General features: G+C 36.8%; 7 protein-coding genes and 1 long non-coding RNA gene across 11 annotated transcripts; 3 read left to right on the top strand and 5 right to left on the bottom strand.

Moving 5' to 3' along the window:
• Positions 1-25,028: 25,028 nt before the first annotated feature.
• On the bottom strand, positions 25,029-27,371 carry LOC130014304 (tripartite motif-containing protein 55-like). The gene has a single exon (XM_056103343.1). The coding sequence runs from the start codon at positions 27,093-27,095 to the stop codon at positions 25,860-25,862; it is 1,236 nt and encodes a 411-aa protein (XP_055959318.1). The 5' UTR covers positions 27,096-27,371; the 3' UTR covers positions 25,029-25,859.
• Positions 27,372-34,714: 7,343 nt separating this feature from the next.
• LOC130010495 (E3 ubiquitin-protein ligase TRIM63-like) lies at positions 34,715-36,950 on the bottom strand. Its single transcript, XM_056103106.1, has one exon. The coding sequence runs from the start codon at positions 36,779-36,781 to the stop codon at positions 35,543-35,545; it is 1,239 nt and encodes a 412-aa protein (XP_055959081.1). The 5' UTR covers positions 36,782-36,950; the 3' UTR covers positions 34,715-35,542.
• A 5,267-nt stretch (positions 36,951-42,217) lies between these two features.
• LOC126832322 (uncharacterized) lies at positions 42,218-45,471 on the top strand. Of its 2 annotated transcripts, none has more exons than XR_007684660.2 (4): positions 42,218-42,438; positions 43,724-43,848; positions 44,110-44,197; positions 45,352-45,471. It is a non-coding gene; the product is annotated as an uncharacterized LOC126832322 (long non-coding RNA). The 2 variants fall into 2 exon arrangements; XR_007684661.2 differs by lacking the exon at positions 42,218-42,438 and adding an exon at positions 42,640-42,848.
• Positions 45,472-65,122: 19,651 nt separating this feature from the next.
• Positions 65,123-74,077, top strand: LOC126832299 (G2/M phase-specific E3 ubiquitin-protein ligase-like). Of its 2 annotated transcripts, XM_050563024.2 has the most exons (10): positions 65,444-65,696; positions 67,225-67,336; positions 68,403-69,182; positions 69,599-69,621; positions 70,200-70,483; positions 71,142-71,204; positions 72,241-72,353; positions 72,561-72,733; positions 73,011-73,222; positions 73,687-74,077. In XM_050563024.2, the coding sequence occupies exons 3-10, from the start codon at positions 68,619-68,621 to the stop codon at positions 73,923-73,925; spliced, it is 1,671 nt and encodes a 556-aa protein (XP_050418981.1). In that variant the 5' UTR covers positions 65,444-65,696; positions 67,225-67,336; positions 68,403-68,618; the 3' UTR covers positions 73,926-74,077. The 2 variants fall into 2 exon arrangements, with proteins under 2 accessions (XP_050418982.1, XP_050418981.1); XM_050563025.2 differs by lacking the exon at positions 73,011-73,222 and having other exon boundaries at positions 65,123-65,696; positions 73,687-73,827.
• Positions 74,078-77,301: 3,224 nt separating this feature from the next.
• LOC126832494 (uncharacterized) lies at positions 77,302-84,543 on the bottom strand (the record flags this gene model as incomplete). Its single annotated transcript, XM_050563291.2, has 9 exons — positions 77,302-77,832; positions 77,993-78,144; positions 78,975-79,087; positions 79,994-80,133; positions 80,540-80,637; positions 81,436-81,609; positions 82,262-82,347; positions 84,228-84,315; positions 84,482-84,543. Coding segments are annotated over 9 exons (1,116 nt in total), but the record flags the coding sequence as incomplete, so codon positions are not given.
• Positions 84,544-89,047: 4,504 nt separating this feature from the next.
• Positions 89,048-96,702, bottom strand: LOC126832372 (innexin unc-9). Its single transcript, XM_050563124.2, has 5 exons — positions 96,539-96,702; positions 93,473-93,543; positions 91,724-92,118; positions 90,953-91,047; positions 89,048-90,519 (listed from the first exon to the last, which is right to left on the bottom strand). The coding sequence occupies exons 2-5, from the start codon at positions 93,475-93,477 to the stop codon at positions 89,593-89,595; spliced, it is 1,422 nt and encodes a 473-aa protein (XP_050419081.1). The 5' UTR covers positions 93,478-93,543; positions 96,539-96,702; the 3' UTR covers positions 89,048-89,592.
• Positions 96,703-100,684: 3,982 nt separating this feature from the next.
• LOC126832333 (innexin unc-9) lies at positions 100,685-107,335 on the bottom strand. Its single transcript, XM_050563088.2, has 5 exons — positions 107,056-107,335; positions 105,010-105,121; positions 104,321-104,709; positions 103,741-103,838; positions 100,685-103,342 (listed from the first exon to the last, which is right to left on the bottom strand). Exons 2-5 carry the CDS (start codon positions 105,012-105,014, stop codon positions 102,455-102,457), a joined length of 1,380 nt encoding a protein of 459 aa, XP_050419045.1. The 5' UTR covers positions 105,015-105,121; positions 107,056-107,335; the 3' UTR covers positions 100,685-102,454.
• A 6,336-nt stretch (positions 107,336-113,671) lies between these two features.
• Positions 113,672-137,395, top strand: LOC126831586 (innexin unc-9). 2 transcript variants are annotated; one of them, XM_050562171.1, is made up of 3 exons: positions 113,672-113,876; positions 124,818-124,845; positions 133,264-137,395. In XM_050562171.1, coding segments are annotated over exons 2-3 (1,185 nt in total). In that variant the 5' UTR covers positions 113,672-113,876; positions 124,818-124,843; the 3' UTR covers positions 134,447-137,395. The 2 variants fall into 2 exon arrangements, with proteins under 2 accessions (XP_050418128.1, XP_050418129.1); XM_050562172.2 differs by lacking the exon at positions 113,672-113,876 and adding an exon at positions 121,811-122,093.
• Positions 137,396-144,179: the final 6,784 nt, after the last annotated feature.

Below are 144,179 nucleotides of genomic sequence, written 5' to 3' on the forward strand. Positions count from 1 at the left end.
GCGCTCGAAACATCGGAACAACAATTGGATGCAAGACATCATCACGGTAGGCTACAGCATTAACGCGACCCCTGCAAATGTGTAGGGTGGTCCGTGCGATGAAATGTGAAGCCTCCCAAAACATTACACTTCCCCCACCCCATCGATTGGTTTTGAAGACGCAGCAGTCTCCACACACGTTGACGGCCATCAGCGTGATAAAAGATGAAAGCGACTCTCATCACTGAAGAGCACACTTTGCAGTCTACTCTTCTCCATGTCTGGTGTCTTTGAACCCATATCAAACGCCGCTGTGTTGGCACTTACTGGTACTTGTCTTCCGACAACTGCTGCACCTGTTCGAGTCGCTGGGTGGAATCTGTCACGCAGATGAGTGACCCGGATGTAGCGGTCTTGAGCCTGGGTTGTAACGTGTTGTGGACCAGGATGTTGACGGTCAAGTGTTGATCCAGAAACTCGAACACGTTCCACCAACCTTACAATAGTGGACTGATGACAATTGAAGTGTCTGGCAATAGCATGTGTAGACATGCCAGCCCTGGACATTCCCATGGCTTCATTCCGTTGATTTTCAGTAAGTCTCGGCATCTCTAGTGCATTTGGGAGCATTGTGTGAAACAATAGTTCATAGTATTGCATAATATTATACATACAGAACCACCTAGTAATAAAACATAGATAATGTAGTGATAGGTCTGTTATAAATCCAATTGAATCCAAGCTGTGATATTATCTAGCTTCGGTATTTTCATTACTTAATATTAAAGGAGCTAAATTGCTAATATTTGGGACCTAGAAATTGACACAAATGAGATGCAACGCATATAATAATGTAATTTGAATGTATATAAATCTTTTTACATTCAATCGTTTCCGTTTTCAGTATAATTTCTAATCAGTTATGTTCGGCAAAATACGACAGAAGTCTCAATCGAATAGCAATCTCTAGTGTCTGGTTATTCCAGACTAGGCCTACACCGTAGTATTTATTGCACATGCTCTCCAGATAAGAATATGGCGTAACCGTTTGACATGACTTGTCGAAAATGTCTAGCCTTGTTCTTCGAATCCCTTGTTACAAAATGTCACTGAAATGCATTATGGTACACGATGTGTTTTCCAATGGTAAAATGTTTATTTCGTCTTAAATATTGGATATCAGAAGCCCATCTTTTCCCGGTAAGATCACATCATCGATGTTGATTTAAATTGACAAATAATTTGTGTTTTCAATGTCGAATACTTTGGATGATATTGAGTTTAAGACTTAGCTACTTTAATGTTAAATAATCATATTATGTTAAGTACATATTGGTGTGGGACTAAGCTGTAAGAAATTTGATATTTGAATCACATATATATGTTAAGTACATATTGGTAAGGGGTTATTTAAGAAATTTGATACTTTAGTGAGAAATACCAAGTTATCAATCTAGTTATTAGGTAATGTGTCTTTATAAAAAAAACATAGAAAATACTCAATTTGCATCCCCACCGACGATTTAAATTTTTGATGGTCTATTGTTTTAGTTGATTGTATTTTTTATTTTCTCTCTCAATAAAATAAATTGATATATTTTTTTTTTGATGTAGAGATGAAAAGAAGAAAATGGCTATAATTGTGGCTCCATCTGTAGCCGGTGTACTGATTGTAGCTGTTTTGATCGCTTGTATAGCTTGGTGCTGTCAAAAACGAGCTAAAGCCAAGGAAAAAACGGCAAAACTTACGGCCAAGATGACTGGCTGGGATGAGGAAGTGGTGAGTATTTATTTGATGATGTACACCAATTGGCACGCACCTAAAAGAACCCTTGACAGTCGGAGTTCGAAATAAGAGTAGACCGTTATCCAGGAGGACTTTCCCTCATAGCACACTGCACACATGTCCATCTTCATTAGCCCAGGGCAGAAGATAAGGACATTAAACTCTGTATCATTTCATTTATTTGATCATACTTAAAACATATGAGTAACTGGATTATGCTAATGTTTTTTATACAGCCGCATTGTGGTCGTATATTGCCGTCGCCTCCATCTGTATGAGCGTTGCTTGGCAACCTATGTTTTATATATGAATTAAATTAAAAAAAGAAAAACAGTGATCATACATCCTTGTGTTATATAACTCTTTGTAGATTTGATCAAATGTGACCATTAGAATTAACACATAGCTGAAGGGGAATAACTCCATTTAATCAAATTATCTGTTCTCTAAACATTTGTCACTGTGTTGATTTTGAGAAATGAAATGGGGTTTAACATCCTACTTTTCTGAACCAACTGGGCTGATGAAAACGGTAGATAAACAATTTACTGTAGTAGTTATTGATTTTAAAAGAATTCAATTTTTGTAATAAATTCAAGTTTGTTTAGGGCCACTTCATATTTTTCTAATGTTTTTTATTCAGCCTCTTACACCTACGACAGCTAAACCTGACCTTGCTCAGTTAAAATTGATAAAGGAATACGATTTACGACGTGGAGGTATTATTGGCTCTGGAGCATTTGGTACTGTCTATAAAGTAAGTAATTATTCCTTTAACTGTCATCATAAAGTCTGTCATTGAGTCAACTGGCGTGGTTTCGAATCCCCGGTTGTACATGACAAGGAGTAGGGTCGCCTGTCCAACCTCGTGGGTTTTCTCCGGGTCCTCCGGTTTCCTCCCACTGCTAAAGACCCCTACGCGCAAGCGAATTAATGAAATAAAATTAACCATATGTTAGTCCCGAAATGACCTAGTTTGTGTTGAGTGGACGTTAAACCCCATTTCTCTCTCCCTTTAACTGTCAGATTTTCCAGGAGGCCATTTTGCAGGTCAGGACCTATAAGTAAAAATGACAAAAAATGTTAGATATTTTATACCACTGAATAAAGGAATTCAAGATCTTTCCAAAAAATATATACATTAACTGCGAGAGTTGGAATTTGAAAAGGTGTAGATAAAAATTCCACTGTTTGGGCAAAATTCTACCCCTTCTATTGCATACATGACCATAAGAATTACAATTACTATATGTTAGTCTCAAAATAACCAAAAGTATTGTGTTGATGATACATTAACCATATGTTAGTCTCAAAATAACCAAAGGTAGTGTGTTGACGAGACATTAACCATATGTTAGTCTCAAAATAACCAGAGGTATATAGTGTTGATGATACATTAACCATATGTTAGTCTCAAAATAACCAAAGTATTGTGTTGATGAGACATTAACCATATGTTAGTCTCAAAATAACCAGAGGTATATAGTGTTGATGATACATTAACCATATGTTAGTCTCAAAATAACCAAAGTATTGTGATGACACGATGTCAAATTCCATTCTAGTCATGTAACAATTGCAAACATTCAACTAGAGAAAATATATTTTATAATTATTTGTTTTTCGCTGCCTTTTTTTTTCTAGGGATTTTGGATTCCAGAAGGTGAAAATGTTAAAATTCCTGTGGCTATAAAAGTTTTACAGGAAGGAACCTCACCCAATCAGAATAAAGAATTGTTGGAAGAGGCTCGTGTCATGTCGTCAGTAGAACATCAGTATTGTGTCAGGATATTGGCAGTCTGTATGACGGCACAAATGATGTTAATAACGCAGCTCATGCCTCTCGGATGTCTTCTGGATTACGTGCGAAAAAACAAAGATCACATTGGATCGAAAGTTTTGTTGAATTGGTGTACACAAATAGCTAAGGTGAGTAGAATCGCAGTTTTATCCACAAAAACACTCTTTTAGTTCCTGAAAAACCCCAACAATCCTTAAGATGCAACACTGACAAGGGGGAGTTAACAAACTAGCACCATACACACTGAGCCACAGATATGATTTTTTAAACATGCATTATGCAAGAGCTAAATCTGCCTATTGTAGGTCTTTTTTTAGGTCTGAAATGTTTTCTAAAGTATTAATTAGACATTAATTAACTGATCCAGGCCTTAATCAACTCTCGATGGCATCAGATTTCTCTGATATTAAATAGATTAGAATGGTTCAGCAATACTTTGATTTTATGAAATATGGAGGACCGAGACTTAGCTTCGATCAACCAGTACGGTAGTTGAAATTATTGCACATGTCTGTCAAACCTTCAAAGGCTAATATCTTCGCTTGCAATAGAGTAATTTGAATGAAATTTTCGAATTATTCATTTTACATCATCTACTTTCGAACTATTACAGCAAGAATGGCTAGTTCTTTATCTAAATCTTACATAATGTATCTTTAAGTCGGAAAATTTGTTTATTTTTTTTAGGGTATGGTTTATTTAGAAGAGAGAGGTATTGTTCACAGAGATTTGGCAGCTAGAAATGTTCTGTGTAAGTTTTAATATAGATTATTTTATTTTGTATATTTTGTTTATGGAGCAACCGTTAGCATACTCTTGCTTCAAAGCATGTACTACTGTTCGAGATGCCAAGACATCTTCCCTTGCTGGATCTTCCAAAGTGCACACAAACTGGAACCAGACTGAATAAACCTGAAACAGTTTGGACAAAGAAATTAAATCTGTTAAACTACTGGAACATAAAAAGATATAGAGAGAAAAGACATTAATAGATAGTGTTGAATATTTTATGAATATTTTGATTTTATTTATTTCAGTACATACACCAACCCAGGTAAAGATTACAGATTTTGGATTAGCGAAATTATTGGATTATGATGAAGAAGTCTATCAGGCTGCAGGTGGCAAGGTGAGTCGACAGATTACTTATATCTTGATTAAATAGTTTCATACCTGTAAATTTTATATGAAGAAATGTCAGTGGATTTATTTTAGTATTAAAGGGCCTTGTTTATTATGAAATGAAAGAGGATTTAATGAAGACGGACATTCGCCATACAGTGTGCTATGAAGGACATTTTGCCAGGGAAGTGGCACTGTTGCCTACTCTTATATCAAATCCAATATAAGAGTAGGCCATAGTGCTGCTGCCCATGAAAATTTCCCTCATAGCACACTGTATGGCGTATGCCAGTCTTCATTAGCTCAGTCGGAGCAGAACAGTAGGACGTTAAACCCCTTTAATTTTATTTCTATTTGATTATTTCAGATGCCTATAAAATGGCTGGCGTTAGAATGTATACAACACAGAATATTTACACATAAAAGTGACGTCTGGAGTTACGGTGTTACCGTCTGGGAATTAATGACATATGGACAGAAACCATACGACAGTATTCGTGCCCGGGATGTTCCCGATCTGTTAGAGAAAGGGGAACGACTCCCACAACCACATTGTTGTACTATTGACGTCTATATGATCATGATAAAATGTAAGTACCGGGGTATTGAACTCTTCTGGGAGGGGATGGTCTAATGGGTTGACGTGTGCACATTACAAGGTCTGTCATTGAGTCAAGTGTTATGGTGTTGATTCCAGGGTTGTACGTGACAAGGGATAGAGTCACCTGTCCAACCTCAGGGGTTTTCTCCAGGTCTTCCAGTTTCCTCCCACTGCTAAAGACCCCTACGTGCAAGCAAATTATTGAAGTAAAATTGAGCCATATGTTAGTCCTGAAATGACCTAGTTTGTCAGTTCACCTTGTCATTGTTGCTTAAGCAAGAAAACTTTTGTAGAAAAAAAGGAGCTATGTACTATATCCAGTTATTCACTTGCCCTGGAAAAAATACATACAAAATTAAATGTCATATATAATATCTTGCTATAGGTTGGATGTTGGATGCAGAAAGTCGGCCATCTTTCTTGGAGTTGCAGGAAGAATTTTCAAAGATGGCACGAGATCCTGGTCGATATCTCGTCATTCAGGTAAGATGCCATTTATATTTAATGTTTTTTTATAAACTTATTCATCTATATTTCCTCTGAGTTAGTCTCTACATATCTTTTATTATTTTATTTATTTGTTTTAAATTTATATGTAATTTGTAAATAAGATCGATTTCTGTGTCTATAAACATTATTTTAATGAAAAAAATAAAATAGAATAAAATTTGCTGTGAAATTTCTCATGGACAGTTTTATTACCGTACCGTATAAATTCTTTTTTTGAGATATTTTTTTTTGTTGATTATATTTGAGTTTTTATTATCTATCATTTATCATTTAAATGTCAAAAAAAAAAATACAAAATGTTAATTTTTTTTTAATTATGCTTAAAATTTTGAGTTATTGTGATTTATGATTTTTTATTTAAATGTTAAAAAAAAAAATGTTAATTTTTGAATTATGCTTAAAATTTCCTGACTGGTCATTGTTTTTAGTTATTTTATGATTTATCAGTTAAATATAAAAAAGAATTTAGAAACGTTAAAGTTTGAATTATGCTTAATATGTCCTGAATTCAATCGTACACATTTTAAATATAGGATTATATAAATTAACTTTAAAGGGTGACGTTCTAAAACGCCTATCAGGAGTGTCCAATGGGGCGGAAGCGGAAAATAATGCGCAAAATTCTGCTGATACTTCTCTTCAGGTAGACTTGATCATCTGGTTTGTTGGCATGTTGTATCGTGAATGTTGTAGTTACCTCCCCTTTCATCATATCCCATCATGCACTTCATCATTTTCATTATTTTTTTAGTAGAGGAGTTTTGTCTGTCATTTGATTGGGGACTAATTTTCTTGAAAATAGTAATAATGGCGGTTATTTAATTTTTTAGAATCTTGTTATTTCATTGGTTGAGGTCGAGAGATAAAATATGTATTAGCATATCAATTCGCAACCAATCAAAATGCTATATCCTTAAAATTTACTTATTTAAATTTTAAATTGCTATTTTACACCAGTAGAGCGAATGAAAGAGAGGATATGGGGTTTAACATCCAATTAACACAAAATCGATCATTTTGGGACTAACACATAGTACAATTTTAATTGAATAATTCACTTGTACGTGGGGGGTCTGGAGAAACCCCAGTAGATTAGGCAAATAACCCCGTACTCTATTTCTGATTGAAACCACACCGCATGACTTAGTGTATCAGATATGTTTCATTATAACGTTTTTGATGAAATGATATTTAACTAAATAACTTCCCAACATGGAGAAGAGGTGTAAATAGGCCTATAACGTGTTTGATAAAATAGGCCTAATAACTTTCAAACATTTATCAGACATGTGTAAATAGGGCTATAACGTTTTTGATAAAATGAATTGATATAAGTTTCAGCTTGTTTTCAAATCCATTGTATCGATATTTTATATACTCATGTCATACTCGAAATGAACTATTTCTTTAAACCAAAATGAAAGTAGAATAATACACACAGTAGGCTTATATTTGAAAGGATATTCTGAACACAGGGATATCCATTCATCTATAGACACAGAGACTGATGTGCCTGGCGGATTGTTTCTAGCAATGGAATGGTTGTAATTTGTATTTCAATAAATCCTGCATGAACTGTAGAAATTTACAAGTTATCTAATATAAACAATTTAACATCAAAATTAAAAGATACACTTATACCAAATTGCTAATTTCATCTGCACTAAATAAATATGAAGTTCCCAAAATTCTCCCAAATTAAATATTTGTCATATAAAATACCTGAAAATACTGGACATTTTCTAGCAAAGATCATAAAAAAACAAGAATTATGTTGGGAGAGAATACACCCTAAACCCATTTTTGATGCAAAAATCTAGATGTTGAATTTGGTAGAGTTCACTCTAAACTCCTTTTTGATAAGAAAAAAGAACCCCAAAAAACCTCTAGATACTTATTTTGGGAGAGTTCACTCTAAACCCCTTTTTGTTAAGAAAAACCCCTCTAGATATTTATTTTCGGAGAGTTCACTCTAAACTCCATTTTGATAAAATAAAACCCTGCTAGATATTTATTTTGGGAGGGTACACTCTAAATCCTTCTTTGATAAAAAACAATTAACCTAAAATAAAGAAGAAAAGTGAATGTTTTGCATGTTTTAATATTTAGGATTAAGACAATATAAAAAGCATGTTAACTAACTGAATCTGAATAACATGATGAATTATTCTGTTGTTAATACAAGTTGTATAAACTAGTTCACATTTAATTGTCTTTATTTCAATTTCTTGTACGTAAAATTGTTAAAGAGCATGTGCATCGTGACTAGATGTAGCTTGTTACAGAAAGACAGACAGGTAGATACAGGTGTTCAAATGAAATGGGGGTTAACAATGGGTGCTGTTTCACCTGTATATGTCAGACATGTCGTACGCATTCAGACATCTGGATATGGTGAATCATATTCCAAATTCAAAATAATATTTACTCTACTGAGTGTATAACTATTGCGCATCTCGTCTGTTGTTGATAATAAATGAGATTGATTAAGTAATTATTTGCCAAGGCGGCGGTGCTAAGGTCTATTCGTACTTTGATAGATAAATAATTGTCAGCCCAGTCAACTAATGCTATCGCCCTTCACATAAGAGTACCAAAAAAAAACCTAATGACCTTTTGAGAATGATATATTGGTACCCAGACTCACCGTCAGTCAAATGAAGTGTTTTGTTTATGACTTTGATGAAAGTTATCAAAAGATAAAAATTATAAATTGATACTAAAAATAATTGTTAGGGTGTCTGATTCGTGAGGCCCTTGTTCTTATTCTTCGTAAAAGTGCGCAATTGAGACATTTTCATATGCAATCAGGACATGCGTGGAATGAGAGAATACAATTCCAGAATGTTCAGTTGAGTATCCCCCATAATACTGAAATGAAATGGAGTTTAACGTCCTACTGTTCTCCCATCTTCATTAGCCCAGTAGGAGCAGAACATAAGGACGCTAATGAAGATGGACATATGCCATACAGTGTGCTGTGAGGGAAATTTTGCCCGGGCAGCGGCACTATGGCCTACTCTTATATATCGAATTTCAACTGCCGAGGGATCTTTTACGTGCATGCCAAGACCTCGGTTTTTCAACCCATCCGAAATACTAGACAGCTGTCCTTGTCAGGTCCTCCATCCTGCACCGTCCTGACAAGGGAAAAACCATGCCGGAAAATCCTGATGAACTTTCTCGGCTAATGCAGGGATCGAACTCGCGACCTCCAGGCTAGCGAGCCAGTGTCTTACTTACTGAGCCACCGTGGCTCTCCCCATACTACTATCATTAACATATTGGTTCTCTTCATGATTCAGTTGCTTCTTTTATTTTGCTTCGGCACTAAGAAGGTTTTTTTTGTTTGGGATTAGGAGGGTTTTTTGTTTCCTAATTAATTAAGCTATTTTTTCTGTTTTTGTCCTATTTGTTGATTTTATTTGTTCCTGCTTTCTGTTTGTTTTTGATACGTTTTGTTTTTAGATTTCCTACGGTGGTGGCAGTTTCCTGTGTAAAATATTCATTTTTGTAGCAAAATGAAGAAAAGCTTAAAAATAGTTGAATTGTTCCTTTAAAGTGACACTGTTACACTGTTTGAGAAAAAGGAAAAAACAGATATCCCCTCTCCACAATCTTATAATTTTAGCGTAAAGTTTTTTGGACAATATCTTATTTCCTCGGCTTAATCCGCGTTAAAATATTTGATTAATCAATCGGCATATAGTGGTAGATAATGCTAGGTTCCCCACTATCACGATTGGTGTCATGATTGAAATCGTGGTTTTAATCGTGGAGTTATCGTGGTGATCCTATCAGGTCTTATCATATATTGTGGCCAGTCGTGTTGGTCGTATTGAAATGTATCTGCACGTACCAGATCATGGACTTAATAGGGACAATCCTATCGTAACACATCACATGACAGACGGAATCTAGCATAATCAACGAGGCCCATCAAAAGATTTTAGCAAAGATTTACAAATCCAAGAGTGTATCAGATTTCTATATGTATGTACTATGTGTATATATATATATATATATATCTGTTTATCAGATTTCTATATGTATGTACTATGTGTATATATATATATATATATATATATATATCTGTTTATCAGATTTCTATATGTATGTACTATGTGTGTATATATATATATATCTGTTTATCAGATTTCTATATGTACGTACTATGTGTGTATATATCTGTTATGTTGAAAGATGTTGGTTTAGCTGTGAAATATTAGATATTGTCCAAAGAATGCAAGATTAGAAAAAATTTGACAAAGAGTTTAAACTACTCTGATTGACATGATGTGTAGATTTACAAATCCAACGTTTGTCAGATTTCTATATATATATATGTATCTGTGATGTTTTATTAAAGGGAGACAAACTGATGCGTCTGCCCAGCGAATCATACGACAAACATGATCTGATGAGGAGCATGAGCGTGGCCATCGACGGACCGGAAGAGGTCGTTGAAGCAGATGATTATTTACAACCGCATTTGAACTCGGACGAGTCTCACGATAATAATAACGCACAAGTCAAGGTAGATAACTCTAGCAGAACGCTGAACAAAAACAAAAAACAACAAGAATCAAGATCTTTGCGATTCAATAATGAATAAGTTTGTGTTATAATGTATCAACGTCTTCCATTTTCAATTTTTTGTAAATTACCTTAAATGAAGACAGCATGGACGTGTTCAGGGGGATTTGAACAGAGGAGGGTGGGGCCGGGTGTCCTGAGGTACCCAAGAATTTGATAAAATCAGAAGCACTGAGACTAGATTTCTACTCATTTATGTGTAGTATTCGAGTGGTGTGATGCCAGAATAGCGACACTGCTTTGCACGGTAGTTTGTTCCGTGATTTATCGCAGGAAAAAATATGCTCTGTGTGATCAAGGGTGGGTCCGGACACCTCTGAAAGAAAATAATATTTAATACCTGTTTCTCAAATCGGTAAATTGACAGGTAATTTAATTAGCTCGTTAGTGAGGTAATTAACGTTTGAATGACTACACCTGAATGTTCACTCATCTGAATGTTGGTGTTTAGTCGGCACAGAAATTGATGTCGTAACCTCTTTGTACTTGTTGTTTTTTGTTGTTACTAGACCTGATTGTTGTGAAAATGATGAGAGTTTTTTTTCAGATTAAGATATGAATTATAATATTGTTAAATATCCATTATAAGTTGCATGAAATAGGGTTTATTGTTCTAGTTTTCTGCACTGACTGATCTATGAGTGATATGGGGAACAATTTACACTGACAGTGGTACTATGGTCTACTCTTATTTCTAATTCCTACTGTTAAGGGATCTTTTACATGCACTCAATGTGTTCATGGGACCTAAGTTTTACATCCCATCGGAAAAACTAGACAGTGCTCCTTGTAAATCCTTCCCTCCTGCACCACTGACAAGGAGGAAACCACCTGAAAAACCAGAGGAACCACTGGAGATACCGAGGATGTCCTCTATGTTGCATGAAGAGATTCCTGATAATGGGAAGATACTATCTTCCACCCGTATTTACTGTTCTCCCAATCAATTAATTCATCAATTTATGGTTCCAGATTTTTAAGGGAAATGACATAAAAATACAACTATCTCACCTGACAACTGTCTTCCTTTATTAAAATACCAACGTTTGGCTTGACGTCACGAAAACTCCTATGTCTTAACTAATTTTGTACAAAGATGACCGTACTGACATGTAACATGAAACCACATCAGTAGAGTTACCTCGCTATGTAGAATTCAGTACCTGTTACCATGAAACATTCAATACATCATTAGGGTTACCTTCCTTATACAGAATTCAGTACCTGTTACCATGAAACAGTTAATACAAGAGATGTTCATAAATTTACTACTTAAAAGCTACCATTGAAAACGTTGTTCGTCAGCATGTATTTGTTGACTGGCAACTCTGTATTTTCAAGTCACCTTTAACATAATATGATATTTGATAGGTACCTTTATTACCTGGCATGGAAGGGGCATCACAAATTGATGGAAAGTTTCCAGGAACCAGCAAGCCTCGACGAGAAAAACGGTATGCTCATCTTGATAATGCTGTTCAAGCACGTCAACAGCGACAGACATCCCCAACCAGAGGGCGTGGTGATAGCATCAATTCACGGTATAGCTCAGATCCTGTCAAATTCTTAAAAGATAAAGGTAAATTGACATATTGTTATATTTTTGGGGTGTTTTCCTTAAGGGTTTAGAGAAATGTTGACTGTATATATCCTGTATATACATTATATACTAACGTGTAACTGTGATGGAGGTATGTGGCATATTGGACCATTTCATGTGGCATATTGGACCATTCCATGTGGCATAGGGTACCATTTTTTTCTATGGTGCATATTGCACCTCATGGTAATGATGATTTGATATAAAAATGTACTGTAGTATTTTGGTAGACCAAAGATTTGACTACTGAGATTAAGACCATACAGGATTATATTTGACACAAGAACGTAAAATGTTGACCTTCCCTACATTAAAAGGGGGAGTAAAAGTAGCATTGGTATATATGAAATTTTTGATGAGATTTGTCCACCTGTGAATGCGATACGAGACAGGTGTCGTAAATACATGAGCCTCTGGGAAAATACAGATTAGTTGACACATCTGCTATGATCTGTTTTCAGATGACATAGAATTAGGTTTACCGATGTTGTTGTTAAACGGTGGCGATGAGAGGAATGGAGGATTGCCTTACAAACGAGATGTGCCTTTACACCTACCAGTTGATGAAGATGATTACCTGCAACCCAAATCACAAATACCACCTGCTTATATGGACCTTAACGATAAAGGTAAGAGAAATTAAACGAAACCGGGGTTAGCCTTTTACTTTCCTGCATAAACCTGACTAATGAAACAGGGATACACCATGCTACGAGGGACATTTCCCCCTCAGTTTTTTGTTCCATCTTATTTACTAATTGCTGTTCATTGCCCTTCTTCCTGCACAACTGACAAAGAGAGAATACAAAATTATGTTGAAGAATGCTGGGGAACTTTCTTGTGACCTCCTGGTTAGTGGAAATATTTACAGGTTATTGTCAGTGTATGTGTTATATTTACAGGATATTATCAGAATGTGTGTTATATTTACAGGTTATTATCGGAGTGTGTTATATTAACAGGGTATTATCAGAGTATGTGTTATATTTACAGGTTATTATCAGAGTATGTGTTATATTTACAGGTTATTATCAGAGTATGTGTTATATTTACAGGTTATTATCAGAGTATGTGTTATATTTACAAGTTATTACCAGAGTATGTTATATTTATAGATAGAGTATGTGTTATATTTATAGGTTATTATCAGAGTATGTTATATTTACAGGTTATTATCAGAGTATGTGTTATATTTACAGGTTATTATCAGAGTATGTGTTATATTTACAGGTTATTATCAGATTGTGTTATATTTACAGGTTATTATCAGAGTATGTTATATTTACAGGTTATTATCAGAGTATTTTATATTTACAGGTTATTATCAGAGTATGTGTTATATTTACAGGTTATTATCAGAGTATGTGTGTTATATTTACAGGTTATTATCGGAGTGTGTTATATTTACAGGTTATTATCAGAGTATGTGTTATATTTACAGGGTATTATCAGATTGTGTTATATTTACAGGGTATTATCAGAGTATGTTATATTTACAGGTTATTATCAGAGTATTTTATATTTACAGGTTATTATCAGAGTATGTGTTATAATTACAGGGTATTATCAGAATGTGTGTTATATTTACAGGGTATTATCAGAATGTGTGTTATATTTACAGGTTATTATCGGAGTGTGTTATATTTACAGGTTATTATCAGCGTGTGTGTTATATTTACAGGTTATTACCAGAGTATGTGTTATATTACAGGTTATTATCAGAGTATGTGTTATATTTTTAGGTTATTATCAGAGTATGTGTTATATTTACAGGTTATTATCAAAGTATGTGTTATATTTATAGGTTATTATCAGAGTATGTGTTATATTTACAGGTTATTATCAGAGTATGTGTTATATTTACAGGTTAACTTATTATCAGAGTATGTGTTATATTTACAGGTTATTATTAGAGTATGTTTTTATATTACATGTTATTATCAGAGTGTGTGTTATATTTACAGGTTATTATCAGAGTGTGTGTTATATTTACAGGTTATTATCAGAGTGTGTTATATTTACAGGTTATTATCAGAGTGTGTTATATTTACAGGTTATTATCAGAATGAAAGAGATGTTTTTGACGAAGAAGAGGAATATGAAGCTACAGAAGAGGAGGCTGTTAATAAACCATTGACACAGGCCATAGATAATCCTGAATATTTCGATACACCCAAGCAAAATGGCGTTAATAAATCGGGGATACCCGCTCCGTTACCTAAACCCAGAAATCTAAACTATTATAATGACATTAATCAGTTGTCTCCCTTGGAGAAAAAACAATTAATATTAAGAGTGAATAGTAATGAGGGTGGTATTGAAACAAGTATTTAGCCCAGAGTTATCTACCCTCCCCCCGTTAACGTTTTATTTTTAGTGATGTCTGCTGATGTATGTTCGTATACTTCCTGCCAGGGGAAATTGTGTCGAGAAATAAAACTGCTCATTTACAGAATAGACTCTTCGGGCAGTTCAGTGAATCTGGTCACATGATTTAATATAGATTGAACTGTGTGATACATCATGTGACTAGGTCATGTGATTAGTGAAAGTTGATGTGTGAACTATTTTATGTTATGAGCTAGGCCTAAATGTAAAACAACATGATGATGTGACTAAGGAAGAATCATGTGATATGACATGTGAATTAGGAAGAATCATGTGACACACCATGTGACCAGTCACATGATTTTACTGTTGCTGTGTTATAAGCTTATTCATGTTGTGTTTTCGGTTATCGTGAGATAAAATGGATGTTGGAGTGTAATAAAACAGCTAATTGTATGGAAGTAGTATAGGCCTACGTTATCTAACTAGTATAGGCCTACGGTATCCAACTAGTATCGACCTACGGTATCCAACTAGTATAGGCCTACGGTATCCAACTAGTATCGACCTTCGGTATCCAACTTAACAAATCAATTCAATTGGAGTGTGAACTGGTCCTACAAATAGTGTCGGAACGAAGAACAATAATCAGATTCTCCCGTCGTTGTTGGTTGAAGAGATAACATATGTGCTGATATATATTGTGACTCGTACATTCTCTGGACAAAACGGAGTCATAGTTTAACACTCGTTTTAAATAAGTGCTGACGAATTTGTAGTAAAAATATGGGGGGAGGGTGAAATAAAGTCCAGTGTCGAGATGTTAGGATATTTAGTACAGGTGTAAATACCTGCTGTAATTCATACACTAAGTGTAGAGTTGACAATGGCTTGTTGTATTCAACGCTTATGTTACAACCAGGGGCAAAAACATGATATTAAACACTGCCATAACACAAAGCTTGAATCAAACTGAACACTGAATTGAAGGACAGTCTAGAGTCTTGACCACGATGATTCAAGTACTGTCTGGTGTCTTGACCAGGATGATTAAAATAGAGACGAGTCTCGACTACGATGATTCAAATACCGTCTTGTAGAGAAAAACTAATATTGAGATATAAAACTGAATGATGGAAGCTATGAAATGTACGTTGATTTGTCAACATAAGGAGCATACACCTAAGATTGTTATTTGTTGCAAAAAATAGGGCAAATCGTTATAAAATAAAATAAAAACAACTATATCCAATATATCATACACCAGTATTTATAGCGTGAAGACGGATGGAGAGAACAAGGCTCAATGCAAAAAATCATATTTCAGTTACCCAATAATGCCAGTACATAATCATGTAATATGCAGCATTTATCCAGTGGGATAAAACTATGGTAACATCATCATTATCCAATGACATGCTGATAAACTGATCATATGACAGTCATGTGACATCATGATTATCCAATAAAATTCTGATGAACTGATCATGTGACATATGAACTGATCATGTGACATATGTGACACTATAATTAACCAATAGTTGAGTTAGAAATTGTGAAATGAGTCCGTTTGAAAATGGTGTCCAATGATGGTTAGCCAATCTATCTACTGCATCAGTTAACTTCAACAATTAAAGCTTTGTTTATATATATATATATGATGTAATTTAAAAATGTCTGTTACAATCACTGTAACAAATTCTTCCATGTATCTGATTGGTTAGTGATTTATATATAGACCAATCGCATTTTGATTTTGCTTAGTTAATGATTAGCTTTTTTTTTTAAAAAAAAAAATATGTATGCATGCGATTTAATTTCTGTATTAATTGTAAGTAGTGGTTGTGATTTTATTGTTTGACTGACTTGATAATAGAGAATCATAATATGAAAGGTTAGATCAACCAGCCTCTTTTTATATGAAAAAACAAGAAAAACTACTGCTTTTCTTTCTTTGTGCCAAATCAAAATCTCCATGTTTGAAAAAAAAAATCCATAAATGTTTTTGTTTTTAATTTATGAATGTGTTTTGTTGAAGGGAGATAATTATTAAATGTGTTTTTAAGAGGAAGTAAAGAAATTCACGCTTATCCAGTCACGCGGAATTAAGGAAAACAGCTTAGTCTATTTCTGTGTATTTTGGGAAGATTAGGCTTGCGGGGTTGAGATCAGACCATTTGGCAAGGAGATCAGGTTTGAGAGAGGTAGGAATTTCTATACGGAAAACTTGCCTGTCGTTCTGGAGGTGATCCGTTTCATGTTGAAAACTCATTGATTGCTAATCCTTTTGGGAAGATTAAGCTCAAGTAGGTTAGACTAGTTGTGCTATGGAATTCTTCACATCACCATCTGGTTTTAAAAATGTCTCTCCTTTAGGTGACAAAGAACGGTTTTGTGTAAGAAGGTTTACAATAGTAGAATTAATAACGGGGGATATGGATAACGATATAAGCGCTTGAGTGGATGTTAACCTCATTTCCCTCTCTCTCTCCTAGATAACCTGCGTAAGACAACAATAACTCAGTCTATACCCTATATCTCCTAGATGACCTGATCAATCCATACCAGGGGTAGACAATCTATAGTAGCGAAAGGCTTGGATGGTATGAGCCCACTTGCTAAAAAACCTTAAGTCAATATCTGAAAGTGTTACACATTGTTGATTAATTTAATTTTTAAAGATAATTTAAAATATTGTAGAAAATTACAAGTTTAGTGAATTATATAATAATATATGGATTTTTATGCTAGATTTTAATGATAGAAATTTAAATGTCCCACATTTCATATTTTTATTGTTTGTTGTGTTGTAAATATCAATTGTATATAATGTATAGTAGCATATATGGTAGCGTACTGATAGTGTGCGTAGTTATATTTAAACATTTGTATTTAGAAATTTGTTAAATTATTTTCAAAATGGGATAATTCAGTCCTGGTAATAATTAACTGTTTTAGAGTTACCTGGCGTAATATCAGATTTGGAATTGAGGGTTTTAGTCGTACCTGACGTAATATCAGATTTGGAAATAACGGTTTTATTGGTACCTGACCTAATGTCATTATTGGAAGTAATGATTTGTAGTGGACATAAAAATCAGTCACTACTCAACTAGTACTTTGTGCTGGACTTGTATTGAAAATGTCCTTAAAATATGGAATAAAGATAAATCCATGATAGACACCAGAGGGAGTATGGCTGACAAAGTCTGACTTTCTCTCTGATAATGTCTGTGATAGGTGCCTTATTTCCAGGCTTGTTCCAATGAGCCTTGAATGAAACATGAAAAATCAGTCAGGAAGATTGTTGAATTGTATATATATAATTTGAGATAATTATATAATAAACTGGAAATTGTAATCATGCACTATCTGCCTAGTGCATGATGCCTGTCTGCAGAAAGTCATATACACCAGGATCTAGCTGCCTTGTGCATGATGCCTGTCTGTAGAAAGTCATATACACCAGGATCTAGCTGCCTAGTGCATGATGCCTGTCTGTAGAAAGTTATATACACCAGGATCTAGCTGCCTTGTGCATGATGTCTGTCTGTAGAAAGTTATATACACCAGGATCTAGCTGCCTAGTGCATGATACCTGTCTGTAGAAAGTGATGTACTTCAGCCTCCAGATATCTAAAGATAATTATTTAAACATCCTGATCTACAGAGAATTAAAGATGATCTGGAAATTGTAATCATGCTCTTACTGCCTGGTGCATGACAACTGTTAATACCTATACTCCTGATATCCCATTTTAAAAATAAACTTTAATGATTTTTGTGGAAAGGTGTACAAAGTGATATACTCCAGGGACCGTGTTCACTAAAATATGTTAAGAATGCAGCTTTTTCATTGGTTAATAGCTTAAATTTGTACTAGGATTTAAAGCCTCAGCCAATGAAAACCTTTCATCCTTAAGATATTTTAGTTCACAATTTCATGAATAAGGTCCGAGATATCCCATTTTAAAAATTAACTTTTTGTTTTTGTAGAAAGAAATTGTTTTCTCATTTTTAACCTCACATAATATAAAATGCGATCAGGTTTGGTGGAATTGTTAATAAGATAAAATTCTGTATAATTGTAAATACTTGTAATAAAGAGCATATTAATTCAATATATCATAGATCTAATATCAGTTATAATCCAAATACGACACATAGCAAATATTTTAATTTATTAAAAAACGAATTCCATATCATTTTTTTTTCTTTTTCATTTTTTTTTGTTTAGTAGCTTAGAGTTTCTAATCAAATCGTGGAAACATGTTGTTTTAAAATCAATTGGTTCAAATAGATCATTAAAAGGTAAACAAAAGTAAACAAAAATCATAATTTCTTTTCTTAAACTATGTTAAGCCAATATTCTCTATATAATGAAATGAAATGGTGTTTAAAAGTTCTTATTTCCTGCAAAGACTGGGCTGATGAAGACAATCATACATCGTACAGTGCGCTATGAGGGGAATTTTACCTGGACAGTGGCACTACGACCTACGCTTTATTTCAATTTCTGACTGTTAATGGTTCTTTTAGCTTACTTGCTGCCCATCGTGTAAACGGGACCTAGGTCTTTCATTTGATCCTGAACGACTAGACATCGTTCGGTCTATATAAAGACAGTTGTAAATCCTGTTTTAGTTTACGTGCTGCCCATCGTGTAAACGGTACCTGGATCTTTCATCCCATCCCGAACGACTAGACACTGTTCTGTTGATATAAATACAATACAATTTTAAATCCTATTTTATTTGTATATTTACCAAAAGTTTTATAAATTTTATCAATCATATTGAAATTTTATAAACTGAAATTCCAAAACTTAGGGTTTTTTTTAAAAAAATTATTTTGAATTAATGTTTTATTTTCATGCAGTGATTTTAAAGTAGCCATTTTAAAGGGACACAATTGTCAGCCATGTTGTAGATAGTCTTGGATACCCAGAACAATCTGAATGATAGAGACTATGTATTACATTCATTTGCCTAAAATAAATGTTATTAATAAATTATGTTTTTAGGGGCCAGAATACAAATGTAAATTCGATAATTTTCAATTTTGTTAAAATTTTGGACCTTATTCACAAAAACTTAAATTATTTGAGGGATGCAACAATTTCATTGGTTGAGATTTGAAATCATAGTACAAATTTGATCTTTTCGCCAATAAAAAAGCCACTATTCTTGAAATATTTTAGTTTAAATTTTTGTGAATAAGACCTTTGATGTTAATTACGTAATATGTTGAATAAAATCTCTTTTTCAACCTACATAAAAGCCAATCTAAAATTTAAAAATTTATAAAAATAAGTAATTCAGCTGGACACCATGATCATATGATAACTGAGGTATCCAGGCTGGATAATCGTGACTTAGTCTTGATTGTCAAGTACTGCTGCTACGGTATTAAATTCTCAATGCTTCAACTTCAAGTAGTCATAACTTTGCTCAGAATAAAGTAATTTGAATGATATTTTCAATATTATCTATTTATCAACTGGTATATCAAGAAAGTCCAGGTTTTTTTTTATCTAAATCTTACATAATACATCTTTAAGAAGAAATCAACAACATAACCATTTTTATCCAAATTTTAAATATATTTTTAGCTTTATATATATATTTATCCACAGAGTCTGTAAGATATTTATCATTTGAACCTTGAATTAGGACAAAATGGGTCTAAAAGCACACATCAAAGTAATATGAATGTATATATACAATGATTTCAAAATTAGTCTTATTTAAAATGTTCATTATGTATTAAATATTGGATATTATAATTAAGATCCCATATTTCTTATGGCAAGATAACAATATCAATAGTGATTGAAATGGACCAATATTGAATTCTACTTCATGTTTTTAATTTCGAATATTATAAAAAAAATAGTTAGAGGTTAAGCTCCTTTAATATATTTGAATGAAAAGTAAAATATATATATATAGATATACCCGGAAGCTATATCACGTGATTTAGACAGATTAATTATCATACTAAACTTACGCTGTCTGTCTATAAATAGCTCGGTTTGATAACAGACAGGAAGTAGAGTAGATAGTTCTCTGGGTGCTGAATGAATAATTATAACCTGTTACTTCCTGTGATGTATTTGATTTCAGTAAGTTGTTAGTTCTTGTATAACCTGTTATATACACAGCTGTTGTTATATTATATAACCAACTACCTGATATATCGTGTGAGTTAATATGATGATCATGTCAGATGTATAATATACAAATTAATAATAAAAATATTTCTTTCAAACACTAGAAACTCACAGTTCTTATTTTGTTGTATCCAGCTGTTATGTTTTTTATACCCTCTTATCATGGAGTATGTAACAGAATACATTGAAAAGAAAACGGGGCCTAACAGTACACTGATCCATGTGGTACTCCAGCTTTTGTATTTGTAATTTTCATTATTAATATAAAAAGAACCAGTTTTACTTGATTTTTGGACCAGGGACTGGTCATCTTTTTCTTGTTGTGGAGGTGGGGGGGGGGGTAAGTATTATAGGGGTCAGGTTATTATAATAACAATAGGGTTTTCTGTATGTGTGTCTGTGAGTCGCCGACAGGCCGCAATTCTTAAGTGTTGTCTTGAAACTTTACATACTTATTCCTTATACCAAGAGGATGATCCCTATTGTTTTGGTACATGCCCGACCCCCAGGGGCAGAGCCACACCCATTTCTTGTATTTGTTTGTCGTCTACAGGCCGCATTTCATAACGTATCTTCTTGAAAATTTGCATAAGGTACACCCCTACTGTTTGTGGTGTATGTCCACCCCCCAGGGGTAGAGCCTCGCCCATTTTCTTTTTGTGTGTCGCCTACATGCCACAATTCTTAATCAATCGTCTTGAAAAATGTTCATATTTATTCCTTATACCCTAAGGATGATCCATATTGTTTTTGGTGCATGCCCAACCCCCAGGGACAGAGCCACGCCCATTTCTTGTATTTGTTTGTTTGTCGTCTACATCCCTATTGTTTGTGATGAATGCCCAACCAACAGGGGCAGAGTCACGCCCATTTTCTTTTTGTGTGTGTGTCACTTAAAGGCCGCAATTCTTAATCGATCGTCTTGAAAACTTTTCATACGTTTTCCTTATACGCTAAGGCTGACCTATTTTTTGGTGCATGCCCGCCATATTTATGGAGATATGTAAGGATAGCAACTATTTATTTTGGTGCATGTCCCGACCCCCAGGGATGTGGTATCGCACCCACATTTTTGTTACTTTTTATCTGTCAACACAGGTTGAAATAATTAACATATTTTGTTTCAATTCAGCATATCAATCATTTCAATAACAGGGTGGTACCTATTTTTATTGTTCCATATCCAACCCCCAGGGGCAGAGCCACGCCCAATTTTTTGTATTTATCGTCTACAGGCTGCAATTCTGAATGGATCATCTTGGAACTTTGCATATTTATTCCTTATACCGTAAAGACAGAAACTGCTTATTTTGGTGCATGCCCCGACCCCCTGGGGCGGTGTCACACCCACTTTTTTGTTAATATTTTTTTCTGTAAAATTTGGCTAAACAAAAACAACGTCTAGCCTCTTTTTGCATTCTTGTCATATTACAGCCATTTCATATTTCATTCTCTACATTTTAAAAAGTACCATATCAATCAAAGCAAGAATTTGGACGTATATTGCAGCGTTAGCGATGCACTTGTTGATGTTGTAAACGACAGGTTTTTATCACATATAAACACATCTAAAATTGAAATGAAATGAAATGGAGTTAAATGTCCTATTGTTCTGCACCGATTGGGCTAATGAAGGCGGGCATACGTCATGTGCTATAAGGGATATTTTGCCCGGACAGCGGCACTACGGCCTACTCGTATTTCAAATTCCATCTGTCAAGGTTTGTTTTACGTGCAAGTCAATATGTACACGAGACCTCAGTTTCCTACAAGCTCTAAGAAAATCATCAACGTGAACTCACTTCCCGCCAATTGTACCCCCCCCCCATCCATACACGCACACCTGCTACCCCCACCCCACCTCCCCACAAATCAAAATAGTTGTCCAGGGGCACCATAAACACTTTTATTTATAGCTGGGCAGTCCTAGAAATTTATGTTTTATTAATATATTATGTCAACATAATGACCTCCCCCCCCCCACACACACACACACCTGCTATCCCCACCCCACCTCCCCACAATTCAAAACATTTGTCCAGGGGCATCATAAACACTTATTTATAGATGGGCAGTCTTAGAAATTTATGTTTTATTAATATATTACGTCAACATAATGACATTTCCCCCCCCTCCCATTGTAGACATTCGACCCCCTATATCTCGAAAACGCCCCCTCAAACGCCTGATCACCACCCAGATTCGGAATCTACGCAAAAAACTGGTCTAGAAAAACTTGGTCTCATAAATTCACAGCTCGGGTGGCGATTCCCTCCCCCCTCCCCGCCTTTAGCCTCCGGACTAAGACTCTAGTTTAAGATATGTTTATACATGTATTTGATAAATACTTTAAGGTCTACGTGTGTTGATGAATGTGTAAAAGTGAAACTTGTTGATCTCTTGAATTGTAGTGTAAAAAATAAATGAACAACGTAATAAATTGTAACTAATGAATAAATTCAACACATATCTTATTATATGTTTTATTGAATTGGTATATGAACAGGTTAACACCCCGTGTAGGATATTTCTTACAAATATTGTGAAAGGGTTGGCAATTAATTTGAAATTATCTTTGTATTATTAAACATTGAGTATTCGTATTCTATAGTCGTCTCAACATGTTGTTGTCACGTGTTATGTCTGCTAAACAACTCAATAGAAACAAGAAATGTATTATAGAGTAATTCATAATATATCTCACGTGAAAAGGTTCATGGTAGTCCTACTTATCTGGTGATTGTAAGAATCTATGACACTTGCTCGCTAGCACTTAGATCCGTGTTTGATCCCAGTGTTAGCCGTGAAAGGTCCTCTGAATTTTGTGGTTTAGTTTCCCCCTGTGTCAGTTCTGCAGGACGAGTGGGGGTGGGGTAGTGTCTAGTCGCTCGTATCGTACCAAAAAAGGTATCATATACACATTGGCGTAGTTGCCATTTGAAATCCTAAATAGGAGCAGGCCTTAGGCCGCTGTCCGGGCAAAATTTTCTTCATAGCACACTGTATGACGTATCAGCCATGTCCTCAATTTGAAGGCATGTTCTTATTTAGGTCCTCTTTTAGAAGGTTAATTAATAATGCTGATGTGTGTCCTAGATAATGATCATCCACAAACGCACACCCACACACACCCACACACACCCATACACACACAAACTGGGTTATTTTGGGACTAACATATGGTTTAATTTTATGGTTAGCGCGTGCGCACTGTATCACAAGGTATGCCATTGTGTATGTCAACTGGCGTGGTTTTGATTTTCGGTTGTACGTGACAAGGAGTTGGGTCGACAGTTCAAATTCGTGGGGTTTCTCCGGGTCCTCCGGATTCCTCCCACTGCTAAAGACCCATAGGGTCTACGTGCAAGCGAATTATTGAAATAAAATAGAACCATATGTTAGTCCCTAAATGACCTGGTTTGTGTCGAGTGGACGTTAAACCCATCCCTCTCTTGCGTGGGGTGTTTTTTAGAATAAGGGTTAGGTGGGTGGGGTGGGATTGATGATATGAATTCCGGTATAAGACTGATTGGTCACTCATGGTAAAGTATTAGATATACTTGGACAGTTTCTGGAATCCCTTAAAGGACAATATTGTTGTCAGTCATTATCACATAGTATGTGATAGAACTGGTTAAACACGTTCCAAATATAATTTTAACACAGAGATCATTGCTACGATAGATGCGTTATGAAGCTTTGTAGAAAGGGAAGTGACGAACTCAAAAGGAAAACACGAGTTATCCTTCTATACAGGGCCGGCGGAAGCTATTCTTGATTGGGGGGGGGGGGGGCTTCCATCCTAGGTCCTTATAGGCGTGGGTCCAGGGGTCACAATAACCTGGATAAAAGAGTACTTGCGGCCAAATTATTGGGGGGGGGGGGCTTTACCCCCACCCGACTCCGCCGGGCCTGCTATATAACTAACTGAAATGACAAGTGATAACAGATACACGGGCCAATTTCTGCTCACTAATAATTCCTTCGAAAACCAAAAGTTTTTATATGAGATTGTGGGAGGATATCTGACAATTCAAAAAAAAATATTGACTGTTACTAGATACGAGAAAAATAGAAAAAGTCCGTGCATTACCATATTTTTATTGAGTATAGAATGAATAAAAACAAGGAAATGTACGGACTATTTCTAATTTTCTCGTTTTCCCTTATCTAGTGACATTCAATTAATTTTGAATTATCAGTATATCCTCTCACAGCCTCACATTATTCTATTTAATTGGACCAATCGGTGCACGAAATGACTGGACGATAGTACCCTACTTTCAGCAATTGATGGTGGCAGAAAATGTCCGTGCCTTAGTTTAAGATTCTTGAATCTTGCAAAATACCTACGTAGCCTATTTGTCGTTGTCACCCATTTGTTTAACCACTTCAATATATTAAACAGAGCACGTTTCATAGAACTAAAATAACCCCTATAGTATTACAAGTTGCCATACTGAGCGAGGCCAATTGACCCTTACATTTGAGTGATGAAGGGTTGGGTGGGGTAGAACAATATATAACAAAATTAAAATATTTTATTAATATATGATACAAACAATTAATATGAACAATTAATTCTACCATAACGGAGTAGATTTAGATAATATATACCAATGTAATCCGGGTGAAGGTGCTTTATTTAAGATTTATATAAACATATGACTGTCCTTGCACAAAATAAAGAGTTACGAGTGTTTGAAGTTTTTAATAGATAGTCTCGATTGTCAAGCACAATTGCTACCATAATAAACAAAGTCTAGATTATCCATTTAAACTAAAACGATGAAATGTCAGATGCCGGGATTGTTCTAATTCATCCAATATCATGGCCATCGGATGATTATATTCTTGCCATGTGAATAGATGCTTAATAATAATTTAAAGCTAGATAAAGATATTCAATAGTCAGATGTAGAACTTACTAAGTTTACTCCACGAGAAGTGATATCAAATGTTCTAGACAGACTAAGTATATCCTGCCTTGTACACGACACTTATAGTTATGTACATTGTTCCCACCTGGCCATCGACACACGCGTGTTGAACCAAGCGTAAAACATTTAGGACATACAGAACAAATAATTCAAGATCTCAGATATCGCGAATCACAACAAAAACAAAAGAGTTCCGCATGTTTGTACATATATTGTCCACGTATTGTTGCCACAAAATGAAATTTGCACACCACATGATGTGTGCGCTCACTAATTACTAAAATTTAGAGGGAACATTTCGATAATATATACCTTACAAAAATTATGTTTGTTGACATTCTGTAGTTTATCCTATTATTGTTTATGAATGTAGGCTAATGTTTATTATATAACTATAACTGTTATTGTTTATTATATGTCTTCACTATCGTTCTACATCAGTTATATTAACAGTAACCTCTACAGTAAATATCTTGTCATCATCAATAAAACCATTGTTTATATCTTGTAGTTTATCCCAGTCTATATATAATACACAAAATATATTATCACCAGGTTTACATGTACATGTACCTTGTTCAACTAGTGATTCACTCTCATCATTGATATTTAACAGTTTTAGTGTATAACTACCTGTAACAGATTTAATAGTTTCATCTTCTACTTTCTTCAATACCAGCTCAATATATAATGATGATCTTTCATGTTCAACACATACACACCATGATAATCCTTGTCTTATTACAACATCACTTTTGTAGTCCCCATCTGGCTTCAACTGATTCAAACTAAAACTACTGGTATATGATGGTGGTGTTTGTACTTCACCCAGTAGTCGTTTTAAACAGTCTACATCAACCTCCTCCATAGAATAATATAGGTGTCTGACTACAGGTTTATGTAAATTTGTTGATATCTTGTAATTTGTTTTGGTTTGAACATCTGTTAATCCATGTTTATCTACGGCTGTAATTATAGATTTATGTTGTAATATACGATCAGCATATTCACACCATTCTTTCATTTTAGATGTCATCTTGTCATCATCTTCTACTAGTTTGGTTAGTTTACTGTTTTCATCTTCACCAATTTTATTGATGTCATCTTTAATTGTTCCTCCCATCTTCCTGGCTTTTTCACAAATATTGTCTATTTGTTTATCAACTTTATCACAAGCTGTCTTACATGATTTGTTCATGTCAGATATTTTGGTCTTCAGAAAGTAAGAATGTTCTTGTAACTGTTTTATCTTCTTTTCTGATTCAGTTTTCAGTTTCATGACAATTTCTCTCATCTCCTGGTCTACTTCATCTAAATCTGCCAATTCGTGGTCTTTATGATCGACCATAACACAAACAGAACAACATGGTTTACGACAATCTCGACAATAAACTTCTATTTCTTTCTTCTTGTGTTTTGTACAATACTGTTTATCATCATCATCGTCTTCTAGATAAAAGTTGGTGACGAACTGATTGGCACCACCTGATGGTACTACTGTTTCTTGTCTACAAATAGGACAGTTAAACTTGTTCAAATGAGCATGAGCCTTGATGTAGTCACCTATACAATGTTCACAGAAAGTGTGGTGACAACATGGCAGTAGCTTGGGTTTGGTAAAGTTATTTAAACAAATAGAACAGGTATATTTAGAAGCCATCTTAAAATCCCAGGAAATCAGAATGATAAATAATTGCCGTTATAAATCCATTTTAGAAAACATCCGTTGATTAAACACGTTACCAAAGATCTAGATATATTTTACAAGATGTCTGAACAACATATAATGTTTGGGTAAATAGGTGTCACGTGATACTATTTGTATAACCCGATTAGATCATATGTCAGTTGACGTTTACTTATTAGCATAGGCGTACGGGCTCGATCAGTGTTAGGGGGGGGGGACCTGAAATGCCCAAAAGTTTTTCGGGTTACAGACGACGTATAGCCCCCCCCCCCCCACACCCACCCACCCAAAGAGGGAAATTGGGAAAGTTTGACGGTCGCAAACGCGTTTTACTGGTGCGAAGCTTGATAGTGGGAACCTAGCGTGAAGGGGGGTTGTATTAACATCTTCTATTTCTGTGTAACACCTCACTGGTTAGCACGAATAAAATGAATAGACAGACCTATTATACTCCTTAACGCCGTCACATGTGTAAAAATAAAACAGATATTTGAGTAACATCCTGGTTGAATAAGTATGTCAACTATAATATATAATATAAAGACGACTGTGTGTTAAATAGATGTGTATGTACTTGTATGTTTAGGCGGTACAAGACATGTTTGAATTGATTATGGCCGAATCGAAAGCAACACTGGTTGATTTAGTATTTCAGTCTACATTAGAACTAGTCCACAAGGGAAGCACGAGGATAAGTTCTTGTAAATAATTTATTAACAGAACAGTGTTATATTATATAAAGAAAAAGAAACAAATAATGCGACAAATAATGCTTCGGAGTCGTCAATATATCCCACTATCCACCAGTAGCCAGTGTCAGATGTAGACTTTAAGAGGGGTCTTGACAGGTCTTGGGCTATTCCCTCCCTCCATTTCTCTACCCTCCCGTCCAGAATAAGACGGACGTGTGATTTAAACACAGACGAGGAAAGTCGAGGATGATGATGGATGTTTAAGATTATATAGTGCGAATAAGAAAGACTTAGAGGCTGTGAGGACAAATTGTTTAAAACCACTGTTTTGTATATTCAAGCATACAATCATACATCGTACAGTGCGCTATGAGGGGAATTTTACCTGGACAGTGGCACTACGACCTACGCTTTATTTCAATTTCTGACTGTTAATGGTTCTTTTAGCTTACTTGCTGCCCATCGTGTAAACGGGACCTAGGTCTTTCATTTGATCCTGAACGACTAGACATCGTTCGGTCTATATAAAGACAGTTGTAAATCCTGTTTTAGTTTACGTGCTGCCCATCGTGTAAACGGTACCTGGATCTTTCATCCCATCCCGAACGACTAGACACTGTTCTGTTTATATATATACAATACAATTTTAAATCCTATTTTATTTGTATTTACCAAAAGTTTTATAAATTTTAATAATCATATTGAAATTTTATAAACTTAAATTCCAAAACTTAGGGTTTTTTTTTAAAAAATTATTTTGAATTAATGTTTTATTTTCATGCAGTGATTTTAAAGTAGCCATTTTAAAGGGACACAATTGTCAGCCATGTTGTAGATAGTCTTGGATACCCAGAACAATCTGAATGATAGAGACTATGTATTACATTCATTTGCCTAAAATAAATGTTATTAATAAATTATGTTTTTAGGGGCCAGAATACAAATGTAAATTCGATAATTTCAATTTTGTTAAAATTTTGGACCTTATTCACAAAAACTTAAATTATTTGAGGGATGCAACAATTTCATTGGTTGAGATTTGAAATCATAGTACAAATTTGATCTTTTCGCCAATAAAAAAGCCACCATTCTTGAAATATTTTAGTTTAAATTTTTGTGAATAAGACCTTTGATGTTAATTACGTAATATGTTGAATAAAATCTCTTTTTCAACCTACATAAAAGCCAATCTAAAATTTAAAAATTTATAAAAATAAGTAATTCAGCTGGACACCATGATCATATGATAACTGAGGTATCCAGGCTGGATAATCGTGACTTAGTCTTGATTGTCAAGTACTGCTGCTACGGTATTAAATTCTCAATGCTTCAACTTCAAGTAGTCATAACTTTGCTCAGAATAAAGTAATTTGAATGATATTTTCAATATTATCTATTTATCAACTGGTATATCAAGAAAGTCCAGTTTTTTTTTATCTAAATCTTACATAATACATCTTTAAGAAGAAATCAACAACATAACCATTTTTATCCAAATTTTAAATATATTTTTAGCTTTATATATATATTTATCCACAGAGTCTGTAAGATATTTATCATTTGAACCTTGAATTAGGACAAAATGGGTCTAAAAGCACACATCAAAGTAATATGAATGTATATATACAATGATTTCAAAATTAGTCTTATTTAAAATGTTCATTATGTATTAAATATTGGATATTATAATTAAGATCCCATATTTCTTATGGCAAGATAACAATATCAATAGTGATTGAAATGGACCAATATTGAATTCTACTTCATGTTTTTAATTTCGAATATTATAAAAAAAATAGTTAGAAGTTAAGCTCCTTTAATATATTTGAATGAAAAGTAAAATATATATATAGATATACCCGAAAGCTGTATCACGTGATTTAGACAGATTAATTATCATACTAAACTTACGCTGTCTGTCTATAAATAGCTCGGTTTGATAACAGACAGGAAGTAGAGTAGATAGTTCTCTGGGTGCTGAATGAATAATTATAACCTGTTACTTCCTGTGATGTATTTGATTTCAGTAAGTTGTTAGTTCTTGTATAACCTGTTATATACACAGCTGTTGTTATATTATATAACCAACTACCTGATATATCGTGTGAGTTAATATGATGATCATGTCAGATGTATAATATACAAATTAATAATAAAAATATTTCTTTCAAACACTAGAAACTCACAGTTCTTATTTTGTTGTATCCAGCTGTTATGTTTTTTATACCCTCTTATCGTGGAGTATGTAACAGAATACATTGAAAAGAAAACGGGGCCTAACAGTACACTGATCCATGTGGTACTCCAGCTTTTGTATTTGTAATTTTCATTATTAATATAAAAAGAACCAGTTTTACTTGATTTTTGGACCAGGGACTGGTCATCTTTTTCTTGTTGTGGAGGTGGCGGTGGGGGTGGGGGGTAAGTATTATAGGGGTCAGGTTATTATAATAACAATAGGGTTTTCTGTATGTGTGTCTGTGAGTCGCCGACAGGCCGCAATTCTTAAGTATTGTCTTAAAACTTTACATACTTATTCCTTATACCCAGAGGATGCCCGACCCCCAGGGGCAGGGCCACGCCCATTTCTTGTATTTGTTTGTCGTCTACAGGCCGCATTTCATAACGTATCTTCTTGAAAATTTGCATAAGGTACACCCCAACTGTTTGTGGTGTATGTCCACCCCCCAGGGGTAGAGCCACGCCCATTTTCTTTTTGTTTGTCGCCTACATGCCACAATTCTTAATCAATCTTCTTGAAAAATGTTCCTATTTATTCCTTATACCCTAAGGATGATCCATATTGTTTTTGGTGCATGCCCAACCCCCAGGGACAGAGCCACGCCCATTTCTTGTATTTGTTTGTTTGTCGTCTACATCCCTATTGTTTGTGATGAATGCCCAACCAACAGGGGCAGAGTCACGCCCATTTTCATTTTGTGTGTGTGTCACTTACAGGCCGCAATTCTTAATCGATCGTCTTGAAAACTTTTCATACTTATTCCTTATACGCTAAGGCTGACCTATTATTTTGGTGCATGCCCGCCATATTTATGGAGATATGTAAGGATAGCAACTATTTATTTTGGTGCATGTCCCGACCCCCAGGGATGTGGTATCGCACCCACATTTTTGTTACTTTTTATCTGTAAACACAGGTTGAAATAATTAACATATTTTGTTTCAATTCAGCATATCAATCATTTCAATAACAGGGTGGTACCTATTTTTATTGTTCCATATCCAACCCCCAGGGGCAGAGCCACGCCCAATTTTTTGTATTTATCGTCTACAGGCTGCAATTCTGAATGGATCATCATGGAACTTTGCATATTTATTCCTTATACCGTAAAGACAGAAACTGTTTATTTTGGTGCATGCCCCGACCCCCTGGGGCGGTGTCACACCCACTTTTTTGTTAATATTTTTTTCTGTAAAATTTGGCTAAACAAAAACAACGTCTAGCCTTTTTTTTGCATTCTTGTCATATTACAGCCATTTCATATTTCATTCTCTACATTTTAAAAAGTACCATATCAATCAAAGCAAGAATGTGGACGTATATTGCAGCGTTAGCGATGCACTTGTTGATGTTGTAAACGACAGGTTTTTATCACATATAAACACATCTAAAATTGAAATGAAATGAAATGGAGTTAAATGTCCTATTGTTCTGCACCGATTGGGCTAATGAAGGCGGGCATACGTCATGTGCTATAAGGGATATTTTGCCCGCACAGCGGCACTACGGCCTACTCGTATTTCAAATTCCAACTGTCAAGGTTTGTTTTACGTGCAAGTCAATATGTACACGAGACCTCAGTTTCCTACAAGCTCTAAAAAAATCATCAACGTGAACTCACTTCCCGCCAATTGTACCCCCCCCCATCAATACACGCACACCTGCTACCCCCACCTCCCCACAAATCAAAATAGTTGTCCAGGGGCACCATAAACACTTTTATTTATAGATGGGCAGTCCTAGAAATTTATGTTTTATTAATATATTATGTCAACATAATGCCCCCCCCCCCCACACACACACACCTGCTATCCCCACCCCACCTCCCAACAATTCAAAACATTTGTCCAGGGGCATCATAAACACTTATTTATAGATGGGCAGTCTTAGAAATTTATGATTTATTAATATATTACGTCAACATAATGACATCTCCCCCCCCCCCCCAAATAGCGACATTAACGGGTGTGAATCGTATTTTGTATATAGTCAGGTCCGCTTGTTTGGAAACAAATCTTTAAAAAAACGTCAACGGGGTTTACACCTACTAAAAGACCAGGGGCTGCAGCCAGCTGCCCGCATTATTCAAGGGGTCCCCAAATTAGTTAGAAATACAATATGGTGCTATAAATAAATATGTGGTCATTTATTATGTTGTATGTTGAGAGATAAATTATATTTGTGTGACGAACAATGGTCCGAATATGCTCGGACAGTGGCGCAATGGCCTACTCTCATTTAAAGAGACGATATTAAATAAAATGAAATGAAATGAGGGGGGGGGGGGGAGCGGGGGTAACTTCCTACTTTTCTAATATCTCTGTAAAAGATGATTGCCTTCAACACGTGACGTGACATCACGTGGCTTCAATCATTGACTAAATGGCGCGTACATTGTTTACACAAGACGTTACTGGTTCAAGCAGAATGGTGCCTTTTACTCATTTTAATACCCATTTACACTAAATAGGAATTAATTTTTACCTACAAATATTTCAAACGTCTTTATTTATTTTTCTAATACATAAAAAAATATTTTAGAATTTAATTTGTCGTATGAAAAAAGTTAATATTTGGTGCTCATTAAGTCGCGTCGATGTCATCAGTGATTGTAGCGGCCTAGCGAATATTCACTGCTGATCAGTGTATCAGTGTGCTTTATTTGTCAGTTTTGTTATCATACTGATTGCACATATTAGAGTCTTACATCATTAATGGAAGCAATCCAACCAAATATCTCCGCTATAACAGTGTTTTAACATACCCCAGTCTAATCGCTGTTTATATTATTTATTGTAGGTCATATTTATGGAGCGGAAATCCCGACATAATTGTTACTTGACGCAGTATCGCGTCCGTTAATACATGTATCCTCTTGCTTGAAGGGGGGTTGGATGACTGAATGGTTAGCGTCTGTCATTGAGTCGACTGGCGTGGTTTCGAATCCCCGGTTGTACGTGACAAGGAGTAGGGTCGCCTGTCCAACCTCGTGGGTTTTCTCCGGGTCCTCCGGTTTCCTCCCACTGCTAAAGACCCCTACGCGCAAGCGGATTATGTAAATAAAAGTAAACCATATGTTAGTCCCGAAATGACCTAGTTTGTGTCGAGTGGACGTTAAATCCCATTTCTCTCTCTCTCTCTCTTGCTTGAATATCGTAAATTAAAAGAGTTAGAACTGTATCGTGAATTCAGCTCCATACAGTTCGTGCGTAAACAAACACAGCCAGGCGTGAAATGAGTTAGCTAAGAAAAGAAACTATTTGCGAGTTTCGCGTCAATAAATAGGGTCAATAAATAGGACTAAATTCTGATGAAATAAATACACTTAAAGACCAGAAACAGGATCTATAGGCTACTGACTTTTGTTTATTTGTTTGAGGGTTTTATTTTTAGGGGTGGGGTAGTAAATAGGGTTTAATGTGCACTAATCACTAAATAGGTAAGTTCGGGTACATACAGTACAGTTAGCTTGCCTGGGGTGTTTTTGAGAATAAGTGGGTGGGTGGGTGGGGTGTGGTAGGTGGGTAGAAAAGAGGGTTTAATGTTCATTTATCGCTAAATAGGTAAGTTCGGGTAAATATAGTAAGTTAGCTTGCGTGGGGTGTTTTTTAAAATAAGGGTTAGGTGGGTGGGGTGGGATTGATGATATGAATTCCGGTATAAGACTGATTGGTCACTCATGGTAAAGTATTAGATATACTTGGACAGTTTCTGTAATCCCTTAAAGGACAATATTGTTGTCAGTCATTATCACATAGTATGTGATAGAACTGGTTAAACACGTTCCAAATATAATTTTAACACAGAGATCATTGCTACGCTAGATGCGTTATGAAGCTTTGTAGAAAGGGAAGTGACGAACTCAAAAGGAAAACACGAGTTATCCTTCTATACAGGGCCGGCGGAAGCTATTCTTGATTGGGGGGGGGGGGGCTTCCATCCTAGGTCCTTATAGGCGTGGGTCCAGGGGTCACAATAACCTGGATAAAAGAGTACTTGCGGCCAAATTATTGGGGGGGGGGGGCTTTACCCCCACCCCACTCCACCGGGCCTGCTATATAACTAACTGAAATGACAAGTGATAACAGATACACGGGCCAATTTCTGCTCACTAATAATTCCTTTGAAAACCAAAAGTTTTTATATGAGATTGTGGGGGGATATCTGACAATTCAAAAAAAAATATTGACTGTTACTAGATACGAGAAAAATAGAAAAAGTCCGTGCATTACCATATTTTTATTGAGTATAGAATGAATAAAAACAAGGAAATGTACGGACTATTTCTAATTTTCTCGTTTTCCCTTATCTAGTGACATTCAATTAATTTTGAATTATCAGTATATCCTCTCACAGTCTCACATTATTCTATTTAATTGGACCAATCGGTGCACGAAATGACTGGACGATAGTACCCTACTTTCAGCAATTGATGGTGGCAGAAAATGTCCGTGCCCTAGTTTAAGAATCTTGAATCTTGCAAAATACCTACGTAGCCTATTTGTCGTTGTCACCCATTTGTTTAACCACTTCAATATATTAAACAGAGCACGTTTCATAGAACTAAAATAACCCCCATGGTATTACAAGTTGCCATATTGACCCTTACATTTGAGTGATGAAGGGTTGGGTGGGGTAGAACAATATATAACAAAATTAAAATATTTTATTAATATATGATACAAACAATTAATATGAACAATTAATTCTACCATAATGGAGTAGATTTAGATAATATATACCAATGTAATCCGGGTGAAGGTGCTTTATTTAAGATTTATATAAACATATGACTGTCCTTGCACAAAATAAAGAGTTACGAGTGTTTGAAGTTTTTAATAGATAGTCTCGATTGTCAAGCACAATTGCTACCATAATAAACAAAGTCTAGATTATCCATTTAAACTAAAACGATGAAATGTCAGATGCCGGGATTGTTCTAATTCATCCAATATCATGGTCATCGGATGATTATATTCTTGCCATGTGAATAGATGCTTAATAATAATTTAAAGCTAGATAAAGATATTCAATAGTCAGATGTAGAACTTACTAAGTTTACTCCACGAGAAGTGATATTAAATGTTCTAGACAGACTAAGTATATCCTGCCTTGTACACGACACTTATAGTTATGTACATTGTTCCCACCTGGCCATCGACACACGCGTGTTGAACCAAGCGTAAAACATTTAGGACATACAGAACAAATAATTCAAGATCTCAGATATCGCGAATCACAACAAAAACAAAAGAGTTCCGCATGTTTGTACATATATTGTCCACGTATTGTTGCCACAAAATGAAATTTGCACACCACATGATGTGTGCGCTCACTAATTACTAAAATTTAGAGGGAACATTTCGATAATATATACCTTACAAAAATTATGTTTGTTGACATTCTGTAGTTTATCCTATTATTGTTTATGAATGTAGGCTAATGTTTATTATATAACTATAACTGTTATTGTTTATTATATGTCTTCACTTTCGTTCTACATCAGTTATATTAACAGTAGTTTGTACAGTAAATATCTTGTTGTCATCAATAAAACCATTGTTTATATCTTGTTTATCACAGTCTATAGATAATATATTATATCTATATATACAATCACCAGGTTTACATGTACATGTACGTTGGTTAACTAGTGATTTACTCTTATCATTGATATTTAACATTTTTACTGTATAACTAACTGTAACAGATTTAATAGTTTTATCTTCTACTTTCTTCAATCTCAGGTCAATAAGTAATGATGATCTACCACGTCTAACATATACACACCATGGTAATCCTTGTATTATTACATCACTATAGTACTCCCCATCTGCCTTCACCTGATTCAAACTAAAACTACTGGTAAATGTTGTTGGTGTTTGTACTTCACCCAGTAGTCGTTTTAAACAGTCTACATCAACCTTCACCATAGAATAATATAGGTGTCTGACTACAGGTTTATGTAAATTTGTTGATATGTTGTAATCAGTTTTGGTTTGAACATCTGTTAATCCATGTTTATCTACGGACGTAATTATAGATCTATGTTGTAATATACGATCAGCATATTCACACCATTCTTTCATTTTAGATGTCATCTTGTCATCATCTTCTACTAGTTTGGTGAATTTACGGTTTTCATCTTCACCAATTTTATTGATGTCATCTTTAATTGTTCCTCCCATCTTCCTGGCTTTTTCACAAATATTGTCTATTTGTTTATCAACTTTATCACAAGCTGTCTTACATGATTTGTTCATGTCAGATATTTTGGTCTTCAGAAAGTCAGAATGTTCTTGTAACTGTTTTATCTTCTTTTCTGATTCTGTTTTCAGTTTCATGACAATTTCTCTCATCTCCTGGTCTGCGTCATCTAAATCCGCCAATGTGTGGCCTGTATGATCCACCATAACACAAACAGAACAACATGGTTTGTGACAATCTCGACAATAAACTTCTATTTCTTTCTTTTTGTGTTTTGTACAATACTGTTTATCATCATCATCGTCTTCTAGATAAAAGTTGTTGACAAACTGACTGGCACCACCTGATGGTACTACTGTTTCTTGTCTACAAATAGGACAGTTAAACTTGTTCAAATGAGCATGAGCCTTGATGTAGTCACCTATACAATGTTCACAGAAAGTGTGGTGACAACATGGCAGTAGCTTGGGTTTGGTAAAGTTATTTAAACAAATAGAACAGGTATATTTAGAAGCCATCTTAAAATCCCAGGAAATCAGAATGATAAATAATTGCCGTTATAAATCCATTTTAGAAAACATCCGTTGATTAAACACGTTACCAAAGATCTAGATATATTTTACAAGATGTCTGAACAACATATAATGTTTGGGTAAATAGGTGTCACGTGATACTATTTGTATAACCCGATTAGATCATATGTCAGTTGACGTTTACTTATTAGCATAGGCGTACGGGCTCGATCAGTGTTAGGGGGGGGGGGACCTGAAATGCCCAAAAGTTTTTCGGGTTACAGACGACGTATAGGCCCCCCCACCCCCCCACCCACCCAAAGAGGGAAATTGGGAAAGTTTGACGGTCGCAAACGCGTTTTACTGGTGCGAAGCTTGATAGTGGGAACCTAGCGTGAAGGAGGGTTATATTAACATCTTCTATTTCTGTGTAACTATTGTAACACCTAACTGGTAAGCACGAATAAAATGAATAGACAGACCTATTATACTCCTTAACGCCGTCACATGTGTAAAAATAAAACAGATATTTGAGTAACATCCTGGTTGAATAAGTATGTCAACTATAATATATAATATAAAGACAACTGTGTGTGAAATAGATGTGTATGTACTTGTATGTTTAGGCGGTACAAGACATGTTTGAATTGATTATGGCCGAACCAAAAGCAACACTGATTTAATATTTTAGTCTACATTAGAACTAGTCCACAAGGGACGCACGAGGATAAGTTCTTGTAAATAATTTATTAACAGAACAGTGTTATATTATATAAAGAAAAAGAAACAAATAATGCGACAAATAATGCTTCGGAGTCGTCAATATATCCCACTACCCACCAGTAGCCAGTGTCAGATGTAGATTTTAAGAGGGGTCTTGGCAGGTCTTGGGCTATTCCCTCCCTCCATTTCTCTACCCTCCCGACCAAAATAAGACGGACGTGTGATTTAAACACAGATGAGGAAAGTCGAGGATGATGATGGATGTTTAAGATTATATAGTGCGAATAAGAAAGACTTAGAGGCTGTGAGGACAAATTGTTTAAAACCACTGTTTTATATATTCAAGCATACTGAAAATAAATGTTTTTAGTGAAGAAATTATTTTGGATTTAATTCAGTGCGTCAATCACTGTTTGTCGTGTATTTTGTACACGGTGAACAGTCTATATGCTGATTACACTATTTTGCCTTATTACACTATTTTGCCTATACCGTTTTTTTAGGACTTCGAATTTTGTCTAATGGTTTGGATTGTTCGTACTTGGTTTTATTTTATATATACACCTTGACCTGTATACACCATCACTGCTAGTTTAAATAAGCCTGTTTCTCTTTGCTCAGAGTAGTTTAGAGGTGGTGGGGGCCTGAATGAACAGAAATATTATATCAGAGCTTTAGATTTTATAAATTTTTCTGTTAATCCCAACCTGATTAAAATACAGATCTATATTTCGTCTGTTTTTTTTATACTTTCGATGGCCTCCACTAGTGGGTGATTGCGTCAGGGGTCATACGAGGTGCTTTTGACTCTATGATGTCAGACATTTGATTAACCAATCGGCGCTGACGTTTCTAGTGGGATACCTACAGTTCCGTGCACCGCATGCCAAGAACTCGCCGCAACAGACCGTTTCATTGGCCTATCCCTCACATTAACCAGAACGCAGGTTATATAGCAACTCTTCCAGATCTATAATGTAGTAAAGACAAGTAAAACGAAATTTTGAATTAATAAAAACGAAACGAAATAGAATCTGTGTTCTAATCAGATAGGGGTAAACTCACAGAACTCCCACTGAATTTGGCGATGTCTTCACCTTAGCTTCCCCGCTGCTCAAATTTCCGAACACTGCCCTGGACTGGATTGGAGTTTTTCTGCAATATTCTGCTATGCACTGGTTAATTGGGCATAATAAAATCGTGAGTCATGACGTAACGGTATGTAAACATTTTTGGTCCAATTTGGAGTTCTCTTTTAAGCGTAATGCTCTTGTAACGCAGTTAGCTATTGGTTGTTAATCAGACCATTGACCAGTCATAATTTTGAACAGAAATTTGCCTTCATTAAAGCAGTGTTTAGTGGGATTAGGTATGATTAAACGAAACACTGCGAGGAGTATGCTTGTCCACGCGTCTGGAATGCTGACTGCTAGGATTACAATCAGGGCAATGCCAATAACTACAGCTGCAACTATCACCACAATTGTAGAAACCGTAATTATTGTTACTAAAAATAGAATACAGATTCTATTAGTATATATTAAACCCTTCACTTCTATTCACACATTCTTCTGTACGTGTTCGGTGTGCGATATACAATACAATTACAGATTAAACTTGAAACTGGCAATTACAACATCCGTTTAAAGTCATTAAAATTTAACCAGTGCGGGGTTTAACGTCCTACTGTTCTGCTCCGACTGGGCTGATGAGAACGGGCTTACTGATTGAATTACTATTAATAGTAAAAAAGGACTATTATTTGGGACCTTGAAATTGTCACAAATGGGTCGCACTAACAGCGACATTTGTTTCAGGCATATTTGTTTCATCGGTTGATTGATTTGTTGATTGGAGTTCAGATGTCTACATTAAAATCGACCACTTTCAGGTTGCCGTATTCACGGCCAGGCAAGACCGACTTGAAATTTCTAGAAATTTTTCTGGGGGAGACAGGCCCCAACAAATCCCCCGACGGTGCGTTTCACGACTTTGGCGCAAGACGGTGACCTTGAAGAGACGTCGAAAACCATTTAATAGACATAGTAAAAGTCATATCTTACGAGATTATCGCTGGTCTTGTCAGAAAATGCTATTTTATATATGACCAGTTTGTGTTTGAAAAATTTAAAAAGAAATTATTTATTCTCCCACCATTAAAGCACACTAATTACGAAATATCGCTCTCAGAAACTTCGTGGTTTCTTTTGCAATTTGTTTGGGGTAAGACGTTATATAAATAATATCAATCTGTCTACCACACAAATTTAACAGATACAAATGCATGTTATTCCACAGGTAGACAGACAGGGCCTCCTTTGAAGGGACTCAGTAAAGGGAACGCGGTTGGTTTAGAGTTTGTCTGACCCCTTTGAATATTTGCGTCTCATCTCCAATGAAAACATTCATGTTGCTCTCATGCTGTTCTCAACCAGAATCAAACATATATCGTACCCGAGATTTGTTAGCATGTTCCACACAACCCAACATTTATCGGCACCGGGATTAAGGGTGTATATCTTTGTTTCTAACGCTTATTGGGAATACGCCACGGAAACTACAATAAAAACTTATTTACAAAAACATTCTAAAGAGTGAAAACTGACATATTTCAAGCTTTACTGTATTTAAAGAAATAATTTAAATCAGCCGGCTGAAACCCCGTCTCCGCTATTTGTTCAGTCATTCTTTAGGTATAGTGCCAGTTTCCACCGACAATGATATTGCAAACAAGTGTCCAATCTATAAAAGCATACATTCCTACAAAATGTTTCTTTAGTCAAGTGAAACAATAAATTCATAACTATGCGAGGGTGTGGTGAGTAAATTCTGAAAAGGCTAATGTGACATAGAACAAGGTCACATTGATGTTGACAAATACGTAAGACGATATGAACATCAACTAAAAAGATATGTAATGTGATTCAGCTGTAAGGTGAGACAAGTCTGAAAAGGCTAATGTGACATAGAACAAGGTCACATTGATGTTGACAAATACGTAAGACGATATGTAATGTGATTCAGCTGTAAGGTGATATATGCATATATGCAGCATAGATAATCAAAACTTCTATTCAAGTTAAACCAACTGTATCTATTTATTTAAGGCTTACGTCGAGCTGAATACATTTTATGATTTATTGTCATCTATTGGTGGTTAACAGTGTGTAACTAAAAACTAAAATTGGATCTTATTATTGCCAATGATATAATGTACATGTAATAGCAAGTGTATATATATTTTTTGTTCAGTCTGTACACAGTAACATATCTGAGAACCATATTATTATCATTTCTGCCCAAGGCTCCCTGTGCCTTATAGTTAGCAGTGATACAAGGCAATTACCAATTTTCCATGTTCTTGGCCTGAAGAAATAAAATAATAAAAGTCAAGTTTTTATTATTATGCAAGTGGAAAAATACAATTATTCATAGTATGATTTGAATAAATACAACTGATTTGAAGTTGGAATTATTATTTGTCTAAGATGACTGGGCATTTACAAATTGAAATAGCTACTCTTCATCAAGAAAATACATGAATATTTTTCCCAATTCACCTGGATTTTATTGTAGGTCTTTGTACGTGAAATAGCTTTATTTAACGTCCGCTACCACCGAAGTGATATTGCAGAAAATTAACAAATTCGGATTCCCTTTTAAAGGAAATTGACTGCACTATCGCTGGATTGTATTATATAGGTCATGTCAGTTTTTTTTTAAAATGGCGCCCAGAACACAAAACAAACATTGCAATTCAAGGCGGACTGGTGTCGAGGCTGTATCCTAAGAATGATTTTTTGAATATTTAATCACACAGAAACACAAGTATGCACATGCAGTTATGATATAATATTAAATTAGCTTACCTCAAATACCTCGAAATATACTGTTTGGTCAGTTTGTCCGCCCGCCATATTTCTATTAGTCACACATCCTTCGGCCAATTAAAATGGACGTATATTTTGTTTAAACCGAAACGAAAAATTTGCGTTATAAATAGTAAACGAGCTTGATTGACCGACCACTGCTAATGTTTTTTCGTGAAACGGTATAACTGCAATCAACACACGGCCGCCATTCTCGATGATTGACAACTCACATTTTTCCTCATCCACCAAAGAACCGTTAGGTTTATTTGAACATACTGTAATAACATTGGGATTATCCGTTAATCAGCTTTAATTATCCCGCTTTGATCGTTGCCATTTCTTATATTTTCCACAAAAAAACTTTGCCTTGTACGCACTAATTTATCAATTGGTATTGCCATCTACGACAAGCATGTCAACGTGCAGCTCACGGATTATCGTTAACAATTTCTAGGGGCTTGTAAAAAAAGATTGCATGTCGTGTAAATATTTATTTTGTTTTTTGTGTAGGTCATTTTCAAATAAATTCATCAGCATATTATTCGTTTTAAATAAATATAAAACTTTTATGAGAAACGATGATTATCAAAGAACCGTATGTGCAACTAATGTTTTATCGTTTGGTTGAGCCTTTTACTAACCACGTGTTTCATGTTAATAAATATTTTCTTTCGTGTTTTGAATTGGCCTATTTCTAATAAATTATCCCGAGTCCCAAACGTCGTTAACCGAGTCCCAAACGACGTATACCAAAGTCCCAAACGTCGTATACCCGAGTCCCAAATGTCGTGGTCATATTTTTTTGAGTCCCAAATGACGCTAGTCCCAAATGACATGTAATCCGTTGTTCAACCTCTGTGAGTCTGTGTAATATTTAATATTAGGCCCCATTTTTGCCTGATTCAGTCACAGTTAATAAATAATGGAACTAGAATCAGCCTGTGGAAGTTTCTCTATAGTTTTATTATTTTTTCCAGTCAATGATGATATGTGACTCTTTCCACCTTCCAGCAATAATTATTGAGAATTTACCAAGGACTCCATTGGCATTGAATCGAAGAAAAACAGGTAAAAATTTCAATTAATTTTTATATTTTCTATTTTTTTTTTTACCAATGTCCTACAATGATTAGTGTATGTGAACATACAATCCAAAATAAAGTATTTATATGGCACTTACATGCAACAGAGAGAGAGAGAGAGAGAGAGAGAGAGAAATGACATAAACAAGGCCTTGTATTTGAAGAATCACGTAGTCCATGCTGTGCCTATATGCATACCGGTAATCAACTACGACGAGGATTAGCCTACTTCCGTTTCCACCCTTTCCCTGCACACTGTCTCATTCTACATGTATTAAAAATTGGTATGTTACTGTAATATTAATTATGCACGAACCTACATGTAGAGTTGTTGCAAGATGGGTCCTTATATCTACTTAGCCTACAGACGCTAGGTCGTTTCGGGAAAAAGGACAGGTAAGGTTAAATTTAATATGAATAATTCGTTTGCGGGTATGGGTATTTAGCAAAAGGAGGAAACAAAAGGACCCAGAGATTAGAGAAGGTATGCTTCAATTTAATATGAATAATTCGCTTGGCGTAGGGGTACATGTATTTAGAAAACGGAGGAAACCGAATGACCCAGCGAAAAAACTCAAGAGATTGGACAGGCGATTCTACTCCTTGAAATTGAAACCATGCCACTTAACACAATGACAGACCCTGTGATTTCATGCGCATGCATTACCTACTAGACCATTCCCCCCAGCCCCACCCCATATCGAATAAAAGTATGACTTATTTCAAATATGATATTTACATATAAAGAAAGTAGAGAGACTTCAATCTTACTAGAAAAATACTAGATTACCTGAAATGAAATGGGGTTTAAAGACAACGTCCTACTGGTCAGCTCCGACTGGTCTAATGCATTGTGCTAAGTGAAAATGTTTGTCTGGGCAGCGACACTATGGCCTACTCTCATACCGAATTCAAACTGCCAAGAGAACTTTTATGTGTACGCCAATGTGTACATTGGATCTCAGGGGAAACCACTCTGCAAAATCAAGATGAGCTTTCTCGGTCAACCCCAAGAGATAACCTGTGGCCTCCATGCTAGTGTGCCAGCACCTAATTTACTCAGTCACCATGGCGTCTTCTAATTACTGCGACAGTTAAACCATGTGACAAACAAGGATTATTAAGATAAACTTTTACGGCTTAGGTAGTTCCTTGGGATTAAAACTTTTGATACATATAGATACATTAGTTTCAATTTCATATCACACAGTTTGTATATATGGTAAGGTAGCTTTAATCGTAAATTACATATCATGTATTTATTTTTTCAGTTTCAATATTGGATGTATATGCAAATCACCCAGAAAAAGATCATGTAATAACAAAAGAAATTATAAAAGAAAAAAATGGAAGAAGAAATGGCTGGAAAAAATGAAAATAGAGCAGCTTTTTCTTGGTGGGTAACTATTCAATTCTAATAGAAAAGATTGTTATGCTATTTTGAAATCTAAAATTCAGTTTAGTATAGTAAAACTGTACACGTCATGTATGAGCAGAGACAGAATCTTAGTTATATGTAGATATCACTCTCTCATCTGTGGCAAAGCAAACCAACACATGAAACAAAACAAATGTAATTAAATTAACATTTTTTTAATTAATCAAAACTGTCTAGTCAATTTAAGCCAACTAATACATTGCCATTTTTTTTTTTCAGTTACCCACCTCGGAAGATCAAGTTGGAAAGGGCTATTGATATTGTGGAGACGTTTTCTCACAGATCTTGCTTATCAGACAAAGACTATGTAAGTACCATGCATATTTGCTTTTTAAATCAGGAACTGGTTCTATACACTTGGTGGGGGGTGGGGTGGGGGTGGATGGACGTTAAACCCCATTTCTCTCTCTCTCCTAAATATTGAGATTTTTGTTTACTTTTAAACTGCATATATTCAAGGTATCAGGAGCTTTTTATGGCTCCCGTACAATTTTATAAACATGAAGGACTGTACCTTTTGAATATTAAGCCATCAAATTATTTTATAATTTTGAAAATGAAATGAAATGGGGTTTAACATCCTACTGTTTTGCTCATAAATTGGGCTAATGAAGACAGGCATACGCCATACAGTGTGCTATGAAGGGAATTTTGCCCGGGCAGCGGCGCTACAGCCTACTCTTATATCGAATTCCAATTGCCAAGGAATCTTTTACGTGCACGCCAATTTGTACACTGGACCTCGGTTTGTCGTCCCATCCGAACGACTAGACAGCTGTCCTTGTCAGGATCTCCGTCCTGTATCACTGACAAGGGGAAAACACGAAAAATGTAAGTAACATATATATTTGTATTTTTAATCAGGAAGTACTTCTATACACTTGCTTGGTAATCTAGTTATTCTTCTTGGGGCAATGCCTAGGACTCTGCTGTTTCAAGTACTTGGCATGCTTGATTTTTGCCAATCACATCCATTGATTTCCTTCAAGTTGTGATAGGCCCTACATGTATTTGTATTTTTACAGTAAATAGCAGTAAAATAATGATGGACAGTATTTTACTTTCAAATAGATTTCAATAGATTTTAAAGGGTAATATCCAATTTGTTGTCAATGGAAATAAAATAAGAATGGGTCCAAAAATAATTAGACATTGCCAAGTAAATAGGTGCTGCCATGATGTAGTAGGGAATCTGGATTTGCAGACAATACATGTATGAAAGGGTGAATAGTTGACCTATTATGAGACTTCAGTCCCAAATCTCAAGACTTTTTTCTGACTTCTAACTCATTTGATTTGAGCATAATAATCTGCCTGGGTCTGTAACTGGACAAGACACAATAAGCGTTACGCAAAGTTGAAACCAAATAGAGACTCGGTCTCGATGTGGCAAAATAAATTGTTTATTTAAACGTTGTGAACCATAGAACGTATTCTTATTGCCTACTTTTTATTTTTTAGGCTGGAACACCATTGAAAGAGTATTTGCTGTATGATAACAACAAGAAAACCCAAGCATCAATTTATTTTATACTTCTGGGAAAGAATGCATTTGACCCAATTTTTAAATATTTATTTGTTGTTATTAATGTTAAATTTTCATCCAAAACACAATTAGATTTTAATTCTCTTCAGAAATGTATGTATAATATAGCAAGTAAAGTGACATATAAATCACTTAGAATTTGGTCAGAAATCATAAAGTATTTAATAGGCATTACTAGAAACCAAATGTAGATCAAATACACCCAGAATTACAAAAAACCTTGACCTACATAAAGGTGACTTTCCCTTGCTTATGAAATGAAATACGGTTTAGTATCCTACCTTTCTGTGTTCTTAGAGTGATTCTGCCCTACACCCTACTCTTATATCAAATATTTCAACTGTCAAGGGTTCTTTAACGGGAACCCGGGGGGGGGGGGGGCAATGATTAACACGCACACATTTGATCAGGAAGTCTGTCATTGAGTCAAATAATTCAATTGTCAAGGGTTCTTCTAAGTGAACGCAGTGGGGATGGTTTCGATTCCGGAAATGGGGGAGGGGGTGGTGGATGGCCGAATGGTAAGCACGTGCGTGCGGTATCATATGGCCTGTCATTGAGTCAACTGGCGTGGTTTCGAATCCCCGGTTGTACGTGACAAGGAGTAGGGTCGCCTGTCCAATCTTGTGGGTTTTCTCCGGGACCTCAGGTTTCCTCCCACTGCTAAAGACCCCTATGCGCAACGAATTATTGAAATAAAATTAAACCCATATGTTAATCCCGAAATGACCTAGTTTGTGTCAAGTGGACGTTAAACCCCATTTCTCTCTCTCTCTCTTTCGATTCCGGGCTTGTACCCAATTATCCCTTGCCATATCCAACACTACTGACAAGTTGAAATTTCTCGGCCAACACCTTATACTCACTGAACCACTGTGGCTTATGACTTGTGATTGTATATAAATTTTTTGTACATATGATATTTTTTTATTTCAATCCTGTAATATTGATGCTTTGCTTCTTTTATTTACAAAATATTCATTTTGTTTGGGTTTTTTTTAATGAGGAAACGGTTTTACATCATTTTATTACTCCTGCAAAATAGTGCATTTTTCATTTGTTAGTTTTCTGTGTATATTAGTTATTTCTATATGTCTCACAAATCACTTGTAGTGTGATATTGTAGCACTTTTCAGTTTTTGAAATTGTTTCAGTTTAGTGCATAATTAATCTTAGTGCTTGGTTTGGATGTTATTAGATTTAGATATTATTTGATTTATATATTTTGGAGTAAGGGGTAGGGATACTGTGTACATATCTTTATATTCTCAGTTCTTGTTTTGGGGTAAAGAACAATTTATATAGCTATTTTATATTTTGTGATAGGTAAAGTGTGTGGGGTTAAGAACAATTTAAATAGCTATGTTATATTTTGTGATGGGTAAAGTGGGGTGTGTGTGTGTGTGTGTGTGTGTGGGGGGGGGGGGGGTCATTATATATAACACAATATAATTAGTATTAGAATTCTCTGTTTTTCTGTTAACATTTCAAATATCTATTTAGTTTTGATGTATTAATTTACTTTTTCCCATGATTTTATGAATAAATAATAATCTTACAAAAACAAAACAAAATTTTGTTTCCTTCTTTTATCAAACTTTACAGGTCTAACAGAGCAAAGAGATGGGTCCTGCATAAAAAGGTTGCTATACTGTATATAAATTGGGGAAAAACACAACACAAGTTTTTGTGGATGGTTATACACATGTTTGTATGAAACCACACAAGTTTCAGAAATTTCAACACAAGTTTCAGAAATTTTAACACAAATTTCAGAAAATTCAACACAAGTTTCAAAAATTTCAACACAAGTTTCAAAAATTTCAACACAAGTTTCAAAAATTTCAACACAAGTATTGTGTAGATTTTCACACAAGTTTCAACACAAGTTTGTGTTGTTTGATAAATTTTAACACAAGTTTTGTGTTGTTTCAACATTTAACACAAGTTTTGTGTTGTTTCAACACAAGTTTGTGTTGTTAAATAGAGACACCTTACTTGTGTTGAAAACAACACGTTTGTGTTGTTTCAACACAAGTTTTTTTTACAGTGCATAAAACGGCGCCCATACGAAACACTTACCCAAAAAATGTAAATTGCCCCGCCCTAATAGCTGACGCATCTACACTTTCTACATAAGAAAGCGCGAGAATAAATTTCCCTTCATACATCATTTGGAGTTCCTAGGGAAGACAGCATGGGGCCTTCCTAGAGAGATATACCGTTAGGCGTCTCAGCTTACAGGCCGGGATGCTGGTTTCTTAGGACCTACTCCCAGTCCCTGGTTCGAGGTTGGAATAGAGACAATGTGGTGTTTCATCCGTTATGTCCGAGTTGTAGGCTTATTATTTAATGTCATAGCAGTTTGTGTAGTTTCCTGTATATATACTATTCAAAAAAAGTAGGGAATATTTGATTTTTAAGTGTTATTAAAGTGACCTAATGAAACTGACGAAGAAACAAATGACAAAATGAAATGAAGTTCACATTCATCGATTTATTCCAAATGATCGTTAGACTAAGTAAGGCACAGACTGACCATTATAAGGGTAAAATGATACCCGGGGTCAAACAGCAAAGTTACCACAGCATCACAACCAAGTCAGTAACGGGTAAATCCTCCTCTGTTTGCCAAACAAGCATTGATCCGACGTGGCAAAATCAACAGTGAACCTTGACTCATCTGAAAACATCACATTGCTCCAGCGTCGATTATCCCATAGTTGACGATCCCTACACCAACGACGTCTTGCCTGAATGTGATGATCTCTCAAACAAGGGATCACGCGAGGACGTCGGGCGCGAAGGTGACCCCTATGCAATCGATTCCGAATCGTCTGGCCACTCACTCTCACACCAGTGTCTGTTTGAAGACGAGCGCTGATCTGATTTGCTGTGATGACACGATTTCTCAAGGCCAAGGTACGGATAAATCGATCCTGGGCTTGAATTGTCGCCCTTGGTCGACCTGAGCGTGGTCTGTCCTGTACAGATTGTGTATTACGGTATCTGGACCATAGCCTGCTTATGACAGACTGAGAAACATTCATCGTCCGCGCCACAACCGCCTGTGTTGTGCCGATCTGTAGCATGCCAAGGGCACGTAACCTTTCATTTTGGGTAAGCCGACGCATATCAAAATTCGTTTTCTGGTCACTAAAACAATTAAACTGATGTTTCCACCCTGGAATTCAATGCCACAATGACTGTAACATTCAAAGTCAGAGTCGTGCAAATCTTGGGTTGGACCCCCATGATGATCCCAAGCATCACCTGCATTCCATGCGGTAGCTATTGGTGCGTTTGGGCGTCACATGTAACTGGAAATGTTTCTTCTGTTAGGTTCTATAGTGACTTTTTTCGTAGTCATTTGCATATTTTAGTATTATGCCCCCAAAATCAAATATCCCCTACTTTTTTTGAATAGTATATATGAAAAAAAACCCAGATTTTGTATAACAATTTCTTCTACTTGACCCTTAAATGTGTTTAGACTTGGGTACCTATACCCTTTAAAAGACAACGAGTGCTAACTATTTTAAGAAAACAAACTATTCAATGACTTAGAAGCATACAATTTGTAGTGTTAGGGTTTATGTAAAAAGGCAAAAGAGCTATCAACCCTACATTATGCTGCATTATGACTCCAGAATCCAAAATCGCCCTTTTGGAATGGCTGGAAAGTAGTGAATAGGAGGTGTATATATGATACACCCCCGATGCTCTATGTCTAAGTGTTTAAAACAACCTCCCAGTCGATATCTCCCAAAATAACAATAGATGACTCAAAATACTCAACTAACTAAAATACATGTACGCCATCTATATTCTCAAACAAGCCAACAGTGGGGATTATGTCCCCCGCCGAAATCCCAAAATAAATAGATGACACAGTACTTAATCGCACATTTATTTTTTTCAAAAGTATCGCGCAATCAAACTATACACTAAATTGCATCACTCTCTATCCGATAGAATCAAGATTATCTTGTCCCAAAGCATCGACCAATGAAATTGATTAGCTCTGCTTAGCTTCAGCTCGAAATGTTAATCATTGAACTCAGTCAAGACATTCACCTAATGAGCATCTACATCTAGTTTAAACATTCTACCTCAATTAAATGCAGAGTTGTTATGTTCCAAAGTCTTGACCAATCAAATAGCTTATTGCTCCTTAGCACAAAATTCTCACCATCGAGCTTAGTCAAGGTAATGATATAATGAATCTATATTCGGAATTTCATAGTTCTGACATCATTATAACCAAAGTTCTCGTGCTCCAAAGCATCAACCAATCATTTTGCTTGCCTCTGCTTACCGTAAGTAGACAATGTTGTTCATCGAACTCCATCAAGGCCTTCACCCAATGAACGCCTACACCGCGTGTGAACATTCTACCCCAATTAGAAGGAGAGTTATTGTGTTCCAAAGTCTCGACCAATCAAATTGCTTATCGCTCTGCTACCCTCAGCAGAAAATGTTCATTATCGAACTTAGTCAAGGTATTGATGTAATAAAGCTATACACCAAGTATCCTCACTCTCACTTAATTAGAACTAAAGTTATCGTGTCCCAAAGCATCAACCAGTCAAATTGCTTATCTCTGCTTACCCTAAGCAGAAAATGCTCATCTTCGAACTCCATCACGGCGTTGACCGAATAAACGCCTACACCGCGTGTGAACATTCTACCCCAATTAGAAGGAGAGTTATTGTGTTCCAAAGTCTCGACCAATCAAATTGCTTATCGCTCTGCTTACCCTCAGCAGAAAATGTTCATTATCGAACTTAGTCAAGGTATTGATGTAATAAAGCTATACACCAAGTATCCTCACTCTCACTTAATTAGAACTAAAGTTATCGTGTCCCAAAGCATCAACCAGTCAAATTGCTTATCTCTGCTTACCCTAAGCAGAAAATGCTCATCTTCGAACTCCATCACGGCGTTGACCGAATAAACGCCTACACAAGTTTGAACATTCTAGCTCAATTAGAAGGAGAGTTAGTGTGTTCGAAAGTCTCGGCCAATCAAATTGCTTATCGCTCTGCTTACCCTGAGCAGAAAATGCTCATTATCGAACTTAGTCAATGTATTGATGTAATGAAACTATACACCAAGTTTCATCACTCTCACTTAATTATTACTAAAGTTATCGTGTCCCAAAGCATCAACCAATCAAATTGCTTATCTCTGCTTACCCGAAGCAGAAAATGCTCATCTTCGAACTCCTTCAAGGCATTGACCCAATAAACACCTACACCAGGTTTGAACATTCTAGCTCAGTTAGAAGGAGAGTTATTGTGTCCTAAAAAGTGTGATGGACAGACAGATAGACGGACGAACCCATTTTAATAGTCCCCTGCTTTTTTCGAAAGGCGGGGGACAATTAAACGAAAGATTCACAGAACAATAAGAATCACTAACGTGTACCTATATCCGAAATTTTCTTTGTCTTGTTGGTCTTCGTGTTATACCGATAGATATTACCTTTGTAAGTTGACAGAAGCAGTTCTTCTCCTGAAATATAATTGTACATAGTATAACGTCAGGGGAAGTGAGATGATAAGGTGTTAGTTAGGACAAGATGGTGTATATGGGATGGCATGGGGTAGAGCCAGTGGATGATATGTGCTTTAATTTAAATAAGATTTAACACCAGGGAAAGGTGAATCTAATTGGTTATCAAACAAAAATCTAATAGGGAAGGTATGCTTCACATGCGAAACCCGCCACAACCTTAATTTATACCTATGGTAAATTCCCGATACGCCCATGCCAACATACATAAAAAATACATTGGACAAACGAACAAAAATACACGTGATGTGGCAGTTATTTCAATTTGATACCAAGGTGGGACTATTGTTTGAAAAGTGGGAACGCCCACGGTAATCGTGATACGTAGCGCGTCACCGCGCAGCCCAGAGCTGTCAACAAAATGTCTGACCCAAATGTGGTTTTTTTTCCATTTTATTTTTGTCAAATGTTTTAGTTTTCACTTTGTTCTCCTATAACCTATTTGAGTGTGATTATAGACATTTTCTACTTGGCCTAAGCAGAGATAAACAGCTGTATTTCTCGATGCTTTGAGACAAGATAATTTTGATAAGTGTAGTAGTGTATATTTTCACATATAATTTGCATATGTATTTTATTAATAAGGTTTAAATTGCGTATTTTATTTTAAAACTAAAGTAAGATTTCCTTGTTGACATTGATAGATAACAGCTTAACTCTGTTATGTAAGAATATTGGCGGATTAAAGAGACACTAGAAGAGTCCTTTATTGTGTATGATTTTAGATTGGTTTTAAGTATAATTAATGGTGACGCGTAAGACTTTTCAAACAATACGCAGGGATTAACTGGAGGCAATATAATTACTCAATATGCCACGTGAAGGATTGAGTTAGGCCAGATTGTTTTTAACCAATCAATGACCAAGCCTCTGGTTTTCTCTGGATGTTTTAAACATCCACCAATTGAATTCCTACAAAATAACTGTTATTCGGAAATTCAAGCCTTTAAATTCGTGGACAATCGTTAAGTCTTCACTTGAATAAATTATACTTTTAACCTCAATATTGGAACTCTGATTTCTTTTCAAACGGACGTTATTCAAATAATTAACTATGGAGTAATATTTAAACAAGCATCGCCAGAGACTGTAACGTTTGGTGTCGAAAATTGGATGCATACATTTGAAATTCCTCTCCCTACTGTACAGAATATTCCACAAATTCCCAAGTGTTCGAAAAATGAACAATCTTGCGTTCTTATGCATCAGCTGTTAAAAGAGGTTAATTTGATTAAAATTAGAACTATAGCTAATATTAATGAAACTGTTAAATTTATTACAAATTTATTGCCACAAAGTAAACATGTGCCATTAAGTAGATCTAAAAGATCACTTTTACCGTTTATAGGCGAATTTTCAAAATCACTTTTTGGTACAGCAACTCAAGATGATATACAGTTGTTGTCTGAACACATAAATGTGCTTACTAAACACGATTACCAAATTACTAAGCAACTTACTCAACATGCTAAACATTTTTCGTCTGTTATAACTAAGGTTAATACTAGATTTGATAATGCTATGGAGGGTATCCAACAAAATCATGAAGCAATCGTTTTCGCTACCAAAAATATTGAGTCCACGTATAGTGATTTAAGAGAAGCTATGGCGGCTATGTCTCACATTATATGGGATCAAATTCAACAAACAATAACTGTTGAACATCAATTAGCGGAATTAAAGGTTGGAATTCAAACATTAATGGAGAATAAACTATCTTCTTTAATTATTAGTTCGGAAACTCTTTCACTTACTCTTCATCATGTAAATAAAATGTTAAAATCCAATTATCCTAATTTTGAAATATTACATAAAGATGTGCAATATTATTATTCTAGTTCAAAATTTATAGTTACTAGACATAAGTCAAAAATGTATTTATCATTGAAAATTCCTATTGTAGCTGTTGTTAAGAAACTAAATTTATATAAAATCATGACTGTGCCATTACCCATAAACCAATCTTCACCCCACACCTCCCAACTTCTTCGTTTAAAAGAATATATCGCGGTAACTAACGATCAACAACATTATGTTACGTTTAATTCGGAAACCATTAAACATTGTATAGGTGAAGATCATCTCACATGTTTCTTTAAAATTAATTTATACGCAGGCACTGTTCCTTCGTGTGAACATGCGCTGTTTCTTGACAACAAACAACATATTAAATTACAATGTGACTTTAGATTTCAACAAAATAATAACCTTAAAACTATTACGCAATTATCCTCTACGTCAATTTTAGTGTACAATATTCATGCTCTAGCTTTGATATGTAATGATAGACAAAAGATGGTTCAAGGGTGTAATTTTTGTATTATGTCCATTCCTTGTAGATGTAGTATATCTACCCAAGAATTAATAATTACTGAAAGCTTGGGAGAATGTGTCAATAAATCGGATACTATTTCTAAGTTGCATCCAATTAATCTCGCATTATTGCAACATTTCTTTAGCGATTCAGATTTAATGGCTATTGCGGGAAGTACCACATATCCGAAGCCATTAAATATAAGTAATATACCACAATTTAAGTTATATTCCCATGCCATAAACAATGTGATTGCTAATGATAAATCAAGCCATTTAAGTTTAGAACGCATGGTCAAAAGCGCCAAAAATGGAGAATTAATATATAAGTCTTTGTCAGAAACTATGTTAGATAGTCATATTCAAATGACTACATCTTATTTTGATACTAAAACAATGCTAGCAATAGGATCGCTAATTGTATCTGTGTTTACCCTTATAATCTGTTTTTGGCTATTTTACAAATTGAGAACAATTACTACAGCTATGTGGTTATTAAAAAAGGCTCAAGCAGCATCTTTGGATAATTTACCGTCGTTGGTCTATCACTCGGAAGTAAAATCACAAGAGGAGATTTCCTCTACGGTATACACACAATATATTAGCATTCTAGCTGTTAGTTTTTGCATATTTACAACTTTCATTATCTTGTATAAATTTTGGCAAGCAAGAAAAACGCAAGCAACTATTATTTTAGAAGTAACTTCCGGCTATTCATGTGTGCATTTACCTGTTTTATATTTACCTTTATGCTCAAATTATTGGAACATTATCCACCCGGAATACATTGGTAATTTTCAAATAAAATATTCTTGGTTTCCATATCTCACTTTAGATATGCCAAAATTAACTGTTACAAATAGAATTACAAACCAAACTCTTATTGTTAAAAATAACATAAAATTGACCTGGTTACAGGCCTTTAAACTTAAAAATATCCTTAGCCATTCATTAACAACCCATTTATTATTTGAACGTGGTTATACATCGGTTTTGACACCAGCACATTTTCATTAATTATTTTCCCATTTTCTAGAGCAATAATTAGCTCAGTAATGTTCTACACCTGTATTATATTTTTGTATATAATCTTATATTACTGTATTATATTTTCTTATAGTATATATCATATTTTAAATGGTTACCGTATTTGTAACAAAATTTTAAATACGCAGTGGGGGTATTGTAGTAGTGTATATTTTCTCATATAATTTGCATATGTATTTTATTAATAAGGTTTAAATTGCGTATTTTATTTTAAAACTAATGTAAGATTTCCTTGTTGACATCGATAGATAACAGCTTAACTCTGTTATGTAAGAATATTGACGGATTAAAGAGACACTAGAAGAGTCCTTTATTGTGTATGATATTAGATTGGTTTTAAGTATAATTAATGGTGACGCGTAAGACTTTTCAAACAATACGCAGGGATTAACTGGAGGCAATATAATTACTCAATATGCCACGTGAAGGATTGAGTTAGGCCAGATTGTTTTTAACCAATCAATGACCAAGCCTCTGGTTTTCTCTGGATGTTTTAAACATCCACCAATTGAATTCCTACAAAATAACTGGGCGTGTTATTCGGAAATTCAAGCCTTTAAATTCGTGGACAATCGTTAAGTCTTCACTTGAATAAATTATACTTTTAACCTCAATATTGGGACTCTGATTTCTTTTCAAAGGTAGGTCTCTTTAATTATTGTATGTAAAATGTTTTAAGTTTATTTCTATGTTTTTATATTGTATGAATTGTGTATTCGTAAGAATGAGATTTGATATTGATTCGATTAGTTATTTTATAGCATCGGTGAACTGAATTAATAGAAGATATATTTCATACTTCTAGTTTATACCAGCTAATTTAAATAAAATAACCACGGTTATTCATTGATTTATATAACGTTTTTACTAAGCCGAAAAGTATGATTTAACAAATCTAGTGAATACTTGTTTAGTAAAACAAACGTGGTTTAAAATACTCGTCGATTTATCACAAACATCAAATTTTGACATTATGATTATATAAACGGAAAAGTACGTTCTTTATACGAAAACGAATTAATACTTGTTTATATTTAGATTTCGATGATTTAATAAACTATCGCTTTAAGTATATAATAATACATAAATTAGTAAACGGAAAAGTACGATTTTATTATAATCGAGTATACTTGTTTTACTTTAATGTTTGAGTTAACATTTACAAGAGGTCAGACATCAGATACCTTTTCACAAAGCGAGTTATATTTAGTTTATATTTTGATATTTACACCACCCATATTTGTGTATATATTCGTATTGTTCATCTCATATATGTTAACATAGACTTGAATAAATTATACTTTTAACCTCAATATTGGAAATCTGATTTCTTTTCAAAGGGACAAAATCGCACGTTTATATAAGTAACCCTTGTACAATGTTAACTCATACGACCCTCAATTAAAGACCCGGTACGTCATTTTCATTTTAGCTAAAATATCAAATTTCTTACTGTTTACGGTAGCTAAGTCTCTTACTTAATATCATCTAAAGTCTTCGACATAGAAAACACGAATTATTTGTCAATTTAAATCAACATTAATGTTGTGATCTTACAGGAAAATGATGGGTTTCTGATAATAATAATAATATATTTATTTCAGTAAAGTTACAAACATAAAATTTTTATGCCACGGTCACTTTTGGATATATAAATGAATTTCGTTTTCTTGATGGACATTTTAACACACTTGGTATGTTCTAGGCATTTTTGTCAACCTAATTTCCAACCACTATGCAAGTATAAGTATTATTTTATAGATATTATAACAATTATAGTATAGATATTATAACAATCTTAATTTTTATATATCAGATTTCCTACAGCTATTATAACAATCTTAATATTCAACCTTACTTTTTATATATCAGATTTTGCTAAAGATATTGTCACCATCTTAATATTCAACCTTACTTGTTACAGGTTTACTGTGGATATCATAGCAATTTTTAATGAACAACCATCATTGTTACAGGGTTACTGTGGATATTATAACAATCTTTGATGAACAACCTTGATTGATAAACAAATGGTTTTGCTTTAGGTATTTTTCAGATCAATATTTGTGAGCCAATGACTATTGTTTTCCACTTCTGATTTTTGATGCAGCTTCAATGTACTTAGAAACAGCTAACAGAGTAGGTCTGCCTTCTGTTGTACACAGCTATTGATAATCTAAATTCTTTGGAATAAACTCATCTCTTCAACTATTTAGATATTGGCAATTTAACAGAAAGTTAACAATGTTTTCATTTTCAAACTTGCATAACTTACAGATGGGGCTACTGCATTGTTTTCTTGAGAATTGGTTAGTGGCCAAGGGTAACACGTTTAACCTCAAACTTATGGAAGGGTATCGCTGCCAATATTAAATGCTCTGCGACAATGTCGTTTCCATTGATTATATCTAAAAAGTACAGTGTACAAAGTCCTAATACCGATAATGGTCAAGTCAAAATACTTCTAAGGCAAAAGTAAAAATGTAAAACGTCAAATGTTAAGTGTTAAATGACAAATGTTTTGTGGGAAAATGCATTTTTTGACGAGTCTACATTTTACATTTCTCTCATTACATTGTACATTTGCGCTCTGCCACATCTCATTTGTCCTTCACGCTTTCTACATAGCAGCTTTCGCACAGCAGCAACTTTCATATGCAAACGTGACTTATTAACATATACGGAAATCCGGCAAACTATAAACCAGCACACTATAAGGATATTCACCGCACGATAACAGTAAATCAAGCTGGCACACCATAAGAAACTATCTAGACGACCGTGCGTAATCATGAATGTGCCAGGAAATAATTGATAGATTTAAACAGCCAAAGAAATATACTTTTCAGTAATTTATAACACAATAACTAGAATTTCGTATTAATACCCGTATTTTGATATTTTAAACACCCCCACTCTTTCCGGTCTCTCTGTAAACAGAGTTGAGTATAGCCTAATTAACTTTGATCCATTAAAAAAACAACAATACATAAGCATTGTGCCTAACAAATAAAAAATATATTTAAAGAGAGGAATAACTATACATTTTTTAGTATGGATATAGAGAATTTTTGATTAAGCCCCGTATCTTTATTTTAGTTTAGTTTAGCCCCCCCCCCCTCTTCTTTCTCTTCAACTTTAATCTTATTTTGTAAAGTTAAGCAAATATCAATGGGCCAGAAAATTATTTGCATATTTGAAAAGAGCAATCAGTGATATGTAACATGGCATCTAAAATTCGTATTTAGACCAGTATTTTTATTTGAATACCCATTTAATAGTGTGATATTTATTGGATTTGAATTATGAAAATACGTTTGTACCAGAAAACTATTTACATATTCACTGATATGTAACATGATACCTCAAATTTCGTATTTGGACATTATAAAAATTTTATTGTGTGCTAGGCTGATTTCCTGTTATAATGTCGTGAATATCCTTGTTCTGGCAGCGATACTCTTCCATACAATCTTGTTATGTGTACCTCTTGTAATGGAACAGCAAGTCTATACTAAGGTAACTTTCTTGTATAAGATCTTGTTTAAAATTTCGGTAATCAAGGTGAATTTCGCTTTCAGTAAGTTTACTTACGGTGGCTGATAAGGGACATGAAAAATAATATATATTTTTTTTAATATTCACCCAAGTCAATTTTAAAGATGGGTTCCCAAACAAGTATTTCACGGGTGGTTATTTCCAATAAAAAGTATGGTAATTTTGGTATATATGGAAAGTAGAGATATCCAATCTTACTAGAAAAATACTGGATTCCCCGAAAAACACTTATGGAGCGTATACAGGACAAAAATGTTAGAGTTCCCCAAATCAACAGCCCGACAATTAGGAATTTCTGCACGCGTGATGTCAAAGGTCATACGCGAACATTGGGCGCTTGATGTACAAGTTGATAAACTTTATGAAGAACTAGACGTACAACGCTTTCTGAGATAAAAATGACGGAAAAAGACGCAGGTAGTGGATAATCCGAGAATTTAGTTAGTATTCGATATTTGTAATAAATAGTAAGCGATTAAAGACAACATCGTCTTATGTATGCAATGAATTCTCCTCTGACTTCCAAGAGAGGTAAGTCATGTGACGTAAACATGACCTGGTTTGATCGAATTTTGATAGCAGGACATTCCGTCGCAATTACAATGTTTGAGAAGGATTGGAAGCAAAGTTATGACAAATAGATTTGATAGTCTATTTAGTGGGCCAGTAGGGCAGCATGGACCGGCAATTATTGGTCTGAATGGGAGATCGTCTGGCTGAAAAAAACCGATGAATTCGGCATTTTGGTGTTTAATAGACTCGTTGGTCATCTTTGTTTTATACTGGAATTTTCGGAGATAATCCTGTTCGTTGTCTGTCGTTTCGTTTTTATTAAATCCCATTGTTCTTTTATCATGGTTCGAATCTATGGTTGTATACACCCGTTTATCTTCATAGGGTGGCGTGTAACAAAGTGATATATAACTTTTATCAAATTGAACTTATTGACCTCCAGTCATGCTTCTTGATAATAAAAAATATATAAAATATTGACCCTTTGACTGTAAAGTCACGATTGTCTGTGTTGTAATTAAACATGTAATTGATTACAAGCTAAATATGATCTGTGCACACGTTCCGCTTTACTTCAAAGGAATATGCACTGGTCAGTAAGCATACCGTGGCGAGATACAAAGAGACAATTGCATGTATGACCATGTGTCGTATCTATAGTCCGAGGGTATTTATTGAGGAGTTTACTGACCACAGACGGACAACTAAAGACGACTAGACAGAGGAGAGAGACGGAGAGACCGGCGTATGGAATCACCTGAGTTCAGCCGCTACCTTGGCAGAGGGGCTGAATGGTGGATTTAATATTGTTATATGTGTTCCTGTAGAAGTCTAGTTCCCGATGTAGTTTAGTTCATGTTGTATGTATGTAACTGTAGCTGTTTTATATACCTGATGTAAATAAATCATAGATTTACTAAACTGATCTCTGTTATCACTAAAATAGTGTTACAGTTATCAGTTATGATGCATCGACCGGCGATTTCCATACGAAATCAGTACCTCAGTATCTGTTATGGTGCCATCGACCAACGAGATCCCTGTGTGTGTTCCTGTGATGAGGAAGAAAATCACGCGTAGCAGACGAATTTCACCGCTAGACATCCGATGAGTTGGTGAAAAATATTTTTTTTTATAAAAATAAAAGCAAGACTGAAACGTTTGTCTGTGAAACCGTGGGTGGCAGACGCGGTTTCAACAGAAAATAGTGTTACAGAGAAGAACCGGGCAATCACCAAAACCTGTAAAAGACTTTCAGATCAAAAGCTTGGAACAGAAAATGTGTGTGATTGTTGTTTTACGGTGTGTAATTTTGTTTTTAAAAGAATGTAAATTATAATTGTTTTTGAACACATAATTTGTCTTTTAAAATTATTAGTAACAAAGTATTAAGAGGTTTATATTAAGAAAGAAAGTATTTTGTGATTGTTTGGCTGGAATTGAGTTAAGATGCTAATTAGGAAATTCTTTAATAGACGGTTGAATAGATTGTTCATCGTCCATCGCTATATTTGCGGTGAAGATATTAACTCACAAACATTCACATAGTATTCACGGTTTTATCTCCTATGTTATTTGTTTGTGTGTGTTGTATATACCCCGACGAAACGGGGAAGTTTTTAAAGTGTTTTTGCCTCGTAATATCGAGTTGTTTTGTATTCTTATTAATTAGGCCCCGTGTGACATATACGTCACATGAATTTTAGGATTGTGGGTGAATGGGATAAAAAACATGAATTCAACTATTTTACCACCTAAGCCCAAAGTGACACTACTGTTACCCTAGTAAGGCCAACAAGGGTTATTCTGATAGACTGACAAGAGTTATGCCCCCTTTTCTAATATGGCAGCCCATATGGATTTCTAAAGGCTGAAAGTTAATCCACAACATAACCTTCAGGTAAGCAATAACAACATTCTTGATATTTGGGATTGATTTAACCAGTAGAACTCATATAAATGGTTGGCATCAGTGAATTAATCTTTGTTTGAAATCTCTAGGCCACGTTTGGTCCATGTGACGCCGGGCTTTGGCGGTCCCCTATAAATGTACAGAACACAGTACAGAGTTTACTGGTAAATAACATTTATGATTAATAGTTCCCTCCTTTGTTTGCAAACACAAAGCATGTATTTTAGACATTTCCGGGACTTATTCTGCCTCCTTGATTACCTGTGGTGAACGAAATACTTAGATCCACCGAGTACAACTTTCAAGAGGGATCCAGTTACTTATCCAGCAAGCTTTGATATCCCCACTCAATATGAATATTTCAAAACATTTATCACTGATGATATGCTTTAACTTAGTGTTGAAAAAACTAATATCTATAGCGTTGAGAAAAGTGGAAAGTCTGCTAACCTTTCCACGAAGGAGCTTGAGAAAGTCCTTGGGATGTTTTAGCGCATGGGGCTCTACCAGATGTCGGGTAACCGTGCATACTGGAAGGAGAAATCGAGATTTGGTCCTGTAGCTGACGTCATGGGCCGTAACCGTTTTTCCTATTTGCTTACTGCCCTTCATTTCATAGATAGCAACAAGGTGACAGAAGAGGAAATGGTAGACAAAATTTGGAAAGTTCGCCCGTGGGTCGATATGTTTCGGAATAAATGCCAGAGTCTTGTGGCGAGTGAAAAGAACTCGATCGATGAACAAATTATCACTTTCAAAGGGAAGCGTTGTCCCATCAAACAATACATAAAGGGCAAGCCTCACCCATGGGGATTAAAAGTATCGGCACGCTCGTCTGATACTGGGTTATTATTTGACTTTGATGTATACCAAGGGGGGACTGGTAAAAAAAACGGAACTAAGCATGGATGGAGATGTAATAGTCAAAATCTGCCAAAGCACCAAAACTACAAAGTTGTTGCTGATAACCTTTTCACCTCCATAGCTCTGGCAAAAAAGCTACTTGATGATGGTATTCTCTATGTTGGGACTGTGCGGAAACCGTCTAGGAGGATGCCCCCTTGCTTCTGATAAAGATATGGAAGCTAAGGGTCGTGGTTCAATCGATAGCAAAGTGGAGACTAAGCCGAATGTAGCTATTGTCAAGTGGTATGATAACAAAGCTGTTACATTGCTATCAACCTATGCAATATAATCATTAGATAAATGCATTCGATGGGACAAGAGAAAGAAGGAAATGGTTGAAGTGGATCGCCCATTCATTGTAAAGGAGTAGAACAATTACATGGGCGGGATAGATTTGATAGATGCCTACGTGTCAAGGTATAAATACCACATGTTCCAAAACAAAATCACATAGCAACCAGGCAATTTATTTGCTATTTAGTCGTTCAATAAAAAACATTTCCTATGAGAGTGTTACAATTTAGAACAAATGAGAATACTCCATACTTTAGTAAATCCATGTTTGTATATTATAACTTTTATTAGAATAAATTCTGTTAATCTCATCAATTAATTAGCACCCTTGGTGGTCAAGAGCTTAAATGTGTTTCTTGGGTAATCAAGTTTAATTTCACACGTTTTTTTGTTTTATTAAATCGGATAAAAATTGAAGAAACCGCCACACCTATACATGTGTTCTGTTATCTTCGTCACACAGCTGAACTAAACTAAGGTTTTGCGTGTACATGTAATATTCAGGTACCGTAAGGGTATTAGAATCTGAATCACTGATAGAATTTCAATGTCATTTGTAAGAGATGCTTACGTTCACTTTAGGGCCTATTGGTATAGTGAAACAAACGACGGGGAATTTCTCATTCGCAATTCGTCGCTTTTCGACTTTTTCGTTGTTCTAATGTTTCCGAAACTTGCTGATAATAAAATTTGAAACAATAATATCCAATTAGCCATGCTTGTACATTTTATATGCCGCATAAAGCCACAGTAACCGAAATTCAACTATCAATATAACCTAAATGTCAACGAAATGTCATATAATCACCGCTTGGATTAATTCGGGGGAATCATTGACAGTTATCAATCAACGTCTTTCTCAAATCCTGAAATGTTTTTATACGCCCACATTTTCATGTGGACGTATATTGTCGCCCCCGTCCGTCCGTCCACAATTTGTTTGTGGATTCTCTACAGGTCACAATTCTTGTCCAATTTTTACGAAACTTGAAATATAGGTTTATCCCCAAACGATCTCGCCTGCTTTCGATATTGGCATGTATCGGATCGAAACTTCATGGATTATGGTCCCTGTTTGTACGAAAAATCACGTTTTTAGCTTGTGGACCCTATAGACGTCACAGTTTTTATCCGATTTTGTTGAAACTTGAAATGTAAGTTTATAACCCAAAGATCTCAATTCCTTTCGATATTTGCGCATATCGGACCGTAACTTCCTGAATTATGGCCCCTGATTGTACGAAAAATCGCGTTTTTAGCTTGTGGACCCTATAGAGGTCATAATTGTTATCCGATTTAAAAAAAACGTATTATTATATCACCGTTACACCCTGAGGAAGGTCCAGTTCGATTTTCGTGAAAATCGGACCAAAATTGCCGGACAAAATGACCGCCGTTTGTAAGCGAATAGTGTAAAAATATGGTAAATCAAGGTTGTGGACCCTGTATAGGTCACAATTTTAATTCGATTTTGATGAAACTTGAAATGCATGTTTATAACCTAACGATCATGGTTCCTGTCGATATTGTCGCATATCGGATTGTAACTTCATGAATTATGGCCCTTGATTGTAGGAAAAATCACTTTCTTTTTAGCTTGTTCTCTATCCATCTCTCGAAAATATGGGCGTATCCTGCCTGGCAGCCGCTGGTCTAAATTATTAATTAGACATTAATTCAGTTATCCAGGCCATAATCAACTCTCGATGGCATCGGATTTCTCCGATATATAATAGATTAGAACAGTTCAGTCATACTTTGATTTAAGCTAAAAATGGAGGAGCTAGACTTAGCTTCGAACAACCAGTACGGTGGTTGAAATTATTGCACACGTCTTGTCAAACCTTCAAAGGCTAATATCTTCGCTCTCAATAGAGTAATTTGAATGAAATTTTCAAATTATTCATTTTACATTATCTATTTTCGAAGTATTATAGCAAGAATGGCTAGGCTAGCTCTTTATCTAAATCTTACATAATGTATCTTTAATCCATGACAATTGATTAGCATGTTCCAGCATTTTTCAATAACAACTTTCGGTTTTAACCTATTTGATGAATTTATGATATCTGGGCCAATCAACGAACATGTTACCCTGCGCTGACTTGAAACTAAGGTTGTTTACGTCTTTACACTCGCTAGTATTCGACGAAAATGATATCATCACTAGTAATTCGGTCATATTTATAAACTAGAGGTGTAACGCGTCACCACGATGCCAAGTATTACACAAGGGGATTACCTGATCGTCTCACAGCAAGCGAAGAAATATAACCAATTCGCTGAGAATTTTAAGAAAAAAGAGAAATTTATGAATACAATACTCTTACAAAACATCCAAATAAAGGAGTTTCTAAATGTTTTATTGCTATTTTGATCTTTTAGGTTGATAGATAATATATGTATAGACTCATTTTTGTGAAATTCCCAATTTAGACCAAAATCAATATTTTCTCTTGTTTTGTCTGTAGCTCAATATTAGCCTTTGCGCATTCCAACTCATTTAGCACTACACAGGTCACATATTTAAAGTTTCATCAAAATCGAACATAAATTGGGTATATATATGTCCCCAATGCTTTCCACCAGATTTGAGAAGAATGTGTTAACAAAACTCTGGCCTAACTAGATCATGTTAACAAGTCTTCAGCAAAAAAGGGGGCATAACTCTAAAAATATTGATCCGACAACGACGTCTATAACTATAGGAATTCTCATATGATCATAAGCTTCCGTAAAGTTTCAGCAAAATCTGATGAAAACTCTGGTCTATATCGTACTGACAAGGATTACAAGCTTCCTGAAAAATCTGATAAAAACGGTAATACAGGCAGTATGGACAGGTTTCTGAAAAAGGGGTATAACTTTTAAAAATCAACGACACTCAATGTACGTATTGTGACTGATTGTGGCTGGTATCCACGGGGAGGGGGGGGGGTCAAAAAGGTCTGCAGAACATATTTTTTTCTCTCATGGAAATAACGTCATGAAGACTAATATTGCTGCTGTTTGGACTGACTCACTGTAATCCTAGGTATATGCGCACCCAAATGAGTCTCCTAGTCTTGTCATGTGAATAAATGTCTAAATAATAATTTATACAACATTTGAAGCCAACAAAAGACCTGTAATAGTCAGATGTAGTACTTTTATTATACATATTTTACTAAGTTAACTTCATGAGAAGCGGTATTAAATGTTCCAGAAAGACTAAATATATCTCGCCTTGTATGTTCCTCCTATCCAGAAATTTACACACCACATGATTTGTACACACACTAATTACTAAAATCAGAGGGAATATCTGTTCTATTAGTACGTGAAGGGGGGACCACACCACACACAATACAAACCTATAGACATGACACAATATACAGGCACCTCAAACCACAAACGTTTATATCAGATCAAGTGAATGGATCAGTTGTCAGTTACATTTACAATAACATGTACAGCTATGGAAGCCTATTGCGGCCATTTCAGAATCTCGTCCCCTCGCCGCGAGAAGTCGAGGGCGAGAACGCGAGAAGACGAGAAGTCGAGGGCGAGGGAGCGAGAACGCGAGAACGCGAGGGAGCGAGAAGTCGAGGGCGAGGGAGCGAGAGAGCGAGAACGCGAGGAAAAAGGGCGAGAATACGAGGATCTCGCCTCGAGAACACGAGATTACTTTCACCTCGACTTCTCGTCTTCTCGTCCCTCGACTTCTCGCTCCCTCGTGTTCTCGCCTTTGAAAAACCTCGTGTTCTCGCTCCCTCGCCCTCGACTTCTCGCTCCCTCGCCCTCGACTTCTCGCTCCCTCGCGTTCTCGCCCTCGACTTCTCGCCCTCGACTTCTCGCTCCCTCGTGTTCTCGCCTTTGAAAAACCTCGACTTCTCGCTCCCTCGCTCCCTCGCCTTAGGGTCAATCTCGTCCTCTCGTGTTCTCGCTCCCTCGCTTCGTCACAATCTCGACTTCTCGTCCTCTCGTGTTCTCGCCTCGGAAGTGCAGTTTATAACGCATGTCCACTGACTACCGTATCGGCATTTGTATTCAGTCTGGTATTTTCATTCAAAGTCAAAGCCGATGGAAGCTCTAGCGATCAACAAAATTCTCAATGATTTGGGCTTAATCCATCTCTTAGATGTATTTACTGACAATTCCGTAAGTACTAAAGTAGCCTATCCTGTAGATAGATACGACTACAAGTTTTGTTTGGATTGTTAAGTTTAAATTTTGTCTCAGAATTGAATTACCCTTTTGTGTAGTCTCAATCAATATTATTATTAAGCGAAAACGCACATCTTTAGGCCCGTGACGTGTAGCCTATATTTACTTCATTTTATTTAAATGTTAGGCCTAGATATTGGATATTTTCACAGGTTACCGATACCAGTTTAAATATGTTTTTTGTTAATATACCATAGGTAAACTATTTATTAAATTCATTTCATAACCCTATGCCTAGTCCGGGATGGGATATCGTATTCTATTTATAAATTCAATACGTGACAAATCGGTCGTTTGCTGGGTTAATTTGGCAAGGTTGCATAACTTGCACGTGCTAATTCCATTGGCATTGATCATACAATTTGGTTGCTTAAAGCCCCAATAACACTCTTGTTGTAATTGAATAATATGTCCCAATTTTTATTCTGGTCAACAAAGTGTATTATTTTACAATATTCAAATAAATTGATGATACAAATTTCATCGTAACACACCTAATTAAAAAAATTGGAAAAATTCAACTACATGATTTGAAAAGGTTAACGTAGACCTTTTCAAATGTGACTTGGATTTTAAAATATTTTCGAACCCTCTGGACAAGTAAAATAGGTTGTAATGGATAATTTACACAACAGGTAGGACACATAAACATCTGGTACTTAGAATAAGACTATTAATTATTTTCTAGAGCTGCCAAGCCAGCAAGAGTGTTATTGTCCCTTTAACAGTAACAGCTAGGTCACTCGGTACAGTTAGGTGCCCTATAGATTTCCGTGTTCTGGAGGCGTAGTCCTATAATTGACCGAACGTTGCCATATTACTATTTTATAATTATTGGATGTGGATGTGATTAAATGCGGCGTATGTTTCGTTGCCTGGCAACCTATTTTTTGATTTTAAAAGTATATCACCATTACACCCTAATGATGTTTGAATTTTGTGAAAATCGGACCAAAACTGTCAGACAAAATGGCCGCTCTTTGTCTGCAAATTGTGTATATAAGTAATACAAAGGTTATGGATACCCTCTAGGGGTCACAATTTTGATCCGATTTTAATTAAGCTTAGACCATATCTTCATATATTAAAAAAATCTTAGTCCCTTTTGATATTTGTGTATTTCAGAGCGTTACTTTTTGGATTATGGCCCCTGATTGTACCAAAATTTTTTGTTTTTTTTAGCTTATTCTCTTTTCATCCCTTGCAAAATGTGGGAGTTTCCTGCCTGGCAGCTGCTGATTATCCGATTTTAACGAAACTTAAAATATATCTTTATATCACAAAGATGTCAGTCCCTTTTGATATTTGCGCAATTCAGATCATAACTTTCTGGATTATAGCCCCTGATCGCATGGAAAATCACTTTTGTTCCAGCTTGTTCTCTAACCATCTCTTGCAAAATGTGGGCATATCGTGTCTAGCAGCCGCTGGTTTTCTTCATTAATATATGTTTATTTAACAGGTTGGCCCTCCAGAAGTTCTAACATTAACCGATTCAGAATTTAATTTCCTTGGTGTGAGTGCTATTGGGGACCGTGCTAGGTTGAGACAGAGATGTAGAACATATTTGAATGGTAAGTAGCATGTGCAAAGTCTGGGGATAGCGATAGTAGATGTTGGCAAAACCGAAATACTGTTAAAAGTATGGATTGTAGTTAACTCATGTGTACAAACAAGAAATGTCAATGACAGACGGAAGTTATCGAAAATCTTTAGCCAATTTTAACCCCCAGAGTTAACTACAATCCATATTTTTTTTAAATCGAAATAAGCGCCGTTTATTTTCGATAAAGACCACTAGAGTTATGCCCCAGAGTTAGAACTTTATAATTTATATGCTGCATTTATTAACTTATTTTTATATGCCCACATATGAAATACGTTGTCACCAATGTCTGTCTGTCGGTCCGCCTGTCAATAATTGACTTGTTAATGCTATTGTGGATACAGTTTTTAACAGATTTTTTTTTCAAATTTGTTTTCTGGAATATGATAACTGCTACAGTGTTTTTTCAAATTGGGTGTGATGAATTGGGGTCATGAGAGGATGAACCCTATTTCTGCATCCTTCTGTTTCAGATGTGCTGCTGTCGAGGCAGAGCTGCTGTGTAGGCGTAATTACACACTTTGCAAGGCTATGTTTATAATATTTCAGTAATATATGCAATTGTCATATATCTGCAGTTTAATTATGTCTTTTTGAAATTTTTATCCTGTTAGCTGAATAACTGCTGGTAAATTTAGCTGCGCATGAGAACATGTTTGGTTAACTGCTTTTCACCCCAACTAGCATGTATGTTCTCATTGAAACTAGAACTTAACTTTAAGGAATATTAGGTATTAATTCCTTGTGTTTAGTTAAATTTCGTGGTCTAGATTTGTCTTTGAAATGGCTGCAGATCTTTCATATATAATGCATACCTCAATATGCTCAGTTTATCATTTTGAAGATTTTCAAAATCAGATACAGGTATTTTTAAAATCAAATAAGTGTTCTGACTGTACTATGAATGCTATATATGGATGACTGGCATATTGCCCTTGCTTGGCAGATTTAATCTGGCTGATATAATCTGGTTCTTGTATGGCAAATGCATTTTCCATTCATTGGTTTTGACTTCACAAATTCAAATTTTCTAGGTCAGTGTGAATCGCCATCTTTAAAGAAATTCAAAGAGCTATCAGAAAAGAAAAAAACACAGAATAACAACAAGTTCAAGTCCAATCATAGATTATATACTGGGTGGAAGTTATCTACAGGACAGAGTTTTAAACTAGTTCCACTATCTCAAGGAGGGGGATCTATAATTATGGATCTTCCCAAAGAGTATTCTCTTCCAGACCTTCAAAAAAAAAATGATTGCAACTTTCTTCCCAGATGGTCAAGCAGTCCATAAAAACATAAAACTTTCACATTGTGAAACATTCATCGGAAATTTTGCTGGTGAACGTGTGCCATCAAGACTGTTGAATGGTGATCTTTTTTCCCTTGATGGATATTTTTCTGAGATAAAATCTAATCCCGTGAGATTATATTTGTATGCAAAAACCACAACGGTTAATCAACCACCATCACCATCAACTTCAACTACCACATTAAATCAACAAACTTCAGCTACATTAAATCAACCACCATCTCCATCAACTTCATCTACCACATTAAATCAACAACCTTCAGCTACATGTACTCAACCACCATCATCATCAACTTCATCTACCACATTAAATCAACAAACTTCAGCCACATGTACTCAACCACCATCATCATCAACTTCATCTACCACATTAAATCAACAAACTTCAGCTACTTGTACTCAACCACAACTAGCAATTAATGCTGTAAATTATGCAACAAATATCATCAATGATGACACAGATGATGAACTACCGGATATCTCATTTTATTCAGGAACACCAACTGTAAGTATATAAATAGAATAATTTATAATCAAGATGCAATTTAAAATGATGTTGAGGGTACAAAAAATACAAAAAAGACTATTGAAAATTTAGGACAAAGTTGGGCCTTTAACTCTATTCAGTTGAGCCCTCACTCACCAAAGGACCTTGGCCAATATTTTATAGTCCATTAATCATAGAATGGCTACCGATTTATTTTGAAGAATAAGACGCAACCACCTTCAGTCTGCTCCAGTAATCAGACTGATATCAAATCCCAAAGTAAAAGTTAAATTTGTCAGAAATACTCAATTTTTTAGCCCTCTTTTCAGCCCACCCAAGGATCTTTCTTTATTATTTAAAATTGGCACAGCAGTCTTCATTATTGTGTGTACGTGTATGCCATCTTATGAAATAAGCGATCTTTTTACTTGCAGATAACCTTCAAGAAATGTAAAAAGTAAGTAAATTGTCTTTAATAAATGATACTTTTGTTGGGCGTATGCTCCATATTTTGAAATGATCCTCACAAAACTTTTAGGCTAGATTAAAACACTCACCCAGAAGGGGACAAATTTATATCATCATATTCATAGGCATATCTTTAATTCAGGCTCTAGATAAGGCCTGGTAAACCAGAGTCAATTGGTTTTAAAGGGTAAATGACTCTCATCAGCAAAGATTTTGCCCATTTGATTAGATTAATGCTTTCTTCACATGCATGGAAGTGGTGTGACTGTAGTTGATTCATTCTGGTATGAACTGATAATTTTTATGTGATGTGTTCGTAATGACAGACTGTTTTTTATGCAATTGTTATGAGCATAAGGTATACCGGTAGATCAAATTTCATTTGAGTGATTTAACAAGCATGTATTCTAGAGTTATCGTCCAAGTCTAATATCCTGTTTACCAAATGCATATATTTAGATTTATGCCTTACTCTTAAGCACTGATATCTAGGCCAATAAAGGCAAGAAAAAATTTAGACGGGCACAATATATCAGGTAGTTAAAACTATCTTAATTTTATTTTCAGAGCTGAGAGCTTGGAAGAGATTCTAGTTCGCTTGAATAGTCAGATAAAAAATGAGAAAAACATCATCAATGTAAGCCGAGGTGATGTTTTGTCTGGAACAAGGAGAGCGTTTTCCAGAAAAACCTTCAGGCCCGAATTCGGTTTAAGCGTCAAATTTTCAGGGGAAAATGGTATCGATGATGGGGGACCATCCAGAGAACTTTTACAACTTCTAATGAGCTCTATAAAAGATTCACAAGTGTTTCAAGGGTCAGAGTGTAAAATGCTCTGTCCTGATATCCCCAGTAAGTATCAAATGCACAGGTGAATCATACTAATAAAATCAGCATTGTCAACTGAAATCAACCTTTGTGACCATGCTTCCACTTGCTCCCAAGTAACCAGTCAGACTTACTGACATTATCTTGTTATATGCTCACATTTTAGTATGGTTATATATTGTCATTATTCCGGTTTGTCATAATATCTTGTTAACACCATGGAGGTTTTTAGTTTTGATTATATCTGAGCCAATTTGGTTGCCTATTCGATTGAAGGGAAAAATGCTATTTTACGGATATCTTCAAGTTATTTCCTTTTGCTATATATATATCTTGTGGTCTTAGTGGCTTTATAGTCTGGGGTTTTAATGTTCTACTGTTCGGCGCTGAACTGAACTAATGAAGATGGGAATACGCTTACTGACTTATATGCGCATGCCAATGTTGTCATCAGACATTGGTTTTCCATCCGATCCGAACAACTAGACAGCTGTCCTTGTCGGGCCCTCGGTCCGGCATCACTGACAAGGGGGAACCACACCAGTAAATCTGGATGCACTTTCTCAACCAATGCAGGGATCGAACACCTGAGCTCCAGACTAGCGAGCCAGCGTCTTACCCACTGGAGGCTCAGTGCGGGGATATCTATTAGCTTAACTGCACGATTTAAATTATTTTTCAGGTGAAGAAAGAGATGATTACAGACTGTTTGGAAAAATCATATCATATTCAGTAATTCACCGTGGTAAGTATTTTGATATTCATTCCTTTTAACATTAAGTATATAGTGATGCAGGTAGCTGCAGTTACAATTGAATTTCTGGATGTTATCAACTTGGATGTCTGTGGTATGTCTGGGCATAAAAATGTCATTAGACACCACTTAAGATGAATTTTGAACAATAATCTATCGCTTTATCTACATTTAAGCCTAGAGAGATTTTGAAATTAACAAACAGCATAGGTATCTGCAGTTATTGTTGAACTTTTGAAAGCAATATTGTATCATTGTAGTAATACAGTGTCATTTCAAGTATATATAGATATTTAACTGATATTATGCATATACCAGCTACCTATATTCTGTCTTGATATTTATCCTTATCATACAAACAAATTTCTGAGTGATTTTCCTTCCAGATTGATGTAAATTAAAACTAAAAACCTAAAACAAAATTATTAAATTTCTTTTATTATGTTTCTACAGATTTAATCAATCTGTTTTATTTAGCTTACTTTATTAGACTGCAGATGTTTGCAACCTTTAATTGGTGTTTTAATTTTAAACAACCTTTAAAGATACATTATATAAGAGCTAAATCTGCCTAATGTGGGTTTTTATTTAGGCCTCAAATGTTATAAAAACTATTATTTAGATATTTACTTATTACTTGACAAGCCTATAATCAACTCTCCAGCAGATGTAAATGGATGCAATACGATTGCCATTTAATGATTTAATTCAAACGTGGAGACGTGAGAGAGTCTTGATAAACAAGACAAGTAATGTTGCAGTGATAATAAAAAATTTGTCAGAACTTCAAACAGTGACAACATCTCTAAGAATAACTTAATTTGAGGAAATTTTCAATATATTACTTTTCAAATATTTATTTTTGAACTATTATAGCAGACGCCAGCTCTTTATCTGATTCTTACATAATTGATCTGGAGCAGAAAAGAAGGATTTTAAACTCCATTTCATAATTTATATTTAAGGATCAAAGATAAATTGACTCATTTAATCTTAACATAATTGTTTCTATTTTTTCAATGTAAAGGTCCAGTGCCAAGATTCTTTTCTGGAATCCTTTATGATCTGATAGCTTTTGGCTCTTGTGAACCAAAATTGGATGACATAGTAGATTATCAAATCAGAGAACAAATTAAAGAGGTATTTCGAATGCTAGTGTATTAGATATAGATTTGTTCAGTAGTAAAATTCAAATGCAGGATCTTTTCTGTTTGTCAAAGTGATTGTATCATACGGTGGGTGCCGAATCTGGTTCCAATTTAATTGTATTAGAAAATGCATATAAAAGCTGGTGTTTTGTTGTATGATTATATTGATGAATATTTTTTTTTTTTCGTTTTTTAACAGTTGTCAAGGGCAGATGATGTAATAATGTTACAAGAGGCTGCTCAGCCTCTTATTGGCCATATAGACTTTTTAGGAGCTATACCTCTTATATTCGATGTAAAAAATAAAGAAAGTCTAGTCACATTATTAACACGGTATTTTGTTGTGGACAGGGTAAAAGGAGTACTGAATCAGTAAGTGAATGTTTTTTGATCACTGTTTATCTGAAAAATTGGTGTTCCTGGACGTAGAAAAGCTACAAGTTTTTAATGGGGAGATAAAAAAAAGTGATGTCCTCCATAAGTCAATGCATGTTAATCCATAGGCAATTAATATCAGGAAAAAAAGTAGAAGGAAATGCGGTTTGCCTGAGAAATTTGTTAAACTTCCACATTGAATGACTTATTATAGAAATATGAACATATTTCATCAATAAATATCCCTAAACAACTAATTTTAACTTTATTTTAGGTTCTGTGAAGGGATGGATTCTTTAGGTTTGAGAAAGGAAATAATTAAAAATCCAGAAGTCATGAGAGAACTTTTTGTTTTCTCGTATGAAAAATTGTCGTCCATTAATATTGATCACCTGTTTACTCCGGTTTTTAGCGAAAACAGCTTTTCGCTTGAACAGGAATTAAACAGCCATGCTCATTGGAGAGATTTTCTTCTGGATCTTGAAGGTAATCATCCTCAGGTATATTTTTCTGTTTTTCATTGTCTATTAGTTCTGTCCCACCTTTATCATGTTAGATTAGTGAACCACACAACAGTACAGTGTAAATTTTTAATAATACCATGGGACAAATGGTATGGTTGCCCATGTCCATCTGACAGTCCATAGGTATTTCTTGTCTCCAAATATTGTTCCATTGCGAGCAAAGATATTAACTTTTAAAGGTTGGATAGGATATTTGCATTATTTGCAACCACCGTTCTTATCTACTTTTAAGTAAAATATATAGATATCCAATGGCATCCAGAGTTGATAATGGCCTGAATAATTTAGATAAGATTTCAGGCCCAAAAAAAGATCTGCAAAAGGCAGATTTAGCGCTTTCATAATGTACTTTTAATTTCTTGACAACTGCAGGCTTACAATAGATGTGGATGAAACTCAATTTTTATTTATCCTCTTAAATTTCAGAAACAGATGAACTGGGTAGTTTGTTATCTTTTGTGACTGGTTTAAAGGACATACCTCCACTGGGATTCAACCCACCACTAAAGCTACTGTTTAGACACCCATCTTTTGAATGGGACATTGCCCCGTTTGCAAATACTTGTGCTAATACCCTTAACATTCCAGTGTTAAAAGATTATGATGCATTCAAAACTGCAATGGCCATGTCTTTAAGAATTGGCAATATTTTTACTGACGCTTAAAATATTAACTTGCCTTTTTCTGTTTTACCCAGTCAGTTTGAAAGTTTTTAAGATAGTTATATTTAAAAACACTTTTTGGTCATACAACGTAGTCTGTTTTATCCAATCAATTTGATAGTTTTTAAGATAGTTAATTTAAAATTGCCCTTTTTGTGATACAACTTAAATCGGTTTTATCCAATCAGTTTGATAGTTCTTAAGATAGTTATATTTAAAAACGCTTTTTTGTGATACAACTTAGTCTGTTTTATCCAACCAATTTGATAATTTTTAAGATAGTTATATTTAAAAACACTTTTTTGTGATACAACTTAGTCTGTTTTATCCAATCAATTTGATAGTTTTTAAGATAGTTAAATTTAAAGTATTGCTTATGTTTGTTTGTGTAATAATTTCTTATTTACCTTTGGGGGTAACCCGTTTTAAATTTATTTCTTTGTGATATATTTTATGTTCTTTGATTCAGTTTTTATTTATTTCTGTGTAAAGCTGCAACAATCTAAGAAAATATGCAATGTATAAATTTTGCATTATCAATTTTTGCAGTCTGAGTTATTTATAATTTTTAACATAAAATTTTATGTTAAAAGATGTATAGTAATAATGAAGCAGTATTTTTTACACCTGCAAACAGATAAAGTCCGACAAATATTACCTTTATATTTTTTTATCGTTTACCTATTAAATATGCTCTTTGTAACTTAATTTCTTTGTTGTCAGAATTGCAGTACCGGTATCAGTAAAACACAAACTACTTCCCTTTGCAAGACTTTTTGTACCAAATCCTATGCCTGAACATTTTGTACATGTAAATTTCCTACAAGAAACTGGTTTTCTATTATTTGAAAAGGAGAATTAAATTGTTTTAATTTCATAGGGAATTTCTTATTTGACAATGGGTAGAAATAATGATTAATATACAGGCTTTTGCATATAAAGTTAATTTGAATGTCTTCATTGCAATCACAACAAACCTTTTTAAGATTAAAATTCTTACATTAATTTTTAAACTCCCACATTGAAATGTGGTTGTAAATTTTGTCGTTACCTTGGTTAGCTCTGTTAATATCTGATTGACTAAAGATTTATACACAGTGTTTAAGGTCATCAGACTGATTTTCAACCATTTCTAATATTTACTGCCACAGTCATGGCCTTTAATCACTTTGAAAAACATTGCAGATGCTCTTGAGGCTAAAGTCAATATCCGATTCACATTAAATTTATTAAGTGTTTAAGGTCATGAATGATTTTCGATGTTTACTGCCATGGCCTATGATTACTTTGAAAATTCTTGTGGATGCTCTAGTGGCTAAAGTTAATATCCAATTGACTTTAAATTTATACACAGTGTTTAAGGTCATCAGTTAAAGACGCATCAACAGAACACAATTTTTATGGGAAACAATCACCGGTTTTATTCTAAAAGCACCACGTTTCGATAAGAGGATAGTTGTCGAAACATCAAATAAAACCAGTGATTGTTCCCCATAAAAATTTTGTTCTGTTAATTTGTTTCCCAATCAATAAATGCCACTTAAAGATTAAGTTAAAGACACTTTTTGATTTTCAACAATTTCTGATAATTACTGTCAACATTATGGCCCTTGATCACTTTTAAAATCCTGTGGATGCTCCGACCAAAGTTATCATCTGATTTGATATTATATTCACTAAAACAGAGTTGAAGATTATGAGATCTTATTGATTTTCAATGATTTTTGATGAACTTAAACAGCTAAATCCATGATATTAAATGTTTTGTATATTAAACTTTAGCATGAGCCAAACAAATTCTAATGATTTTCTGTTAATTACTTAATGAGTTGTTACTCTTAATCCGATTTATGTGCATTATAAATGTTTCATTAACGACAAAAAAAAAATTATGCAACTGTCCAGTCGATTTAGCTGCTGTGGGGGATTTTTTTGTTGAGAGGCAACCTATCCTTAAATATGGATTAGTGTACTGCCATGTGTTTTATTATTGTTGATGAATATGTTTAATGATGTTGCCTTAATTAGGTTCCATATTAAATTGGTTAAGTTTGATGATCAACTGTTCCATGTAAATTTTGGGTTAAACATGATTTTGTACCTTTAGGCATAGTTAATGTCATAATTTTAATTTCTTAAAAAATCCTTTTATTAAGAAACTGTTATTGTATCTTGTTAAGTTATTAAATATTCATAAATTTTTTCTGTGTATGTACTGACTACATCCCATAAAGACTAGGCCTTCTACCATTTTAAGATTCTAGATTTATTGCTGTTTTTAAAATGTAGGCTAGATACAGGATTTTTGAAAGGGACGGGATAGGGTGGTCAAAGGAAAGTCTTGAAGATTTTTCATTGATGGGTAGAAACCGCTTACACATTTGACTAAAAAACAACAGTGTAAGACAAATATGTATTTAATACATCTACAAGATCATTCCATGTCCGGATGGGCAATAACTAAAACCCTTTCACCCTTCCCCTATTTACGAAGTCCCACTGTTCAGACATACTGTCATGATTTTTTTGGGAGGGTTAAATATTACAGGATCCTAGACCTGGTTAAATTAATAAGTAAGATTGTATCTAATATTGAAATTTGAGGCCAATAGCTTAATTGCACCAGGTATCATGAAGGTGCTGACAATACAGTACCACCACCCCCACCACCTCACTAGTGCTCCTTAACTGTTTAGCTTATGCCTTCGATGGATTACAGTGCTTATCCCGAGAGGTGATTGTGACAAATAGAAGAGAAAATAACATACTTTGCATTTCAGGCCTATATCTGTTAATAAGGCCTTATGGGTAAAGCCTTTCCCAGCAACTAATACCCCCCCAAAACCTTAGTTCAGGCTGATGAATAATAGGTTAATATACACCCTTGGCCTTCAATAAAAGCTTTGTCTTCCAAACTGTTTGACCAGCGGTTGCCAGGCAAGATACACCCACATTTTGCAAGAGATGGACAGATAACAAGCTAATATAAGATGTGTTTTAAGGAATATCAAGAGCCATAATGGGGCAAGTTACGATTCGATACGCTCAAGTATCAATATGAAAGCATATCTATAGGAAATAAAATTAAGTTTCACTGAAATTGGATCGGATAAAAAGAAAATTGTGACATCTACAGGGTCATAACCTTATTGCGTACGGGGAGTGGCTAGTTTGTCAAGCTGTTTCAGTCCGATTTTTATGAAATTCAAAATCAGCTGACATTATTGTGTAACGGTGATAAATTTAAACATTTATTCCAAATCAGGCAAAAAGTCTATCCTCTAGATGAACAACAATTGGCCAACACGGATTTTCAGACATTCAGGGGTCATAATCCAGGAAATTACCATTCCGATATATCAAAAGGAACCAAGATCTATAGGATAAAAACATATTTTTATTTTCATCAAAATTTGATAAAAAAAATTGTGACCTCCAGATGATTAACAACCATGGTATTACATAACCTACTTTTACACTATCAGTCCAATTTTTATGAAATTCGAGCTCAACCATCATAACTATGTAACAGTGAAATATACAGTGGAACGGTTTTGTAAATCGGATAATAATTGTGACCTCTAGAGGGACCACATCGAAAGAAATCAAGATCTTTGGGTTATATTCTATAACCATACATTTCAAGTTTCATCAAAATCATATAAAAATTGTACCCTCTAGAGGGTCCACAAACACTGTATGTTTAATTAGTCACTTCTCATTTTTAGCCAACTATATAATTCTAATGCCTCTTCTGGATCATTTGGCATCTCTTTTCCGGCCTGCACTAACAATTCTGAGCATACATTTTCAAATTCTCTTAAACAACCGTTGGGTCCATAAAATTTACAAAACTGACTAAAACTATCAAGATCTTCAACAGCAACTTCGGTCTTGTAATCAACTGTATCTGAATATTAAAATGAAAAAAAAAAATCACACAAAAATATCTGATATATGACATAAAAGCAGCTTAGTTTTCATTTAATGATCAAATAATGACCAAATAGTTTCTACCCCCATATGGTGAAAATAATTTCTCATATTAAATCTTGTGATTGTCGCCTTACCAAACAATTGTGGAGTAAAATATAACAAGTCTGGTTTGCCTGCAGGACACTCTGCCCCTTTAGTTGGTCTCATCTTATGTTGATTCCAGTCTTTACGGATTTGGTCTAAGTCTTTTTGAATGAGATTTGTGAAGCAAAACCTGAAACATTCTCTGTAAGACATAATGATACCAATACTGCATTATCAATATGAAAACTAATATGTATGCTTGTTAACTTTGCTGTAAACATATTATATTATATTAGTATTAGTTAATTCAAGCATATCAAAAAAGGTAAACAATACCAATACCTATAGAATGTATTACATTGCAGGGACCTTAATAATGGAGGCTCTATCATAAATATATGCCAAGTAGCCTTTCTTTATAACTTGGCACCTAAGTTTGACTACCGATAATCTAACTATAAACATTACATAAACAAGGCCCCAAGAAGTCATCTAAATGAATGAATGAATGAATGGGTGTCACTTAAATACTACCCCTTAAGAACAATTAAAAATTATCCCTTAAGAACAATTAAAAGTTAAGTCAAGAATATAATTATTCTGTATTGCTTATTGTTACCTCAAGTAAGTATATTAGAGGAAAGTTTGTAGATTTAATTATAGATAGTGACAATTGGTAGGCAAGAAGACATTCATAATTTCGCTCATAATAAAGTAATTTGACTGACATTTTCGATATATTCATTTTGCATTATCTATTTTTAAACTATTATAGACAGGCGAGATCTTTATCTAAATCTTACATATTGCATATTTAAATTTCATTCAGATTCAATTTAAAGTTTATTTCGATACAGTATTTTGGGGTAACAAAACAACCCTTTTGTATAAAATTGTCAATATTCACCATCCAATATCATATCAAAATAACCACACATATCATCACTTGCTAGAGTGGTGGTCACTATGATGACAACACATGTCCACATAACAGTATATGGATCTAAAAATGTTGAAATGATGTATACACACTTGTTTTGGCCATTTTCGGTATTAATCTCTCCTGAAGCTTCTAAATCCTTAAATAAATCCATCCAGAACTGACAACCACCCTGTTTTGCAGACCGCCAGAATCTTTCTATCCGCTACAAGAGACGATCATTGGTATATACTAAACATGTAACAACTTCAACAAAGATAAATTGCTAGACAACGAAACATACACCCACAGCACACAATTCACCCGAGCAGTCCACAGAGGGTGTCACATTTATTTATTCTTTCAAAGGTAATGATAGCATTCACAAGACACTACTAGTTCGGTGGTTAAAGGGGGAGGGGGAATCGTCACCCGACCTGTGAATTTATGAGACCGAGTTTTTCTCAACAAGTTTTTTGCGTAGATCCGAATTTGTGGTGTGGCCCCATCTTTTGCGGTCAGATTTTGCATTTTAAGATTCAGACATAGCATCGCAACATTTCAAAACTATTTCTGATCGTATTACTTATATAGTAATTGCAGGGGGATTACACCACACATAATTTACATAAAAACAAATATATGGACAAGACATCATACCCAGAAACCACAATTAAACAAACAATTCAAAAAAAGTGAATGGATTCGATGTCAATTTTGACATTTTTGTAGGCGTGGCAGATTGGGCAGATTAGGGATGTACCCCACTGAAACCAGTCTTCGAAGTGATAAATGGCAATAACTCTGAAAGTAATTATCAGCCACTTCATCTCATGTACATAAATACTATAGTCAATCGGTTAATCACTTACGCTTGTAAAGAGTCCACAAGAGGTTCAGATTGATTAAGGGTGATCAATGATCGTAAATTTCAAGAGAATCGGATAACAACTTTAGCAACCACAAAATTTTAAAAAGTGACCATGGGTCATAACTCTAGAGCATTTACACGCATATGTGGATGCCAGACTGTCTGAGGAAAGGCGGACAGACAAAGGGCGAATAAAAGGGACTAAATTGAAAATGTATTTGGTATTCTAAAGTTTGAATTTTTTTAATAAAAGAAAATTACCTGATTTGCCGGTGATGGTCCATACAAAAAGCTTTTTTCACCAGCCATGTCATCTCCATGATACCATCTTAGTGACTTCTGGATATTCTCAATTATTTTGTTCTCTGTGCCTTTATCGGCTCTAATACATCGATGAACTCCTATAAGTTTAAAATGGGTATTATTATATGGGATTATAATAAATAGATGGGACATATTAATTAATTGCATTTACTTACATCGGTGCATACATTGTTTCTTGTGTGTGTGTGCTTTCATAAAGCATCGTGCAAGGCGGGGGGCAATATAATCATATGCGATTAACAACCTACGATTATGTACGCATCATTTTGCCATTGAAAGGGACAGATCTCTTAAGATACCACGTGGTTCGCCCTCGTCAATAATACCATACGAAAAAATTGGAATGCTACAATATTTGGGAACACAATAACAACAGCGTAGTACAATAGCCACAAGTGTCGCATTCTATGCCTCCCTCTCTCTCTGTATCGATGCACATTTCAATGTTTCGTGAGAAATTTCACATTATGCTTCTACTCTCACCTTCAATTCCAAGCAAATATTCTAAAAAATAGCCTGCAACCACCTCTGGATCATTGTTGGTTCTACCAACACGAAGCCATAAAATTCGTCTAGAATATCTGAAAATAGTTAATCTTAATCTGTAATACAACTTATTGTGATATGCTGAGCTGTTAACAATATTTTCAATCTCTCAGAAACTGAAAACAGGCAAAATAAACTTATTAGTGAAGCTGTAAGGTTCATTATTTCAAGTTGACATTATTCTCTTTTTGGTAAAGCTTTATAAAACTTGTTTTATTATTGAGTAGTCCAAACAAATGTAAATAAAACTAATAAAAGCGCAGGCGAAGCGCTCCTGGTTGCTTCTTGTTAGCTCTACAGTTTTCTGTAAATTAGCTTTTAAGTCCAATTAATCTTTCTATAGATATTATTTATTCTTTACTGATTTTATAGATTTATATTTTCTACATTTATTGTAGCGCACCGGAACACTCATGTGAAATATAGCTCTATATAAATGTTGTATAATAATAATAGAGCGACAGAAAAATATGGTTTATCGTCCATTCAACACAAACTAAATCATTTCGGGACTAACATAATAATTTTCAATTTCATTTCAATAATTTCCTTGTGCGGAGAGATCTTTAGCAGTGCGAGGAAATCTGAGGACACAGAGAAATATAACATTAAAATAAAAACTAATAATAATCTATTAAGTAAACTTTATTTAATTCTGGCAGGTGGTTTCATTAGGATAAAAGGGCATATCATAATAACACTAGCTACAATTTCATGGAATCATAATTATTGAGTTTAATACTAAGCATCCATAAAATTGTACCTTGTGTTAATATGTTCCATAACTATAAGTGCCTATCAAAGAAGTCATATTATAATACAGTTTTTCTTACCCACATATTCCACCATGTATCGCAAAGCCATAGGCCTTCAACTTGTCATACCCATCTATGTGGATTAAATAGTTTGGACCTTTGTTGACATATATTCTCCTTGACAGTTGGTGTTTCTTGCGAAGGTTCACCCCTTCGGGGTCCATTAACTTTAATAAAGTGTAAACCTTGTCCCTGTAAGTAATACAAGCGTATTACTAGAAACAAAATAGATATTTTATCAATCCTTCCACATTCCACTCAGAAATATTTCATTTTTCATAATATAACATGTAATTGTCTGCAATATCACTTTAAATAAAGCTATTTCACACACACACAAGAAACAATGTATGCACCGATGTAAGTAAATGCTATCATAAAGGACTTTTTGTGTGTGTGTGTGTGTGTAGTGGTGCGGGGAGGGGGCGGGGCACATAGCCCTCCACTCTTTCATAAGCAGCCGTGAATTGTCAGGGACTACCTGAATCACATGCTTACTTAATTGTTTCCTGGTGATACTAACTAGAGCTGGCAATGTGGTCAAGCTTTTAAGTACTATGGTGTCCAGGAAGTTGCGAAACAAGTTATACACTGGAATGTAAAAGTTAAATAGTTTAACATTTAAATTTATTTTCGTTTGAGGACATGTATACCAAGTGTTATTGTTATCAGTTCAAATCTGTAGGGGTGAGGCTGCTTTCAAATGTTTGCGACAAATGTAATCAACTTTCGATGAAATTGCCTAACTCTGCTTGACCTTCATTTTATGATTAAGACACTACTAAGTTCAAGAATGCCAAGTTTCATTAACACGCAGTTGCATTGCAGAACATGATAGAAATACCTAGCAACACGTAGGCCATATTTTGACAGGAGTCTTTTCGCTAAAGCCCTGTAACCAAGGCACCGTCCACTTCCAGTCAATTCCTCCTGAAATAAAAGAAATTTTTTTTCATTTCCATGCCAAACCATTAAAGTAGTTGGATTTAGAGAGAGAGAGAAATGGGGTTTAACGTCCACTCGACACAAACTAGGTCATTTCAGGACTAACATATGGTTTCAATTTAATTTCAATAATTCGCTTGCGCGTAGGGGTCTTTAGCAGTGGGAGGAAACCGGAGTGCCCGGAGGAAACCCACGAGGTTGAGAAGGCGCCCCTATCTCCATGCCACATACGCTCACACCAGGGATCGAAACCACAGCCGCAAGCCAGAGGTGACCGGCCAGCTAGGGGTCGAAGCGCGGCACTCCAGACCTCTAGGCCATCCCAACCCCCCCGTTGGATTTAGAAGCCTATATCTAAAGCATTGGTCATTATCAAGGCAGGGTTAACCATTAGGCTAATAAGGCTATAACGCAAGCCCTTTAAAAATATTTAGGCCTACAGATCTGGCTGGGGGTCGACTAAATTTTCTAAAGATACCATTGCAAATATCAGCAAATGTTGAATAGTCTTAGCTATCTGACACAACTAAAATCGCCATGGATATCTCAATCATTGTCTAAAAACTCTGTTGTTAATATTTTCATTGCAAAAGCCATCGAAAAACGCAACGTGCTACATAATAACTGTCTTATGACTATGTATTGTCATTTTGTTCCCAAAATTGGGTACTTCTTCAGTAAGCGACCATAAGTCTAAAGTAGGGGAGAGCGGGGCTCAGTGGGCTATGGGGCACAGTAAGCCAGGCTTTGTAATTTTACACTGTTTTGGCAAAATTCAATTGTGACATCACTGAGGAATTGCCCTTTATAGCCCCCATTTGTCCTCCTAAATTCAATAAATTCATGTAAACTGATTGATATTTATCAGCCATTAACCGTTTTTGTGACGCAAAAGTGAATTTTTAGTGGACTGGTTAAACTGCTTGGCTACTCCAGATTTTGTTAGAGCCCACAAACTTGATATTCCAGGTGAAGTAGACAGTGATTGACTCTCATTAGAAATATTTTGTTTCATAATACTATCACATGTCTTCCTGCCATTTTCGATTTTCTGTCATGGTTGATGACGGGGCACAGTGGGACACACTTCAGAGGGGCACACTGGGCATAAGCATTTCGAGTTTAGCTAAATATCATCTGTCCATTTTAGAAAGAATCTGGGTATTTGAGCTGTTTTTAAAGAAATATTGGACCTAGGATACGAATCGTTACTGACTTACAAGTCATAGGAATTTTTCGCATAAAGGATTTTTTTTTCTTCTGTTAAAGAATTTTTTATTCAATGTTATGTTGGGATTTTTTAATTTTCAGATGTGCATCTGTGTTCAAGTCTTAAAACAAATTCATATTTTGAACTAAAAGATTAGTTTTTACAGTCCTTATGAGTTTCAGTTAATTCAGTGTGTTTTCTATGCATTTTTTTTTAAGAAACATACTTGATGGCCAACTGTGTCCCATAGTGTGACCCAGTGTACCCCACATACGGGGCACATTGGGTCAAAAAAAAGTTTGGTTTTACAATGATCTACACAGAAATAGTTTCAATTTATTAACTTTTTAACAGCACTATTAAATCAAACATATGACTGGCTTCAACTGAGTACATAGTTTGATTCTCTGTAGGATTTCACTTCTGGTCAATTTACTAAAAAAAAAGAAATCATGCCCACTGTGCTACGCTCTCCCCTACCCTTAATACGACCCTAGTGATTATATAACAGTAACTACAGACTGTACCGTGGGGTGTGGGATATTGCTGTTGATTCTCGTTATTCCCACTTTCTGTAAACCGGGGTCATTTCTTCACAAGATATGTAAGGTTTCGGAGGGAAAAATTTAGCCTATTACGTAGGCTTCACACCTACTCTTATAGCAGCTGTTATAGACTCTTCGTCATTTCCACCTCTTCGCCTATGACCATATTTTTTAAGAATTCTTCTTATTTGCCTTTCACTGAATTAATAATAAACAAACGAAAATAAATGTTTTTTAGTCATTTTCTAGAAGAACATATTTCTTTGCTTTTGTGATTCAATATTCATTATAAATTTCCATAAAATCAATGACACACACCATACCACACACACCATACCACACAATCACACCAAGAAAGGCCTACCTTATTGATATAGTGTGTCTTAGAAATAATAATATAGAGACTTCAATATTGGTGTATCCGCCAAAAATTCACGAATGAGCTCATCACCTGTAATAATAATAAGCATAGATAGGAAAATCAAATGTCTGCTCGTGGCTCAAAAACACACGTTTTGACTAAAATGTAAAACATGATTAATATAAAAATGAGATTAAACAATTAAAATACAAGTTTTGCGACTTTATAACCAGTGACAAAAATGTAGGCCTACGTGTGCATTGTTTAATAATTACTCTCAAAACTTTCCTTTTTTTCAAATTTTTTTATCCTATAATTAGTTAATTTCGTGTGTAACAAATAGTTATTCAAAAATCTGGACAAACGTAAATTTCATATGCCGAAATTGATCAAATGAAATTTGCATTTTGATAGATATTGTTGAAAGATTTTTTGTTGCGCACGAAAATTAATACTTGCACTTCCGAGGCGAGAACACGAGAAGACGGGATAGTGACGAAGCGAGGGAGCGAGAACACGAGAGGACGAGATTGACCCAAAGGCGAGGGAGCGAGGGAGCGAGAAGTCGAGGTTTTTCAAAGGCGAGAACACGAGGGAGCGAGAAGTCGAGGGCGAGAAGTCGAGGGCGAGAACGCGAGGGAGCGAGAAGTCGAGGGCGAGGGAGCGAGAAGTCGAGGGCGAGGGAGCGAGAACACGAGGTTTTTCAAAGGCGAGAACACGAGGGAGCGAGAAGTCGAGGGACGAGAAGACGAGAAGTCGAGGTGAAAGTAATCTCGTGTTCTCGAGGCGAGATCCTCGTATTCTCGCCCTTTTTCCTCGCGTTCTCGCTCTCTCGCTCCCTCGCCCTCGACTTCTCGCTCCCTCGCGTTCTCGCGTTCTCGCTCCCTCGCCCTCGACTTCTCGTCTTCTCGTCTTCTCGCCCTCGACTTCTCGCGGCGAGGGGACGAGATTCTGAAATGGCCGCAATAGGCTTCCATATACAGCAACAAATTATGATTGTTCACATTCTTTAGGTTATCCTATTATTGTTTATGACGTAATACTATAGACTAATGTTTTTTTTATATAACTGTTATTGTTTATTATATGACTTGGTCTTCAATATCGTTCTATATCAGTTATATGTACAATAGCTTCTACAGTAAATATCTTGTCGTCATCAATAAAACCATTCTTAACATTCTGTAGTTTATTCCAGTCTATAATTACACAATACATATAACCCGTACCTTGTTCAAATAGTGATTTACTCTCATCATTGATATTTAACAGTTTTAATGTACAACTAGTTGTAACAGTTTCAATAGTTTTATCTTCTACCTTTGTCGATCTCAGGTTAATATATAATGTTGATAATATATGACAAACACATACACTCCATGATAATCCTTGTATTATTACATCACTATTGTAGTTCTCATCTAGCTTCACCTGATTCAAACTAAAACTACTGGTAAATGTTGGTGTTTGTACTTGTACTTCACCCAGTAGTTGTTTTAAACAGTCTACATCAACCCCTACCATAGAATAATATGGATGTCTGACTACAGGTTCATGTAAATTTGTTGATATGTTGTAATCTGTTTTGGTTTGAACATCTGTTAATCCATCTTTATCTACAGCTGTAATTTTATAGATTTATGTTGTAATATACGATCAGCATATTCACACCATTCTTTCATTTTAGATGTCATCTTGTCATCTTCTTCTACTAGTTTGGTTAGTATATTGTTTTCATCTTCACCAATTTTATTGATGTCATCTTTAATTGTTCCTCCCATCTTCCTAGCTTTTTCACAAATATTGTCTATTTGTTTCTGAACTTGATCACAAGCTGTCTTACACGAGTTGTTCATGTCAGATATTTTGGTCTTTAGAAAGTCAGAATGTTTCTGTAACTGTTTTATCTTCTTTTCGGATTCAGTTTTTAGTTTCATGACAATTTCTCTCATCTCCTTATCTACGTCATCTATATCCACCAATACATGCCCTGTATGATCCACCATAACACAAACAGAACAACATGGTTTGCGACAATCTCGACAATAAACTTCTATTTCTTTCTTCTTGTGTTTTGTACAATATTGTTTATCATCACCGTCGTCTTCTAGATAAAAGTTATTGACAAACTGGCTGGCACCACCTTTTGGTACCGCTGTTTCTTGTCTACAGACAGGACAGTTAAACTTATTCAAGCGAGCGTGAGCCTTGACGTAGTCACCAATACATTGTTTATTAAACTTATGAGAACATGGCAGTAGCTTGGGTTTGGTAAAGTTATTTAAACAAATAGAACAGGTATATTTAGACGCCATCTTAAAATCTCAGGAAATCAGAATAATAAATAATTACCATTATAATAAATCAATTGTAGAAAATATCCGTTGATTAAACTAAGAACCAGTTCAAATATGATATATTCTGGTAGGTGTGTCAACGGTATGTTCTAATTTCCAAGGCTCACGTGATTAGATCATATATCAATTGATTGTTTGCTTATCACCATGTATTGGGTTTGTTGACTTACATCGTATGTAATCTATATACGTGATTGTATACTTTATTGTCATGTGATACTATTTGAATAATAAAATAAGATATCAGTTAAATAATATGTCATATCATTTTACTGATTCTAACCACCATGTATTTGGTCTGTTCACCCACGTCGTCTTTATATATAAGAATAAAACCCAATCCAATCATAAACAAAAGAAAAGAAGACAATCCCAACCCCCAAACAGGAAATAGGCAATTCTCCCAGGAAACATAACATGTCTATGATACCACCGTAGTATGGAAGCGGATGTTTCCCAGGAAACATAACCTACCGTGAAACCATTTTATTTATTTACCAAACACAAACACACTGGTTACTTTAAGATCACGCACTCTCACAATTATTCGGTCTGTTTGCATGTGCTTGCGTTTTTGTTGTTTTTTTAGCTTATGGCACATTTTATGTGTGTGTAGTGGTCATGTCAAATGCATCTAAATCGACCATTTGCCAGGAAGCAGCCGACCAATTTATGACGTAATTCGCATACCAAAATTGTTATGACGGGGGATCACGTGGCTAAGTAGATAAGACGCATGCGTGCTAGCCTGGAGGTCGGGTGTTCGATCCCTGCATTGGCCGAGAAAGTTCATCCAGATTTTCCAGCGTGGTTCCCCCTTGTCAGTGATGCAGAACGGAGGGCCTGACAAGAACTGCTGTCTAGTCCTTCGGATGACACAAAAAACCGAGGGTCCCGTGTATACATTGGAATCCACGTAAAAGATCCCTTTGCAGTTGGAATTCGATATAAGAGTAGGCGCTAGTGCCGCTGCCAGGGCAAAATTTCCCTCATAGCACACTGTATGGGGTATGCCCGTCTTCATTAGCCCAGCATAGGAGCAGAGCAGTAGGACGTTAAACCCCATTTCATTTCATTTCATTTCATTTCATTTGTTTTTATGACGTGGGGGGGTTGGATGGCCGAATGGTTAGCACGTGCGCGCTGTATCACAAGGCCTGTCATTGAGTCAACTGGCGTGGTTTCGAATCCCCGGTTGTACGTGACAAGGAGTAGGGTTGCCTGTCCAACCTCGTGGGTTTTCCACGGGTCCTCCGGTTTCCTCCCACTGCTGAAGACCCCTACGCGCAAGCGAATTATTGAAATAAAATTAAACCATATGTTAGTCCCGAAATGGACGTTAAACCCCATTTCTCTCTCTCTCTCTCTCTCTTTTATGACGTTACAGAGCATCGTAGTCTCAGTTTACCAGTCACAGTGTGCTTAATGTTCTTGAGAATTTTCTAGGGACGGTATTTTATACAGTTTCTTACGTAAGAAAAGGTGAAGCATGACTTTGTGCTTACTTTTCAGAATGGTCAGAATACTCCGACTGCATGGGGCTAATAAAAACGGACATACGCCATGCAGTGTGCTATGGGGGAAATTTTTCTCGGATAGCGGCACTACGGCCTACTCTTATATCGAATTTCAACTGTTAAGGGATCTTTTACTTGCACGCCAATGACCTCGGGTTTTCGTCCTATCTGAACGACTATACGGCGTCCCTTGCCACATCCCCTGTCCTGCACCACTGACAAGGGGGAACCACGCCGGGGGAAATCCTGATGAACTTTCTCGGCCAACACAGGGATCGAACACGGGACCTCAGGTTAGCGATCCAACGTTTTCCGCACTGAGCCCCCGTGGCTAACCAGAATGACAGAAATGTTGCGCAACAGAACATTACACAAAACTAATCATTTTAATCATCCGTCCTTCCTTTCAACAAATCAATGCACATAGCCGATTCGCAGAGCTGGCCAATATTGCCGGGATGGGCTTGCACTCAGAGCCATCTTAACGCTGGGAACGGTGGGAACCTGCCCGGGGCCCATTAGGGACCCTATGCTTTTCGGTTCATGTTGTGACTAGCGTTAATAAAGAAAACTAAACTATAAATATTTGCTTAAAACATTTTGATGGGGATTTTTCTTGCATAGATGATTAATATTAATCCTTTAGTGGCATTTAGCAATTGGAAACATAAGAAAACTGACACAGATGTATGGGACAACAATCACTGGTTTATTACACAAACACGACGTTTCGATAAAGATTCTCTTATCGTTATTAAGCACAATGACATTTAGTAAACTTTAGGGTCTATAAATGATTAATATTGCCATGAACTTTACTCTTTTGTAATAGGTCTAATAAATAAACACGGTAGTAAATGGGAGATAAAAGTAAGAAAGACAACTCTTATTATCATCCTAGTGATTATGAAGTCAGATTAAATATTCTCTCAATATTAAATCCATGACATTTCATGGTGTAAAGATTGATGATTCCGATGGTCTGAATCTTTATAACCACAAAAGATTCCTACATAAAAAAATAAACACCAAAAATATGAAAAACTGCAGTTTTAAACACAATAAAGGTCTTTTTTTGGATCATTGAAGCTGTTTTCGGTAAATCTATGGCACCCCATTTTTTTGGTAAATCTATGCCCTCGTCCCCTTCATTACCAGAGGAAATATGTCTTTAACCCATTTAAACTTCCTTCTCATTTCATACCGCTTCAAAACACAAATGTTACGTGTTGTAACTTTGCTACAAGGTCGCGCTTCCAAGCCTTAAATAGTCATCACCGTCGCCATCTTGCTCGCGAACAAGTTCTTGTTCCACCATGTAATGTTCGACTAACCGGAACAGAATATCCATAAGCACCATGTTGCTCGTGTTGTTATGGATACACTTTAATATAAATACACCGTCTGCTTGTAGATATTCGCGGACGAACTTTCTCTGGAAGGATTCGTTCCCGATCAATCGCGTCACGTGACTCCTCTGTTTATCAGATAGATTCCTGAAAATATCCCTGGGGGATCGGTTTTTATCAAGAGACGTGGATGGAGTGAAGGCCCTCGGTGGAGGCCAGAACTCAGCAACATCTTGTCCGATTGTTAAATGCTTCTTTATAAAAAGGATGCGTCGATAGCGAGAGAGTTTATCAACGAACGACCTGAATATTCCAACAGCCGTCAACAGCAACATAAACAAGAACCACGCCCACTGAATCATGAATATCTTCTCAATGAACATATTTACAGACAGCACGCACTGGACAGTGAACGTTTGAATGTTCTGTAGTTGTCGGATGTGAAAATCACACAAAGCGATACGTGGAAACACCTCATCATCTTCCCACCTGGTCCAGTCCGTCTGCTTAATGGCCGCCGTAACGCCATATTGAAAGAAGTTAATGTTTAAGAATTTGGAAAGGACGAGGAACTGCGCCACGATAACCACAGCGTACAGAAGTTTAACTATTAAGAAGAATACGGTTAGAAAATACCCCGACGATTTACTGAAGATGTTGAGCTTGGCACAAATTCCTCCGCGTTTTTTTCTACGGAAGGTGGTTATCAAACGCCGGTCAATAAAAGCCGCCAGGGGTCCAATCTTTTTATTTCCCGTTTTCTTTTTCTCCTTCTCCTTAGCTTTCCGCTCATTATTAGCGCCATCTGCATCACCTTCCTGAAATATAGACCGTAAACACGCGCTGCGTCAATTTTTTCAATTAAAAAACATAACACGTCATTTCCCAGTTCTTTGGGAAGTGGTGGTATGTCTCAAGTTAATACAGACAACTGTACATTCACGTGGTATGAAAACTGACTGTAAATCAAGAAACAAAAATATGTCAATGGAAGGAGAGAAAACAAAAGCTCTTGTCGGTGATTGCCAAAATTATGGGTGATTAAAAATGTGACAAAAAGTTCTTGCTAATCGCCGACAAGAGCTATTGTTTTAGTCAATCCCACTTATCCATAATTTTGTCAATTTGTAATTATTTAAATTTTGGATATGATCTGTAGAATGACCATATCTTGTCTGCCATTTTTTGCAATACTTCGTGCGCTATTGACCAATGAAACGCCCTTGTAGGACGATCAAACCGTGAATTTACCCTCATTTCTTTATTCCTTCCGCCATCTTCATCTTCTTCCTGTTCTTCCATGTCTCCGTCGGCCGCCATTTTGATAATTCTATCCGGATCCATACCTTTAAGAGGACAAACAAAGAAAACATTTTGAGTAAAAAATCAAGACCATGCGATGTAGGTTGATCGGACTGATCAGCAAAATCAAACCACTTAGGTTGATTGGATTGGTGGAGTCGTTTGTGCAAAATCAACCACCTAGGTTGATCGGCACGTTTTAAACTGAAGGACAATATACCCACACTAAAATATGTAGTTTGTCCCAGAGCAAAAAATGTCCCCAAATGGATATCCACCCAAATCCCCTTTCCTTAAAAGCGGAGCAGGATGAAGGACTTTAAGAGAAAAATATCCCCAAAAGGATTGCCCATCAAAACAATTAACAATTTCATTTTCTCGCAAGTGGTGTTGATCGAAAATTGTTGGTATTCCAGTCTGCTCACCCCCAACCCCTCCACCCACATCCCCCATGCCTTTTAAGAGGAGCAGGAGGAAGGGCTTGAAGAGTGCAAACATAAGCGTTCTGTTTGGACGAAAAAAAAGTCTCGTTTATGCTACTCACTGCACGTAGGAGATCCCATCGACAGCCAGAAACTGTAATGCCGCTAATAAGAGCAGGTCGTAGTGCCGCTGTCTGGGCAAAATGTAAATATCACCCATAGAACACGGCGTTTGAAGTTTAACCCTCATATCATTTCTTTCCTCACTAACCATCAAAATCTAAAAGAAAGGACTTGCCTGAAAACCCTTTCCATGTTTTCCAAAGAACGTGAGGTAGTTTAAAGGAGAGGGCTTGCAGGAGTAAACAGACGGAAACCCATCTATAAAAACCCATAGTATAGTCATTTCTCTCCTCCTCTAGTTGTGGTATCTCTCTCTCCATAGGCACATTATACATCGGGGTGATCCAACAGTAACCCTCGATATAATTCAAAAAATTGTCTCTGTCTTTATACTCGGCAGGTACCCAGCAATGAATCGGATCTCCCAGCAGCTGTTTCAGATACGTCGCTGTGGCCGCCAATAGCAGAAGTCCAGGTGTAACCAGGTGATTCATGACGTCAATATAATCGTCATCACGTATTTTGCCCCCAAAATCGAACTGAGCTAAAGCTATGACTGCTGCTTCGATCCTAGAATTAGATAAAGAGAATAAAATAAAACGGGGGGTTAACGTCCTACCGTAGGCGAACGGGCTCGATGAGAGTTGGGGGGGGGGGAAATTTCGGGTTACAGATGCCGGTCTTCTGCGAGAGCAGAGGAACCGAGCTTACCGTGTAGCCCCCCACCCACCCACTACAAAATTTTGGAGAATTTGACGGCTGCAAACGCGTTTTCCTGCTACTCCAGCCCTGAATACAGAATAAAGCAATCGTCTTCAGTCCATGGAGACTATTTTGAAAATTTAACTGCCGCAAACGCTATTTCAGCCCTTGCATACAGGAACTTCAACTCGGTCCAACTCCAATATAGCCTACCTTTGGTGGCTGACCTGAATCCCAAACAACCAATCGTCTCGGGGTATGGGAGCCTCGCCTTCCCGGAGATAATTCTAAAAATTAAACTACCGCAAATACGTTTTTCTGCTTCTCTAGCCCGTGTGTTAAGCAACTCCAAAAGTCGGACCGAAATCCCACGCTAGGCTGTTGCAACAGCATTCACAAATAATAATCAATGCCCGAAAAATGTCACACAAAGTAGAGTGGCCCCAGACAAAATGTTTTAATCCATAGTCATTTCAATACAAAAACGTGGTATTCAAATTCAATTAAAAGAAAAGTAAAATTAGTGTTTTATTTCGAACACTTTATTTTGCTACCCCCCTGGCTCGTACGCCTATGCGTCCTATTGTTCTGCTCCGACTGGAATCATGCAGACGGGCATACTCCTGGACAGCAACGCTACGGCCTACTATTATATCGAACTTAATGCAAGGGGTATTTTAAGTGCACGCCAATGTATACACACGACATCAGTTCTTCATCCGATCCGAACGACTATACGTTTGCCTTTGCCATTTCTTTTGTCTTGAGCCAACGTCGTACTCACTGAGCCTTCGTGGCTCCCTTGACAAAGAGAATAAAATGTATTCGAAGTGATTGTCGTTTCCATAGCAATGCAGTATCAGGTGATCCAGAAATATTTTCTGGGCAGCTATGACCCAACCCTTCCCTATAAATTGATCATTCAAGAGGGCTGTAAGAAACGAAAAGCCTTTCTTATAATCAAAGTCTTCCCGGACAACGTCCTTTTTGGTTACTATTCTTCCATTTTCATCTACCAGGGGTTCTTTTACGTGCAACCCATTGTTCACAAGGCATTGTATCATGAGACACGCCCTCCTTGTCAGTCTTGCTGACGTCACCGCTGACAAATACTACGGGTCTGCTCAGTCGACGTCGGGATTTATACCCGGGTCATTCTATTTGGGATTCCAGTTACCACGACAACGGCTTTTAATTCATTGTAAGACAAACATTAACTTACGACATTTTTATTTCTGTTTAGGATTCTTGTTGCTGCTTTAGGTTTGTGGGTGTTTATTTCATGACGTCATTCTGTAAGGAAAAAAACAGCGAGAATATAGCCTGATATAACAGCTCTGTTTAAGGATGCAATTTACCCTGGTTTCAAAGGTCGGGGAACTGTCTGTAACAGCTCGAGTAGGTCGACAAACCTGGTATTATTGACCAACTAAGGTGTTTTGATGGATTATATATCTTCAATATGTGTAGCTACGAGAACGTAGCTAAAAACGTTGAAATATACTGATGTGCTTGTTTTTAGCTACGATTCTGTGGCTTTAGTTCCAAGTGGCAAACTCAATTTCTTTATTAATGCATGTAACATCTTAAAAATAAGGTAATTTTATACTATTATGACTAATTAAACTTACAGAGGCCAATGTAGTGGCACAACTATCGCCTAACTCCAAATATTCGCGTTTAAATTAAAGAAGCGTTGTTTTTATCCGACATACATCGTCATACATCTCCCGTTTAAAACTGGCGTTCCTAGTAACGGCTTCACGCCTCGATGTTAAATACGATGATTTATACCAGTTTCAAGTAGGATTATAATGCTTAATTGTAGTTGGATGTGGCAGAAATATTATAAATAACAATAATCAATCGTTGTTTTGATGAAAAATATTGTCAATTTTGCTTACTGATATCCGATGCGATTCGCGTTGGGCTTTGCTGCGTTCAATTATATAGGACCATCTCTTATCTGGAAACACGGAGGGTTGAAAGATGAGGTTTGTTATCTACACTATGTGTAGATTCAGAATCCGGATAATGCCATCCTTGGGGAAATTTATTTGGGTAACATTGGTGACAAATTCACGGGGACCTCGATTTGAAGGTGTTTTTTATAAGAATTTGACCCGCTGAACCCAATGAGCTTGGGTATCCCCCCCTCAAATTCTAAACTATGCGTTCAATATACTGAAATATACGTTTTCAGGGTCCCTTAATTCGGATATAACACCCGTTCCAATATTATTACCACCTAGAAGCGGATAATAACAACGAAATATAAATCGGCCTAGAAGCGGGTAAACGGCATCCCGTTTTTACCGTACGGTAAATTTATGACCTCCATCATGTGGACATAATATTGGAACGGGTGGATATAAACATGAAAATATATTCCAATAATACAGTAAACACCAATCTCATTAAAACACAGATCCTATTTCGTTTCGTTTTTTATAGTTCAGAATTTCGTTTTACTTGTCTTTCCTACTTGTAGTGTAGGCCATCGAAAGTATATAAAAAAACGAAACGAAATATAGATTTGTATTTTAATCAGATTGAGTTAAGAATAAAGGAAACACTGGGTTAAGAATATATAAATCTCTTATATTGCTGCATGGCAAGCGGAGAATTCCACCCAACTGTCAAGAGATCTTTTATGTACACTACCAATATGAAGGACTAAACACAGTGTCTTTGTCCAACAGGCCAGTCCCTAAACCGGGCTTGAAAATTCCTGAAGATATTATATGATCACCCCAAATGTTACTAATTAAAGATACATTATGGGAGATTAGATAATAGTTTCGATTATCCAGTTTTTGATTTAATTATCAATGAGCGCTAAGCAGAAAATAGGATTCTAATCCAGAAAATATCGCAGCCTAGCGATGACATCAACATTTCAGGCCTAAAGAAAGATCTGCAATGGGCAGATTTAGCTCTTGCATAATGTATGTTTAATATATTACTGTCTATCTATATGTACAGAATGTTGAATAATATTTTACCTATCTGTATGTTCACAATGCTCATTAGAAGTCCCTGGCATTAGAAGCTGGACCGGAAAAATCCCGAAGATATTTTTTGTTAACCCCTATTCTCACTGTGTTCCCAAATAAATGAAATGGAATGGGGTTGACGTCCTACTGTTCTGCTCCGACTGGGTATACGTCATACAATCATGGGCGTCACACATGGGGGGGGGGGGCCCATAAAATTGTATCTAGTTATTTTTTTTTCTGCCACTTATCAGAGTGAATCGCATGTAGGTTAGGGGTTAGGGTTGGGACCCCCCCCACCAATATATATTTCACGGCTACGCCTCTGCATACAATACGCTATGAGGGATACTTTGCCCGGACCGCAGCGCTACGGCCTATTCCTATATCGAATTCCCACCCAAGGGTTCTTTTATGTGCACCGCCAATGGCTACAGGGACTTCGGTTTTCCCCCCATCCGAACGACTATCAGTTGTTCCTGCACCATAGACTGGGCGGAACCTCGCCGGAAAACCCCGAAGAACTTTCTCGGCCAAGGCAGGAATCGAAAACGGGTCCCTCAGTTTAGCGAGTCACGGTCTTACTCACTGAGCCACCGTGGCTTCCACGCGTCCCTAACTAAGAACAGTGTGGTAGACATGACGAATATTGACAACGCATTAATTTTTCTAATTAAACATACATTATGCAAGAGCTAAATCCGCCTATTGCAGGTCTTTCTTTAGGCCTTTAATGGTATCTAAATTATTAATTAGACATTAATTAACTTATCCAGACCATAATCAACTCTAGATGGCATAGGATACTCTAGATTAGTACGGCTCACCATTTCAAAAATTTAATTCAAAAGTGGGAAATCGAGGCTAAATCTCGAATATACCAGTGCCCTGCTTACCACTATGCACACGTCTTGTCAAAACTACAAATAGTGATAACTTGGCTCAGAATAAAGTAATTTGAATGAAATTTTCAATATTTTTATTTTACATTTTCTATTTTTGAGCTATTATAGCAAGAATGGTCAGCTCTTTATCTAAATTGTACATAATGTATCGGGGGTGTACACATTGGCCTGTACACATTGGCGTGCACGTAAAAGATCCATTGACAGTTGGAATTCGATATAAGAGTAGGCTATATAGCACACTGTATGGCGTATGCCCGTTTTCATTAGCCCAGTTCGGAGTAGAACAGTAGGACGTTAAACCCCATTTCATTTAATTTCACATAATGTATCTTTAATATAATATTATGTCTAGAATAGAACGGTATATAATAAAAACAATCTTACCTGTTTTTAAATTATTATATATTAGACCTACAAGAATCTCGACAAACGCCGTATATCCTTAAAGAATCACGTCATAACAGATTGGGTTCCACGCGTTATCTATAACGCATATTATAACTTTTTAAGAAAAAAACATACGATGTGGTTCGAGGTGAATCAATTCATGAATTGTGTAGTGATTGTTTGTGAATAGTATTCTTTTTCAATAGGCAATCGTAGTTATTTCAATAGAGGATCATCTATTCAGTATACATTATCCTATAGTTATTTCGGCTATTCAATGGGCTACCTGTTCAAGCGTCTTATACGCATTGTATATCATATTAATTTATCCGTAATACACAATAAAAATGTGTGTGTTAATTCGGTCACTACGGTATAATAACCGTGCAAGTACAAATATAGGTAGATCAATAAACGTATCCTAAAACGCGATTGGATAAGGAGTTGAAATGGGTGATGGGAAAGTCCAATGTGCAAGGCCAAATCTATTTGTTAAGGCCAGCTCAATTTCCGTCAAGGTCGCTGAGATGTATATTATAAGGCTAATGCACGTGATTGTTGGCGAGGTCGTAGGTTATGTTTAAGAATTTCGGGGAGAGGTTACGTCTCCACATAAGCACTGACCTAGGATGATGAAAAATTAGTTCGTGATATTTCCTAGTTTAATTAATTAAAAATACATATAATACATTAGATTTATATACAAAGGTGGGTTCACTGTTTTTTTTATGTTGGTGGCGCTGATGGTCTTCCTTGGATGGTGCCTTTGGTATTCTGGTATTTTTGTTTCTGAAGAAAAAAAGAATAAATTTGAGGCTCTCGGGAGAGAGCCACATTAGTGTGTTTCCTACGAAGAATTGGATTTTCTTCAATCTGTTTGTTCCACTGTCACCGGGTTAGGGCTAGGGATTCTTATATCTAGTTGATTTTATTTAATAATGGTTAGGGCTAGGATTTGATATATGGTTTGTTAGGGTGAAGACTGGTCTTATTTAATCTAATTTACTGGTTGTAGGTTAGGGTTAGGGTAGGCATTGGGGTTAGGTCCAGCGTTAGGGTCAGGGTTTGTATTAACGCTAGCCCTGTTTACATCTCGTGACCTTTGACCAAACTTGAAGTTGGCCTTACCAAAAAGATCTAACTTTATCCAAACGTGTTTTAGGATACGTTAGGAATCTACCTATAGTTGTACTTCCACGGTCTTATTATACCGGGGGGGGGGGGATCTGAATGGTTAGCACGTGCGCGCTGTACCATAAAGTCTGTCATTGAGTCAACTGGCGTGGTTTCGAATCCCCGGTTGTACGTGGCAAGGAGTAGGGTCGCCTGTCCAACCTCGTGGGTTTTCTCCGGGTCCTCCGGATTCCACCCCCTGCTAAAGACCCCTACGCGCAAGCGAATTATTGAAATAAAATTAAACCATGTGAGAGTCCCGCAATGACCTAATATGTGTCGAGTGGACGTTAAACCCCATCTCTCTCTCTCTCTCTCTCTCTCTCTTTCTCGCTGTCTCTTATTGCTTGTTATCACTGTATGACTGGGTAAGTTCTGCAGACAGAGGACTATCTACTATGAGAATGGATCTCTGCCGTGGATAGCCGCCATATTCAAAACGTAATATACTACATTCTGATCCGTTTTACCTCTTTTATACACTCAAAGACTAAATTAACATCTCAAATTTCATTAAATCACAGCGGAGTAAATACTTTAGTAAATTAGTGTTTTTGACTAAAATATTCGATGCAGGAATTAAAATGTCGGTCAACTAGTTTTGTGTCTGTTTGTCAACCTGCATATTGATGCAGTTTGCAGCGGATTAAAAATATCTCATATGACTACCAGAGACTGTCCATGTGCTATGAAAGCAAAAACTAGTTTCAATCATTCCTCTCCAATCTGACTATATCATAGACAGATATTATATCATGATGCAAGACGTTCGGGAAGTAAAATGTCACTTGAGCTCATTCTTTAATGGGGAACCACGGTTGCTAAAATAGACACTGGCTCAATTCCTGCATTGGCCGATCAAGTTCATAGGGAATTTTCAGCATGGTTTCCCCTTGTCAATGGTGCAGGACGGAGGGCCTGACAAGGACAGCTGTCTTGTTTTCGGATGGCGTTTAACCGTCTTCATTTTCCCAGCGGAGCAGAACAGTAGGACGTTAAACCCCATTTCATTTCATTTTCTTTAATGGGAAATTACGATGGTTTAGTACTGAAGGCGCTGGTTTACTGGATAAGACGTCTAGGGTTCAGGTCATTTCATTGGCCCAGTTTGTAAGTACGAACACTCGAACGTTAAAACATACTACATTTCATTATACATGTTTAATATGCGAGAGATTTGCGCCTTTTGTATACGTTCGTACTGGATAACATTTCTTGTTTTTACAGTGTTGTGTAGAATGTTGTTATAACACGTTCTGATCGACAAATAAAATAGGGAATAAAAATATATAATAGGGTCTACAACAATATAATATTATATAGATGTCTATACATGTCAGCACCTAATAATATGGGTCATTACCTTTATACCGTTATATTGGATTAATGAAATATAACGATCGGTGATATTGGTGTTCTGAACGAGTCACGGCGGTACTGTGTGTATGGAGCCTTCTCATTTACCAGACAGACCCGATTTCAATCCCGGTGTTAATTCAAATCGTTCCTTACTCGGAATTCTCCGTTTCAGGAACATAGTCTAGTCTTTCGGGTAGGACAAAAACTCGAGGTTATATCCAATACGTGTAATGGCATTGATGACCCGGGTTTCTGGGGGGTTGGGTGGCTGAATGGTTAGCACGTGCGCGCTGTACCATAAAGTCTGTCATTGAGTCAACTGGCGTGATTTCGAATCCCCGGTTGTACGTGGCAAGGAGTAGGGTCGCCTGTCGAACCTCGTGGGTTTTCTCCGGGTCCTCCGGTTTCCTCCCACTGCTAAAGACCCCTACGCGCAAGCGAATTATTGAAATGACCTAGTTTGTGTCGAGTGGACGTTAAACCCCATTTCTCTCTGACCCGGGTTTCGTCCAAGAGAGAGAGAGAGAGAGAGAGAGATAGAGAGAGAGAGAGAGAGGGAGAGAGAGAGAGAGAGACCTCCATGCTTCAGGGGGTCGAATTAGCACTGTGTGTGTATGGGGTTTGAGGGGGGGTCAAGTCATTATTCCAAGTGAAGAGGGGGGAGGGGGAAAAGCAAACATCATAGCCTATAATATCTCCTTGAGCTCCATGCTTCCAGGGGTGGATTAACACTGTGTGTGTATGGGGGGTGAGGTGGGGGGTGGGTGTAAAGACAAGTCATTATTTCAGGAAGAGGGAGAGCCAACATCATAACCTATGATATCTCCTGACGAACTGTCGGCACTATGCACATAATATAGATGTTTACCAGTGGAGTTCGAGTCAAAATCAAAATTACCCACGGAGCGTATTTGGTGTAAAAGGGAACATATTGAATTCAACAGACTGGTCCGTCCCTGTCAGTGGTCAGGAACTGGTAAGAACTAGAGGTGTCTAGTTATTCGGATAGGACGGAAATCTGAGGTCCCTAGTTTCCATTGCTAACAGGAGCAATGAGTGGAACTTTGTCTCGTTAACATGGAGGTCCCGTGTTCGATCCTTGCAATGGCCGAGAAAGTTTATCGAGATTTTCCGGCGTGGTTCTCCCCTTGTCACTTGTACAGAAGGACTGGTGAGGAAAAATGTATTGTACAAAAAACGAGGACCCATGTACACATTGAAGTGCACGTAAAAAAATCCCTTGGCCGTTGGAATTTGATATACAAGTAGACCGTAGCACCGCAGTCCGGAGAAGATTTCACCCTTAATAATTGTATGCCGTATGGCCGTCTTCATTAGCCCAGTCGGGGCAGAACAGTAGGACGTTAAACCCCATTTCATTTCCATTGTTAGCACGTTCAATCTGGAAATATTTAATAAAATAAATCGTTTGCAATGGGACGAATGGTCGAGTACCCGTGTACACATAAAAGAAGCTGTGGCAGTTGGAATTTTAACGAAGAGTTGGGTGGGTGTGGACCGATGCCATTATCCGGACAAACTTTTTCTCGCAGCATGCTGCACTACATATATCCATCTTTATTAACACGGGTAAAACCACTTTCATTTCATTTGTTTTATTTACTGGAAATAATATAATAGAAATTTAACAAAAACAAGAATATAAAATATATAATAACAATTTAAACTGTGCTATCTTCTAATGAACAACAGATACTCACTTGTCATAGTTTCTTTGACAATGACGTACTATAGGGATCAGGTGAGATGTATTTATTTAACAAGGCCAAATTCATAATTACATGATGTAAACAAAGTTATCGCTAACCCTAACTGTATCCCAAGACCTAGCCCTACATCTTACCCTAAACCTAGCCCACAATCCTCGGCAACAACCACGTGCCTTTACCCTGTTTACATCTCGTGATCTTGAGGAAATATTCATCTGACCATATGGACCAGGCGCCGCGCATGACGTCATCGCAGTCGTGTCGTCATATCATGGACCGTATATAGATGGCCAGGCAACGAGTCCCGTTTGTTGAATTCTCTGCCGCTCGCGCGAGACACGACGAGATCTCAATGGCAACGGCAAATCAAGCGATGTGACTTTTGACATTGCGGGATTCCTCCTTAGAAAATACGTTATTCTTAAAGTTACATGGAATTTTTTCAACCCGATAAGTATTCCTATCTGGTAGTGACGAATTTCTCTAGTTTAGAACTTTGGAATTTCCAAATGCAGCAGTTGAAAATTGTGAAATGATCGATTTCAATATTTCCGTAGTTTTTGTAAGCATTTTGGTTTTGCTTAATACTCCAAGTTCCCGCATGTATGCAGGATTTTAAAATTATGAAAATAAAGTTCAAATATAATACTATCCGGAATGATGATTAATTGTGCAGTAAAAGAGTGTTTTAGTAGGTTCATTTTTAACGAAAACCCGATATTTTTTTTTCGGATTCACATGGGCGCGTCCGAAGTAAACAAAGACGATGTGTTGATACATTTACACCCCAATCATCAGTTAGTAGTCTATCTATGTATGGGTTGCAAAAAAAAGAGTAGCAAGATAAATAAAAATATTATGAATTGATTTCTGTTTCTTTGCTTTTAAACTTAATACTGTTTAGTCACGATTGTCCGGTCTAATTTTTGCCGCGGCCCCGAATTCTAAAGGCTTCGTGGACGTTGTCTGTCCATCTATACACGGTCCATGGTCATATCAAAACATTGATGCGCCATTGTCCAAGGAACAAATTTCGTGTTGATCGTACATAAGTAAGCGTCGGTCCAAAGAACAACAAAATATAATTGAATTGTATGCGTTTGTTAGTAAAAGGGGAGACAACCATCATTATACCTTTAATTGAGGCAGATCACCATTAACTTCCCCGTTGATTTCGGTGTTAATTCTGGTCTCCTTGCCCGGTTCCAACGTTTCCGCAAATTGTCGTTGGGCAGAATGCTTTTCACTACAGACAGAGAAACAAATGGTCACGGCTTTGCAAACAAAATTGAAGTAGCATACTAAAAACATGTAATTATATTCGCCTTATATATCACCGTAACCAACCTGTGAATTCTGTTATCCCTGCGTTTCTAAATCATGAATATTTACCAATCCCTGGCAGAAAATGTTAATTCAACCCCTCTTCGTCGATTCTAGACCAAATATAATTGCTATAAATAGACGAACTACAATTTCCCGGTATGAAGATGGTGAAATTTAATAGTGGTCCTCCTACAAATATGGAGTAAGTTTACTAAATGCTTTCCCTCTCATTTCGATGTGAAATTATGTCATATTGGGTCTTATATTATCATTTTGATGAATATAATAAAGGGGAAACATGCCATATAAGGTAGGTCTAATAATACTACACATAAATATCATCATCGTCGTCATCAACATGTACTAATCTCTTCTCTACCATAAAATGTTCCAACAATCGGAAGATGATATCAATGACGGCCATGTTGCTTGTGTTTCTATGGATACACTTCAGTATAAAGATGCCGTCAGCTTGAAGATAATCTTCAATGAACATGCGCTGAAACGAATCCTGCTGAATTAACGCGGCAATTCTATCCTTCTCCTTAGAAGACAAATATTGGAAGATTTCTTTGGGTCGTTGGAACTTTTTGTCCCTCGCTGGTTGATATTTCGGTTTGCGCGGTGGCCAGAAATGGTCCACGTACTGGCCAATGGAGAGGAATTTCTTTATAAATATCTGGTGTCTAGAGAATAAGATCTTGTCAAGAAAAGACTGGATGGTCCCGATGACGGTTATAACTAGTAGAAAGTACATCCAGATCCACAGAAGAAGGTATATCTTCTCGATAAACATATTCATAGCTAGCACACATTGAACGGTGAACGTTTGGACATTCTGTAACTGACGGATGTTGAAGTCGCACATGGCGATCCGGGGAAACACCGCCTCGTCTTCCCAGAACGACCAGTCGGTTTGTTTAACCGCTATATCGATACCGTAAGTAAAGAAATTGATGTTTAAGAACTCGGAGAGCAGTACGAACTGTAAGATAATTATGAAGGGGTACAAACATTTCACGATTAGATAAAAATATGTGAGGAAACTGCCCGAGGATTTGTTCAAGATGTCCACTTTGCTACAAGGATTATCCTCTTTTCGCCGAGCTGTAAACCGCAATCTTCTGTCAATAAAATGGACTAAAGGTTCGATCTTACTCTCCTTTGGTTCTTTGGGTGCTTTTTGGACAGGCTTCACCACGCTACCTGCACCCTAGTTAAAATAGAATAATAACTATTAATAATGGACACGTGGTAGCAAAAGTATCATCCAGAATGTGCTAGCTGGCAGGGAGGTTCCGTTAACCTTGGATATTTCACACTGTGCACTATGAAAGATTTCCACATCGTATTGTAGTCCCCTGGATGTCTTATCGTCAATATTATTTATGATAATCGAGGCTACACACTGCGGAAGTTGAGAATCACCAATTTGATTGACATGCGCTTGCATCATAAAATTGGTACAGGGAAGCATAGAGGTAGCATGACGTGCGAGCTGGGTTTAAATCATTTAATGAAACCCGTGATTCAGAACAAATTGACATATGAAATCTATTTGGACCAGCGTGTTAGTAGGTACAACTATTACGGTATCTGACATATTCTTACCTCAACTATAGGTTCAACATCATCATCGTCATCATATAATATCTGTTCATCCATATCTCCCTCTTCAGCCATTTTGATAATTCTGTCCGGATCCATACCTAGTTAATAACAATTGTTTGTATAAGATTTAATTCCCCAATAACATTACTCATTGTTACACCCCATCCTCTGTCAGATCCCGGGCGTTATCATTATCTTTAACACGTTCTCGTTCACCCGCACTGGAATTCGAACTCACCCCACCCGCCCCTAATCCCCGTAGCTATTAATCAAATAATTGCACAGAAGACATCTTTATCTACACTAATATTTGTGATTGTCGTTTGTTTGTGCGTCTATCTGTTCAGGGTTGGTGGCTACACTAGAGCTGTCCAGAGGCTGAAATTTGGTGTATAGGGGTAACTCGGGCCGGGGAGTAACATAGGCCTGGTGGTGATGGCCTACCACTTCCGGTTTCGGAGTTTAGCTACCCCCGGATCATGGTTATACCCGTGCTACGCCGGATCAACAGCTAGTGAAGTACTAAAAGGCAAAAACAGCATCTTGTTGAAGTAGAACTATTTTATCAATGTCGATATACCTGAAACTCCCTTCCATGACATCCACAGGACATGAGGCAGTTTGAACATGAGCGCCTGAAGCAGAAGTAAAACTGACACCCATCTGTAAAAACCAACCAGATTCTCGTCTCTATCTTCTTCTATTTTCGGCAGCTCCTCGTCCATTGGAACATTATACATCTCAGTAATCCAACAGAAACTATCCACATAATCCTGAAAATGACCATTGTATTCTGCTGGAGTCCAGCAATGTATAGGTTCTCCCATCCATTGCGTTAGATATGTCGCTGTAGCAGCCAATAGGAGGATTCCTGGGGTGACCACGTGATTCATGATGTCAACGAAGTCGTCATCACGTATTTTGTTTCGTAGATTCAACTGAGATAACGCGTACACAGCCGCTTCGATCCTGAAGTGGAAATAAAAAATTTGTGTAATTATGAAAAAATTAAAATGAAAGGAGTCGGCGTCCATAAAAAAACTGCTTTGAATGAAAGAGGAAGTAAGGCTTGGCGAAGTCCGTGCACTAAAATTGGGGTTAAAAGTCCTACTGTCCTGCGCCGACTGGGTTAATGAAGACGGGCATGAGACATACAATGTGCTATGTCATAGTCCCGAAATGACATAGTTTCTGTCGACTGGGCGTTCAACTCTCCCTCTCTCTCTCTCTCTCTCTCTCTCCCTCTATCTCTCTCTCGCATTAACTTACCCCATTTTTGTCTTTACTCTTGACTTCGTCCCCGTTAAACACGTTTATTTAGCTTTATACAGCTGGAAACCTTGGTTTAAATCTCCGTGTCCACAAAACCCTGTTAATACATCTGGTCAAAAGATAAATACATTCTGAATTATATTTCGTGAAAAACGGAAAAAGGAAACGAAAACCAATATTAATATGTAACAGCTTAGTCATGGGTATTAATGGATTAACATGAATTGGTTGGTTTACGTGATTTGGTTAAATATGATTTATTTCACGAGTCGATTACCCTTCTGAATATTATAAATGCTTTCGGTAGGCTAACAATGGTGGGATTAAACTGAGTTATTCAGTTGGTTTTGGGTCAAGCCAATTACGTCAGAGGTTTAGGCCATACCTTTTAAAAATTCTGCCTCTAAATTCTTTATAAAAAAAACGTGACTGAAAAACGTACTCAGTTGCTCTTCCCAAAAGTTTTCAGCTCCAAATATTTAAATTTGAAATTTTAACAAAACACAGGAACTGGTTGGTTTATATATTGATAACGCGAGAGAGAGAGAGAGAGAGAGAGAGAGAGAGGGGTAGGCTTTAACGTCCACTCGACACAAACTAGGTCATTTCGGGACTAACACATGGTTCAATTTTAACAATTCGATTGAGCGTAGGGGTGTTTAGCAGTGTGAGGAAACCGGAGGACCCGGAGAAAACCCACGAGGTTGGACAGGCGACTCTACTCCTTGCCACGTACAACCGGAGATTTGAAACCACGCCTGTTGACTCAATGCCAGACCTTATGATACAGCCGCACGTGCTAACCATTCGTTCATCCCCCCGTTGATAAAGCCCCGAATAAGGTATAAATTAAGTTGGTTCGGCCTTAGATATAGATAGAAAGATAAATGGGATTTAACGTTCACTCGACACTAACTAGGTCATATCGGGCCTAACACATGGTTCCATTTTATTTCAATAATTCACATAGAGATCTTTAGCAGTTGGAGGAAACCAGACGACCTGGAGAAAACCTACGAGGTTGGACAGGCGAACCTACTTGCTGTCACGTACAAACGAGAAATCGAAACCACGCCAGTTGACTCAATGACGCCCAGAACGAAGTAATTTGTTTGAAGTTGTCAATATATTCCGTATTTATTGTCCATGTTTGAACTATTATAGCAAGAACAACAAGCTTTTTATCTAAATCTCACGTAATGCATTTTAAAAAAAATATTCTAGAAAGCTGGTGTTGTAACTAATTAAAATTGATATTGCATCCAATCCAATCAATTAAACCCTTTAATTTATTTTGATCAAACAGGCTTGGTATACCCAGTGGTGCAGCAAGGAGGGTCGGCTATGGAACGGCGTCTCGTCGTTTAAATGGCACGAATGATCCCGGGTAACGTTGGTGTACACGTAAAATGGCACGAATGATACCGGGTAACGTTGGTGTACACGTAAAATGATCTTTGACGGTTAGAATTCAAAATAAGAGTAGTCCGTAGCGCCGTTGTCCGATCACAATTAGGGGATCACGTGGCTAAGTGGGTAAGACGCTAGCTCGCTAGCCTGGAGGTCGGGTGTTCGATCCCTGCATTGGCGTGATTCTCCCTTGTCAGTGATGCAGGACGGAGGGGCTGACAAGGAAAGCTGTCTAGTCGTTCGGATGGGACGAAAAACCGAGGTCCCGTGTACACATTGGCGTGCACGTAAAAGATCCCTTGGCAGTTGGAATTCGATATAAGAGTAGGCCGTAGTGCCGCTGTCCGGGCAAAATTTCCCTCATAGCGCACTGTATGGCGTATGCCCGTCTTCATTAGCCCAGGTTAGGAGCAGAACAGTAGGACGTTAAACTCCATTTCATTTCATTTCATTTCCGATCACAATTACCCTCATAGCACACTGTACGGTGTATTCCCGTCTTCAGTAGCCTGATTAGTATTAAAATGTAGCAGGTTAAACCCCATTTTCATGTCTTTTAAAAGTCAATGATTTCCTTCTCATTCAAGCAACGAATAATTCACAAAACCTTAAATATGTAAAATTAAACTTTACCTTCGTGGCTTCCTTAAAACTGCTGATCTATAGGTATTCCTGGACGTTTTAAAGTCAGGTAAGATGTCGAAACGGTTGATTACAGGTGGTCCTGTACGTTTAGAATTTAGACAAGATGCCGAAACTGTTTTGAATTTAGGAATGATACCGAAATTGTTGTATATACTCCTGTACGTTTTAAATTTAAATAATAAACCGCAATCAACAGCAACAATTAAATCGGTAAACTATTCTCGTCGTATAGTGTTTATCGCTTACACATATCGCTATGACTACTTATAGCCTAAAGACCGAACAGCTTGTCGGGGTCATATACAGTCTATTAAGAAAGTCGGATTATCCCGGATGACGTAATATACACAATGACGTAATGCTAGTTTTAATATATACAATAGATTATGGGTATTACGGAGTTTAGAATGATAACTGAAGATACATTTCTTGTTTAGTCTGGATTATCAAATATTATCATAATCTGTTTACTGTAAGACAAATAATTGAAATATGGGGTTTGACTGGGCTGATGATGTTGGGCATACGCCATGCCATGTGCTATTGTCAAAGGTTCTTTTACCTACACGCCAATTTGTACACGGGGCCTCGGTTTTTCGTCCAATCCGAACGACTATATGTCGTCCCTTGCCAGGCATATGGTTGGATGTTTGTAAACCATAACAAAAGTATTCGACTATAAAAATAGCCATCATTTGACAAATAACAATAATTAAAAATGTAGACATTCTGTCTTACAGCAGTGAGTCGCGGTGCCTCAATGAATGAGTAAGACGTTGACTCGCTAACCTCCTGGAGGTCCCGTGGTCGATCTCGGTGTTGGCCGAGAAAGGTCATCTGGATTTGACGGCATGGTTCCCCCTTGTCAGTGGTGTACAACACAAGGCCTGCATTGGCCTAGAAAGTTCATCCAGATTTTCCGGCGTGGTTCCCCTGTGTCAGTGATGCAGGATGGAGTGCCTGACAAGGACAGCTGTCTAGTCGTTCGAATGGGACGAAAAACCGAGGCCCCGCGTACACATTGGCGTGCACATAAAAAATTCCCTGACAGATGGAATTCGATATAAGAGTAAGCCGTAGTGTCGCTGTCCGGACAAAATTTCCCTCATCATAGCACAGTGTGTGGCGTATGCCCATCTTCATTAGCCAAGTCGGTGCAGAACAGTAGGACGTTTCATTTCACTTACAAAATGGTGAAAATATCCAAATAATATAAAATAAATGAAGCACAATAAGTAAATATTTATAAACACCTGACCGGCCATTGTATTGGGTATAAAGGACTTTCAACAGATGTGGTATATTTGAATATTATGTATAAAGTGACATATTTCACTCGTCTATAAGCGATAATGTTAAACTGTCTATACCTAACTCGTCTGACACGGTGAAAATGAATGGAGTTTAATGCCCCGTCAACACAATACTTTGGCAATTTTGAGACTAACGTATGGTTAATATCTCATCAACACAATACTTTGGTTATTTTGAGACTAACATATGGTTAATGTATCATCAACACAATACTTTGGTTATTTTGAGACTAACATATGTTAATGTATCATCAACACAATACTTTGGTTATTTTGAGACTAAGATATGGTATTATTCACCTCTATATGAAGGTAAAGAATATTGCAACTGTCAAGGATTCTTTTATATCCACGCCAATGCCCACACGAGGGGGGGGGGGAACGCTTCTGTTTTCCTTGCAACCGAAAGCATCCTTTTTAAGCCCCGAAGGTACCTTCCCTCACAAGTCAAGATAGAAATGTCAAGGTAGAAATGTCAAGGTAGAAATTTCTGCTCTGGTTGGTAATAAAAATACCCGACGAGAGTGGTTGTTGTCGTCGTACACAAAGGGATTTGTGTACAATTGTTTGATATTTGGTTACTCGTCGCGCCAGGGCTGGATTGAGGGGAAGGGGAGGGGTGTGTCTGAGTCCCCTAAACTAGTTCTATATTTTTTTACCATAAATAAATATGCCATATGTTACAGTTGAGTTTTACATGGGGGACATATAATGTCCACAGCTAAGATAAAGCAACCAGTGACGTTGTCGAGTGGTGAGCCATAGGCATCTTGACTAGAATTATGCTTTAGGTTCAGATCACAGCGTGCGCCGTGAAGAACATTCGGATGTTGTCAAGCCTAGTTCTCACTTGTTAAAGATGGGACGGAAAAAAAGAGACCCACGAGTGCACACGTTGATTGACGTACACGTTAAAGATCATTATCAGATAGAATTCGAATACAGATAGGCGGAAACGCAATATGTGCCTCAAGCTGGAGAGATCCAAATTGCATTTTGCAAGAGATGGATGGAAAAAGGGGGAAATGGGTAGGTACTAACCTCTCGTTGTCCCAATGCTTCACATCGAATTTGAAAGAAATCTTTTAAAACCTGTAGCTTTTAGAGAGAGAGAGAGAGAGAGAGAGAGAGAGATGGGGTTAAACATCCACTCGACACAGACTAGGTCTTATCGGGACTAACATGGTTTAATTTTATTTCAATACTTCGCTTGCGCGTAGGGGTCTTTAGTAGTTGGAGGAATCTGGAGGACCCGGAGAAAACCCACGAGGTTGGACAGGCAACCCTACTCCTTGTCACGTACAACCGGGGATTCGAAACCACGCCAGTTGACTCAATAACAGGCCTTATGATACAGCGCACACGTGCTAACCATTTGGCCATCCAGCTCCTCTGTAACGTTTATCGCATTCACGGCGCACGCCCCCTTTTTTTGCAGTGGCGAAATAATTTTACCCCATATATTCTCGCGGGAAAGGAATTGACTGTCGGTTTAGGTTGGAAATCGTAATTTACTCCGAAACGAGTCAGTTGATGACTTGGTTGATTGCCCGTCAGTTCACCCACCGAGGGCCGGGCTTCGCACTCCCAAGTGAGGGCAGCACGCCCCCCTCCCCTTTCTGAAAATCCAGGATCCGCCCAACCTTGGTATTTGTATTACTTGCTTTGCGTAAAAGGGTCATTCTAGCGAGAAGTTTCCGTCAGATGTTCACATTTTTGTGCAATGTACATATATTTAAACGATATTTAAAATCGAAATACAAATTGTGACATCTAGAGGGCTTACAAGCCAAAAAACGCAATGTTTCGTACAATTAGGGTAAATGGTCTTTGAAGTTACGTGCCAAAATCCAAGATCTTTGGAATTTAGACAGAAATTAAAGACCAAGATAGTGGGACCTGTGGAAGCGGAAGCTGGCGTTAAACGACGGTGATGAGGGTGAAGAGCTGGTATGGTGCCAACGTGCTGGTTCTAAAACACTCGGCAAACCTCGGCAGATTCCGTTACTCTACATCTAGCCTCGGCTGTATGACGGTAAGTGATATGTGCCTACACCTATCCAATTATGATACGGCCCCGGTTTACTTATTAGGAAAACTTGCCACTTTTAAAAAGAAGTTATCAAAATGGTATCGTTCGAAACGTGTGTAGAATTTTTAGTACAAAGGTGTCTTTGTTTGAAGAAAATCGGATAAACCTGAAAGAAAAACAGCTTCAGACTTTGAAATATTTGTATGGTAAAACATTCTTCAAAGGCGTCGTCATAGGCAACGTCGTTGGTAATGTGGGAACTTGAAAGTAGTTCCAATGGCGGACTTCGTCATACAGCCGAGGCTAGATGTAGGGTACTTGAATCTGGTTCTAAAAATAATAAGTACATATTCAAGGGAGGTCACTCCATATGGATTAATTTCATATTACGCTAATGCATACACTTGTCATATTTCCAATTTGCGATCAGTAGATTTTTGTATTACAAAATGAAATATTATCACCCTCACCTAGAAAATAAATTTAACTTATTTATAATAATACCCGGATTGCTGGCGTACTGAAAGTAAATTATTCTTGTTAGCGCATATTAAACTGTTGACGAAACAGCGACAAGGGAAAGCGTCTTCAGCCCTGTTCCCCGGTCTTTGTAAGACGTCCGTCTTTCTTCGTTATTCTGGTTGATACAGTTTTTCTTTGGTAAGACTGTGGCATAGGTTACATCGAACCAGATCTTCCGATTGATACAGAAAAAGTAGCACATTAAAATCCATTTCATATAACTCCTACGTCACTCCTTTAATGCAGGTTATCCAGTATATTGCAAAGTTATCTGCTTTACGTTTGTCCTTAAAGAGAGTACTGAAGCCCCGTGGTAATTTTTGTATGTCAGTTTTTATTTGGTAATTCTGTGTCATATGTCACAACTAAACCGGTACCCCAGAAGTAGATTTTTTAGAATCTATTTTTGCCTACCCTGCTTCGTCCCATTTTCCACGCCTGTGAAATGGGCGTTAATCCTCATTATACTACTAGTAGTATCATATAAAATGAAGAACGTTTCGATTGTTTGGATTTTAAAAGACACAGCGCGTGATGGAATTTACAATAATTCGGGCTATAGCTTTCATTACGTAATACTAGTAAACCTCAACGCGTCGACTGATATTTTTTTGAACATGGGTCTCTTCTTGGTTTATAGTTGGGTGGCGACAGAATCGAGAAGAAAAATCCCATGGTTGTACTCGGCCCACGCCGGGATTCGAACACGGGACACCCCATTATCCTTGCCATTGCGCTACAAAACATAACCTTCCAGCTGAAGGAACTGAGTGGTGGTCGATTGGGACGAGTTACTTGCCCCTGAACTGACTAGAAAACCGACCACCATTAAATTTCACCATCTCGTTTATTTATAACAACTCTCTCTCTCTCTCTCTCTCTCTCTCTCTCTCTCTCTCCCGCTCTCCTTTCTTCCCTTTTGCATGGCTATTTTTGTTGAGTTTTTGGTTTAGAATTGAAGAAGAGGGTTTGAAAAAACATTCTCTGCCAGGTTTTAGTAAATATTCATAATTAAGAGGCGGAAGGATAACAGAGTTAAGGAGCTGGCTGGCGGATAGTAGCATGTTTTAGTATAGTAAAAGATTCACTGGTCAGCCTCATAAAAAAATCTGTAGCAAAGACGCGACCATTTGCTGCTCTGCCTGTAGTGAAAAGCGTTCAGCCCATTTGCTGCTCTGCCTGTGGTGAAAAGCGCTCAGCCCATTTGTTGCTCTGTCTGCAGTGAAAAGCGTTCAGCTCATTTGCTGCTCTACCTGTAGTGAAAAGCGCTCAGCCCATGTGTTGCTCTGTCTGTAGTGAAAAGCGCTCAGCCCATTTGATGTTCTGTCTGTAGTGAAAAGCGTTCAGTCCATTTGTTGCTCTGCCTATAGTGAAAAGCGCTCAGCCCATTTGTTGCTCTGTCTGTAGTGAAAAGCGTTCAGCCCATTTGTTGCTCTGCCTGTAGTGAAAAGCGTTCAGCCCAACGAAACTTTTGGGAAATGTTGAAGCCGGGCAAAGAGGCTTAATGGGGAAATAAATGGTGGTCTGCATCCTGGTCGATTGGGACGAGTTATTAGCCCTGTTAGTGCAGAAAAGGAGGATCTTCAACCCCCTTTGTTTCATGGGGTTTAACGTCCACTCGACATAAACCAGGTCATATCGGGACTAACATATGGTTAATTTTATTTCAATAATTCGCTTGCGCGTAGAGATCTTTTTGCAATGGGAGGAAACGGGAGGACCCGGAGAAAACCCAACTGGTTAGACAGGCGACCCCCCTATGCCTTGTCACGTACAACCGGGCAATCCAAAACACGCCAGTTGACTTAATGACAGGCCTTATTATGCAACGCTCACGCGCTAACCATTTGGTCATTTGTTTCATACTGTGAATACAATAATGAATACTTCTATACGGAAGTGTTAAATAAAGACGTCACAACCCTTCATACCATATCTGATCACCTGTAATTCAGTGTAAATACAGCATCCATTTACCGTCTACAGCAGTATATCAACAGAAAAACTTAACAGTGGTGTTATAAATAAAGGCCTCATAACACTTCATACCATCTTAGCAGTGGTGTTTTAAATAAAGGCCTCATAATACTTCATACCATCTTAGTAGTGGTGTTATAAATAAAGGCCTCATACCATCTTAGCAGTGGTGTTATAAATAAAGGCCTCATACCACTTCATACCATCTTAGCAGTGGTGTTATAAATAAAGGCTATTCTCTGATCATCATCAATGTATATCATAAAACTATTAAATGTTATTCATACAGTCAATAATATCAGAGGAAAATAAAATCACATGTCTTCTTGGTAAACTAATACATATTTTTGTCAAACAAATGTGGTGTTTATTATTCAGTTATTCATTTGCAATGTAATGTGAAGTGCCCCCGCCTCTCCCCCAAGATCTCACCCAACACACCCTGTGTTAGATAACTGAAATAATTAAAATATATTGTGCATTTAAAGCAGCCACTGCCCGTCTCCATTTCAATAGCAAGTACATATATACGCTTAACTGAATAATAATATATAGGCTTAGATATTTAAATATTTAAATATAAATAAACTAGAAGGGATGTAAGTAAAGTATATTATGTCATATATACTCCTTCGGCATTTTAGTTTTTGTCGTCATCCCACGCGCTGAGGTACACCAAACATCAACCAATCACACTCAACGTCATAGAAAGAAAGATGACATTCCTTAACGGGTTAAAGGTCAACTTGGGCGGCGGTGACACACATTGAGTTAATAAGTAATAAAATTATAGACAGAGGTGCTCTGTTAGAGAAAGTTGTAATATACTTACACTCAGGCCTACAATGTGCCGAATAATCGAATATTCGAACTGATTATTCGATCAGAAAATTCTACACAAAAACCCGAGTCCTTTTTAAAGGAATAATTGAAAAATTGCCAAGTTTTATTTCTTACATCAAAAGGTAAGTGAAGTTTTTGTTGTGTTGGTATTATTTGGCCATCTTGGGTTGGGAGAAAGGACAATTTTTTTTTGTTCGGCATGGAAAACACGTGGAGTTTTAATCGTGTGTGTATTTGTTGTTCATCATCGAGAAATTAACAATATTATTTTCTTCTGTTAAATAATGTTCTTTGTTTAATATCTAAATACCCGAAACTGTACCCAAATTATTTTTGTAAAATCTTACATTTAAACAACTGAACTTTAAAATATTTTTAGGTTTTCGTATAAAACAGATTAATATATTGTAGTGATTTATATTATAATCAGGGGGCCACGGTGGCTAGGTGGGTAAGACGCTGGCTCGCTAGCCTGGATGTCGCGGGTTGGATTCCTGCATTGGCCGAGAAAGTTCATCTAGATTTTCCGGCGTGGTTCTCCCTTGTCAGTGATACAGGGCTGAGGGCCTGACAAAGACAGTTGTCTAGTCTTTCGGATGGGTCGAAAAACCGAGGTATCGTGTACACATTGGCGTGCACGTAAAAAAATCCCTTGACAGTTGCAATTCGATGTAAGAGTAGGCCGTAGTGCCGCTGTCCGGGCAAAATTTCCCTCATAGCACACGGTATGGCGTATACCCGTCTTCATTAGCCCAGTTCGGACGTAGGACATAAAACCCCATTTCATTTCATTTATATTATAAACTTTCATGTGAGTGAATAATACAGGTCTAACTACAAAATTTAAAACTATAGTTTATATCTATTTTTCGTTTTTCGTTGAAAGTAAGTTTCAGTCATCGATACTTGATCAACGTCAAATCTTTCTATTAACTAATCAAATCTGTCTTCATTAGCCCCGTAGGCACAGACACCTAGGACGTTAAACCCCATTTCAATCTTTCTATGAACTCGCCCGGTTTTCATGAGCGTGGTTGGTGCATCAAGATGGGACGATAAATTCTATTTTAATATGAATTGGCCCGTCTTCATGGGCGTGGTTGGTGCATCCAGAGGACGTTAAATTCTATTTTAATATGAATTGGCCCGTCTTCATGAGCGTGGTTGGTGCATCCAGATAGGAGGTTACACCCCATTTTAATCTTTCTATGAACTGGCCGGTCTTCTTGAGCGTGGTTGGTACATCCAGATAGGACGTTAAACCCTATATTTCGATCTTTCTGCAAACTCAACTATGTAGTTGATACAATGGTGTATATAGTCGTGCTTTGTGTTTGAAATAATGGCGTATAGAACTGTATTATGTTGTTTTTGATTGTTGTGTTGAGTCCATGATGTGTTTATTTCAAGGCGAGCAGGAAGGGAATTAGGGGGTCTTTCTTTATTAATCAGGTGCATTTTAAAGGTGAAGTCCTTTCTTCCATTCCTGTTTTCTTTGTTATCGTTGAGATAAGAGATCTTTCGTCTCTCATTCTCAATTCATTTGTCCCTCATTCCCCTCTTCATTTGTCCCCGCTTCACTCGCCCTCTCGACATTCGTCCGTCTTCATTCGTTCCTCTTGACATTCGTCCCCTTTTCATTCGACCCTCTTGTCCGCCTCTTCATTCCTCCATTTATTAATACATTTTGTGTACCCGTGTACACAATAGCATAAAATAACCCCTGACAGCAAAATTTATCACATAGCACACTGTATATATAGTATGCATATCTTCATTAGCTCGGCTGTAGCACAACAGTAGGATGTTAAACCCCATTCCATTTCGGTTTCGATTCCCAGCTTGTACGTGACTAGGAGTAGGGTCACCTGTCCAACCCCATGGAGTTTTGCCGGGTCCTCCGGTAATACGTGTACGTGACAAGGAATTGGGTGGCCTGTCCAACTTCGTGGCTTTTCGGGGGTTGGATGGCTGAATGGTTAGCGTGCGCGCGCTGTATCATTAAGTCTGTCATTGAGTCGACTGGCGTGGTTTCGAATCCCCGGTTGTACGTGGCAAGGAGTAGGGTCGCCTGTCCAACCTCGTGGGTTTTCTCCGGGTCCTCCGGTTTCCTCCCACTGCTAAAGACCCCTACGCGCAAGCGAATTATGTAAATAAAATTAAAAACCATATGTTAGTCCCGAAATGACCTAGTTTGTGTCGAGTGGACGTTAAACCCCATTTCTCTCTCTCTCTCTCTCTCGTGGCTTTTCTTCGGGTCCATCGGTTTTTTCCCACTGCTTTAAAGACCCCTATGCGCAAGCGAATTATAGAAATAAAATTGAATCATATGTCCATATGGTATCCCCCCCCCTCTTCTCTCAATCCCCAAATCTTCTCTCTCTCTCTCTTTCTCTCTCTCGCATTATCGTGGGTTTTCTCAAGTTTTTCTCCCATTGCTCAAGACCCTTAATTATGCAGAAGAGCCGAACTATTGAAAAGAAGCCATCTCTCTCTCTCTTTCTCTCTCTCTTCTCTCTCTCCCTCTCTCTTCTCTCTCTCTTCTCTCACCCTCTCTCTCTCTATCTATCTATCTCTCTCTTCTCTCTCTCACTCTCTCTCTCTCTCTCCCTCTCTATCTCTCTCTCTCTCTCCTGTTAATGAGCGCATTATCGAGTAACCAGTAAATACAAAGGCTGGTCTTTGCTCGACCCAAGTTCATGTTTTGTCCATTGAAAGGTGGCTATGTCAACATGGTTCTCGGTGTCAGTCTACATGACCCAGTTTCTCATCTTAACGACTGTGATACATGTGTGTAATATAAATGTTGTTTTCGTCTATATAGACATGGACGGTACGTATATATAAACCGTTCTAGGTCACTACACAAATTTACTTATATTTTGAGGTTTTTTTAGAAGGTCGCTAACCAAAGTGTTTTTTTTTAAATCGGCTATACTACGCATTAGATTTTTTAAAGGGACTGCTTACTAAATTGTTAAGCTTTTCACGTTAGACTTTTGGGGAGGGCCGCTTAACAAAGTGTTTTTCAATAAGTTACCCATTAGACTTTTGAGGGGACAACGTTATACGCTAAACAACTCATTAGATTCTTTAAAGGGCCGCTTGCCAAAGTTTTAAGCTTTAGGGGGAAGCCGGAGAACCCGGGGGGGGGGGGGAGAGAGCTGGAGAGAGCTGGAGGACCCGGAGAAAGTCCACGAGGTTGGGCAGGCGACAAAACTCCCTTTCACGTACAAGCAGGGAATCGAAACTTCGCCACTTGATTCAATGACAGATCTATTTAAGATCTAGTCCATAAGCGTTACACTATTAGCCCCCTCCCCTCTCCACCACCACCACTACCACCACTTTTAGTAAAACATAATTATTTTTAAAGGTTTATTACTGAAGTATAGGCCTCTAATGGAAAGGTGTAATCGTATTTCTCATATTATGCGAGTTGTGCAGGTAATTATAGATCACGTGACACCTACCTGTAATTATGGTTTATAAACAGGGCGAAACTTACCTTTTGGGGTATATATAACACTGTACTAGCTACCTGTAATTATGATTTATAAATAGGGCGAAACCCTCTTACATATTGGGGTTTATATAACGCTGTACCTGTCCAGGTGAATATAACGATCTATTATATACCTGGTGTGAATAAAAGATTTTGTGCGAAAGAGTGGGTCTGGGTGTAGATATTATTCATATGTAACCTGAATCTAATATGTATTTATTCTGAAATGGGGTTTAACGTCCTACTTTTCTGATCCGACTGGGCTAATGAAAAAAGGCATACACCATGCCATGTCCTATGAGGGAAAGTTCGCCCGGGAAGTAGCACTAGGGCTCTGTTATAATGAATTCCAATTGCCAAGGGTTCTCTTACGTACACGCTAATATGTACACAGGACCTCTCTTCTCCGTGCCATTCCAACCGCGTGAGTTTTCTCTCGGTCCTCCGGTTTCCTCCCACTGCTAAAGACCCCTACGCGCAAGCGAATTATTGAAATAAAATTTTAAAAAAACCCATGTTAGTTCCGAAATGACCTAGTTTGTGTCGAGTGAACGTTAAACCCCATTTCTCTCTCTTTCTCTCCCTCTCTCTCTCTCCCCCTCCCTCTCTCTCTCTCTCTCTCTCCGTACCATCCGAACGACTAGACACTGTTCTTTGTTAGGTCCTGGGTCCTGCACCACCCCCGTCATTATTCAGTATTACGTATTACTCTTGTCAGTATTTGTCTAAAGAGGGGAGTCGCGGTGGCTCAGTGAGTAAGGTGGTGACTCAGTGATTAAGGCGCTGTCTCACTAACCAGGAAATGAAATGAAATGAAATGAAATGGGGTTTAACGTCCTACTGTTCTGCTACTATACTGGGCTAATGAAGACGGGCTTACGCCATACAGTGTTCGATGAGGGAAATTTTGCCCGGGCAGCGGCACTATCGCCTACTCTTATATCGAATTCCAACTGCCAGGGGATCTTTTACGTGCATTCCAATATATACACGGGACCTCGGTTTTTCGTCTCATCCGAAGGACTAGACAGCTACTCCTTGCCAGGCCCTCCGTCCTGCCACTAACCAGGAGGTCCGGGAATCGATCCCTGTGTTAGCAGAGAAGGTACCTCCAGACTTCTCAGGGTGGTTTCCCCCTTGTCAGTGGTGCAGGATGGAGGGCCTGACATGGAATGCGAAATAGGAGTAGGACGTTAAACCCCATTTGACGTTTGGTCTATCGCTTTCAATATATCCCCTTTTCGTTGTGTATTTTTAAACTATTATAGCAAGAATGGTCAGCTCTTTATCTAAATCTTACATAATGTATCTTTAATGAATAGATAGTGTATAAGCAACTCTACCAAGTAAATTCCCCTCCAATATCTTGTATTTTTATCCAGTTTATATACATAAGTAGATAAAGGTTTAAAACAAGATAATTTTATAAAATGAAAATACAGCTGATATAATAACCAGTGATATAGGATGTTTATTTTAACACGTTATTGGTATATAAAACATGTACACTATTTAAAGTGGACCGTATATCTATATCATTTATATTTCACACAATATTTCCCACGCAGGTCCACCGTTCAAATAGTGTTAATGCTTGTAGGATATGTTTTATTTGTTCATTACAGAATGGCACCTGAAACCATATGGTACACGACTCGTGTACTGATTACAAAATGTTAATTGTATCTTAAATATTGGATATTAGGATCGTATAGTTTCACGACAATAATTCATGTTTTTAATTTTGAATATTGTGAAAATATTGAGTTGGAGACAGTTCCTTTAACATTATGTTTTACCATTCGATATAATACACACATCGAGACGAAACTATGACCAACTGTTGAATAATTCAAAAAGTCCAATTTTGCCAAATTTGATTAGCAAATTTAAAAATTGATTAGCAGTTTTTCAGTTTCAACGTAAAACACCTAAATAACAAGATATTACTTTAATTCATAACGAATTGAAATATGATTAGATTCCATTCTGACTATTCTTAGATTTTTTAGCACTGCCACAAGTACTTGTGACAGTTTGTGAATGTGATGTAGACATTTAGTTAGGTCTTATGTCTGAAGCCAATTCTTGACAGTGACTTCCGAAGCTCCACTCAATTTAATTGTAATTTTTTTGTTACGTTAGAAATCTTCGTTAGAAAACAATTTCGTCTGCTTTTTATCGTATATTATTATTTTTGTTCAATCGGGCGCACCTCGATTAACTAGACACACGCGATATAAACAATAATATTTTACGGGAATTTTTACTTTGATTTATCATTTTACAATACGTTAACATGTGTTTATTTTTTTTATATTTTATTTACAATACGTGGGAGATACACTGGATTTATTTCTTTCAAAATGAATATGATATAATTACTTGATGTCTCACAACGTGAGTGGTACTACTTGATTCCCTATTTCCGGTTTAATAGTCCCTATTCATAGAGTTATGTCCCTGTGTTATATAGTATTGTGTCTGGGCAGTTCGAGAAGAAAATGTCACACGGAGAATTCAGTTTTGTTTATAAAATTTTATTCAACATTTTATACACGTTGAAAGTGTTGAGTAAGCCTTCTAGTCTTAAAAATGTGGATTATTCTTGTGTCAATATCCAAAATGACAGGCATATTAATGATTCGCAGTAACTGCGAATCAAAAACGTTAGATTTTAATTTTTGGTTAGCAACGGACAAAATATGTATCGCAAATTGCGCTGCGATACTGGTTGTCGGCAGCCCTGGAGAGAACTAACTAGTTAGTGGACTACTTCGAGACAGGTCGACTTTCTTCATTTCAAGGCCGATCACCCCACCCACTTCGATAGAAGAATTTATTTTTTTTAAAACTATGTTGACTTTTTCATTTTGTAATGTCAGCCTTCTTAGCATCCGCCTGGAGAGTATTTTCGAAATTGGGATCAAAGGTGTGCGCGGGGGGGGGGGGGGGCAAACTGTTTATTTAAAAGAGTATCTTTTGGTATAATGAGGAGGAGACATCATCCTCCCCCCCCCCCCACACACACACCTTTAATGAACATCCGTAAAATTCGTCATAAAATCATAGCCTACCAGGAAGTCATTTTTCAGCCCCTTTAAAACAGGGAAATCCCTAAGGACATGATTACCTAATACTTTTATAAATTGATAATGTACGATCTCTTTATAAATTGATAATTATTAATCGATTATGTACGATTTCTGTGACAGTTGTTTATGATTACCACCTCTATGATTAATATGTTTTTTATCGTGACTTGAACCCGGGCTTATCTCCCAGATAGTAATTGCAATTAGTTACAGTTCTTTTTGTCGTGACTTTACCCCGGGCTTATCTCCCAGACAATAATTGTCATTAGTCACAATTCTTTTTGTCGTGACTTGACCCTGGGCTTATCTCCCAGACAGTAATTGCAATTAGTCACAGTTCTTTTTGTCGTGACTTGACCCAGGGTTTGTCTCCCAGATAGTAATTGCAATTCGTCACAGTTTTTTTGGGTTGTGTTCTAAATGTCGTTTCCGCCGGGTTCCCCTCACTCCGCATATATTTTGTTACGGAGGGGACATCGTCATTTTCTTCGGGGATGTTACTGGTAAATGAAGTGAAATGGGGTTTAACGTCCGACTGTTCCGCACCTATTGGACTAATGAAGACCGGCATACGCCGGAAAATCTGTTCCTGATAACACCGACTCTTCACATCATTACCATTACTTTAACGTCCGCTCCACCCTTAATTATATCCGCAACAGTAGATCTGATCCATCATTTGGCATTAATGACAATTTCACTGTGTTCAATCAGGGATTATTGTTTTTCACGTCTACACTTGGGGCTATTGTTTTAAACGAGGAAATGTGAAAGTCAGATTTTGACACATTGGTGATTATCTTACTGTCCTATCAAAACGTATCTCAGTCATAGTCCAGATCAACAAGACGTTAGATAAATTATAGTCTAGGGCACCAGGTCGTTTGTTTCTTATCAGCAGATATGACTTATTATATAGATCAGTGGACTAAACTGGATAACGTGTCTTAAATATACGTCACACATATCGCTCCTACGTCACTTTCCTCCAAGACGTCGGTGTCACAACACGTTAACTTAGTGTCCTGGCCCCAGTTTCACCAAGCATTCTCAGACTTAAGTTAAGAATTTCCTCTAATTTTAACTAAAATATAGTCCTTTATTAAACTTTTGTTGTTTTATTGTATCAAATACATCAATAAGAAACTATTTTCAAAGTTTTGTGTTTCTGGATCAAAGATATTTCTCATAGACAGTGATTGAAAGTTGGGTAAATTCTTAACTTACGTCTGAGAATGCTTGGTGAACTCGGGCCCTGGGCTACAAAGATTACATCACACCTGTAGTGTAATGATTGTATAGAAGCGATGGGCGTGGTTAGATGATGGGGGTTCAACACTTTCAATTGTCGTAAAACAAACTACGAGTATAATAGTTTTATTGTTATCTATGTGCACGTGTGATATATAAACAATTGACCTCTAATATCGAGCTGGCTTACTCACACCGTTAAAATAGACATAAAACAAACAGCGATAACCACAATGAAGAAAATACTCCTCGAGTACTTTTGTCGAGTTATTTATGACAGACGTGACGCTAAGCCCCACGAACGAACAGCAGCTCTACGATATAACTCATTGTGAATGTGAACGTTAGACCGCATCAAGTCGACCCTCCAAATAAGGGAACAAAATGTTTGGCAACTATATTAACTTGTGTTGAAGTGAATTATTAAGGACCTGTTTATCGATTGCCCAGATCTTATCGTGGGAAGAGTCGTTTAAAAAAAACCTCAGGTGAGATTATATGAATGGAAGGCCTTGCGGGGTCTTATTTACATAAACTTAAACTAAAATATTTCAAGAATTTAATCTGTTCATAGGCCTAGAGCTAAAATTTGTACTGGGCTCTTAATTACCCTGGGGGTTGGGGGTTGAGTGGGAGAATGGTTAACGCGTCGAGTGGCGTGGTTTCGATTCCCGCTTGTACGTGACAAGGAGTACGATCGCGTGCCTAACCTCGTGGGTTTTCTCCGTGTCCTCCGGTTTCCTCCCACTGTTAAAGACCACTACGCGCGAGCGCATTATTGAAATAAATTGAATCATATGTTAGTTCCGAAATGACCTAGTTTGTGTCGAGTGGACGTTAAAACCTATCTCTCTCTTATTTTTTTCTGTCGATCCAACTGCCACAGTTGACCTTGAATCACGGCCCAACAGCTACAGTGGACCTTGAAGCGTAGAACAAATATGGAGGTGGTTTCAAGTTGAAACATGTGTATATAATACGGCGGGATAAATATACATCAAAGTGATTTCGGTACAGAAAATATTTCTTAATTTGTCTTTCACAATAATCCCAACCCCAACCTCCCCTAGATCTGTTGACATTCTAACATATATATGTCAATATGACGACTTCAACCGATTTAAAAATGTTACTTTTAAACCTCTTATAAGCTGATTGACGAACATGGTGTTAAATGTTTCAACGAAATTATGAAGAAAAGCTTGATAATAGTTTATATGGTTTATAACCCAACAGTAAAGAAGGGGGGTCCTTTTTTATCATAAAGTTAAGACACGATACAATACAACAGAGCGCGCACGCACGCACGAGAAAAGGAGAGAGTTGGGGGGGGGGGTAGCGCCCCTTGACACAAACTCCTTACACTCAGGATTACAAACCCCCGTGAGAGAGAGGAGGAGACTAACTGGTATCAGGTGTTCTAGAAAGGGTAAGCAGACCCCGTTTTGGCCATAACCCCAGTTAAATAGTATCGGACTCGGACGTAAAACAAAACCCAAGACGCCGTCTTATTGCGTTGTTCTAAGAGGCTGGGAGGCGCGGTGGCTTAGTGAGTAAGGCGGAGTTCCCGTGTTCAATTCCAGTATTGCCGACAACGGTCATCGGGATTTTCCGACGGGATTCCCCTTGTCAGTGGTGCAGGACGGCCGGCCTGGTATGGAACTGGGTAGTTTTGTTGGGATGGGAGGAAACCAAGGTCCAGTGTACACAATGCGTGCAAGTTAAAGATCCATTGTCAGTTTGATGTCTATACAAGAGTAGGCCGTAGCGACCCATAGGACACCGAATGGCGTATGTCCGTCTTCATTAGCCTAGTGGGGGATCACGGTGGCTAAGTGGGTAAGGCGCTGGCTCGCTAGCCTAGAGGTCGGGTGTTCGATCCCTGCATTGGCCGAGAAAGTTCATCCAGATTTTCCGGCGTGGTTTCCCCTTGTCAGTGATGCAGGACGGAGGGCCTGACAAGGACAGCTGTCTAGTCATTCGGATGAGACGAAAGACAGAGATCCCGTGTACACATTGGCGTGCACGTAAAAGATCCCTTGACAGTTGGAATTCGATATAAGAGCAGACCGTAGTGCCGCTGTCCGGGCAAAATTTCCCTCATAGCACACTGTATGGCGTATGCTCGTCTTCATTAGCCCAGTTCGGAGCAAAACAGTAGGACGTTAAACCCCATTTCATTTCATTTCATTTCCTTAGCCTAGTCGGGACAGAATAGTAGGGCATTAAACCCCATTTCATTTCATTGCAATGTATGTTGGGTTGTGTAAACTTGCTTTAAGTAGTATGTGATAAATTAAGTATAATTATTTGGCCAGGCTTGGAGAGATACCCTTCACGATAAATCTAACACACTGAGAACAGACAGGTTGCTTGTTAAAAACATATTATATGAACATCTCGAGTGTAGCCAAGCACGAAGAGACAAGAAAATACCAAACCATATGACAAATACCTTGGGAAAAAACACAACTAATTCACTGTACAATAACAAGAGAGGCAGTCGAGTTTCAACCTTCACTCAACTCTAACTGGGTCATTTTGGGACTAACATATGGTAATCTTTATAATAATAACACATGTGCGTGCTGGTGACTTTATCAGCATGAGGAACATGAACGTTAGGCGAGCCTGGGATTGAATCCATTACTAGCATAGACATCATACATTATAGTATAAAGCGTCCCCTCAGTTTACATACACTCACAGTTTATTTGGAAGATGCCAGGCCATAAAAGTCTCTAAAGCCAAATTCATACGATGAGATCAGCGCATGTGAATGGGGGAGGGCGGCTGAATGGTGGCCGAATGCATGGTTAGCAAGTGGACGTAAAACCCCATCACTCCCCCCCCCTCTCTCTCTCCCCCCCCCTCTCTCTCTCTCTCTCTCTCTCTCCCACTCTCTCTTCGGGAGATGTGGCACGTCATAAAAGTACCTAAAGCCATGTTTATACGACGAGATCTGCGCATGTGTATATTTTTTAGATATATTAATGTAGATCAGCTTACGCGAGTAAACCTGGCCGTATGAACGCACCCGGTCTATATTTTCTACAAGATTGGCATCAGTTTTGATTGAAATGTAGAAGTTGGAATATGTTTTACCATTCAGTGCATGATACTGGTCACCATGTTTCAATAATTTCACCAATAAAACAGAATATATTGTTTCATATAATCGAATTTTAATCTCATTTTCTTGTCGTTTTCAGATTCAGAAATCAAAGAAGCCTTCACGATGTAAGTACTGAAATGAAACTTTTTACAATTTTATAGCGCAACATTCGTGACTTTAGACCACGAATTAGCAAACAGTATTTGCTATATAACTAGTTTGTGATGTATATGAAAGTTAGCGTCCAATTCAATTATATTATTTTCTTGCAACTCTTACACTGTGAACCGTCTCCGAGTCCAGTTTTTGAAAAGAAAAATGTGTGTGTGTGTGTGTGAAGGGTGGGGCGGAGGGCAGAGGGACGTTTAGTAAAGTGCTTGGTTTTTAGTGCCGCGAAACTTTCTGGGTCAACTTCAAACTTCCAATCTTTTTAAAATTCAAATTTCAAATGGGTCTAATCTTATTGCATGCTTGGATGGGGTGATGGTAATACGATCAAGATATATTTATATGCAGAACAACATCAATTTATATCCCGACCTGACCTCGTCCTCTATAAGGCCAAATTAACAAAATTAGGTGTGTTTAGGGTTACTCGTCCCACCCTATTTTTTTTTCAAAAACCAGAATCGCTGACCCTAAACATTTTTTCTCGCATTTCCCGGGCACTACAGCTCGGTCTTCAGGATTTTCTCTAGACAAATTCCAACACTGTGATTTTGGTAATAATCCCAAGAGCCCTACTCAGTAATTAAAGATACATTATACCCGGAGATTAGATAACGAGCTGACAGTACTCACTTTAATAGTTAGAAACTAGATACTGTAAAGCCGATTTGCTGAAAATATCAGTCAAATTGATCCACTCTGAACCGAGATATTAGCGATTAAATTTTACGCCTAGCTTTCATCATCATTACTAAAGTCGGCACGATAAAAATACATAGTCTCGATATCCATTTTTGGATTAAATCATCAATGAGCGTTGAGCAGCAAATCGGATTCAAATCCAGTAAATGTCTTAGGATATCGATGACATCGAGAGTTGACTATGATCTGGATAAGTTAATTAATGTTTAAAAATATAACTTGAGAATATGAAATTGCAACTTAAGCTAGAAATGATAGGAAATCGATAATACAAGTCTTAAGAAAAGTAATTTTTGGGGTAACGTAACCATAAACACGTTTCTTTTCTTCTCGGCTTCACTATATGCTAGGAAATAGAATACATACCCCACTTAACCATAAACCCAGGTTTTTTGTCTTCTTAGCCTAAGTATATAAGCCTATATATCTATATATAAATAATAAGTAAAACAGGATTTACCTGCATCCTCACTAATATTTATTTACCTCTAGTTAATACATGCACACCTGGAAAATAAATAACTTGAAATTTTATATAAAAACAATTCCAAACTGACATTACTTTCAAGGGTACCGCGGTCGCTCAGTGAGTGAGCGTAAGACGTTGGCTACGGCTAAATCTATTTGCTAAGGCCAGCTCAATTTCCGTCAAGGTCGCTGAGATATAAATAAGGTTAGGGTACGTGATTGTTGTCGAGTTTGTAGGTTGGGGTTATGGTAAGCATTAGGGCTAGGTCCAGAGTTAGGTTTAGGGTTGAGATAAACGCTAACCCTGTTTACATCTCGTGACCTTTCACCAAACTTGAAGTTGGCCTTATCAATTAGATCTAACCAGTTGCCTAGCTAACCTGTAGGTGACGTGTTCGATTCCGGGGTTGGCCGAGCAAGATGATCGTGATTTTCCGGTGTGTTGATTTATCTACATCCTGACTACTATTTACATAACCCCAAAACCTATCTGCCTATTAAACGACTAGTTAATACAAGCACACCTGCAAAATAAATAACTTTAAATTTAAAGATTAATATTGTAAGAGCTAAATATGCTTATTGTAGTCCTTTTTTTCTGGTTTCAAATGTTATATTAAATTATTATTGAGACATTTATTCACATGACAAGCATTTATTCAACTCTCTAAAACATCGGATGACAGATATTTAAATGGACTTGATCACACACGAGATTTAAAAAAAAATAAGATAAAGTGGATAATCGAGGCTTAGCCATACTTTCGCCAAGAATAAAGTAATTTGAATGAAAGTTTCAAATATTTATTTTTCATCATCTATTTTTGAACTATTATAGGAAGAACGGCCAGTCTGTTATCTACATCTTACATAATGTCTCTTTAATTAGGTGTTCAATTTTATTTCATTTCATTTCTCAATATATTGCAACTACACCCACACCGAGAGTTGTTGAAAATAATAGAACTAATCTTGTTCATATTCCTGAAGCAAATATCTCTCTGGTCATTGCTGGATTGACTTCTGATACTTTAGCTTTTGAGGGTGTCTGTCTATTCTTCCCGTTCAATAAAATCTATCCCAAGTGTAGCAACATGACAACTCTTCGTTTAGTCTGGGTCTTCCCTAAGACTTTGCACAGTGATTTAAGGTATTAAAAACATGAAAGTACATTGTTCGTCTCCAAACAGTATTGTTTTCATTGCATCCGTTTTGAGTCAACTGGTTTGGTTTCGAATCTCCGGCTGCTTGTCCAACCTCGTGGGTTTTCTCCGGGTCGTCCGGTTTCCTCCCATTGCTAAAGACCCCTACGCACAAGCGAATTATTGAAATAAAATTAAAACCATATGTTAGTCCCGAAATGACCTAGTCTGTGTCGAGTGGACGTTAAACCCCATTTCCCTCCCTCTCTCTTGTCACGCAATTAGTTTTTCTGCAATATTCTGCTATTCTCTGGAAGCTTAAAATAAACGAACGTGGTTCGAAAAGCACACATTAATGCAATATGAGCGTATATAAAGTAATTTCTAATCAATAAAATAAAACCAAGTACGAACAATCGAAACCATTAGACAAAATTCGAAGTCCTAAAAAACGGTATAGGCAAAATAGTGTAATAAGGCAAAATAGTGTAATCAGCATTCGGTGAAATACATGAACAGTCCAAACTGCGCCTGCTTAGTCCATTCTACGCGTTGCTTTCTTTGTCGTTCTTAAATCAGCCATTTATATTTACTTCCGCATTGTCTTCTGGGATATGTTTTACAAATGGCACCCGAAACCATCATGTCCATAGAATACAAGACTGGTGTACTGAATTTAAAATGATCATTGTGTCTTAAATATTTGATATAAAGATCACATATTTTCACGGGGAGGTAATAACACCACTATTGATTAAAATGGATCAATACTGAATTCTAATTCGTGTTTTTAATCTCCAATATTACGGAAAATATTGAGTAAGAGGTTTAGTTCCTTTAAATGACGCTAAAAGGGTAAGACGCTGGCTCGCTAGCCTGGAGGTCGAGTGTTCGATCCCTGCATTGGCCGAGAAAGTTCATCCAGATTTTCCGGCGTGGTTCCCTCTTGTCAGTGATGCAGGACGGAGGGCCTGACAAGGACAGCTGTCTAGTCGTGCGGATGGGACGAAAAACCGAGGTCCCGTGTACACATTGGCGTGCACGTAAAAAATCCCTTGGCAGATGGAATTCGATACAAGAGTAGGCCGTAGTGCCACTGTCCGGGCAAAATTTCCCTCATAGCACACTGTATGGCTTATGCCCGTCTTCATTAGCCCAGTTTAGGAGCAGAACAGTAGGACGTTAAACTCCCATTTCATTTCATTTCCTTTAAATGACAGTCCAAACCAGATTGTATTAATGACCTATATGTACTTATTTCACACAAAAGGCGTGACTCTGAAATGAAATGGAGTTTAATGTCATACTGATGAAGGCGGGCATACGTCATGCAGTGTTCTATTAGAGAAATATTGTCCAGACTGAGGCGCTACGGTCAACTCTTATATCGAATTCCAACTCCCAATTCTTTTTTTACGTGCAGGGCAATGTGTGCACTGGACCACATTATTTCGCCCCATCCGAGCGACTATGTGTTGTCCCTTGCCATGCCCCCCGCCCTGCACCACTGACAATGGAAAACCACGCAGGAAAATTCGATGAAGTTTCCCGGCCAACACCGGGATCGAACACCGGTCCTCCAGGTTACCGAGCTAACGTCTTACTCACTGAGCCACCACTGTTTTATAATCTTTAAGTTGGGGGGGGGGGGGGGGGTGAATGGCTAAATGATTAGCACGTGCGCGCTGTATCATGAAGTCTGTCATTGAGTCAACTGGCGTGGTTTCAGTTCCCCGGTTGTACGTGACAAGGAGTAGGGTTGCCGGTCCAACCTCGTGGGTTTTCTCTGGATCCACCGGTTTCTCCCCACTGCTAAAGACCCCTACGCGCAAGCGAATTATTGAAATAAAATTGAACCGTGTTTGTGTTGAGTGGACGTTAGCCCCCCCCCCTCTCTCTCTTTAATCTTTAAATATAAGTCTAACCCAGATTGTTTTAATAACCTATATATACTTATTTCACAAATAAAGGCGCGTCTCTTTTCAAATAATTTAGATGATTGAACGACAATGAGAACCGTTAAACAGATATATTGATTTTATCTACCACTGCCGAGACAAAACCCTTTTATTTAACAGACCAGGGGTCACATTACATTCATTGTCGATATTAATTATAGGAATTCTTCCCACGCCACAAACCTTCCTTGATTTTTAACTTTGATGAAATATTTTAGAGATATATATGTTTGTTGGCAATAGAATGAAATCAAATGAAAGGAGGGGCGGATACAAACCTGCAGAATTTCTTTTGTAAAACCACTGTTTATGAGAAAATGTGTCACGGTCGTATAGATATACGTGATATCACAGTTTATGCTTTGTATCAATTAAATTGAATTACAATATGATCGTATTAATTTATAAATACAAATTGTCGTCAAACGGGGTGTTTGGGTTTTCTAACTTTGGGAAGGATTGAAAAACAAAAACCCCGTCAAATGGAACCCTTGCCACCTGTTTCATCAAAATGCCGATTTCTACGTATCGGCTGTGAGCCACATGCTCAATCACGGCTGTGGGTCGGATGCTCAATTAATGAGATTGAACAAAAAATCATAAAATGTCTTAAGGGATTCGAATTCCGGGAGTAGTGGGCGATTTCTGAACGTCACCTAATAATATAAAATATGCCGGTATTCAAATGACAAGTATTGTATTAACTGAGGTTTTCTTTGTGTATTCATGCGCTGGCATATATGTATAACATTATTTGAACTAGCGGGGTGTGTCTATATAAACTAACTTTACAATAATGTCTTCTTCTAATCATCGCCTCCGTCTTTCTATGTACATATCTCAATCGCCATTGACCTACTTTCTACCTGCTTGTCGGCTTCTTTGATGTTTAAGGTAAATACACCTAATCACAGGTACATGTAGAATATATATAGATGTATATTAGAAGTGGTATAAATTGTATTATAATATATACCACACTATATATACTACACACCAAACAAAAATACGGACAATACATTGCAAGAAATAAACAATACAAATTAAGTGAATAGATCCAGGGACAGCTATATTAAGCGTCGACTTTAGTTTTACCTCTTCAATCTGATATATACATCACATCACACGCTAGTTTTCTGCCCTAATTGAGCTCTTTTGAAATGGGGTTGAACATTGTAGGCTACTATTTAGTCATGTGGCGAGGTTTCGATTGCCCTCTTGTCACGTGATAATACAAGGAGTAGGTTTATTAGCCCCCACCCCCGAATAAAAGGTCTTCTATGTGCAAGGGAATTACTGAAATAAAGTTCTAAAGTAGTCCCGAATCTCTCTCTCTCCCCCTCTCCCTCTCTAGGTCCTCTCTTCCCCCATTTAGGAATTGCAAGCATGTCAGCAAAAGTAATAAATACTTATGCAGCGTATTTGTTATATATTATATCATTTATTGAAGGTCTCCAGGTTTAATTTGCCTACAGAATGAAACCCAGTGATGTATGAAATATTTCACATAAAAAAAAATGATTGATGAAATAACATCCTCGGGCTACCATATAAAACACATCTTGTGACGTCACGGTCATCAAATTTACATTCACCAGTTGCCGCCTCGTATATAGAAACATCAAAGAATTTAGCGTTGATGATATCATCACGTGATCATAATAAATGAGGGAAATTTGCCCGCCTACTCTTATATCGAATTCCAACTGCCAAGGGATCTTTTACGTGCATTCCAATGTATACACGGGACCTCGGTTTTTCGTATCATCCGAATGACTAGACAGCTGTCCTTGTCAGGTCCTCCGTTCTGCACCACTGACAAGGGGAAACCACGTCGGAAAATCCCGATGAAATTTCTCGACCAATGCAGGGATCGAACACCCGACATCCAGGCTAGCGAGCCAGCGTCTTAACCAACTAGCCTCCGTGGCTCCCCTGATCATAATAAACAGCGTTACTCATCTACAATGTTTGGACCAAAATTATTAACTAGGGCTGAAATCATTTTGCTTTAAAATTGAAGGAATTTTTTTTTTTTGCACACGATTTGGAGGAAAGTGGGTGCAGCGTCTGATCTCGCGTAATTCGCGTGAAAACTTGAGCTAAAAGTTATTAAGGAAAGTGCCAGCTATTTCATTGAAGGATAATGACTAGTGTAGAGGTTAACTACTGGCCAATTAATAAAATAATGAAAGAGCTGAATTCTTCAAACATTTCAGTTTAAATTTTAAATCCGGGCTAATGAAGACGGGTAGACATATGAGTTTATTTTGAGACTTGCATTCTCTTAAATTTTTGTTTCATGTTTGCAATGCTAGAGAGGTGTATTGTTCGCCTACACTTCCTCGCATTCGGATGGTACGAAAAACCGAGGTCCCGTGTACACATTGGCGTGCACGTAAAATAACCCTTGACAGTTGGAATTCGATAAAAGAATAGTCCCCCATAGCATACTGTATTGTCCGTCTTCAATAGCCTGGTTGCAGCAGAACAGTAGAAACGTACTAAACGCCATTTCATTTCCTTTAGATAACAACAGCTAAATTATTAACTAAGTAGGTGACCTAGAAAATAACTCGTGTTGTTTGCTCACAAGATTGTTATTAATTGGTCATGGTTCGTGGTTTCTTCCATGCTCATTATAGCATCGTCACGCTACGCTGGTTTGAACAGCGTTGGTGATCTTGTTGCACTCACCCAAGGGAGGTTACTCTATTATGAAACTTAAAGGTTGTGGATGCAGACCTCTAAACATGCCCGTACTCTAATCATTTCCTAACATTTTCGCTTGGCTTAATGCTTAGCGCTTTCTTCCATATAGAGATCAACTAAAAAGTTGAAGTCACGTCAAGTACCTATATACCCTCCGCCATAATTATCACCGTAACGATGGTAAATATGTCGGCCTTACCATCTCCAATATTCATAAAAAGGTGAAAAATATGTATCTAGATTATAGGACCTAATATTAATTAAAAATAATAATTATAATATTATTTTCGTTCTTAAAGATATTAACAAAACACATTTTTTTTATAAGCAATATCTTTATTCAGATAAAAATAGGGATTGCGGAAGATACATAGCCTATATTAAACCCCTCTCCCTGTCAGATATAGATACATGTATTTACATTTTAGAAATAAATAATCAATGTACACGTGAAAATATGATTGTGTTACAGCTGTCTATGGAATGGATTTACATTTTAGAAATAGGCGAAAATGTACAAGTGAAAATATAATTGAAAATAGAATTATAATGAGTGCGTTAGAATCTGGTAATTTCTAAAAACGAGTGGACAGTTTTAAAAATATTGAGTGAGTTTTCCGTGTAGTCAATTCTGTGCAATAAGACAGTAGTGTTTCGATGGATAGTCGGTAAATTATTTAATGTATTATTTCGGGCATCTGAATATAAGGAGCAATTCAATAAAAAATGTTCCGTATCTTCAAAACATGGATTGTCAAAATGTGACGTAGAAATTTACGTCCGTTTAGATTGCTGGGCGAAGGACTCAATTGCCTCAATCCCGTTTAATTCTTGAATAAAATATTGTTTAAAAAATACCCCCATCTTGTAATAAAAATAAAATAAAAGCAAGTACGAACAATCCAAACCATTAGACAATATTCGAAGTCCTAAAAAAACGGTATAGACAAAATGGTGTAATCAGCAAATGGGTTGTTCACTGTGTACAAAATACACGACAAACAGTGGTAACACGTAAATGACCCGTATGTCATGTACATGATCAGCGTTATAAATAAACTTGTGTTGTGTTCTGGTATTCTGGTATTCACGTATGTCTCAGGAACACCTTCGTTTGGTGTATAATCTACACGTATAATTCAGAGCAACGGGGGCGAGGGTGTGGGGGGGGGGGTGTTCTCGGGGGTGCTGTAAAAATGGCGGACAATGTATATCTATTGTTTTTATGGTCGACGGGGGAGGGCGAAACATTTTGCGCCCCTCTCCCCTCTAGTTACGGGCCTGGTATAAATGTCGTATAATCAGCACTTCGTCATATTATACTGCACGTCTGTTCAATCTCCTCCTTAAATCAAGTTTCAAAATTATAATAATTTAATTTAATATGTTACAGGTTGAAGGACTTACTAGAGGTCTTGGGGAAACTCACCATTTCCAAAGGAGCCCGAGATGATGACGGTATCGACCAGTTCCACCATTTTGTTTCTGTCGCCATATTTGCTGCGTTGGCGGCAGCCATTGGTATGAAACAGTATGTGGGCGATCCGATACATTGTTGGGTGCCGGCTCATTTTGCTGGATCCCATTCGGACTACGCCGAGAATCTGTGTTGGATTTCGCGCATGTACAACATCCATATGGACGATCCCATTCCAGTGAAAATCGAAGAAAGAATCGAGAATGACGTTGGTTTCTATCGATGGGTACCGGCTATGTTTCTCTTGATGGCGCTGATGTTCAAACTTCCCAACGTTCTGTGGACGGAAGTGAGAACCTATTCGGGAATAAACGCCCAAAAGATCGTCAATATGGCGGACGAAACAACTCTCGCACCACCCGAAGAAAGGAAGAAGATGATCAGCGACATAGCCCAGTTCATTGATCGTTGGCTTGTGTCATACAGAATCTATAAATATAACGTATTCATCCGCGCGCGGCAAAAGGTGTCAGGCATCTTTTGTTTCTGCTTTGGCAAACGTCACGGGACGTTTTTGACCGGTCTGTATTTGTTTGTTAAAATACTAAATTGCATTAACGTCATCAGTCAATTCTTCATACTCTCGTCATTTCTGGATATGGATTTTGTCACGTACGGCTGGGAGGTTATAACCCATCTCAATAATCACGGCAGCTTTGAAGACTCCGACATGTTTCCGCGAATCGCCTTGTGCGATTTCCAAATACGTCAACTACAAAATGTACAACGTCACACGCTGCAGTGCGTTCTATCCATTAACCTCTTTGTGGAAAAGATGTTTGCTGTCACGTGGTTTTGGCTATTCTTTCTATCGATCGGGTCCGTTTTTAATCTTGGAAAGTGGATCTACAATATTGCCTTTTCCTCCCGTAAAGAAAGATTTATACAAAAATATCTCAGCATGCTACAGATGGATATTGGTGATCACGAGAAGAAAATATTAAATGAATTTATTAATGATTACTTGCGTGACGACGGCTGCTTTTTGTTGCGTACAGTCTGCAATAACACCAGTGGAGTTTTGACCTATGACCTTTTGAAGGAATTGTGGGGAGTTTTCAAGGAACAGCATGAGAAGAAGAACGAAAACGATTCGTAGATGCCCGGTCATGCGCGTTGGATTGTCTCTTAATATTCTATAAAAATTGATAAACGAAACGAACTTTTTGTAAATGTGTCGTCAATTGAATCTACTTTCCTTTCATCAAATTGTTACGTCATTGCGCGTGGTCAAAGTGAATGTGCAGTCGATACTTCGGTAAACAGACGTTTGTAACTACAATAAGACAGGCTGGTTTGATTCAGTGGCATAGATTGTTCATATCGAGTAGGACAAAATGGCCACACGACACGGATTTATCGCGACAACGAAGTAACTTTATAAAACTTGTTTATTGATTAATAACCACTGGGCCTCCATAATCTGACTATGTTTTATATAGTTAGATCATTATGTAATATAATATATTGACCAGAAAATTGACCATGTTTATCTTTAAAAATATCGGATCGCTTATCCCTTGCAAACTTCACTGTTGTGAACATTGAATCTCTAAAAGAACTATCGGACCAAATATAATTCAGTTCTGTTCAATATTGACAAAGATATGATGATTGGAAAATTTGTCAACACCCAACACCAGCCGAGAAAAAGAAAATATATAGTCAACACGAACCACCAGTGCCATTCCGATTGTATACATCGTTTATTTTGTATTTTTAATTGTATGTTAAACTAGCGACTGACCCGGCTGTAACATGTGTATAGTCATGAACCGAAGTACCATAACTCCAAAACCGGAAGGGGTAGTCCATGGCAACCAGGCCTATGTTACTCCCTGGACCGAGCTACCCCATTACACCAGCGGCTGACTCGGCGTAGGCCGTGTATAGCCATGAACCGGAAGTAGCATAACTCCGACACCGGAAGTGGTAGTCCATTGCAACCAGGGGTATGTTACTCCCCGGACCGAGCTACCCATTAAACCAAGTTTCAGCCTCGAGACAAACAAACAAACGACAGTCGCACATAGTTTAGAGAACCATTTTAGCCTGGGTTAATTCGTGAGGAATTTCCACAAAATGCAAATGGAAATCAACGATTTAAATATGGATAATTCACGTGGTGGGGGCGTGCGCGTGAGTTTGATATTTGTGATGTATATTTTGTTGATCCTGTGTAGAATGCCGGAACTTTAATTGTTTTGTATAAGGCTAAATCTATTTGTTAAGGCCGGCTCAACTTTCGCCCAGGTCGGTGAGATGTAAATAAGGTTAGGGCATGTGGTTGTTGGCGAGATTGTAGTTAGGGTAAGCATTTGGGATACGTACCAGGGTTAGGGTGAGATTAGCCCTGTTTATATCTCGTAACCTTTGACCAAACTTGAAGTTTGTATAGATCGTTCAACTGTGTGAATTTAGATTAGAAGCGGGGATATCTCTAGAATGTAAGTTTTTAAAACAGTCGGGGTTGGGGGGTAATCTGTGGTACTAGACAACAAGAAATAGACAGGGTGAGCGAGAGAAAGAAATGGGGTTTAACGTCCACACGACACACACTTGGTCATTTCGGGACTAACGTGGTTCAAACTAGGTCATTTCGGGACAAATATGGTTCAATTTAATTTCAAAAATTAGACATGCGCCTCTACTCATTGTCTTGGGCCAGTTGGGACTCGAAATCATACTGCTTGACTCACCCAACTCCCGATTGACAAAAAAAAAAATAGCGAGTAGTTAATAGTGCAATATTATTTATATTTAAGAGATTTAAAACATCTCAGCAGATATTAAAATAATACTTTTAGTGTATTATCCTATCAAGTTGAATACAGGGGTGAATCGGGTTGTGGGTGGTAATAAGGGACCACAGCCCCGCCCTCCCTACCCCTGTACAGAATTCGTGTGGTGTTTTTAATCTACAATTAACGATGTGAATAAATAACGAAAAATCTACTGAATATTTATTAATAAGAATGGCAAATAGCCAGCCGGTGAACTTTTTACCCTCGATATGCTGGAGGGTACAGGAAATATGGTGTGCCTTTTGTGAGTTTCCCCGTTGGATCCCCGAATGAGAAACATAAATTGATAGTGATGAACAATAGCACGAAGAAATAGCCGATGTACATCTTGTATAATATATCTATATTAACCAATGAATACAAATGTATAAACTGTTGTTTATATTATACACTGCTGTTTATATTATATACACACTTGTTTATATTATATACACAGTTGTGTATATTATATACACAATTGTGTATATTATATACATAGTTGTTTATATTATATACACAGTTGTTTATAGTATATACACAGTTGTTTATAGTATATACAATGTTGCTTATATTATACACACAGTTGTTTATATTATACACACCGTTATTTATATTATATACAATGTTGTTTATATTATACACACCGTTGTTTATACTATATACACAGTTGCTTATATTTTATAAACAGTTGCTTATATTTTATACTATATTATTATAATGTTAAACTACAGAGTAATAATCATATTATATAGATATATTTATATTATATTCTATTTTATATAACAATGGGTCAGTAAATACCGCATAAATAAATTCTATTTTTATATAAAATTAACTTTTATTGTCGACATTTGGCACCAATTTCGCTGTCTTCCATTTTTAACATATCCTGTATTTTATATTGCCGTTAAATCAAAACGAAAACGTTGCTAAATAAACACAGAAACATTTTTTGGCTTATTATGATTATTGATTATTAATTATCCATGCGGTGCTAATGTAAATAATATAAATTGTTTTTTTTTTATCTTAGACTTAATTGTTTATATGGAGCTTGTTATTGTATAAGCGGTGATAATATAAATACTGGAACGTTTTATATCTTAGAATTATTGTTTATATGGTGCTAATATAAATACTGAAACGTTTGAAGTCATAAACATCCACAAATGATTATTGTGCCTGCATTTGTACTGCTAGATTTTCCACATTTCATATCATCTATAAGTGTTTCATTGACAGAAACAATGTACATGTAAAACGTTTTTTTTTTTTTGTTGTTTTTTTCTTGGTAGTTAACAAAATACCCCACTTGTACCATCCCCCCCCCCCCACCCAACACATATACTCTCCAACCCCCTCGCATTTACAGTGGGTTTAAAGTCCTACCTTCTGCACCGACCTGGATAATGAAGACTATGTGAGGGAAGCATGAGGTCCAGCTGACGGATGTGTGGCGTTATCAGTGCGGATAGAATCGAAACCCGTGAGGAAAAAGAATCCACTTGCGTTATGTAGAAAAGCGAAGTTCTCTCGGTAAAAAACCACATAGCTGGGCCCGTGGATTATTTACATATTAAAAGCTGTTCGCCCAACAAGTCCCTTGCAGTTAAAAGTCCTTTAAAGCGGTTGACAACACTGTTTAAAATTTATAGTTTGATCCGTCATCCACACGCAAAACGTCCACAAGCATTAGTTGACTTGCCCACAGAGAACGCTAGTGGTGGACTGCGAAAACTGATGTAGACTATAGATTCGTGTCGGATCTTTATATGTTAAAAATGACCATTGGCAACATTATTCACATGTTGCATTACTAGACCTTGTTAAAGATATGCCAACTCTTGAATTTATTAGGTGTTTAGAAGATTTGGTGCCCGTCAATGGTTATTTCAAATCAGCAGCCAAGGAGTTGTGTGCTATTGTAACTAGTAATTCGGTTAATAACTAGTTGACAAAACGGACGCTTTAACTGGACTTTTAATCTAGAACGAAATGGGGTATAACGTCTACTTGACACAAACTAGGTCATTTCAGGACTAACATATGGTTCATTTTTTTTTATTTCTCAATAATTGACTTGCGCGTCGGGGTCTTTAGCAGTGAGAGGAAACCGGAGGACCCTGAGAAAACCCACGAGGTTGGACAGGCTGCCCTACTCGCGTGCAATCGGTGAATCGAAACCACGCCAGTTGACCCTGCAATGACAAACCTTATAATACAGCGCGTAACCGCTAACCATTCGGCCACTCCCAGTTAAATTATGATGAATTATTGAAACAATTTCAAACCGTAGACCTTTATCATACTATCTAGTACATAGAGGAGTCACTTACTCTCTCTAATTGACTTTACGGTCGAAGCATGCCTAAAGTCAAAGAATCAAAAATCGGTTTAGATTTTATGAGCAAGGCTGCTATCACATACGCAAAAGATTTAAATATTTGAACCAAGTTCTATGTCATTTTTGGACCAGATGGAAAAATGAATATTTAGTTGAGCTTCGAAACTCTCATCGCGTTATTCCCAATTCAAATAATACCGATATTAAAATGCGCGTGATGTGGTTGTTAACAATGAAAATAAAAGCTGTGTAAATGGAGTTAACTCCCTTAGATTCTGAGTTGTACTTCCACCATGCATTCCAACAGAAGATACAGCCACGTGAAACGTCACAATTCCTGTTTTATCAGTCAGTATATTGTAAAGAACAGGACCATCAACGCCATTACTCCGCGATTAAAACCATTATTTAATCGTACTGCTAATCGTGATAGTGGGAACCTAGAATTCCGATGCACTGCGATCTCTGTAGAAGTTTAGTCGGGTCGTCGGGGTCCAATCGTAGCACAAACCATGATCATTCTCGATCCCGATCGTTCCTGAAGCAACGACTGCGAGTGTTACAACATCTGGACGTTGCTAGATTACTTCACAATTCTCGTACTTATAACGACGTTATGTGCAGGCATGATGTGACATAGCGACCCCCACTGAAAACTAGACGTTGAAGGAACCTTGAACTTTGCAACTCGATTATCACAGGTAGACATTTAAGCTTGATGCGCGAAACGTGGTATTCGCGACGATCGAGGAATGTGATAGGCTCACAAGCTGGGCTTGTACCCAATCGAAATTAGTGCCAGAACGTATCGACCCCAAACGTGAAATTTTGGAGAAGTAAATAAAAAGACTGGCCACTCGTCGCGTTCGTAACGCATCGCACGACGGTGGGAACCTAGCATAACTAATAAATTGAAATTACATTTGTAATTCTAGCACTTATTAAACATGCATTATACAAGAGCTAAATCTGCTTATTACAAGTCTTTCTTTAGGCCTGAAATGTTATCTAAATTATCAATAAGACATTAATTAACTTATTCAGACCATAATAAACTCTCGATGTCAAGGCTAGCCTTCGATGTAGGCTGGATTAGATTCATATATGCCGCTAACGGCCACTGATAATTAAATCAGAAAAAGTGGATAATCGAGACTATGCTGTTTATATTAATGATTTTAGTAATGATGACCGAGACTATGCAAAAATTTCACCGACTTCTTTCTCGGCTCATAGTGGATCAATTTGACTGAAATTTTCAGCAAATTACCTTTACACTATCTAGTTTTTAACTATTATAGTGAGAACTGCCATCTCTTTATCTTATCTCCCATAATGTATCTTTAAATGTGTGAATTGTAAATTTAATTCTGTTAGCCTAGCGTAAGAAAAGAAACGTGTGGAATACATACGGTAGGCCCATTGGATTGTTCCGTTTATCAATATACTCAATAATAATATAGTCCTAGGATTCGTAGGCGTTTTTTGTTCAGGTACCTGTACCGAGAATACGGAGGGAGACAACCAATCGTTCTCATGGCCTTCTTGGTTGTTTGTGTGGTAATGAGAGGTATTTTAGAATACTTTGGAATATTTCTGGGCTGATCCCCATGTATACTGTTTTCTATACACACAAGAGTCGTCCAATTTGAGCTCGTTACTTAAAGATGCATTATGGGAGATAAGATAAAGAGCTGGCAGTTCTCGCTATAATAGTTAAAAACTAGATAATGTAAAGGGAATTTGCTGAAAATTTCTGTCAAATTGAACCGGGACTTTAGCGATTGAATTTTCGGCCTAGCCTCGATCATCATTACTCGTGACTATATCAGACCGGTGACCGTTAATTCTTTCCCTGCTTTTCACGTACAACGAGGGAATCGAAACCACCCCAATTGACTCAATTATCTAGGTATAAAAACTATTCAAGTTATAACTCTAGTTACAACTATTTTCGATTTACATCTGACCTTCTTGTCTAGAATCAAGAATCAAGAATCACAGAAGTTTCTGTTCATGTGTGTTTTTTTTGTGTCCAATTAGACTTCTGTATAGGATCGTGACAAAAAGAACTGTATAATGTTAAACCAGTGATTCCATTGAGAATCTATTTTTATTAAGTAATTTTTAGGGGTTTTGCTTTACATAATCGTTATATACTAACCAGCAAAAAAAACCCCAAAAACCCCCCAAAAAACGTCAGTACGATTTCAAAATCAGAGAGGCACTTTAATCAAATCATTCTAGAAAACGACTTACTAAATGGGTCAAAGCAATTTTTTGTGAACAGTATGTTGAAACATTAGTGATGAATTCATCACAATTCCAATACATTACGAGAAGGTTTAGAGTCTGTACACAGTCTATACATTAGTATCTGGTGTGTCCACCGCGAGTGTCAATAACAGCAGCGTAGCGTCTGTACATGGAGTGGACCAGACGAATGATGAACGCCATTAACACCTGGAACCACACTCTCAGAAAATCCATCGGCTGTGTTTGGTCTCGGTACGACGTTATTAAGTCTCCTCTGAATTTCATCCCAAAGATGTTTAATCGGCTTTTAGTCCGAACTAAGGGCTGGTCACCGTTCTGCTGTAGAAAGTCCCGAGTATTACTGTGGCGGTGTGGGCACGGGCGTTGTCATGCTGTAATAGTTGTAACTAGAGTTATAACTTGGATAGTGTTTATACCTAGACAATTGAGTCAACTGGGGTGGTTTCGATTCCCCGGTTGTACGTGAAAAGCAGTAGGGTCGCCTGTCCCAACCTCGTGGGTTTTCTTAGGTTTACTCCCACTGCTAAAGACCCCTAAGCGCATGCGAATTATTGAAATAAAATTGAAAAGGATGTTTGTCCCGAAATGACCTAGTTTGTGTCGAGTGGACGTTAACCCTCCCTCTTTCTCTTCTCTCTCTCTCCCTGCCTTCCTTTCTTTTGTTACGGATTTCGGAAAGAACATCCGGTCAGATGATACGGATTGTGTCAAGAATCTTAAAGTATCCATACAATATAGATATGGCGTCGGATAGTAATGGTGCTGTGCCATGCTCTCTCACATTTAAAGATTTAAAAAGTTACACAGAATCTTGGTTCACATACACAAACTGATTTTGATAAATTTCTTTAAAAGAGCAGCAAATGACCTGCCTGATTGTTTTGTATCAATGTCTTTGCACTTTCTAGAAGACTATGATTTTATGACGTCACGTTAAAGAAGCATTCAGATCATAATTTAACAAAATCATATCTATTGTTATCACTAAGAAAGCTTAGTTTTCCAATTTCTGTACACATATTCAATTCATTTCCATTATCGGTTTCCGTTCATTACCCAATTCATTGATTTATATTTACTTGGTATCATTAATTTTCATGCTACTGCATTCTCACTTTAATTAAATTTCACGACACAACATTTCAAACTAATATGTATATTGTAACATAATGTTCTTATCAATTTAATTTAATTTGAAATTAAATTTATTTATATATTATTTTGATGATTCACAGAATACATGATGGAGAGATGGGGTGGAGCTCCACGGCATCAAGGTTGTCGCATTCCAATTAATTTGCAATATAGAATTTATTCGTATTCATATAAATGATATAATTTGCAAATTGTCCAATAATCCATAACGATATATCTTAAATGAATGAAATACACTCCCATAAATGTTCATCAATACAGTTCAATTTATGTTCAGAGAAAACTGTTTCAATTTGATGGCAAGATAGATTTCTGATATATTTCGTTAATTATTATCGGCGACGTTTTACTTGGTCTTAGAAATTTCTTATCATTTTTGTCCATTTGTCAAATAAGCTATTTGTTTTTAATTGATTTATATAGCAGTAAACAAAACTCTCTGTACGTTATACGGAAATGGTGATTGAAATACATAGTCTTCTAAAATTAGATATTGATTTTATTGGTATGGCAAAAGACGTTTATTACAATTATTACAATATGGTCAGCGCTCTTTTAGTTATCAAGCACCTGTTTTATGGAGTAATCTACCATTTAGTTTAAGATGTTGTACATCTCTATATTCTTTAAAAAAACCTTAAAACACATTTATTTAATCAGGCCTTTAACTGACTCATTATACAATCGTTAACATGTCCATAATCTTGTTGTTAATGTATGATTACATTGTCACTTTGTAAAGTGCCCCTGAACATGTTATATAAAAGGGCACACTATAAATATGCCGTAATAATAACAATAATAATAATAACAATAATAATACTCGTGTAACCCCTATTGTAATTTCAACCTCTATTGTAATATATGGGTCTAAGTGTAGAGAAGGGTTTAAAAATGCTATCAGGAGGATTATTTTATCTGATATGCATATGGAAAAGATGTTCAAAATACTCAGACGACAGAATCTTCAGAGAACATACTTCACGTTTATTTAAATATCATTAATTACAATTTTTCAAAGAACATACTTCAAGTTTATTTAAACAGCATTGATTACAATATGGATCGACAATCCATTTTAATAATTCTCCAAACGGCTTGAAGACATATTTTCGGTGGTTTTGTTTCATAATAATACTTCTATACAGCATATAAAGACATACCAGTACTTTCATATATTGATACGGAAATGGTGATCAAAATCCATAGACTTTTAAATTTAGTTGTCGATTTTATTGTATGGTAAAATGCATTAGTTACAATTACAATAGGGGTTGATATTACAATAGGGGTTAAGTGAAATTTTATTACAATTATTAAATTTATTACAATAGCGGTTGATATTACAAGAGGGATTAAGTGAAATTGTATTACAATTATTACAATATTGTTGTTATTACAATAGGGGTTGTCACAGGGAAGACCTGAAATACTCAAGAAATTCCCTCTTTTCCCAGTTTGGAGAATTTAACGGTCGCAAACAGAGATTACAGCAACATCAACGTGGCCCAATCAATACAATTTGTTTGATGCTATAGTGAAATATCCCGGTAACAATGAATGGTTGGTAGAAAGTTAATATTGTAAATCAATATTTACACTGATTATCTTCAAGCATCAATTAACATTAGTAACAGTAACTTTAGATAATTTCACGAAATCTAAAACTTGCAAACTATTAATAACTAAATTAATAATAAAAACAAGAGGAATATTCTGGTTTGTGTTTTACATTATTGTTATTCACCCATTCGGCCATATGTCCGACCGTCTCTCCGTCTAACAGCTTGCTTGTCCGTCACACTTTTCGGGATACGATAAATTTGCCTGTAAGAGCTAAACCTATCTCACTTATGTCTTTTGTGTGGCCTCAAATGTTATATAAACTATTATTTAGATATTTATTCCCCTGACAAGCCTATAATCAACTCTCTAGAACATCAGATTTTGGGGATATTCAATGTATTGATTTAATTTGATTTAAATCTGGACAATTGACACTGTTAATTATTGTAATAATGGTACATGACAATCGAGACTATATTGTGAACACTTCAAAGTCTGATAATGTCGCTCCGCAACGAGTAATCTGACTGAAATTTTCAATTTATTCAGCTTTAAACTTCAGTTTCGCGCGTTGTCATGTACGTGTAGTCTTGCCTAGTTGTTTTACCTGCTAATTGAGGTCTAATTACCTTCCTATGATACCTCATACACCGAATCAAGATAAGGAGTCTCCGAGACTGTGTAGAAGGTTTGAGCCTACTGTAAAC

The sequence above is a fragment of the Patella vulgata genome, chromosome 9, assembly GCF_932274485.2.
Source record: "Patella vulgata chromosome 9, xgPatVulg1.2, whole genome shotgun sequence".
Classification (NCBI taxonomy): domain Eukaryota; kingdom Metazoa; phylum Mollusca; class Gastropoda; family Patellidae; genus Patella; species Patella vulgata.

Coding starts and splice junctions, on each gene's coding strand:
- LOC130014304 (XM_056103343.1), bottom strand. CDS start 27,095: ATGGCTTCTAAATATACCTGTTCTATTTGTTTAAATAACTTTACCAAA.
- LOC130010495 (XM_056103106.1), bottom strand. CDS start 36,781: ATGGCTTCTAAATATACCTGTTCTATTTGTTTAAATAACTTTACCAAA.
- LOC126832299 (XM_050563024.2), top strand. CDS start 68,619: ATGATTGCAACTTTCTTCCCAGATGGTCAAGCAGTCCATAAAAACATA. Junction 72,734..73,010: donor GTAAAAGGAGTACTGAATCA/GTAAGTGAATGT, acceptor ACTTTATTTTAG/GTTCTGTGAAGGGATGGATT. Junction 73,223..73,686: donor TTTTCTTCTGGATCTTGAAG/GTAATCATCCTC, acceptor CTTAAATTTCAG/AAACAGATGAACTGGGTAGT.
- LOC126832372 (XM_050563124.2), bottom strand. Junction 91,048..91,723: donor AACATGGAAAGGGTTTTCAG/GCAAGTCCTTTC, acceptor GTCCTCTTAAAG/GTATGGATCCGGATAGAATT. Junction 90,520..90,952: donor GAAGGAATAAAGAAATGAGG/GTAAATTCACGG, acceptor TCTATATTTCAG/GAAGGTGATGCAGATGGCGC.
- LOC126832333 (XM_050563088.2), bottom strand. Junction 103,839..104,320: donor GTCATGGAAGGGAGTTTCAG/GTATATCGACAT, acceptor GTTATTAACTAG/GTATGGATCCGGACAGAATT. Junction 103,343..103,740: donor ATGTTGAACCTATAGTTGAG/GTAAGAATATGT, acceptor TATTTTAACTAG/GGTGCAGGTAGCGTGGTGAA.